A 142,645-nucleotide genomic window follows, 5' to 3' on the forward strand; every position below is an offset into this window, starting at 1 on the left:
CCTGTACAGGGAGGGGTGGGAGGGGGGTTGGGCAGGGCCCGGCGGCCTTTCGCTGGGACCGAAAGAAGCTTTGAGGTTATGTCAAGAAGTCTGCTTCAGGTGAGTGCAGGGATGGGTTTTAAAGGGGCATCGCGAGGACGGAAACTTCGGTGGGGCACATCCCAGGAGAGAGGCACGATGCCCGCAACCTGGGTCTCTTTTTTCCCCCTCCATCCCCGAGATGTCTGGGCTGCCTCCCCCAAGGTAGCCCCCCCCCTTGGCTGCTGCAGAGACCAAGGGAGATGCAAACAGCCCTGTTGTCTCTGCAAGGGAAATGCCCCCCCAACAGTGGTGACCTGCCAGCCTCGGAACCCCACCCACCGGCACCCCCCCCCCCCAGGCCAGGCTTCCATAGCAACTGCTCAATGAGTCCAGCAATTATAAAGCGCGGAGGTGGCCGCGTTGGTTTGGCAAGGCCCTGCCTCGCATCTGGGGCTGCCCTACACCTGGAACCCCCTCCCCTGCCTGCCTCTGCCAAGGAAGGCTACAAGTGGCTCCCTGCACAAGGAACGGCATGCGGCCCCCTCCCTTGGAGAGCGCTCTTCTCTCCTACTCACAGGAAGGGTAGCCGCTGCGCGCATCCCTCCCCCCCCCGGTGAGGTTGGGAGGGCTGCTTCTGCTACACGCCCTCCCCCCCCCAGAGCCTTGGAAAAATATCCCCCCGCCCCTCCTTTGCACCATATAATCTGCACCGCCTGGCCCAGCAGCAGGCTGTTGGATTTTTTTTCTTGCTCTTACTGGAAGTGACTTGGGCGGCAGCCACAGAGATTCCCCGGAGAGCCGGGCGGACTATTAGCAGCCGGTCGTAAACACCTTCCAGAGGCTGCTACGGAGGACCGGCTCTCCCCTGCCGGCTGCCAGCAAGGCCCACTCTCTGGCCCATCCTGCATTTGCTCTTTTTGCAGCTGGCAGCAATGCATGTTGGGGTGAAGGCGGATGCTGCTGGCAGAGCGGAGGATCACGTCCCGCTGACGAGGAGACAGCTGGGGGCATCCGCTCTGAGAGGGGTGGGAGGGGAGCCCCATATCCTTACGAACTGGACCCGGCCCCTCCCCGGCCGCCGTGGGGCTCTCCTCTGTCCCTCGCACCCGCCATCCCTTGGGGGGTCTGGAGTGCAGCCCCCCACCCCACCCCACTACGTCGACAAGCTCGCCCAAGCGTGCTCTGCTAGCAATTCTTTAAAAATCCAGAGACGGGGGTGCCATGGAGAGAAGAAAACACCACCGTTGAAATGGGGAGGGACCCAACTATATGGGGAGCAAAGAGAAAATAGGCATTGGTGCGAGGAGGAAGAGGGGGGGCAAGAGGGAGACGGGGGGGGCAGAGAAATTCAAGGAGGAAGCCTTCCGCAAAGGGAGCCGGATGGGCGCGCTCTTGGGAAGCCGGCAGCTACCTGCTGAGCCAAGAGATTCCTTGAGGGCAGTGCGTACCGGGCGCTGCACCTCCTGGGCCACAGGCAGGGCTGGATGAGCCCTGAGGATAAGCCTGGACCTCTCCTGGGGCAGGTTGAGCTCAGGGGTGGAGGGAGGAAGAGGCTCCAGGCTCCTGCCCTCGACTGCCCCCCTTCCGTCCAAAGTTCTTGGCCCGTCCTTCATCGCCCCCCCCAAACCATGGAAAGAAGTAACACCCCCCCCCCCTTGCCTTGAGGCAAATGGCTGCCAGATCCTCTCTGGCCATTTCTGTGCCTTGAAGGTACTCATGCGGATCTGCACAAAATAAGTCTCTTTATTTAGCTCGGAAGACACAGTGCAGAGAGTGGATGGGCTGGGGGAGGCGTGCATTTTCTCCCTTGCTGGGAGACCCTGACCGATCACCGGCTCCATGCCCAGAGCCTTCCCCACAAGTGCTGGGCATGCCTGGGGGGTGGCGCTCCAAAAATACAATCAAACGAACACCAGGGCTGTGAGTCAAAGGTGTTACCATCTCGTGGAATGGTAGGGCTGGGTGTGGGTGTGGCACAGCGCCTGGAAGCAGGGTGAAGAGCCGCCCCCCTTGTAGGGAACAATGCCCTAAGGTTGGAGGCGTCTGAGGGATTGGAGGCACCAGAAAGAGGTCTGTGAGTTGTGGGGGGGGGGAGTTGAGCCCCGGGGGTCAGAGTGGAGGGGTTGCAATGAAGAAGTCCCCCCCCCGTCCCCCCCTGGAATGATCACAAAGCTGAGGAGCAAGCAGAATGCAGCGTGTTCCTCGGCAGGCAGTCGCGCAGGAGCGCCGGCCAAGGTAAGAGTCCATGTCAGGCTATTTGCGGCTTAGCAGGGAGCCCAGGAGGACGACGCCGGCCACGGTGGCCCCCGTCAACAGCCACTTGTTGAAGCGTTCCTTGCCCTTCCGGCTCTTGGCGGCAGCGTCGTTCCCATAGAGATCCACAAAACGTTCCTGCAAGACGAGAGAGAAAAGAGGGTGAGATGTGGCCATAAAAGGAGAAGAGTTGGTTTTCATATGTCGACTTTCTCCACCACTTCAGGAAGACTCAAACCGGATTACAATCACCTTCCCTTCCCCTCTCCACAACAGACACTCTGTGAGGTAGGTGGGGCTGAGAGAGCTCTAACAGAGCTGTGGCTAGCCCAAGGTCACCCAGCTGGCTTCATGTGTAGGAGTGGGGAAACCAACCCGGTTCACCAAATTAGCATCCGCTGCTCATGTGGAGGAGTGGGGAAACCAACTCAGTTCACCAGATCAGAGTCCACCTCTCCAAACCACCACTCTTAACCACTACACCATCCTGGCTCTCAAAGGGAGGTAGGGTGTTCCACTGCCACAGAAGCCAATGGGGAGACGTGGATGTGGCGTGTTCAAGAGGTGTGTGTCCCAATCCAGTTCAAGAAGAAAAAGGGCTGATAGCAGAGGTAGTAGTAGTAGTAGTAATAGTAACAGAAGTGGTAGCAAGAACCACCCTGAGAAAGGAAGCCAAGGCACCATCTATTCTTACTGAGACGTGGATTCACAGAATTCCGGAAAAGGGGCCCGGTGAGTGCAGGAGGTGAGCAACGGGAAGGGGATGAACCCAACCCCCAATTCCTGGCTAACTGAGAGAAGGTGCTGGTTGTCCTCCCATTGGTTCCGAAGGTGCGGCTGACTGTGCAAACATGGCAGTCCAGAACTCCACGATGCCCACCAGTGCTTGCAAGGGGCCCACCAAGGCTGCCCAAAACACCTCAAGGGGTAGTTCTGCTCCAGTGCCCCACTTCTCCCCCTTGGAAACAAAGAGGCATCACTGGCTGGCTGGGAGGCACACCCAGCCCCTCTTTGCAGGTCCCAATTTGCAGGGATGCCTGTTGGATTCAAGCAGGCTAATTGCTTTGCAATGTGGAGAGAATCTGAAAGGGTCCTGTCTCAGGGTCCAGCCAGCCATCTATATGGTGTTTTATGTCACAATTAGCATTTGTTGAAATGAGCATCTTGATGGGAGATGGAAACAGTGAACCCAACCAGCCATTCTGAACGCTTACAGTCACATATCCATGACTGTGCAATGCAATGCATGAACCTGCCTTCTACTGAGTCAGACCTTTGGTCCATCAAGGTCAGTATTGTCTACTCAGACTGGCAGCGGCTCTCCAGGGTCTCAAGCTGAGGTCTTTCAAATCACCTACTGCCAGATCTTTTTTAACTGGAGATGTTGGGGATTGAACCTGAGACCTTCTACATGCCAAGCAAATGCTCTACTGCTGAGCCACGGCCCCTCCCCTAATGCAAACAGCATCATTTATTCCAAGGGCAGAATTAAGTATCCATATCTAGATGGTGTTGGAGGACAGTGTTACGGATACTGTGGACTGCCAAAAAACAACAACAACAACAACAAATCAGTGGGTTCTAGATGAAATCAAACCGGAACTGATCCCAGAACCTAAAATGATTCAACTGAGGCTGTAGTACTTTGGGCACATTATGAGAAGACCAGAGTCACTGGAAAGGACAATCATGCTAGGAAAAGCTGAAGGCAGCAGGAAAAGAGGAAGACCCAACAAGAGATGGATTGACTCTATCAAGGAAGCCACGGCCCCCAGTTTGCAAGACCTGAGCAAGGCTGTTAATGATAGGACGTTTTGGAGGACTTTGATTCATAGGGTCGCCATGAGTTGGAAGCCACTTGATGGCGCTTAACACACACACACATCTAGAGCATCAGAGAGCCAGTGTGGTATAGTTGTTAAGAGCAGCAGATTCTATTCTGGAGATCTGGGTTTGACTCCCCACTCTTCCACATGAAGCCTTGGGCTAGTCACAGTTCTCTCAGAACTCTCTCAGCCCACCCGGAGGCAGGCAATGGCAAACCACCACTGAACCTCTCTTGCCTTCAAAACCCAGTAGGGATGCCATAAGTCATCTTTGTTGCCCTCCTCTGGACCCGTTCCAGCTTGTCTACATCTTTCTTAAATTTTGGTACCCAAAACTGAACACAATACTCTAGATGAGGTCTAACCAGAGCAGAGTAAAGCGATACCATCACTTCGCGTGATCTGGACACTCTACTTCTGTTGATGCAGCCCAAGATCGCATTTGCCTTTTCAAGCTACCGCATCAAGACTGGTGAAATCTCAGCAGCCAGGATGTTCCATTATAAGGTTTAGGGTTACACTGAATAAACTCTTGTCCTTCTCCAAAGCAAAGCAGAACTATGAAAAATTAAGGAAGCGGCATGGAAATGCATTTGTGCAATTTGCTTCATATTTCAATAATGTTCCTTCTCTCTTTTGGTGTGCATGTAACTGTAATATCCTTGTAAGACCTGTGCGGATCCATAGGGAGGAGAGGGAAGCCGCCTGCCAGGGAAACGTTCGCAGAGCTGTCCGGATCAGCACCGCAGAAGGGTGCCGAGCGAGACGCTACGGAGAAGCTACATTAGGCAGTTACTTAGCAACAGCTCAGAATAGATGGGCTTATTGCTGACTTAGTAGATCTCTTTGGGTTGCCTCGGCCCCTCTCTTTGGGGAAGGAAACGGCTGGGACTTTCAGGCTGGCTTGCGTCTGGAAGGAAGGAAGGAAGCCACCAAATCCAAACCGAGCACAAAAGACAAGATCAGCATATGAACACTCCCCTCAACCACAACCGTTACCCCAATTCTGTAGCAACGTATGCCCTTTTTTCATGACCACGGAAGGCTGCCAATGTTCTGCAGCCACCTTTGGATACTGTAGTGGTTAAGAGTGGTGGACTCTGATCTGGAGTACCAGGTTTGATTCCACGTTTAAATTGCGGTGCCCCAAACTGAACACAGTACTCTAGTTGAGGTCTAACCAGAGCGGAGTAAAGCGATACCATCACTTCGTATGATCTGGACACTATACTTCTGTTGATGCAGCCCAAGACCGCATTTGCCTTTTTGGCTACCGCATCACACTGCTGACTCATGTTCAGTGTTTGGTTTACTAAGACCCCAAGATCCTTTTTGCGCACACTACTGCTCAGACAAGTCTCCCCCATCCTATAATTATGCATTTGATTTTTCCTACCTAAATGCAGAACTTTACATTTATCTCTGCTGAAATGCATTTTATTGGTTTTAGCCCGATTCTCCAGCCTGTCAAGATCATCCTGTAACCTGGCTCTGTCTTCAACTGCATTTGCTACCCCTCTCAATTTAGTATCACCTGCAAATCCCCTCTATACCTTCATCCAAGGAGGGTATCTTGGCTATCTTCTGGGCATGGAGTAGGGGTCACTGGGGGTGTGGGGAGGGAGGTATTTGTGAATTCCCTGCATTGTGCAGGGAATTGGACTAGATGACCCTGGTGGTCCCTTCCAACTCTATGATTCTATGATTCTACTGCCTAAATGACAGTCTTTCTATAACAATCTTGCTTTGGGAATCGTTGCCCCTTAGCTTCCCAACCACCTGGGCCCTCTTCCCAGCCCCCACATCGCCCCCAAAGCTGCAGCTGCCCTAGGGCTTGTATAAGGTTCTAGTCTTGAGCCAAACGCACAAGTTTTCCTTCTTTTATAGAAGCTGGACTGTGAACATGCTCTTTTGCTCTCTCAGGAGGCTGGAGTGTTCATGAGTATTCCGTGCCCATCACCCCAGCTCAGCTAACCAGTGTCACACACTTCAATGACACAAACACAACACACAGAGGATGTGCCAGGATTAAGTATGCAGATTATTTATTGCAACTGCAGAAATGAGTCACAAAACTGATTTTATTTTTTGGTTGCAGAAGAAGAGTTGGTTTTTATATGCCAACTTTCTCTGCCACTTAAGGAACAATCAAACCTTCTTACAATCACTTTCCTTTTCCCTCCCCACAACAGACACCCTGTGAGGTAGGTGGGGCTGAGAGAGTTCTTAATAGAACTGTAACTTGCCCAAGGTCACCCAGCTGGCTTCGTGTGGAGGAATGGGGTAACCAACCCGGTTTACCAGATTAGTCTCCGCTGCTCACGTGGAGGAGTGGGGAATAAGAACATATGAAAGGACCTGCTGGATCAGACCAAGGTCCATCAAGTCCAGCAGTCTGTTCACACAGTGGCCAACCAGGTGCCTCTAGGAAGCCACTAACAAGACGAGTGCAGCAGCACCATCCTGCCTGTGTTCCACCGCACCCAAAATAATAGGCATGCTCCTCTGATACTAGAGAGAATAGGTATGCAGCATGACTAGTATCCATTCTAACTAATAGCCATGAATACCCCTTTCCTCCATGAATATGTCCATTCCCCTCTTAAATCAAACCCAGTTCTCCAGATCAGAGTCCACCGCTCCAAACCACCACACCACGCTGGCAGACTTTGAGATACACACATCCATGGTTTGTTTGTTTAGTTCAGTTAGACACTGGCAATGAAGCCAGGGAGCAGGGGGTTCTCAGGAGGTCTCCCATCCAGACCCATGTGCACCTCGAGCCTCCGAACCATCGCCCAGAGGCCCAGCTCAAACACCTAGAAAGAGAAGCGGAGCGATCCCTGGCTTGCGGGGCAAGAACAGGAAGGCAGCTGATGTCTGGAGCACAGGATCTATCACGAGTGAAGGCAGTATGAAGAAAAGCCACAAGCTTGAAGGAGGAGGCGCACCACGAGATTTGAGCACATGAATGCAGCCCCACCACCTCCTAACCTCAAGACTGCAGTGGGACTAGGTTCTGACTGGCGGATACATTTGCCTGGCATGCGTGCCATTGCCAAGGGCGCCTCGAGGACAAACACCGCATGATTTCAGGGTTTGGCCAAGTGCCCCCCCCTCCTTCTTGGCCTAAGGACTACCCCAGAGGCCCAGAAGAACACCGAAGAGAACAAAGTGAAGGCCTGCCTGTTCCTAGAAAGCCCCTGAATATTGCTGAGTATTGCTCTCACCCACATCTTTAAGCTGCTTACCACAACCATGAGGGCTAGCAGCTTGCCTCCAAGAAAAGGGAGTGTGGGAGCACCGGGTATAGCTGTCGTGGCAGAAAAGAGGCGCAATGCGCCGTGCGGACTTCTCCTTGATTCATAGGTTTGCCAACCTCCAGGTATTAGCTGGAGATCTCCTGCTATTATAACTGATCTCATTCCGATAAAGATTAGTTCACCTGGAGAAAATGGCCACTTTGGCAACTGGACTCTGTGGCATTGAAGCCCCTCCCCTCCCCAAACCCCATCCTCCTCAGGCTTCGCCCCAAAAAATTCCCGCCAGTGGCGACCTGGAAACCCTATTGATTCACCCTCTCCTTGTTGCTAGTTGCAGACTGACCCTTTCCTTGGCCTCCCCTTCAACATCGCTTTGGCTGTCCCGTGATTCTCAACTATTTGGAAAATCAGAGCATGGAGTCCAAGCATCAGCTGAGGCCAGAGCAGCATAGAGAAAAAAACGGAACAATTTCTTCATGCGCTGCTGATGCAACCCAAAACAGTCGGGGCATCTTCTTCTCCCTCCCAAGATCTCCACCTGCCGTTTTATTATTCATCTGTGATCTTTTACAACTCTCTAATCCTGCTCAGCAGAGCTGCTGCTGCTGCTGGCCACCCCCCCCCCCCACTCTGCCTGAGTTTTACATTTGCTTCTTGCATCCAGGTTCAGCAAACAACCAAACCACAAGAGAACATGATCCCCCTGCAGCCCTGCGAGCTATCAGTAGCCCCGCAAACCCGCCGGGGAGAACAAAGAAGCAGATCTGCCTCTCTGGGGCTTCGGCCAGTCTGAGAAAAGCTTCCAAAGGAACCAGGCAGACAGTCCAGGGAGCAGGCGGACGTCCGGATCAATCTTCTTGGCAGGTAAACGGGCCTTGCTCACAAGAAGGGGCAAATCCGGGCGTCTCTGCGAGGAGAGACTGAGACAGCAGGAAGCTGCACACAGCCTGACGCAGCGGGAAATCTGAACTCCGGACCCTTGCCCCCACTAAATGCACCGGGGGCCGGGAAAGCCGCTGCTATGACTGGGGAAGCAGTTTTATTTGCTTACTTGATTCATTTATGTTCTGCCTTTCTCCTCTCACACTGGGGACCCAAAGCAGCTTACTTCATTCTCCTCCCCTCCATGTTATCTTCACAACAACCTTGCGAGGTAGGTTACGATGAACCCGAGTCTCCCAGATCACAGTCCGGGGTGTGTGTGTGTGCGCCTAACTCTTCCCCTTACCATTTTCCAAGCATAAATCACACACACACACCAATTGTTATTCACTCCATATAGGTGGAGAGATTCCTTTGAAATGTGGTGTTGGAGGAGAGTGTTATGGATACCGTGGACTGCCAAAAAAACAAATGTGGGTTATAGATCGAATCAAGCCGGAACTGACTCTAGAAGCTAAAATGACTAAACTGAGACTATCGTACTTTGGTCACATTATGAGAAGACAAGAGTCACTGGAAAAGACAATCATGCTAGGAAAAGTGGAAAGCAGCAGGAAAAGAGGAAGACCTAACAAGAGATGGATTGACTCTATAAAGGAAGCCACGACCCTCAGTTTGCAAGATCTGAGCAAGGCTGTCAAAGATAGGACGTTTTGGAGGACGTTGATTCACAGGGTCACCATGAGTCGGAAGTGACTTGACGGCGCTTAACACACACACATAGGTGGAGATGATACAGCTCTGATATGAGCACAACATTCCTTCCCTGAAACACAGTGCAAACAGCAGTTTAAAGGAGGACAATTTAGGCTAGAAGAGAAGAAGAGTTGGTTTTTATATGCTGACTTTCTCTACCACTTAAGGGAGAATCAAACCTGCTTACAGTCACCTTCCCTTCCCCACAACAGACACCCTGCGAGGTAGGTGGGGTTGAGAGAGTATGACTAGCCCAAGGTCACCCAGCTGGGGAAACCAACCCAGTTTACCAGATTAGCATCCACCGCTCATGTGGAGGAGTGGGGAATCAAACCCGGTTCTCCAGATCAGACTCCACCACTCCAAACCACCACTCTTAACCACTACACTACACTGGCTTAGCCCCCACTAGCTCATTCCCTCAACCCCCCACCCCCGAGTCTGGGTTAGAAGGGCAAAGGGAGCACCACTTCAGGTTAGGTCTGAGCCCCGGCATCCCAGCATTTCAAAACTAACCTCCACCAGAGGAAGGAATTCCCCATTAGAAGAAAAAGATCTGTCCAGCTCCTTTCGCTTAGGAAAGGGGTGATTAGCAGAATGGCAGATAACGTCGTGATCTGAAACTGAATCGAGGCTGCTGTGAGTCCTGATTGTCTTTCATGCTATTTTAGTGTCGGTTGTAATGCTCCGAGTCTTTTGAAAGTCACACATGCCTGAGAGACAGGGCATTATAAAGGGACAGACAACACCCAGGGACATCTTCCAAACTCACTTCCCAAAGATCCATGTCAACATTACAGGGATTTACTCCCGGATAGACGGAGGACCGTATCAGCTGTTTAACAGGCCTGGAAAAGCACCGTCTTAACAGCCCCACCTTCTGCCCCACTGCAAGCCCCAAACTTCAGCAGGGCTTGCTGGATGACTGCAGGGCTTCCAGAGAAGCCTGTCACGCCTGGCGAGGCTACCAGTGGCATCAAGACCCATGGATTCTGGCCAGGCATCCCAGAACTGGGAAGGGGCTGTGGCTCAGTGGTAAAGCATCTGCTTGGCATGCAGAAGGTCCCAGGTTCAATCCCTGGCATCTCCAGTTAAAGGGACTAGGCAAGTAGATGATGTGAGAGACCTCTGCCTGAGACCCTGGAGAGCCACTGCCGGTCTGAGTAGACAAGACTGACCCTGATGGACTAAAGGTCTGATTCAGTATAAGGCAGCTTCACGAGGAAGATGGTGAGAGGTCTGGAGAACAAGTCCTATGAGGAAAGGTTGAAGGAGCTGGGTATGTTTAGCCTGAAGAGAAGACTCAGAGGGGATATGATAAACATCTTCAAGTACTTGAAGAGCTGTCGTATAGAGGATGGTGCTGAGTTGTTTTCTGTTGCCCTGAAGGTCGGACCAGAACCAACAGGTTGAAATTAAATCAAAAGAGTTTCCGTGTAGACATTAGGAAGAATTTTCTAACAGCTAGAGCGGTTCCTCAGCGAAACAGGCTTCCTCGGGAGGTGGTAAGCTCTCCTTCCCTGGAAGTTTTTAAGTGGAGGTTAGATGGCCATCTGTCAGCAATGCTGATTCTACGACCTTTGGCTGATCATGGGAGGTAGGGCATCTTGGCCATCTTCTGGGCATGGACTAGGGGTCCCTGGGGGTGTGTGGGGAAGGTAGTTGTGAATTTCCTGCATTGTGCAGGGGGTTGGACTAGATGACCCTGGTGATCCCTTCCAACTCTATGATTCTATGTGTTTGTGTGTTCATGTGGCTCGAGGCCACAGTGGCAGCAAGGCCCAATGGCTTGGATCCACAGTCTCCACTTAGGCCATGGAGCACACAAAACCTCCACCCCCTCCCTTGCTACCACGGAATCCGCAAAGAACCTTGAACTTCTTCCTGCTCCATCCCTCGTGGCGCCCTGGGCTAAGCAGGAAAAGGGCAAGGCACATGATGCTGGGGTTGGAAGAAAGGCAGGCTGAGACCAGGGAGGACAACCAGGGGTCAAGCCCCCCCCCCCGGACATGAGGCATTCTGGGGCAACCTTGGGCCAGAAATTCTCTCCGCCTAGCCAGCCTCACGGTGGGTTGGACACATGAACATATGAAGCTGACTTCTAGTGAATCAGACCCTTGACCCATCAAAGTCAGTATTGTCTACTCAGACCGGCAGCGGCTCTCCAGGGTCTCAGGCATGAGTCTTTCCCATCACCTACTTGCCTAGTCCCTTTAACTGGAGATGCCGGGGATTGAACCTGGGACCTTCTGCCTGCCAAGCAGATGCTCTACTACTCCCTGGGAGGGAGTCTGCAGAGCTCTTCTGCCAGCCCAGGACCTTTGCCTCCAGAGAAAAGCACCGCCAACTAGTAGAAGCGCCTGCCACATCCGACCCAGGATTACAAGGAGAAAATGGGGGCATCACGCTCCGGCGCTTCCGTTTGCACTTGGCTGACTGATTCCAGACTGGGAGTGCTGGGAGACTGCTGCTGGACCCCTTGACATTTACGCTGGGGGGTCCCGCAGGCATCCCTCTCTCCCCCGGCTTTCAGTTAAGGGGGATGATCTATTTAATTCATTTTACAGTTTGCTCTCCCTGAGAAGTGTTTTATGAGACTGGATTTGAAGGCGCTGTAGGATTTAGGCTTTATTTACGCTCCTGCTTTAATAGTTTTTCAATTGTTATGACTTTTGTGGTGTTATCTGTCTATTTATTATAGTTTCGGGTGGGTAGCCATGTCGATTTGCAGCGCAAGAGCTAGATTCAAGTCCAGCAGCACCTTAGAGCCCCAAAAGATTTTTGTGATATGAGTCAAAGCTCCGGGACCCCAAAATACTTGTTGGTCTATAAGGTGCTGCTGGACTCGAATCTCTTTATTGTTTGAATTTGTAAGCTGCCTCAAACAGGCTTCTACAGAAAGGCAGCATAGAAATCAACCACATAAATAAATATAAAAGAAATAAAATGGAGGAGAAGAGAATTATGGGTCTTCTTACTGTGTTGGAGGATGGCAGGATAAAAATGTGATAATAATTTATAATATACAGTACTGAATTCAATTTTCAGGAGGGGGGATATGGCTTTTGTATCATGAAAGCCTCTTGAACACACAAAGCTGCTTTATCCTGAGTCAGGCTATTGGTCTACCAAGGTCAGTATTGCCTGCTCAGACTGGCAGCAGCTGTCCAGGGACTCAGGCAGAGAAAGGTCTTCCACATCTCCTGCCACTAGATTCTTTCTAACTGGAGATGCTGGGGATTGAACCCGGGGCCTCCTGCTTGCCAATCAGGTGCTCCACCACTGAGACACAGCCTCTCCCTGATGCATCCAACTGGATCAGATGCACCGTTGGTCTAACCTGGCAATGCTCTTCTTATGTAAGACGCTCCTCCCCCCCCCCCCCCGTCCTGCTGGAATGGCCTCTACTTTGCCCCAGGCCAAACTGGACTTCCTTCCATCTCATCGGTCACTGGAGCCCGCATTTGAAGCGTTGCCAGGCTGCGGTGAATGCGCGTTCAGCAATCTGACCTGAACCGGAATGACCGTCGGGAGGCCCCACAGATGCCAGTTCTATCCATGGCCCCATGCTACTCAGGCCATCTGGCTCCCTTTGCCAGGTTACTGGTTGGAGCTGTGACGTCTGCAAAGAGACACGTTGACTATAGTCTGGGATGCGTGCATGAACACAAGAAGCTGTCCGAATGTCAGTCTATCAAGGTCGGTGTTGGATACTCTGATGGGCGGCAGCTCTCTAGGGTACCCAGCGCCTGATCCTTTCAACTGGAGATGCTGGGGGCTGAACCTGCGACGTTATGCATGCAAAACAGATGCTCTACCACGGAGCCACGGCCTTACACCTTCTACCTGGCACTTTTAACAGGAGGTGCTGGGGATTGAACCTGGGATTTTCTGCCGGCCAAGCAGATGCTCTGCCACTGAGCCTGGGCCCCTCATTTGCACGGGGAAGCTGGATGCAGTCAGGAGAGGAGTGCACCTGTCCTTTTAAAGGCAAGCCGAGGCAGGTGCTGGCGACCTTCCCAGCAAAACACTGCTGCAATCTTGGGGCTCAACAGCTCCCCTGTTCAGCGAGGGAGGAGGTGTTTCCTGCAGCAAAACAGGCTGAAGACAGCATGGGGAAGTGGGGGAGGACTGTCAGGTTTTCACCACAGGGCCTGATTCCAGCCAGCCAACGGCGGCAGCAGGGGCTAAACTGGAGCGGTGGACCGGGTTCGATTCCCCACTCCTCCATATGAGCGATGGAGGCTAATCTGGTGAACTGGATTTGTTTCCCTGCTCCTTCACATGAAGCCAGCTGGGTGTCCTTGGGCTAGTCACAGGTCTCTTAGAGCTCTCTCAGCCCCACCTACCTCACAGGGTATCTGTTGTGGGGAGGGGAAGGGAAGGCGATTGTAAGCCGGTTTGAGTCTCCCTTAACTGGTGGAGAAAGGCGGCATATAAAAGCCAACTCTTCTTCTTCTAAACGCAGCACACGATGCCTGTGGACTGCGGAACATGCTGAGCTGCACGTTTGCAATGGGCAGGCTGGGGGGGGGGCAGAAGGGAGGAGAAATCAGGATGCCGGCAAGGAGGGTGGGTGCCCGCAGAGGATGGACTCTGGGTGCCAGAGATTCCCCCGGAAAGCAACATGCTTCAGGTTAACTACTAGGCAGCTGGGGGGGGAGGGCAAAGCACAGCCCCCCCCCTTCACCTCCTTCTTCCCCTCGGCCTGGAAATATGCAGCAGTACGAAATATGGGATGTGATGTCATCGTGCTTTGAGCTTCCCCAGCTGCAGCAGCCAGTGCGGGGGTGGGGGGGGGGAGAGGAGATGGAGAAACCGAATATGCGGTGACATCAAGTCTCGCATTTGTATCATTTGATGTTACGGGAAAGGGAAGAGGGGGAGAGGTTGGGGTGCGGTTTAGTAACGCACGCACACACACGCTGCCGCTGCATCCGCACCTTCACAGGAGAAGCAACTTGTGGGAGGAGGAGGCGAGTCCCACATCCTGGAATTGGCTGTTCATATCAAAGCCCTTCCCTGGGTGTGATATTTGCTGGGTTTTTGAGAGCCAGCGGGGCGTATCGATTAGAGTGTTGGACTAGGATCTGGGAGTCCTGCGTTCAAATCTCCGCTCGTGCTGCGGAAGCTCTCCGGGCGACCTTGGGCCGGTCACACACTCAGCCTCACAGGGTTGTCGTGAGGATAAAATGGAGGGAGGAAGAATGAGGCAAGCCGCAGTGGGTCCACACTGGGGAGAATGATGAGGTATAAATGAAGCAAATAAATAATAAAATTGAGAAGACAGGGCATGCTTTGGTTTGGGGGGGAAGTGAAAATGATGGCGAGATGGGACCTTGCAGGCCAAAGGGGGTTCTTCTGTGAACCTAGGCAGATCATGAGAGGGAGGGCAGGAAGGGTTGCGTCAGTGTTTGGCTCTCGTGGCTCTTTCTTACATGCCCAGGAAAATGCCTATGGCCACTTTGGGGTCAGGAAGCAATTTTCCTCCAGGCAAGATTGGCCAGGGATCTTTGAGGGCTCCCCCCCATCTTCTGGCCATTGAGTATGGGATCACTAGGGGTGTGTGGGGGAGGCTGTTGTGGACTTCCTGTGCTGTGCACGGGGTTGGACTAGATGACCCTGGAGGTCCCTTCCAACTCGATGGCCTTTTATGCAGGGACATTTCCCCGTGGTCACCCCCGCCAACTGCTTCGGAGCTTCCTTTCGATTATGCACGCCTTGCCCGACCATCAGAGGTCGCCTCACATGCCGAGCTGCACGTTTGCAATGCTGGATAAAACAGCATCTGGAAAACACGGGCAAAACGTGCAGGGAGAGTGAGGCAATCTCTGACGGGCGGAAAAGGCCCTGCATAATCAGAAGGAAACCCCGAACAATCGGCAGGGGTGACTGTGGGGAAACGTCCCTGCATAAAAGGCCTGTGATTCTCAGCACCGTTTTTACAGGTCCTTTTGCTTCAAATGGGCAATGAGAGTCAAGTAAAGAAGTCTGCTTCTGGGGGGCAGAGGAGGGGGGGGGAGATCATGAAAAAGGATCTTCGTACCTTTAAGGAACACTCTGTCTCTCCCTAATTTACACATATGGAAAATTCACACATATGGAAACCTGTCTTGAGTCACGGGAGGGTGAAACAGGATGACTCATAACCTGGTACAGATTTTGGGGGGCCTTGAGCTACAAGGAAAGACGGGGTATAAATGTTTTAACGAATAAATAAAAGATGGATTTCCAGGTTCACTGGCCCACTTGAACCTGCCTTTCATTGGAAACAGATGATTTTGCTATAACTGCAGAGGGAGAGAAAAACGAAGAAGACGAAGAAGAGTTGGTTTTTATATGCCGACTTTCTCTACCACTTCAGGAAGAATCCAACCAGCTTACAGTCACCTTCCTTTCCCCTCCCCACCACAGACACCCTGTGAGGTAGGTGGGGCTGAGAGAGAGTGACTAGCCCAAGGTCACCCAGCTGGCTTCATGTGTAGGAGTGGGGAAACCAACCCGGTTCACCAGATTAACCTCCGCCACTCATATGGAAGGGCAAGGAATCAAACCTGGTTCTCCAGATCAGAGTCCACAGCTCTAACCCCCGCTCTTAACTACTACATCGTGCTGGCTCATCTGGGATCACCTGGGCCGTCAATCTGTGTAGCCGGCGTTCTTGGCGAAAAGAAAGCCCTGCCCCGTCTGGTACGGCGGGTTCCGTCTGGCTTTGACTCATGCTGACGACAAAAAAGGTCCGCTCGAAGAAGCCATACTCATTCATTGCGTCACGGGGACTGCTCCAGAAATAACCGTCAAATATCTTTCACCAGTGTCAGCTGTTAAGTGTTTACATTGCAGACCTCATGACCAGCATTAGAGGAATTGTGAAATTGCTTCCTCTGACTCGGCAATGTGCATTTTGAATGAAATGTCAGAGAGATACCGAAGGGCTGATGTCACTGCACACGCAGACCAAGAAAAATGTTATCAAGCCACCCCGGGGTGGGGTGGGGGGAAAGAAAAGCGCATGAGGAATGCCTGGTGTTTTCACATTGTCCTCCTAGTCGATTTCAGAAGAGGTTTTCTCAAAGTTGGGTGTCGACACATAAGGAACGACTGCTCTCATAAGTAGTGAGACTCCTCTGGAAAAGAAACAATTGTACTTGCCAAAAAAGTTATGGCTATGTCCAAATTATGGAAGAATCCCAGGAGCACATGAAGCTGCCTTCTACTGAATCAGATCCTTGGTCCATCGAAGTCAGTATTGTCTACTCAGACCGGCAGCGGCTCTCCAGGGTCTCAGGCAGAGGTCTTTCACACCACCTAGTTGCCTAGTCCCTTCAACTGGAGATGCCGGGGATTGAACCTGGGACCTTCTGCATACCAAGCAGATGCTCTGCAAACTGAGCCACAGCTCCTCCCCTTTGCTTAACTCAGGGAGAAGGTGATTTGGCACACATACTGTCAAAGAATAATGGTTCAGGGGTACCAGGTTCAACAGCTTAGGGCCCTCAAGTTTTCTTAACCGGGAGCAGCAATTTCTGCTGACACCCCCCCACCCGGTTCCCACTGCAGACCCTCCCTCACCTGCCTGCTTACCCCCCTTTCCATTGCAGACCCATGCTTTCCCCCTATGCTGTTCCAAAGGGTCCAGTGATCCCCAGAAACCAAACACGGCTCCATGGGAGTTGCATGAAATCGCCACTCCCTCTTACGACAGGTCTTAAGGCTCTGGAACCGGGCAGCTGGTCCCAGGCCAAGCGTGATGTTCTCAGGCCTCTGTTTGGGCTTTTTCCTCATATACTCCAAATGCTCATCCAGGAAACTGGATTGGGAAACTGATTAATCTGAACTGTGCAGCTGCAACCAAGAAATTATGATTGGAAAGAATGATGTTTCTTCTGTCTTCAAAGAAGAAGAAGAGTTGGTTTTTATACCCCGCTTTTCTCTAGAGAGCCAGTGTGGTGTAGTGATTAAGAGCGGTGGACTCTAATCTGGTGAACCGAGTTTGTTTCCTCACTCCTCCACATGAAGCCAGCTGGGTGACCTTGGGCTAGTCACAGCTCTCTCAGCTCCACCTACCTCACAGAGTGTCTGTTGTGGGTGAGGGGAAGGGAAGCTGATTGCAAACTGGTTTGATTCTCACTTAAGTGGTAGAGAAAGTCGGCATACAGAAACCAACTCTTCTTTTTCTTCTACTATTAAGGAGTCTCAAAGGGGCTTACAATTGTCTTCCCTTCCTCTCTTCACAAGAGACACCTTGTGAGGTAGGTGGGGCTGAGAGAGTTTGGAGAGAATTGTGACTAGCCCAAGGTCCTCCAGAAGGCTTCTTGTGGAGGAGGGGGGAATCAAACCCGGTTCTCCAGATTAGAGCCCACTGCTTTTAACCAGTACACCATGCTGAGAAAGAGAGAGAGAGAGACGAACAAGATTTTTAGGATATGGGGTTACAGAGTCAAAGCTCCCTTCATCATGACTCGAACATGACTGGACTCAAAACTAGCTGGACAAACATAAGGAAATGCAAGACATTTGACTGTCATGGGAGCTGGCAGATGAAGCTCATAAAGTCTGAGGGAAACTGGTTGCCCAGCATTTGGGCAGAAGAACACTACTAGCGTGGTATAGTGGTTAAGAGCAGTGGTTTGGAGTGGTGGACTCCCATCTGGAGAACCGGGTTGGATTCCCCACTCCTCCACATGAGCAGCGGAGGCTAATCTGGTGAACTGGATTTATTTCCCCACTCCTACACATGAAGCCAACTGGGTGACCTTGGGCTAGTCACAGTTCTATTAAGAGCTCTCTCAGCCCCACCTACCTCACAGGGTATCTGTTGTGGGGAGAGGAAGGGAAGGTGATTGGAAGCCGGTTTGATTCTTCCTTAAGTGGCAGAGAAAGTCAGCAGATAGAAACCAACTCTTCTTCTTCTTCCTCCTCTTGTAGTAGTAGTAGTAGTAGTAGTAGTAGTAGTAGTAGTAGTAGTAGTGTTAACAGTCCTGAAACATTTTGGCAACGTTAACTAGAGGGCAATGGAATGACAGATTTCTCTACTCTGCCACTCCAACAGAGTCTAACATTACTCACCCGCTGGCCAAAGGTAGGCGTGGTGGGCTTTGGCTGATTTCTAAAAAGTGAAAAGAACTGCTGACCTTTCTGAACGCCACGAACGCAAAGAGGATATGACAACGGATTCAGCTGAGAAACCACATTCTGATGACCTTAAACAATTATTTGTTGGTGGCGATGATGAAAGAAAGACTCTGAGGTGCAGATGCTGGGGAGAATTGCCATCATAGTAGAGAGGCTACGGTGTTACAGTAGAAAGAAGTGATGCTGAAGCAGGTTAGCTTTTCTATTGGGACAGGCTAGGGTGGAAATTGATGACAGCCGCCTCTGCTTCCTCCAGCTGTTCAACTGCAGAGGTTTACGGTAGGCAGCAGCTCAAGATTGGAAAAACCTGGGGGCGAAAAACCTGGAGCTGGACTGGAGTGGCAAAGAACCAGCATGGTGTGTAGTGGTTAAAGCATCAGATAAGGATCTGGGAGACCCAGATTCAAATCCAGGCTCTGCCACGGAAGCTTTGCTGGGTGACCTCGAGCTGGTCACACGCTCCCAGCCTAACCTACCTCTCAGAGTTGTTGTGAGGATAAAACAGGAGAGGAGAAAGAAGTAAGCCACTTTGGGTCCCCATTGGGGTGAAAGGCAGGGTATAAATAAAGTAAATAAACTAAAGCTAAAATGACTAAACTGAGGCTGTCGTACTTTGGTCACATCATGAGAAGACAAGAGTCACAGGAAAAGACAATCATGCTAGGAAAAGTGGAGGGCAGCAGGAAAAGAGGAAGACCCAACAAGAGATGGATTGACTATCAAGGAAGCCACAGCCCTCAATTTGCAAGACTTCAGCAAGGCTGTTAAGGACAGGATGTTTTGGAGGACGCTGATTCATAGGGTGGCCATGAATCAGAAGCAACGGCACTTCACACACAAATAAATAAACAAATAAAGACTGAATGAATGAGACTTTAGGCATTTGGGATTCACTCAGGTAGAGAGCCAGCATGATGCAGTGGTTAGGAGCGTGGACTGTAATCTGGTGAACAGAGTTGGTTTCCCACTCCTACACATGAAGCCAGCCAGGTGACCTTGGGTCAGGCACTGTTCTCTTCGAGCTCTCTCACAAGATGTCTGTTGTGTGGAGAGGAAGGGAAGGAGATTGTAAGCTGGTTTGATTCTCCCTTAAAAGGTAGGAAAAGTTGGCATATAAAAACCAACTCTTCTAGAGTCTGAAGCAGGAGAGTCAAACATAAGACCCGTGGGCCGGATCCGGCCCCTTTAGAGCTCTTATCTGGCCTGTGAGCCAGATAAGGCAGCCACACACACCCGTCCTGATTTGGGCTGGCGAGGCATGGCCCGGCCCAAACAAGTGACATTTATGTCATATCCAGCCCTCGTAACAATTGAGTTCGACAGCCTTGGTCTAAAGCAACATTGACCATTTCTCCATACCTGACTGCTGTCAAATGTCACTTCCAGCACCTCAACAATCTGCCAGGGGAGGCAGGTTGCCCCTTGACAACCCGCTGTGAAAAAAAGCCCTGCAGGATCAAACCAAAGATCCATCTCGCCCGGTCTCCTGAGTCCAACAGTGAGCCAGAGGCCACTGGGAAGCTGAAGAGCCAAGTGGCACAGATGTGTGTTGCCTCTGAATACAGAGGGTCTATTTCGCAGACTTGGCTATTAGCCATTGACAGACCTCTTTTCTAGGAATCTGCCTGGTCCCTTTTAAAATCCGTCTAAACTAGCAGCCATCAGCACAGTTCGCAGGGCTCCCTCGAAGAGAATGGGCACAACAGCCAGATGATTCATCAGAGGGGACTGTGCAAGAGTCCCTCGTGGATTGTACCTCCTGGGTCAAATCTGGGACTGTCACTCCACTGACTCATTATATTTCCCCATCAAGTGACAGCAGACTTATGGCAACACCATAAGGTTTTCAAGGCAAGAGACGAACAGAGGTGGTTTGCCATTGCCTACCTCTGCATAGCAACCCTGGACTTCCTTGGTGGTCTCCCATCCATTGACTAATCAGGGTCAGCTCTCCTGAGCTTCCAAGACCTTATGAAATTGGCTAGTCTGGGCCACCCAGGTTCTGGCAGGGGGTGGAAAATTCGATCAAGCTGCAGCCAACTGATTTTTTAAAATTTTCTATTTCATCTATTTTTGTATATTATTGTTATAGTGTGTATTTATAAGATAGCTGTGAGCCATTGTGCTGTTTATTCTGTTGTAGTATCTTTTTCCAGAATAGGTTTGTTTTCATTTTTTATTGTGCTTTGCAGCCAAGAGGGGAGTCGACATATTCATGGAGGAAAGGGGTATTCATGGTTATTAGTTAAAATGGATACTAGTCATGCTGCATACCTATTCTCTCTAGTATCAGAGGAGCATGCCTATTATATTAGGTGCTGTGGAACACAGGCAGGATGGTGCTGCTGCAGTCGTCTTGTTTGTGGCTTCCTAGAGGCACCTGGTTGGCCACTGTGTGAACAGACTGCTGGACTTGATGGGCCTTGGTCTGGTCCAGCAGGGCCTTTCTTATGTTTTTATGGCAACCCCAAAGGGTTTTCAAGGAAAGAGACGATCAGAAAGGGTTTGTCATTGCCTGCCTCTGGGTAGCAGCCCAGGGCTTCCTTGGTGGTCTCCCATCCAGGGCGGACCCTACTTAGCTTCCAAAAGTTGGGAGCCTGACTTTAAGGGCACTCAAAATCCTCTGGCGTGAGAAAGTCATAAGACGTCGTCCCAGAGGGCAGGCTGTTCTTCCTACACCCCTGGGATGCATGCTGAGCCAGCGTTCAAATGGTGATCTTATATATGGATTGTTTTTAAAGGTTGGTTGTAATGTCTTTTTAAGTGTCCGTGGGCCCTAACTGGTGGAAAGGTGGTGTGCAAGTATTTTATATAAAACAATCAATAATAAATAACCGCATCACAGAACAATTACCAACATGGGCAGCAGACATGCCCCCCATGAATAACCGATTTTCATATGGGGGAGGGACACTGCAATACCTGGGGGGGGGGGGCTTAAACATATGCAACAATTTGAATTTTTTTAAAAGATCATCTTTTGATCTAGCTTTTGGGTCTGACAATTCACAAATTAGATATGATAGGAGGAAAAGTCTTGAACCTTACTTAGGCAAAAGTGGATTATACTTCTTCCCCCCCGCCCCGACCCTGTTCTTAGACCGAGGTCTTGAACAATAAAACCATAAAACTTAAATAAGACCCATCTCTAAAAACACCTCCCTTCATACAATGGATTATACCCCGTTTTAACAAATGGTCCATATCTTCTCAAGCAACTTTGGAGCAAAGGGTTCCATTCCTCTTAGAGGACTCCATGTATTGAGGACATGGACTCCTCTCCCTGCACCTGAGGCCTGGGTCCGCTTCTCTACCACAATAAAACCACTCGGGAGGGGCTATGGCTCAATGGTAGAGCATCCGCTTGGCATGCAGAAAGTCCCAGGTTCAGTCCCTGGCATCTCCAGTTGAAGGGACTAAGCAAGTAGGGGATATGAAAGACCCCTGCCTGAGACCCTGGAGAGCCGCTGCCAGTCAGAGAAAACAATACTGACTGTGATGGACCGAGGGTCTAATTCAGTATAAAGCAGTTTCTTGTGTCTCAGAACCCTGTGATTCGATGTTGCTCCAGAGTCCTACCTTAGTCCCTCTTAGTCCCAGATCTTCACTGTGAGAAAGAGGATTCCATAGACCTGGTTACCTTTTCCATCCCTACCCCTACCAAAAAAAACCTTCCATCGTTCTGTCTGGGCTTACAAACACTAAATCTGGCCAGGTCCCGCCACCTGGGGGGCACCCAGAACAAAGCCCTTCCTTTCCTCGATGCCGCCACTTCTCCTTCCTGCAGAAAAGATCCAGCCCTTTGTTCTCAGCGGGACCAATAGCCGGAGAGAGACAGAGGGAGGCGGGAGAAGGCACAAGCGGCAGGAAAGCTCTTCCTTTGTTTAGGACTCTCCCTTCAAACAATACCCCATTGTCCCCAGAGCACGTCCCACCTGCTCCGCACCCTGTGAGGGCTTGCTCCAGGGGAGGCAGAACGCCGGGGTCAAGGACCCAAGAGATGGTGATGCTGGGACACGGAAAAGCATGCAGGGTCGTGGCAGGCTCTCCTAAGGGCACCAAGGGAGCCGCAATGTGCTTCTGGCCTGCTGGGTGCTGGTCAACCCCGCTCCTCTCTGTGACTCAAGGCCACAATAAGGGGGCTCTCGGGTACCCTGCTGTTCTAAGCTAACTCCCTTCAGCCTTTGCTGGTATTCCTGAGAACCAACAGCACAGCAGTCAGGGTGGTGAGCAAAGGCTAGGGAGACAACCAAGGCCCTCTCACGTAGAAAAATTACTGGGAGACCTAGAGTTTGTCTCCCTCTCTTAGTAAGAACTTAAGAAAAGCCATGCTGGATCAGACAAAGGTCCATCAAGTCCAGCACACAGTGGCCAACCAGGTGCCTCTAGGAAGCCCACAAAGAAGACGACTGCAGCAGCATTCTCCTGCCTGTGTTCCACAGCACCTAATATAATAGGCGTGCTCCTCTGATCCTGGAGAGAATAGGTATGCATCATGACTAGTACCCATTTTGACTAGTAGCCATGGATAGCCCCTTCTCCTCCATGAACATGTCCACCCACCTCTTAAAGCCTTCCTAGCTGAAAGCCATCACCACATCCTGGGGCAGGGAGTTCCACAATTTAACTATGCATTGTGTGAAGAAATACCTCCTTTTGTCTGTTTTGAATCTCTCACCCTCCAGCCTCAGCAGATGACTCTGCATTCTAGTATTATGAGAGAGGGAGAAAAGCTTCTCCCTGTCCACTCTCTCCATACCATGCATAATTTTACAGACCTCTATCATATCTCCTCGTAACTGCCTTCTTTCCAAGCTAGTCTACCTCACAAGGTTGTCATACAGGAGGGGAGAACTGCGGGTGCTGCCCTGGACCCCTTGGAGGAAAGGCAGGAAAAAATGCCACAGATATGGACAGAGCCAGTGTGGTGCAGCGGTTAGAGTGCCGGACTAGGATCTGGGACAGCCAGGTTCGAATTCCCACTCCGCCATGGAAGCTTGCTGGGTGACCCTAACCCTAACCCTTGGGCCAGTCGCACACTCTCGGCCTAACTTCACAGGGTTGTTGTGAGGATAAAACAGCGGAGAGGAGAACAAGGTAAACCACTTTGGGTCCCCATTGAGGAGAAAGGCAGGATATAAATAAAGCAAATAAAAGAAATAATAAATAATTACAGACAGGTAGCTGTGTTAGTCTGTAGCAGCAGAAAAGAACCAGGAGTCCAGTGGCTTAAAAACTAACAAAACATATGCTGACGTAACCTTCAACCCACAAAAGTGTTAAGGTGTAATAAATTCTGCTCATCTTCAAGGTGCTGCTGGACTCCTGAGCTCTACCCCACATGGAAAGAGAATCAGAAAATGCTGCATGGACTTCACAGAGGCAATAACCCGACGTCACTGTTAACTTTTCTAAACTTTTCCATTTGGAAAAGAGATGACTGAGGGGTACAAGATTAGGGGTTTATAAAATTATGCTCGGGGTAGAAAGAGCTGACTAAGTACTATTTCTCCCTCTCCCCAAATATTAGAACTTGGGGGCATCCAATGAAGCTGATGGGCAGTAGATTCAGGACAGACAAAAGGAAATATTTCTTTACATAGCGAGTGATTAAAATGTGGATTTTGCTGCCAGAGGATGTAGCGACGGCCGCTGGCACTGACGGCTTCAAGAGGGGATTAGAAAGATTCATAAAAGAATCGGCCTATCAGTGGCTACTAGCCATGGTGACGAAAGGGAACCTCCAGATGCAGTCAACTACTGATTCCCAGTGCCAGGAGAAACATCAGGGGAAGGCTTCGGACTCTGCGCCCTGTTACTGGACCTCCAGAGGAACTGGCAGGCCACTGTGAGAGAAAGAATGATGAATTAGATGGACCCCTGGTCTGATCCAGCAGGGCTCTTCTTATGTAGGCCTCAGCTCTATGCCCTGTTCTTGCACATCCAGAGGAGCTGCTTGGCCACTGTGTGAGACAGGATGCTGGACTAGATGGACCCTCACTGGTCTGATCCAGCAGGGCTTTTCTTCAGATGTTCTTAATTTATGGCCTGCAAAGTATTCAAAAACCTTTGCCCCATTTCAGGAAGGGAACAAGGGAATACTATGTTGAGAAGAGTTGGTTTTTACCTGCCGACTTTCTCTCCCACTTAAGGAAGACTCAAACCGGCTTACAATCACCTTCCTGAAAGCATACGGGCCGCCTAAACTCCCGGACTGGACCTGGCAACCCGATATGCAGGCACACGACTACTGTTCCAGCCGTGCACCAGCCCCAAATGCTACGGGACGGCCGCTGCGCGCTCCGTTGAAACTGACATGGCCGCTCCTACGAGCTCCGTGCAGCCAGCAGCTAGGAAGCAGAAGCAAGGGCAACCTCCAGTGAACCTGAGAGGCTCCATGTTTCTGTGCAAACTCTGTTCCAGCCGCAGCCATGTAGTGGAAAGCAGTCAGTCACGTAGTCAGTGCCAACACCCCCTTTTCCCATTGCAACATCAGCAGCTTAATGGTCAATCAGCAGCGATCCTGATATCAGCGATGAGTCGTTCTTCCAGCTAAGCAGCAGCGATCCCCAGACGTTTGCAGAGATCGCGCCTATTGTTCCAGAACGTTAATCACTTCAGCAGAGATCTCCCGGTTCCTCCCGGGTTGCAAAAGCCATTGGAATCAGAATAGATTTCCAAATTCTCACCATCCCCACCCCGGTAGCCACAGATTAATCCTTTTGTCACCTTTTGTAACCTGGGAACCTAGGAGGGGTAAACCCCCTCTCCCCGCCCCCAGAAAAACAGTATATCTGAGGTGCCCCCAGCCCATTATGTTACCTTAGGTCTTTCCTGGCATCTTTGCCGTTACTCTGTTGGTTTGGGTTTTGCGCAGCCTGACCATGCTCCCTCCCGCCTTGCTGGCCAAGTCTACGGGAACCCCTTGCCCCCGCCTTTGCTATTAATTTCTTCTGTCTTAGTCTACGTGAACTTGGACAACACCTCTTCAAGAACGGTAAATATCTCCCCACCAACGATCCCTGCCACGTTGGCCTCTGTGCTTGTACTACTCTCTTTGAATTTCTTAAATTTCTCTGTATGTGTGTATGCATCACTGATTTGAAAGAAAACAACATAAACTCTTTTAATTCGGAACCCTTTGCTTCTGTCTTTATTTAAAGGTCACAGTTACCGGCTCTGGTATACAAAGGTTACTCTCGCTATATAAATATTGTAGTTTTGCCATCTTGCTTGCTAATTCCGCAAGTTAAAGAGCAATTTGGCTAACATTCCCCTCCCCTCCCCACAACAGACACCCTGTGAGGTAGGTGGGTCTAAGAGAGCTGTGACTAGCCCAAGGTCACCCAGCTGGCTTCGTGTGGAGAAGTGGGAAAACAAATCCGGTTCACCAGATTAGCCTCCGCTGCTCATGTGGAAGAGTGGGGAATCAAACCCGGTTCTCCAGATCAGACTCCACCGCTCCAAACCACCACTCTTAACCACCACAACACACTGGAAGCAAAGAGGCATCCTTTTAACTGGACAGAAAGCAAAGAGGGCAGAAACACCATAGGAGGATGGCCACGAGCATTGGCTAGGTAGTCTGGGCAGTATCCCATCCCTCCTCTCACCGGAAAGCTCTCTAGGCAAGTCCTGCGTGGCTTCCGTCATTCTGTACAGCGACTAGCGTGCTGTTGGCACACAGTAAATGTTAACAGCTAGAAACAGCTTGCGGGGGGGGGGGGGGAGGCACAGTGGAAATCCAACACAGAATGCTTCAAGGCACAAAGAAATGCCGAGGAGCGGCCAGCTGGATTCTCCAGGAGTGATAGCATCCAGCTCGCGGAAATCTAGTTCCAAGAAAGCCCTCCTTCTAAGAAAAGAAATGTTTGCGGAGGGAGAGATAACTGTCCTCAAACAAGAGCTAAGAGCTATAAGGAGCAGCAAATCGTCCGGAGGGGCCACCTACAGGGCCCTGGCTCCCATAGAGGGTGGCGTGCAGACAGCGGGCACAGAGAGACCCTTGGGTGACCACAGAGTGTCCACATGCCACGCACTGTGGTTTGGGGAAGCGGGGGGAGTCACGACGTTTGCAGCATTCTCCTCTTGCATCATCTGCTCTTTGCAGTATCTATGTTTTCATTCCCTTCTGCCCACATAACATTGGGTAATGCTGGAAAGAGTGGACCTGCAGTGCGTGGGGGGTGGATATAGCTTCTGCCTGTCACTCTGCTAGATGCCAACCGGCACATGATGTGCAAAAACAAGCCAAAAAAAATGCAGCCCAAGCCCCGAAGGAGGCAGGCAGGAGACGTGAGAGGACGAGAGCCACCCAGCCCGCAGAGGCAGAGGCTGAGCTGTGGGTAACTTGAGCTGGCTGCCCCTCTGCAATGCAGCTCGCACAGAGTCTGCACCGCTTGCAGCAGGGACAGCTTGATAAATGATGACAACGCCTTCTCCTGAGTCAGACCATCGATCCATTGAGGCCGGCATGGTCTGCTATGATTCACCACGGCTCTCCAAGGTCTTCAGAGCGGGCTTTCTTAGCCTGGATACCCACATGAAACTGCCGCACACTGAATCAGACCCTCGCTCCATCGAGGAATGTGTTGCCATCTCAGACTCAGGCAGTGGCTCTCCAGGGTTTCAGGATGAGGTCTTTCCCATCCCCTTATGCCTGGTATTTTTAACTGGAGATGTGTGTATGTGTTAAGCGCCATCAAGTAGCATCCGACTCATGGCGACCCTATGAATCAGTGTCCTCCAAAAACGTCCTATCCTTAAAAGCCTTGCTCAGATCTTGCAAACTGAGGGCCGTGGCTTCCTTTGTAGAGTCAATCCACCTCTTGTTGGGTCTTCCTCTTTTTACTGGAGATGCCGGGGATTAAATCTGGTACCTTCTGCATGCAAAGCAGATGCTCCACCACTAAGCCACATCCCCTCCCCAATCATGAGACGCTGCCTTATACTGAATCAGACCCTTGGTCCATCAAGGTCAGTATTGTCTACTCAGACTGGCAGTAGCTCCTCATCAGAGGTCTTTCACATCACCTAGTGCCTGGTCCTTTCAACCGGGGTTCTAACCTCAATGGACTGATGTTCTGGTTCAGCTTGGTGTAGTGGTTCAGCTTGGTGTAGTGGTTAAAAGTGGCGGACTCTAATCTGGAGAACCGGGTTTGATTCCCCTCCACATGAAGCCAACAGGGTGACCCTGGGCTAGTCAGTTCTCTTGGAGCTCTCTGAGCCCCACCAACCTCACAAGGTGTCTGTACTGGGGAGAGGAATGGAAGGAGATTGTAAGCCAGTTTGATTCTCCTTAAAAAGGTAGAGAAAATTGGCGTATAAAAACCAAATTCTTCACGTGCGAGAATGAAAGCTAAACAAGACAGGGTCTTGGGCCAAGTGTCTTCCACCGCCCGTCGTAACTGAGAGGGGAGGGGAGCAAAGCTTGTCTGCTCTCCCTGTTAGGAGGTCTGAACCCAGGTAAGGGTCCCAACAGGTTCCTGAGTTTAAAAGGCGGATGGGAGAAAGGAAGCTGGAGTTGAGAAAGCGGACTCCAAACTCACCAGAGGACCCCATAACAATGGAAGAAGGTCATAGAACAACAGAATCAAAGAGTTGGAAGGGGCCAAACAGGCAATCCAGCCCAAACCCCTGCCCAATGCAGGATCAGCCTAGGCCAACGGTTCCCAAACTGTGCTCCACGGAGCACAGTGTGGTGTAGTGGTTAAGAGCGGTGGTTTGCAGAGGTGGACTCTAATCTGGAGAACCAGGTTTGATTCCCCACTCCTCCACATGAGCGGCGGAGGCTAATCTGGTGAACTGGGTTGGTTTCCCCACTCCTCCACATGAATCCAGCTGGGTGACCTTGGGCAAGTTACAGCTCTGTTAGAGCTCTCTCAGCCCCACCTACCTCACAGGGGGGGAGGGGAGGGGAAGTTGTGGGGAGGGGAAGGGAAGGTGATTGTATGCCGGTTTGAGTCTTCCTTAAGTGGTGGATAAAATTGGCATATAAAAACCAACTCTTTTCCTCCTTCTTCACTTGGTGGTCCGCAGAACATCTCCTAGTGCCCCGTGAAGAGATTGGAAAGAAAAATATACTGGTTTAGTATATAGGTGGTAGGTGAAAATTAGTACTCTGTGACGAATTTCTCTCCTGAAAAGTGCTCTATGACTCAAAAAGTTTGGGAACCGCTGGCCTAGAGCATGACTAACAAGTCTTTGACCAGGCCAGTGTCAGCAGAGCTGGTTCTCCCCCAGCCTCCGCTTCAGGTGCCCTGAAGAGAAGGCAGCACGAGGCCTCGTGTGCTCCCAGCCATCAGGTGACCCCAGAGGCCTGTCATCTCTCAAGCCTGCCCTACCATTATAGAATCATAGAATCATAAAGTTGGAAGAGACCACCAGGGTCATGTAGTCCAACCCCCTGCACAATGCAGGAAATTCACAACTACCTCCCCCCACACACACACACAGTGACCCCTACTCCATGCCCAGAAGATGGCCAAGATGCCCTCCCTCTCATGATCTGACTAAGGTCATAGAATCAGCATTGCTGACAGATGGCCATCTAGCCTCTGCTTAAAAACCTCCAGGGAAGGAGAGCTCACCACCTCCCGAGGAAGCCTGTTCCACTGAGGAACCGCTCTAAGTTCTTTCTAATGTCCACATCCTTCCTAATGTCCATCCACATCCAAGGCAAGCCTCTGCAGCACGTCAGGGTTTTGGCTTTGAGTGGCCTTGCGGTGGCACAGGTATTGCTGCGTGCGCCTCACCCGGGGTGACAAAGAACCTTGACCCAGCTCCGAGAGGGAGCTTCGGGCTGCCCCCAGCTGAGTGTTCTGGACCCGAGACTTGTCCAGACATGCCCAGATATTTCCACCCTCCTCTTTTATCTGATAGGAGATGTTTGGGATTCCTGAGTTACTCAAAGGATGACTCGCGGTAGCAACCGCTTGTTACGCACACAAGAGCTGGTGTGCCACGTGCCCACCAGCAGCTCTCCCGGCCCAGAGGACGGAACGTTCTGTCGCAGGCGAGCGGGTTCACATGACCGTTTCCCCCACCCCCACCTCCCGGCAGAGGGGGAAGCCCTGCCAAGTGCCCTCCGAAGCGATTCAAGCGCAGGCCCACCTGGAAATTCAGCCAAACGGCACCTTGCCAGACTTCACAGAGAAGCGCATGGTCTGGGACCATTTTATAAGAGCGGCACGCGTGCGGACCCCCCACCGGGAAGCCACGACAAAGGGCCACAAGCAACGGGGCGCTCTTTGGCCGTGAAAGGCATGTTATCCAGGTCCAGGCGGGACAACCCAGAGCTACAGGGGCCACGGATGCTATCTCGAGCTCCTTGCAGCCAAAAACCAATTATCACCACAAATCAAAATCTAGAAAGATCCACGGCTGAGCTGGCATCGCGCTCCTATTACTCACCTTGCATCTTCAGACAGGAATGGGCACCAGCCTTTGCGAGCGCCACCTCAAAAGCCCCACTGCAATGAGGGGCATCGGACTGTACAAACACTCTCGGTCTGCACTGTGAGATTTGGGACAGAGAGAGAGAAAGCCTCGGCCTCAGACACAGGAGTCGCAAGTTCCAGTCTCGTAAAATTACGGGGTGCTTTGGGCATGTCTGCCTACCATCTCAACCTCAGAGTTTCAATTGGTGCAAAATGAACACATGAACACACATGAAGCTGCCTTATAATGAATCAGACCCTTGGTCCATCAAAGTCAGTATTGTCTACTCCAGTGATGGCGAACCTTTTAGAGACCAAGTGCCCAAACTGCAACCCAAAACCCACTTATTTATCGCAAAGTGCCAACACAGCTAGAGGTCCACATGGGGCTAGGGGTTGCCAGGTCCCTCTTTGCCACCTGCGGGAGGTTTTTGGGGCGGAGCCTGAGGAGGGTGGGGTTTGGAGAGGGACTTCAATGCCATAGAGTCCAATTGCCAAAGCAACCATTTTCTCCAGGTGAACTGAAATAGCAGATCTCCTGATACTACCTGGAGTTGGCAACCCTGCATGGGCGGCTGAGAGGGGGAAGGAAAGCAGCTGGAGCATAGCCCCCACTCCTTCAGTTTGGTTCTTTTTCCAACTGTTATCTTCATACGAATTTAAAAAGACTGTTACGCAGGGGGGCTGATGGTGGGGACAGTACACGCTCAGAGGCACCTTTGGTTGCATGAACAAGCAGAGTGGAAATCTGAGCTAAGCAAAGGGCTCGGCTCCAGCACAAACGCCAGGCGGGCCCCCGTTCGGCCCTCATCCCCAATCCCCCGCGCTGCAGTAACCAACCAGCCTGCCGCAGATGGCTGCCCAGGCGTCCCACTCCCGGTTCAACCACCGTCCCTGCTCCACCTCTTCCAGTCCTCGGCAGAAGGCTCGTCGTTGTCTTCACTTCCGGAGCGCGCAGCCAGCGACTGCAGAGAAGGCGCTGGGAAGGTGCCCAGTGCTTCCCGGAGGAGCTGGGAAGGCACCGCTGGTCCCCAGCCTCCTCAGCCGGGGGAACAAACTCAGGCGGACTCTGTGCTGGGGCGACGGCGTGCGTGCCCACAGAGAGGGCTCTGAGTGCCACCTTTAGCACCCATGCCATAGGTTCGCCACCACTGGTCTACTCAGACCGGCAGCAGCTCTCCAGGGTCTCAGGCAGGGGTCTTTCACATCGGGGGAGGGGCTGTGGCTCAGTGGTAGAGCATCTGCTTGGCAGGCAGAAGGTCCCAGGTTCAATCCCCGGCATCTCCAGTTAACGGGACTAGGCAAGTAGGTGATGGGAAAGACCCCTGCCTGAGACCCTGGAGAGCCGCTGCCAGTCTGAGTAGACAATACTGACTTGGATGGAACAAGGGTCTGATTCAGTATAAGGCAGCTTCATGTGTTCATGTGTTCATGACCTACTTGCCGGGTTCCTTTAACTGGAGATGCCGGGGATTGAACCTGGGGCCTTCTGCATGCCAAGCAGAGGCTCTACCACTGAACCACGGCCCAGTGGAAACACTAACAATGTATCTTCATGTCAGAGGGTGGTTGTGTTGGTCTGAAGCAGAACAGCTAGGTTCGAGGCCAGAAGCACTTTACAGACCAACAAGAATTTCGGGGTATGAGTTTTCGAGTGTCAAAGTTCCTTTCATCAGACCTGACAAAAGGAGCGTTGACTCTCAAAAGCTCATACCCTGAAAACCTTGCTGGCCTTTTTAGGTGCTACTAGACCCAAATCTAACAAGGTATCTCACGCTGTCATTGTGGGATGAAACACACAGCATTTTTTTTTTTAGAAAAGACAACATAGAATGATAGAATTGGAAGGGACCACCAGGGTCATCTAGTCCAACCCCCTGCACAATGCAGGAAATTCACAACTACCTCCCTCATACCCCCCCCAGTGACCCCTACTCCATACCCAGAAGATGGCCAAGAGGCCCTCCCTCTCATGATCTGCCTACGGTCATATTTGTCTTAAGATTAGTCAAGTGAATTATTGGGAGTGGAGAAAGAACAAAGAAACCTGTAACTGACTGTGATCAATTAATTATAAATACCACTACCATGGGGCCAGCCATAAAGAAACAACAGTCTGGTGTAATGCTTAGAGTGCCTGGGAGAGACAGGTTCGAATCTCCACTCTGCCATGGAAGCTTGTTGGGTAAACTTGGGGCCAGTCGCACCCGCTCAGCCTAACCAACCTCACAGAATTGTTGTGAGGATAAACTGGAGGGGAAGAGAAGGATGTAAGCAGCTGTGGGTCTCCCACTGGGTGGAAAGTCGGGGTTCTAAAGGAAGTGCAATAAATGCATAAATAATAAAATACTGCTGCCTGAGGCCATCAATTGGATGCAAACTCCTCTGCCAGGAAACTGACAACCCGAAGACAGGCCAAGAAGGGGTGCGGGGCTGCGGCTCTCGGGGAATCGGGGTGGGGGGGACGGAAGAGCGTGTGGGAAACAGCGTGTGCCTGGCACCGCAGCCTGGCATTGTGAGACGGCTCCGTGGGCGTGCGGAGCGGGTTCGTGCGGTGACGCAGGTCCCACCTTCGAAGAAGGAAGCGTCAGCAGTTGCCAGGAAGCCTGCCCCCCCCCCCAAGCAGTGAGTTCGAGCTGCAGGAGAGGACGAGAACAGAGTCCCGAAGCCATCGCCAAGACCTTTTGCACACAGAACATTCTCTGCTGAGCAGAAACGCGGGCATGTCCAAGTGCCCCGCCTGCAGCCTATCAACATTACGGAGGCCTCCGCTTCGGCCCCTGGCAGCGCAAGCAACAAATGCACAGGAAGCCAGTGAGCTTCAAGGCCCCCCACACACACCAGACAGGTGGCAGACAAGGCAACCCCAAAGCAGGAAGCTGCTACGCTCTGCCAGCCTGCCAATGGAGGCCTACAGAGCAGATAAAGACTGCAAAAGCAGCACCTCGCTACTGTCCTCTCTGGGGTAAAGGGTGGTTCCAGAGGCCCCACTAAAGTGCCCAGGGCTGGGAGGGAAATGTCGAAAACTCATCTTCTCAAGGAGTAATTGAATTGTGGAATTCATATGCCAGTGATGCCAGTGTGGTGCAGTGGCTAGAGTGTAGGACTAGGATCTGGGAGACCCGGGTTCGAATCCCCACTCTGCCTTGGAAGCTCACTGGGTGACCTTGGGCCAATTGTACCCTCTCAGCCCAACCTACCTCACAAGGTTGATGGTCAGCTTTACCCATTTCAGACCATTCCTGATCTAGGATTGCCAACTCTGGGTTGGGAGATTCCTGGAGATTTGGGGGTGGAGCCTAGAGGGCAGGGTTTCAGGAGGGGAGGGACCTCAGTGGGGGTATAATGCCGTAAGATCCACCCTCCAAAGCAGCCGTTTTCTCCAGGGGAACTGATTTCTGTCCTCTGGAGATCAGCTGTAATTCCAGGAGCTCTCCAGGCCCTACCTGGAGGTTGGCAGCCCTATATCTGATCTAAAAGGGCAGGGAGCTGTTCCTGTTGGCAGCAAAGGACAGGACTCGCAATAATCGGTTTAAATTGCGGTCGGAAAGGTACTGGATGGATATTAGGAAAAAGTTTTTTGGGTTTTTTTACAGTAAGGGTTGTTAGACAGTGGAATCAGCTTCCTAGAGAGGTGGTGAGCTCCCCCCTCACTGGCCGTCTTTAAGCAGCGGCTGGACAAACACTTGTCAGGGATGCTCTAGGCTGATCCTGCATTGAGCAGGGGGTTGGAATAGAGGGCCTGTATGGCCCCTTCCAACTCTATGGTTCTATAAAAGTCTCTACAGCGTGGTGTAGTGGTTAACAGCAGTGGTTTGGAGCGGTGGAGTCTGAGCTGGTGAACTGGATTTGTTTCCCCACTCCTACAAATAAAGCCGGCTGGGTGACCTTGGGCTAGTCACAGCTCTCTCAGCCCCACCTACCTCACAGGGTGTCGGTTGTGGGGAGGGGAAGGTGATTGTAAGCTGGTTTGATTCTCCCTTAAGTGGCAGAGAAAGTCGGCATATAAAAACCGACGCTGCTGCTGCTGTGTCCCTAAGATGCTCAGTCCCTCCCCACACAAACTGCCCCATCGCTAAGAGGGCTCTGGGCCCAATTAAGACCCACAGTGGAAAGGGGGGGGGAACACCCTCACTGTCCCAACAGGCCTGCAGGAACCACAGCGGGGCCACAGCGGCTCCCCTGCTCTCTCATTATCTTCCGCACAAGGGAGCCGATACGCCTTTGTTAACTAGAGTTTACAAGCTAGGCGTGGGACTGGCAAAGCCTGCCAAGGCACAGCCCCAGCAACAAGGGCCGCCCCAGCGGGAGGCCAGCCCAGCCCCGGATTGAGCCCGCCGGGGGAACAAAGGACAACAGAGAGCTTCCAGGAGCGCCTCGAGGACCAGCTGCGCTCGGATGCTCCAGCCTGCAGTGAGTGCCGTAAACAGGAGGTCCCCATGGGTGGGGGGGCAGGAGGACCTGCTTCAAGAGCTCAGGGGTTCCCCTGCTCCTCCCCATCGCTTCCACCCCCTCCCGCCCCACACGGCCAGGACCAAACAAGAGGCGGCACCTACCAGTTATGCCAACGCGCCCACCCACCCCTCCAAGAGACAGAGCACAAGCAGGCGCCAGGCAGGATTAAAGGGGAGACACCAACCCCCCCCCCACCCTGCAGGTGCAAGCCAATGCTTCAGGGACTCTGTTTAAACTGTTATGCAAATAAGTGACCTACATGAGCAGCAGCTGGTGCGTCTCAATGACAAAAGAGGGAATTCTGGGCCCGGGCAACCTGCAGAGCAAATAGGCCCAGAGCGGCAGCGCTGACAGGCACTACCAAGGGTTAAAACGCCGAAAGGGGGCCTTCCGGGTTTTCTCTTCCCTGCCGCCCCCTCGGCACGCCACCCAGAAGCTTGGCTACAGTTGGCATCACCCATGGCAATGTCCGGTTTGGGCGAAGGGCTCTAGACTGCTGGGCTGCCTGGATGTGCTGCGCTGCGGGGGGCCCAGCCGGCTCTCTCGCCCCGGCTCAGACGGCCGGGCCAGCCAGCACATTACGGCTGCCTGGCAGGCTGGCTTCCCTGGGACACCAGTTCCAGGCTGTTTGTGCCCGCTTTGGGTGGAATGACGTTTCTGCATGGGAGCACGGTGACGTAGGACACAGCCCATAACCTTCATGCCGATCACCGGGTGTAACGATTGTGGGGGCTGCGTGTCCGAGGAAGGTGTACGCATGCAAGGAAGCTGCAGCTAAACACAGATTCCTTGTTCACATGCATGCAATAAGAACATAAAGAATATAAGAAAGGCCCTGCTGGATCAGACTAAAGCCCATCAAGTCCAGCAGTCTGTTCACACAGTGGCCAACCAGGTGCCTCTAGGAAGCCCACAAACAAGACAACTGCAGAAGCAGCAGCATCCTGCCTGTGTTCCACAGCATCTCAGATAATAGGCCTGTTCCTCTGATCCTGGAGAGAATAGGTGTGCATCGTGACTAGTAGCCATGAATAGCTCTCTCCTCCATGAACATGTACACTCCCCCTCTTAAAGCCTTCCAAGTTGGCAGCCACCACCACATCCTGGGGCAGGGAGTTCCACTATTTAACTATGCATCGTGTGAAGAAATACTTCCTTTTATCAGTTCTGGATCTCTCACCCTCCAGCTTTAGCAGATGACCCCGCATTCTAGTATTATGAGAGAGGGAGAAAAGCTTCTCCCTGTCCACTCTCTCCATACTTTGCATAATTTTACAGACCTCTATCATATCTCCCCTTAACCGCCTCAAATGCACCCCTGTGATTTAAAGTCAGATTAGATCACTGGGGCGCATTTGAGCCTTTCGTCATTTTGTTCCTACACAGACCCAGGAGTGGTCAGTTGCCATTATCTCCGGCTATGATTGCGGAAAGCCCAAGATGTGGAGGGTGGGATGACCGAGGGTGTCGAAAGGGCTCGTGGTCACCTGATTCAACCTACTATTAATCACCACTGACCGGCCACTTTTGATTTGCAAAGGGCTTCATCGTTTTTATGGTGTGTGTGCGGGTCCTCCCCCCACACCAACACCTTCTCTTCCTCAAAGAACTCACGTCCCCACTAAAGGGGAAACAGTCACGCATGCTGTTGGACAAGAGTTAGGACACAAAGTTATACAGGTCATCTACAGGAAAGAGGAAGCCTGAGGATGTGCATACACCCACATAAGGATGGGCCATAAGGTCAATGGTGGAGCCTTTGCAAAGACCAGTTCCTGGAAACTCCACTTAACAGATCTCAGGTGGCAGATGTTAAGAAAGACCCCCTCTCCCACCTCCTCTGAAACCGTAGAGAGCTGCCAATCAAAGTAGACAACAACCACTATGCTAGCCAGACCAAGGTCTGTCTTGGTATAAAGCAAATATATGGCATAAAAATCACATGAGAAGTGGAAAGAATATTTAGAAGAGGAAGAAGAGTTGGTTTTTATATGCCGACTTTCTCTATCACTTAAGGCAGAATCAAACCAGCGTACAATCACCTTCCCTTCCCCTCCCCTGTGAGGTAGGTGGGCCTGAGAGAACTCTAAGAGAGCCGTGACTAGCCCAATGTCACCCTGCTGGCTTTATGTGTAGGAGTGGGGAAACAAATCCAGTTAACCAGATTAGCTTCCACAGCTCATGTGAAGGAGCGGGGAATCAAACCGGATTCTCCAGATCAGACTCCACCGCTCCAAACCACCACTCTTAACCACTGTAGTGCTGGCTCTTTAAAAGACAGAGATCCATCTCTAGGAGGCGAGTGGGGATTATACTCCACGTTAGAGATGGGGAGAAAGGCATGGCCGAGAAAGCAACTTGCTGATACCCACAGCACAAAAGAATCTAAGGGAATGGCAGACTTGAACCTGTGTCTCTGAGGGCTAAACTACAAGTGATGAGGGAATAGACTCATCCCAAGGCAGGTGATGCCATTTTAAGAGCAGCTGTAGTTCTTAAAAAACTGCTGTGAGGTCCCAATCCAGATTGGGCATGTCTCATGGTGGCCCTAAGAGCTCCCCACCTCGTGCCTTTTCAAGCATAGAAACAGTTTTGCACCTTAAAAGAAGAAGAGTTGATTTCTATGCTCTGCTTTTCTCTCCCTTAAGGAGTCTAAAAGGGACTTCCAATCGCCTTCCCTTCCCCTCCCCACAACAGGCACCTCGTGAGGCAGGTGGGGCTGAGAGCGTTTGGAGAAAACCGTGACTGGCCCAAGGTCACCCAGGTGGCTTCATGTGGAGGAGTGGGGAATCGAACCCAGTTCTCCAGATTAGAGTCCGCCGCTCTTTATCACTACTCCACACGCTGGCTCTGGACGCACAGGGGAGGGGGAACAAGAACTCCTGGGGCCAAGGGACAACTGATCCAGATCAGGGGCTCGCAGGAATTTTTAAAAGAACTATAAATGCCATTAAAATGGCATTGTTGGCCATGGCATGGATTTATTTCTGCCCTTGCTTGTAGTTTATTTATTAGATTTAATGGCTGCCCTTTCCTGGCCAAAGCCAGGCTCAGAGCAGCTCACAACCTTTTAAAACAATTTTAAGACCAATCCATAAATTACATTGAATTTGCAACAATAAAATCAGGCGCCTTCAACTACAGCAGCAACAGGATATCTGTAATAACAACAAAATAAGCAGCAATAACATTTATACCATTAGCAGGAGGGTAGCAGAGGCGGAGAGAGGAGGAGAGGAGGCCAGCCAGGTAGAAATCCGTCACTGTCCTCAAACTTATGCCTGGCAGAACAGCTCATCTTTACAGCCCTGAGGAATTGCTTTCAGTCCCGCAGGATCCGAAGCTCACTGGGCCTGGTGTTCCACCAGGCCGAGGCCACAGCCAAAAAGGCCCTGGTCGAGGACAGCCAGATACTTTGGCCCCTAGATAATAGGTCGCGGTCAACAGCTGCTTTCCCCCCAACCGTTTCCCAGCATGTAGGAACAGCAGCGCTCAAGTACCTACAAAACCTACAGCCAAAATATCGCTCGCATGTTAAAAGGTGTATGTTCCCTCCCTCGCACCCCCCCACACACACACGCTCTCCCCGTGCAGGGAAATGTCACACAGGAAAAATGGCTCTCAGTGGGCCACATAAACTCTCAAGACTGCCTAATTTCCAAAGAGCTTTCCAGGCTCATAAAAATGAACGTAACGTAAGAAAGGCCACGCTTTACTATTTTAGTTAGTGAGTTATAGAAACAAGTTTACTTACTTTTTTATTATTACTATTAACAATTTTTAAAACTGTTTAGACACTTCTGCGGAAGTCAGGTGATGGGTCACTTTTTAAGGGGGGTGGAGGGTCAAAAGGGTATTTTTGCTTTGTTGAATTTTATAACTCTGTATAATTATAATTGATACTCTTTTGTATTTTCTTTTTATTTTTTGCTATTATTTTATTTGTTTATTTCGTTTTACATTATAAAAATAAAAAACATTATAAAAAAGAAAAAGAAAGGCCACGCTGGATCAGACCAAGGCCCATCAAGTCCAGCAGTCTGTTCATACAGTGAACAGGTGCCCCTAGGAAGCCCACAAACAAGACGCCTGCAGCAGCATTATCCTGCCTGTGTTCCACAGCACTTCATACAACAGGCATGCTCCTCTGATCCTGGAGAGAATTGGTATGCATCATGACTAGTATCCATTTTGACTAGTAGCCATGGATAGCCCTCTCCTCCATGAACATGTCCACTCCCCTCTTAAAGCCCTCCAAGTTGGCAGCCATCACCACATCCTGGGGCAGGGAGTTCCATGCGTCGTGTGAAGAAATACTTCCTTTTTATCCGTTTTGAATCTCTCACCCTCCAGCTTCAGCAGATGACCCCACGTTCTGGTATTATGAGAGAGGGAGAAAAGCTTCTCCCTGTCTACTCTATCCAAACCATGCATAATTGTATAGACGTCTTATCATGTCTCCGCTTAAGTGCCTTCTTTCCAAATGCAACCACATAGGTACCAGGAAGGGAGGCGAAAAGACTTCAACACAAAGACCACACATGTAGGTCACGTTGCCGTTGAGCCCCTGCTGGGGATGGGGCTGAGGAGAGCCCTTAATGCCCTTGGAAGAGCGGTTGCCTCTCCTCTCCTGGGCCCCACCCTTTAATGAACATATGGTGTCTGAGCCCCCTGCCCACGAGAAGGGAGACACCCGCCACTGTCAAAGTGATGTGCAAAACACATACCTGCCCTTGTGTCAGCCTGTTGCATTTCTTAATTTCTACAGACCCTCCTATAAAAAAGGGGGGGTACAGAGCGCTTGACAACTGTCTGGTCCCTACTGCTCTTTGGAAAACTGTGGAGAAGCAAGGCCACCAGATCAGTTCACGGTAGAGCTGGGATTTGAACACAGATCTCTGGACTCCAAGTCCAACACATTATCCAGTTACATTCAAGCGCAGGAGCACCTTAGGGACCAAGAAGATTTTCAGGGTATGAGCTCCTGAGAGTCAAAGCTCGAGCTTTGACTCTCGAAAGCTCATAGCCCAAAAATTTTCATGGTCCTTATGGTGCTGCGGCACTCAAATCTAGCTGTTCTACTGCAGACCAACACGGCTCCCCTCTTGACATCATCCAGTGGCTGAGAGACAAGGTTGGGGGAAGAGTATCTCAGCCATGTTACCAGCCCGGTGGAGCAAAGGCTGGGGAACAGTGTCTCCCCCCAAAACTGCTAGCTTGAGGTCAAGAGTAGAATAAGATGCCTAAGATCAGAAACATTCTTCCTTGGGATGTTTCTGGAAGAAGCTTAGAGTGACACCAGTCAGGGATGCTGTCCCAGGGTCAGGGGAGAGGGTCATTGGAGAGGGGCTGTGGCTCAGGGGTAGAGCATCTGCTTGGCATGCAGAAGGTCCCAGGTTCAGTCCCCGGCATCTCCAGTTAAAGGGACTAGGCAGGTAGGTGATGCGAAAGACCTTTCTCTGCCTGAGACCCTGGAGAGCGGCTTCTGGTTTGAGTAGACAATGCTGACTTTGATGGACCAAGGGTTTGATTCAGTATCAGGCAGCTTCATGTGACCAGGGTCAGAGAACCTGCTTTGTATGCAGAATGCCCCTGCTTCAGACTCTGTTCTTCCCAGAGGGACCGTGGTTCAGAAGTAGAATATCTGCTTGGTGTGCGCAAGGTCCCAGGTTCAATCCCAGGCATCTCCACTTAAAAGGGCTCAAGCAATAGGTGATGTGAAGGACCTCTGCCTGAGAACCTGGAGAGCTGCTGCCAGTACTGACCTTGATGGAACAAGCAGAAGGCAGCTTCAAGTGTTCATGCGTGTGTGTGTGCCTACTGGCTTGTGACCCACTGCTGGGAACTGTCACAGTCAGTGACACCATCACTTCTTTGTCTGTTGTTTAAAGTGAAGGTGGCCCGAGAAGAAGAAAAAGGAGAAACTGCCAGCCAGAAAGACAGGTGCCTCTGGCTAAAAAATTAGACCCTGCAGATTGTGATTAACGGTAAACCAGAGATCTGAAAAGGATGAAGAGCAGCCCACCTCACAGACAACCAGTTATGAGGAGCTGGTTGGTCGCTGTGTGAGACAGGAGGCGGGACAAGATGGACCTCTGGTCTGATCCAACAAGGCTTTTCTTCTTATGAAGGCCTCGGCCCCTATGCCCTGTTGTTGGCCCTCCAGAGGAACTGGTTGGCCGCTGTGTGAGATTGGGTGCAAGACTAGATGGACCACTCACTGGTTTGATACAACAGGGCTCTTCCAGTGTTCTTACGAAGGCCTCTGCCTCTGTGCCCTGTTGTTGGACCACCAAAAGAACTGGTTGGCCACTGTGTGAGACAGGATGCAGGACTAGATGGACCACTGGTCTGATCCAGCAAGGCTTTTGTTCTTATGAAGGACAGGGCCTCTGTGCCCTGTTGTTGGTCTCCAGAGGAACTGGTTGGCCACTGTGTGAGACAGGATGCTCGACTAGATGGACCACTCACTGGTCTGATCCAGCAGGGCTCTACTGATGTTCTTATGAAGGCCTCGATCTCTATGCCCTGTTGAACACACGAACACATGAAGCTGACTTATACTGAATCAGACCCTTGGTCCATCGAAGTCAGTATTGTCTACAGTATTGACTGGCAGTGGCTCTCCAGAGTCTCAGGCAGAGGTCTTTCACATCATCAACTTGCCTAGTCCCTTTAACAGGAGATGCCAGGGATTGAACCTGGGACTTTCTGCATGCCAAGCAGATGCTCTACCCCTGAGCCACAGCCCCTCCTGTTGTTGGCCCTCCAGAGGAACTGGTTGGCCACTGTGTGAGACAAGATGCTGGACTAGATGGACCACTGGTCTGGTCCAGCAGGGCTCTTTTAACGTTCTCTGCAGAAGTGAAGGGCACTGCAGAACCAATTAATAGCCATATTTTACCAAAGCCAAAATCTGCTGGTTTACACACAGGGAATCACTGGCAACTTGTTCCCAGGGCACCAACAGCCACCACACTGGATCAGGACCGCCTGCTCGCCCCAGCTACTTGAGGTCTGCAGAGAGAAATCAAGCAGAACCTTCTTCACCTGTGTGCCTCCTTCTGCCCAGGGAGCCTAAACTCAGTTCCTTGCCAAAGCGAGCAGGTGCGTGGGCAGAAAGTAAAGCAGCGTGTGTGAAGTGCCTCCCCCTCAGACTTTGCTTCGTGCCTCTCATCCACTCTTCTTGAGTGCAGTGAAGAGACGCCACAGATCAGTGGGGAAGGGCCATCGTTCAGTGGCGCGGCGTGCTGGGGAAGGCTCCAGGGTTCAATCCCCAGCAGTTAAAAGGATCTCAGAAAGGAGAGCCTTCTGAAGGTTCTCCTAGCAGTGAAAAGGACCGCGTCGCAGAAATGAAAGGCGGAAGGGACACCGCGCTGTTGGCACATGAAACTCATTGCCACTGGACCTGCCCTGCATCAAGGGCCCTGTTATGATTCGAGGGAGTACAAGAAATAGTCACAATGAGTTACAAATGTAGATAGCAATTCCCGCGAGAGAAAGTGGTGATCGCATTAAATGCTAAGGCCGGTCGCCAGCCCTCATCAGAAATTATATCATGTAATTGGGTCACATTCTGAGAAGACAAGACTCCCTGAAAAAAGGCAATCGTGCTAGGAAAATTTGAAGGCAGTAGGAAAAGAGGAAGACCCAACAGGAGATGGACTGACGGCATCAAGGCAGCCACGGCCCTCAGTTTGCAGGACCTAAGCAAGGCTGTGAATGATAGGACATTTGGCGGGGGGGGGTGTCATTATTTTATAGGGTCACCTTAAGTTGGAAGTAATTTGATGGGCGTTTGGGGGGTCATTAATTCATAGGGTCACCATAAGTTGGAAGCAACTTGATGATACGTAACACACACAACCCCCCCGTACCGGGGTACCCAAACTCCTGATACTCCTGTAGAAGAGCATGTGCTTCTGCATGAATCAGTGAGCAGGACATGCCTTCCAATCAGGAGACAGCAATGGTGACAGGGAGAGCCAGGATGGAGTGGTGTGGGAGGAGGACTGGGGAGTCCTGGATTCAAAAACCCACTTGGCCATGAAGTTCTCTGAGCGACCTCGGGCCAGTCACTCACTCTCAACCTCACAGGATTGTTGTGAGGATAAAATGCGGAGTGGAGAACCACATCCACCACTCTGACCTTCCTGGATGAAAGACATGATAAAAGACGTGATGCAAGAAGAAGAGCTGGTTTTTATATGCTGACTTTCTCTACCACTTAAGGAAGAATCAAACTGGCTTACAATCACCTTCCCTTCTCCTCCCCACAACAGACACCCTGTGAGTTAGGTGAGTCTGAGAGAGTTCAGAGAGAACTGTGACTAACCCAAGGTCACCTAGCTGGCTTCATGTGGAGGAGTAGGGAAACCAACCCTGTTCACCAGATTAGAGTCCGCCGCTCATGTGGAGGAGTGGGGAATCTGCCACTCATGTGGGAGAGTGGGGAATCACACCTGGTTCTCCAGATTAGAGTCCACCACTCCAAACCATTGCTCTTAACCACAACACCGTGCTGACCCCAGGCAGTAGGTGATGTGAAAGACCTCTACCTGAGACCCTGGAGAGCTGCTGCCAGTCTGAGTAGACAATCCTGACCTTGATGGACCTAGGGTCTGATTCAGCAGAAAGCAGCTTCTGTCAAAGTGGGAGGGGAATCGGAAGTAGTTGGCCAAAGCTGCCGCCCCTCTGTTTCCATCCCAGAGGAACGTGGAGCATGGCCAGGGACTGCTGTGGACCCTGCTCTGAAGAAGGCCTGGAACTAATGAGGTGGGAGCAGAGCCCTGTGGGCCCTGAAAGGGCTTTTGGCCACGGGGATTGTGATAACAGAACCAGGGGAAAGGCAAAGGATCCGTCTTTCCAGTTTCATCTCTACAGCCAGACCGGATGCCAAGATGCTCTCTTAGGTTATACCAGCAAGAAACTATAAGAACATAATATAAGAAAGGCCCTGCTAGATCAGACCCAGGCCCATCAAGTCCAGCAGCCTGTTCACACAGTGGCCAACCAGGTGCCCCTAAGAAGCCCACAAACAAGATGACTGCAGCAGCATTCTCCTGCCTGCGTTCCACAGCGCCTTATATAATAGGCCTGCTCCTCTGACCCTGGAGAGAATAGGGATGCATCATGACTAGCATCCATTTTGACTAGTAGCCATGGATAGCCCTCTCCTCCACGAACATGTCCACTCCCCTCTTAAAGCCTTCCAAGTTGGCAGCCATCACCACATCCTAGGGCAGGGAGTTCCACAATTTAACCACGCGTTATGTGAAGAAATACTTCCTTTTATCTGTTTTGAATCTCTCGCCCTCCAGCTTCAGCAGATGGCCCCTGGTATTATGAGAAATAACCAGGCTCTCTGTTCCTTCGCCTCCTGGCAGTGCCCTTCTAGCTGCGGAGACACCGCCTGTAACGTCCACAAACCTTTTGAGACAAAAATCCATTCCGGCACCTTGCGAGGTAACTAGGACAGGAAGGGAGTGCAGAACTCGATCTCGGTTCCTGTTCATTCCCCACAAAACCATCACGTCGAGAGTGATTCAGCTCCAACGGGCCTCATCAGCCTATAACCTCCTGACCACGGGTGGAGCGGAAGAGAAGCCCTCTCACCACTTCCCAGAAAACAAGGAACTCCTGGGGGCCACCCCCCCAATGGTCCTTGAGGAGACTGTCCAGAGGCCCAGACTGAGCCTTTGCTGGAATTTGCGCATCTTTAGGGGTCAGGGTATGTAACACAACAGCGTTCACAAGCTACAATGCGGCAGCTGCTCAATCGTTCCTGCTTAATCCCAGCTCTTACAGTGTAAGCATAAAGAAATATTTTTCTGGTTTATAAGAGCTGGGGTGAAGCTCTTTCGGCAGAAACCTGTGGGATTCTGACACAGGGTGGTGGGCGCAGACCCCAAATGGCCACCATGGGAGCCGGAGCCAACCACACGCACAGGGGGACAAGCCAGGAACAGGGGACAAGAGGAGTAAATGGTAAAAACATGCCGGGAAAAAGGGGTGAGAGAGAATAAAGCCAATAGTGTAGGGGCAGCTGTCACTGAAATGTTATTTTAATCTGCACAATCAGATCTCACAATCGGAGCCCATCTGGTGTCACCCACTTTCTAAAATCACTTGGTGGGCACCAGGATAACTGCTGGTGAGTACCATGACACCCCTGGGCACCAAGTTGGGGGGCCCTTCTTAGGGTAGCACAAGGCAAAGTCTGCTGAGCTGTGTTTTTAGGTCTTTACCAACATCGTGGGCAGGAGTCCATATTGTGCTCTACAGAAGAAGAAGAGTTGATTTTTATATGCCGACTTTATCACTTAAAGAAGAATCAAGCCAGCTTACAATCACCTTCCCTCCCCCTCCCCACAACAGACACCCTGTGAGGTAGGTGGGGCTGAGAGAGCTCTGAGAGAACTGGGACTAGCCCAAGGTCACCCAGCTGGCTTCATGTGGAGGAGTGGAGAAACCAACCCAGTTCTCCAGATTAGAGTCCGCCGCTCATGTGGAGGAGTGGGGAAAGCAACCGGGTTCTCCAGATTAGAGTCCACTGCTCCAAACCACTGCACCACAGTGCGCTGTGTGTGCTGCCGAATGGAGCAAAGAGAACTCTAACCATGGGTTAGGCACAGGCCTCCAATGGTTAAAACCAGAACCAGCTGATCCTTAGTTCACCGGGGACTGAGCGCCACTAAACCCCGGTGAGCCGCAGCCTGCTGCAATTCCCTGCATGCCTCGGAAGGGAAAAACACGGCACCGAAAGCGCCCCAGGGGACACCTGGGCTGCAGCCTGCTCACCTCCCCTTTGCATTTTCTCCACTGTTCCACCTCCACTCACACAAACACACACACACCCAGCCGAGCCTGCAGCCAAAAGCGGCCTGGACTCTTCCCTGTCACGAGAATCCAAAGCGATGGCGCTGGCAGAATCCACGTGAGCCGGCTCCCGGGAGCGGGCACGTGAAGCCGCACGGATGAGCAGGCTGCGCTCTGCGGAAGAGCGGCGCGGGGTGTTCCTGCCCGCAGGCCGCCTCCCCGGCCCTCCCCAGCTCTCGCTCTCCGCCTCGTTACAATCAAGTGGAGGATAAAAATAAGCCCAACGCCTTCGAAATCTTTTTTTTTTTTTAAATCGTTCTCTGCGCAGTAAGTGGGTCAAACCAGCCCCCTCCCCTTCGTCACAGGCGAGCAACCTCTGGAGCCTCGTGGGCCGAGAAGTCTCTTTGGTGTTCCCTCCCAAGCAACGCACCTGCTCCCTGGACCCCCCCACCCTGGAACCATCTGTCGGCTAATGGCCCTGCCCTGCAGCCACCACTGCGGGCTTACCGTCTCCCTCGCCCCCACCCCCACCCGAGCTGTTTTGCTCGTGCGGCAAAGGGTAACTTTCCCCTTACACCGGCTGCTCCGAACCTGGGTGGTGCAACGACAAGCAGCCCCCAAGGGGGCAAAACCCGGGGCTGGTCCCACCTCGTTGCCTCTGGTGGAAACGCATAGTTGAATGGTGGAACTCCCTGCCCCAGGATGTGGGGATGGCTGCCAACTTGGTTGGCTTTAAGAGGGGAGTGGACATGTCATTGGAAGGGAGGGCTATCCATGGCTACTGGATACTAGTCATGATGAACACCTATTCTGTCCAGGATCAGAGGAGAAGGCCTATGATAATGCTACTGCAGTCATCTTGTTTGTGGGCTTCCTAGAGGCCCCTGGTTGGCCACTGTGTGAGCAGACTGCTGGACTTGATGGGCCTTGGCCTGATCCAGCATGTTCTTATAAGATTCTTATGTTCTTATGGAAACAGCAATCTGTTGCCACTATGGCAACACAGCAGGGGAGGGCAGAACAAGAAACGGGTGAAGGGGATGGGGGGGGAGTTTGCTAACAGGAAACTGTACCCCAGAAGGTCTCTGTGTCAAATGATATTGCTAACGGGCACCTCGTAGTAGTGCCAAGCATGGGCTCTGGCAGGGGACTCCTCCAGAAGAGGTTGCAGAGGTTGTTCACATGAACACATGAAGCTGCCTTCTACTGAATCAGACCCTTGATCCATCAAAGTCAGTCTTGTCTCCTACATCACCTACTTGCCTGGTCCCTTTAACTAGAGATGCTGGGGACTGAACCTGGGACCTTCTGCATGTAAAGCAGAGGTTCTTCCACAGAGCCTCCACACCAAACATCTGTAAGTCATGGCCACAGACATTAAGCTGCCTTACACAGAATCAGACCCTTGGTTCATCGAAGTCAGTATTGTCTACTCAGACTGGCAGCAGCTCTCCTGGGTCTCAGGCAGAGGTCTTTCCCATCACCTACTTGCCTAGTCCCTTTAACTGGAGATGCCAGGGATTGAACCTGGGACCTTCTGCATGCCAAGCAGATGATCTACAAACTGAACCACAGCCCCTGCCCAGTCCTTCCACAGCCCCTTCCCAGTCATTGTTAAGCGGATGAGCCGGGCGCTTAACCAAGCCACGGCCTCTCGGGCACCCTGAGTGGTCTGGGAAGCACAGGCCTAACGGGAAGGGAGCTTCTCCTCCCCAAGGTGGCTTAGAGGGGAGGAGGGTGAACTGGGACCCCCCCATTAAAACAAACAGAAGGGGGTCCTCAGAACCTCAGAAGGGGGCAGAAACTCTGCAGCTTTGCACCAGATCAGCCCCCAGCTGGAGTTTTAGCACCATTCGTGAGGGGCCTATTCTGGACGACTTTCTGGGGCTGCGTTTTTTCAGAACACCCCGGGTGGCTTTGAGTGAGCTGCTCTCTTGGAGGCCTCCCACAATGTGCGGGATGACGATACCGACCTAAGGATTACAAAACAAACACACAAGCAAGCTCTAATAGAAGGGCTTTTAAAAGGAGCTGGGTATGTTTAGCCTGAAGAGGAGAAGACTGAGAAGGGATATGATAACCATCTTCAAGTACTTGAAGGGCTGTCATATAGAGGAGGGTGCCGAGTTGTTTTCTGTTGCCTCAGAAGGTCGGACCAGAACCAATGGGTTGAAATCCAATCAAAAGAGTTTCCATCTAGACGAAGAACTTCCATCTAGGAAGAACTTTCTAACAGAGCGGTTCCTCAGTGGAACAGACTTCCTCTGGAGGTGGTAAGTGCTCCTTCCCTCAAGGTTTTAAAGCAGAGGCTAGATGGCCATCTGTCAGCAATGCTGATTCTGTGACCTTAGGCAGATCATGAGAGGGAGGGCATCTTGGCCCTCTTCTGGGCATGGAGTAGGGGTCACTGGGAGTGTTGGTAGTTGTGAATTTCCTGCATTGTGCAGGGGGTTGGACTAGATGACCCTGGTGGTCCCTTCCAACTCTATGATTCTAACTCTCTGTACATTCCAAGCATTATCAATACTGCGGTCTGGAAAGGATGGGGGTTGGCATTTCGCCTTGAAGTGGACAGACCTGAATGGGCAGCGAACTCGTCTGTTCTCTCTTCTCTAACAAGAGGGCACTCGCATCATTCCCCCCCGCCCCCCAGCACGCTATGTTGAATGTCCTCTTGCTATCCTTTGGAGAAAAGAACAAGAAAGAGAGGACGAGCTTCGTGTTTGAGCCAGTCAGAACAATCATTTTGCTGTGTACGCTACGCAGGAGGGAGTGAAAATCACTTGGCCACACTGCCTTCTTGCTTGGTTGGTGGCAGTAACAGCCACCCTGCCTCCTTGGCCAAGATGGACTACAGCTGACCCTGATCTCACTGTAATGTCAGCAACAGATCAGTCCAAAGCCTAGTAGGAGTGGAGGGGGAAGTCCTCAGCTGCGGCAAGATCCCAGATTTCTATCCCCCCCCACACCGTCTCAAGAATAACCAGCCACATGTCAACTCTTGATGGGAGCCCACAATCTCCTGAGGGGCCTGATTGGTGCCTAGAATCACAGAGCTGGAAGGGGCCATAGAGTCATCTAGTCCAACCCCCTGCTTAATGCAGGATGAGCCTAGAGCATCCATGACAAGTGCTTGTCCAGCCTCTGTTTGAAGGCTGCCAGTGAGGGGGCGCTCACCACCTCCCTAGGTAGCTGATTCCACTGCCGAACAACTCTTACTGCAAAAAAATGTTTCCTAATATTCATCCGGAACCTTTCCGCCTGCAATTTATTGCAAGTCCTATCCTCTGCTGCCAAGAAGAACAGCTCCCTGCCCTCCTCTAAGTGTCAGCCCTTCAAATACTTCAAGAGAGCAATCATGTCCGCCACTCAACCTCCTCTTCTCCAGAATGAACATTCACAGGTCCCTCAGCCTTTCCTCGTAGGGCTGGGTCTCCAGGCCCCTGATCATCCTCGTAGAAAAAGGGAACTTTCCCCTCCTGGCTTTCCAGAACAGGCTCAACATTGCATGGCAATGACAAAAAGGACGGGGAATGGAGCCAGCGCTGCAAGCCCACGCTTTTCCTCTGCTGCCCACCCCCACCACGCGCCCCCAGGGGCTCGCTCGGCATGTCCGTGTTATATAACAGTGGGCTGGTGACGTCACTTTCAGAGGCCCAGCCTAGCGTGCCTGGCACACTGAGCGCACCGCTTTTCCGCTCTGTGAATGAAAGCCTGGCGCCCGCACACGCAGCAGCGGCAGCCACCGGGTCTCAGGAGCGGAGACGACAAGAGGCCGCTCCTCGGTCAGGGGCCCAGAGTCTGGAATCGTCCGGCGCATCACAAGCAGGGTCTGGAGTGTGGCTGGAATGGCGACGGCTCATTCTTTGGTCAAGGGTTTTTCGTACGTGCGGATGCTCTCTTAGACCACCCCCCACTGCAGCGTCCAGGAAAAGGAGTGGAAACCGGCTCCTGGCCAAAACGCAGCGGGCCCTGCAAAACCTCCCATGTTCCAAAGAGCCAAGGGAACAGCCGCAGGACTGCAGGGTCAATGAACCTCCACGGCAAATAAAGACATTTGTGCGGGAGGACAACAACCCCGCACAGGAAAAGGAGGGCCCCGAAAGAGAGGCTAAAACCCAAAATGAGGGGGCGAGATGTTAAGGTTTGCAAACGCACCCCCCTTCATCTTTCACATTCTCTGTGGCAGGAATGCTGTTTGGGAAAGGAAGCGGCCTGGGGAAGTCATTCCATTGGCATTTCCTGAAGAGCTCCACAGAAAACCCACCCAGTTCCGAATAAGTCTAGGCGGCTGCCAAGCAGGAGAATGGAGCAGAGGCTGAACCATCTCATCCCTCTGACTGCAGTTATCAGCAGTTTAAGCTGGCCGTCTTCCTGCTCTGCAGCAAACGGATCTTCCCGGGAAACCAAATCCCAAACCTCTACCTCCTCAAAGGGGCTGGGGGAGACAAAATGAAACGTTGCAGCAATCCAGAAGTGGGGGGGAGGTCGTTCCTTTGCCCTCTGTCCACATAACCGCTTGGGTCGGAGTGGTCACAGGTCTCATTCATCTGTGCAACCGCCCTGTGGAAACTGGACTGGGGCTCAGCTGCATAACGGCAGCAGACCGACAACATAAGTGGATAGTGCGGGTTCTGCTGCGGGAGGCGAAGGCTTGACCAACCTCCATGGCACTGACTGGTGTGGGTGGTCTTGGCCGAACCAGATGGGGCGGTTATGTGGCCGAGGGAAGAATCGAAGCAGTCTTGCACACAGAAAGGAGGTGTAGATTAATTAAAGGGTGCAGATGGTGAACCGGAGGTGGCGGCAGCTTGACTGAGAGCTACCCAAAATGGCCAGATTGGAGCCAAAGTTTGGTTCTAGGTCACATAGTGCATTCATGTACCCGCATGCATGCACACAATAGCACCTTAGAGACCCACAAGATTTTAAGAATTTAAGAAGATTTTAATAGCACCTTAGAGACCCACAAGAAGAAGAGTTGGTTTTTATATGCCGACTTTCTCTACCACTTAAGGGAGACTCAAGCCAGCTTACAATCACCTTCCCTTCCCCGCAACAGACACCTTGTGAGATAGGTGGGGCTGAGAGAGTGTGAGTAGCCCAAAGTCACCCAGCTGGCTTCATGTGTAGGAGCGGGAAAACAAATCCAGTTCATCAAATTAGCTTCCGCCACTCATGTGGAGGAGTGGGGAATCAAACCCGGTTCTCCAGTTCAGACTCCACCACTCCAAACCACCGCTCTTAACCACTACATCATGCTGGCTCAGGGTATGAGTTTTCAAGAATCAGCGCTCCCTTTGCCACATGCCATGCATGATACATGGCAAAGGGAGCTTTGACACTTGAAAGTTCATACCCCAAAAAACGTGTTTGTCTCTAAGGTGCTACTGGAGTCAAATCTAGCTCTTATGCATGAATGCATGCAGCAGCCTTTGAGAGCCTCAAGCCCTTTCCAAACACCTGCTTACATCAGATCCTTTAACTGGACATGCCAAGGATTGAACCCAGGACCATCTGTGTGGAAAGGAAATGAATGCTCCAGCAGCCAGCCACACCCCCTGGCAAATGCCTGGCTCCCACCGGGCGGGCACGAAAGCTGTGAGGAGAGGGGAAACTCCCTCTCCACCACCACGAATAACTTTCTTCTCCCTGGGCACTACAACATTTGTAGACCCTTCTGTAACCATTGCCCCTGGTGTCTGCCCCAAACTCCACTGTCCCAGTGTCGGAGCCTTTCAGCCAAGCCAAGGGACTGATCACAGCAACTGGTCTCCCGGCCTTCAGTCCCTTGTCCCAAGGAGGGCCGTGGCTCAGTGGCAGAACCTCTGCTAGGCATGCAGAAGGTCCCAGGTTCAATCTCCAGCATCCCCAGTTTAAAAGGACCAGGCAGAAGGCCATTCAAAAGACCTCAGCCTGAGACCCCGGAAAGCCGCTGCCAGTCTCAAGAGGCAATACTGATCTTGATGAACCAAGTTCTGATTCAGTTCAAGGCAGCTTTGCGTGTTCACGTGATCCAGTGAAGGAGCTGCACATTTAGAGCACAGGTGAAAGACCAAATGGCAAGATTTAGCACAGATAAATTTACCCAATGACTACAGAACTAGAACCAGAATGCCCTTACTCCCACAGAGACAAACATGCTGCTGACTCCAGGAAATGACCATTGCCGTCTCTAACAGAGAACTGTAAAAGTGGGTTTTGGAGGAGGGGAGGGACTTATCCTATCCAAACAAGTGCAAAACCAGCTTCCCGGAATCTGTGCCAAGGTACCCTCCTGCATTAATGTATCCTGCCTTATGGCCTCCCCCAGCGGCTCTGCTGCGCTCCTTAAAGAGTTGCATCATTGCCAGTGGTACTTAAATGGCGATGCCTTAGAGCTGATGCTTCGGCATATGCTGCCACGGCTGCCACGTGCTGGCCCAGAAGTGGCTGCATTTTATTGGCAAGCAAAAGAGTCAGCTCTCTGACTCGCAAAGCTGCCATGTAAATTGAGGCATCCCTGCATGACAGGTGACCCAGGGGCGCGCCCTGCCAAACAAGCAGTGTCTAAACACCTTGCGTGACGATAGCCCTGTGCCAGTTACAGCGCCTCCTGGCCTGAGAAGCAGAAGCCAACCTGCGGGCATTCTCCCCAGATCAACACCCTAGGATTGAGTCACCGGGTTTCAGTGCCAACTTTGGGTGCTGCTGGCAGAACAGCCTTGTGTGGGTGTTGGAGTGCAGCTCGCCGTGGGGCCTTGAGAAATGGAAACATCACAGGCACACCTGGCCACATACCAACAATGAGGGGGAATAAACTTAAGACGATCACCCCCACACTCTGTCCTGGAAGACTGGAATTACAAAAGGTGGGTAAGCTTTTATTCCATGCGAACAAAGTAAAACCATCCCTTCCTGTGAGACTGGCCACCGCTTCATCTCTGATTAACCCCTCTGCATGATCGTGGACCGGTTCTCACTACTGCCTTCACCTCCAGCTCTTGGGTCTGGGATGAATCCTCCATCCCAGCCCTCCTGCTCTGAAGTCCAGTCTACTGCTCGTAAAACACAGGAATGGCATAAGAACATAAGGCCATGCTGGATCAGACCAAGGTCCATCAAGTCCAGCAGTCTGTTCACACAGTGGCCAACCAGGTGCCTCCAGGAAGTCCACAAGCAAGACGACTGCAGCAGCATTCTCCTGCCTGTGTTCCACAGCACCTAATAGAATAGGCCTAATAGAATTGAGTGGTGGGCGTAAACCACAAAAAGGCCACCACAGAAGAAGTCCAAGTGCAGGGGACAAGAGGAGTAATGTTTAAAAATACAGTGGGAAAGAGAAGAGTAAGAACATAAGAAAGGCCATGCTGGATCAGACCAAGAAGTCCAGCAGTCTGTTCACACAGTGGCCAACCAGGTGCCTCCAGGAAGCCCACAAACAAGACGACTGCAGCAGCATTATCCTGCCTGAGTTTCACAGCACCTAAGATAATGGGCATGCTCCTCTGGTACTGGAGAGAATAGGGAAGCATCATGACTAGTATCCATTTTGACTAGTAACCATGGATAGCCCTCTCCTCCATGAACATGTTCACTCCCCTCTTAAAGCCTTCCAAGATGGCAACCACAACTGGAACCCACAAAATGACACCCAGTTTTCTGTTGCAGACAGAAAGTCCCACTTTGGGCACTTAAGACGGTCCAAGCTTACTTACTTATTATTTATATTTTGCTTTTCGCCCAATGGGGGACCAAAAGCAGCTTTCCCCATCATTCCCCCCCCCACACACACACACACAATCCTCACAACAACAAGGTTGTGAGGATAGGTTAGGAGGAGGGGTTGTTGTGATGGGCCCAAGGTCACCCGGTAGGCTTCCATGGCTGAGTGAGGGATTTGAACCTGGTCATCTCAGGTCCTTGGCCAATGCTCTAACTGCTATGCACACTGGTTCTCAAGCCACCTTTCTTTCCTCCAGAGGCTAGAAAGAGTCTGCACAGGAAAGACACAGAGGCCGCTGATTTGTGAACAGAAGACCCCACTGCAGTTTCACCTTTAACAAGACTGGAATAACTTTGATCTCAGTTATGAAGACATTGTGGGGTGATCAATACACAGAATTCTTCTCAGCCCTTTGAAGCTTGCCCTTTCTCCAGAGATGCTTTCCGAGACATAAAATGTCGAGTGACTCCCGGGAATGCATCAGAACACACAAAGTCTGCTCCCTGCCAGGGCAGGCCTGCCGGAACTTGCATGCCTCTCTGTGGGTCTTTCTCACCAGCAACACCCTTCCCACAACAGCATTGTTGGAAAGGGGCAGGCAAGGGCCCCACAGAGGCACTAATCCCACGCTAACAAAGCCAGGACAAGAGCAGGGGGGAGAGGCGCAGGTTTGCTGCAGCCTTGCCACAGAGAGCCTGTGCAAGGGAAGAACAGAAAAGAGGGAAAAGCGCTCTGGTCCGGAGACTTTGTTTCCCAGCCTAGAAGCACAACCAAGGTAACTCCAGGGCAACTGGAACCTCATCATTCCCAAGGGCTGTATTTCCCAAACAGCGACAACACAGGAAAACGACAACGTGGTAGGGGCGGGGAGAGAGGAGACAGATGCTTCCCAATGAGGTCTGATCCCACACCTCCCTGCATAGCCCCAGCCTGAGCTTTGGTACCTGGCCACACTAGAGTATGACAGGCAACCCACCAGTGAGCAGTCGGGGTCCCCAGGCTTTGGCATTCCCTGCTCCAGAAGTCAATTTTGCTCACTCCTGGCTTTCTGGAGGGTCTGTCAAGACTGGACTTTTCCATAGGGCTTTTTTAGCAGCTGGATCCAGACTGGGGAGGGACTGTGGCTCAGTGGTAGAGCCTTTGTTTGGCATGCAGAAAGTCCCAGGTTCAATCCCCGGCATCTCCAGTTAAAAAAACCAGGCAAGTAGGCAATGTGAACAACCTCTTTGCCTGAGACCCTGGAGAGCCGCTGCCGGTCTGAGTAGACAATACTGACTTTGATGGACCAAGGGTCTGACTCAATAGAAGGCAGCTGCTGACCTTTCTTCTGCTGATTCTCTTGATGCTTCCAATGTTCTTGGTTTTACTCCTTTTACTGGCTTTTTAATTCTGCTTTTGTTGTTTTGTGCTGTTTTATTATTTTTAAATATGATACTTTTCATCTTTAACTTTGTGGTAAAACTGGCCTTAGTGTTATTTTATTAGTAGAAGGGCAGGGTAGAAATCTTTAAAATAAGTAAGCCCCCACCCCCGCATCATTCTTTCAAAGTGCTCAAAAGCCCACCCCCCACTTTACCATAATAATCTAGCAAAAAGCACCAAGCTTCATGGCCAAATGGGAATTCAAACCCAGGACTCTTGCTGAAACCCAACATTCTGCCTCCGGCTGTATCAATCTGCGAAGGGGCTGTGGTTCAGTGGCAGAGCATCTGCTTGGCATGCAGAAGGTCCCAGGTTCAATCCCCGGCATCTCCAGTTAAAAAGGGACTGGGCAAGTAGGTGATGTGAAAGACCTCAGCCTGAGACCCTGTAGAGGCGCTGCCGGTCTGCTTAGACAATACTGACTTTGATGGACCGTGGATCTGGTTCAGTAGAAGGCAGCTTCATGTGTGTTCATGTGTTCAACACTCATATCATTTCCATTTTACAGATGTGAACCGAAATATGAGAGCAGCATATACAAGGCCACACTTTTAGTTTAGTATTTATGTAAGTTTCTTTACAAAAAACCACACAACTCCAAACAGATCCATATCAGAGATGAAACTTGACGATGGGTTCTCCAAAACCAGTTCACGCATCCGTTGGGATCACAGAGGTTCTATGAAAAATAGCAGTACTCTTATTGGTAGAAATTTGCACACCTAACCTTTCAAAAACCTATGCCTGTAGATATTAAGTCCCTGAAACTTTTATAGCGCTTTGTGCCCCTCCATTTCCTATCCCCCCTTTTCTCCATAAAGGCACCACGAGACAGCATTCGCAGGAGAAAGGAAGAGATGCTCCCCCTTCAGAGAGGGCAAACAGAGATTTTCCCAGCAACGCCTGGTGGGTGTGCCACCCCACTCCACCCCTCGATAAATCCTGCCCCTCCTACAAATGGCTGAACAAATATTTGTCCAAACAATGCACTGGAGCTCAGACAAAAAGGAAAGAGGCCTGGCGGGTGGGAGGAGAGAAAGGGGGGGAGGGAATCTCGCCCTCCCAGCAAGCAAAGGCCGGTGACTTTCCATCAGTGGATTTAATCTAAATCCCCCCAGGGAGTTCATTTACAAAATCAGATTACATTATCGCCCGGTCTCCAGGATACAGCCCAATCGTCGCCTGAGTGACAGGGAGGGAGGTGGTGGAAATCTCCACCGGTCCCAGAATTCAGCTGGAGAGCTGGAAAGGACAGAGAAGGAAACCCCCCCCCCCGCCCCCAAACGGAACAAGCAGGCCAGGATGGCATAGCTGGGACCCGACACGGAGTTCTTCCTGTTGCTGAGATGGGCTAAGAGGAAGAGAACGAGTCGGGTCAGTTTGGGCAGACACACCCCGCGCTGCGCCCCCAGGACAGTCACATTCCAGGCATTCCTCAGTCCTCCCCCCTTCACCTCTCCTTCCTCTCGGCTGTGATCCAACTTCAGGCTTCACTGCAGGCTTCTGCCTTCATCTGGTTCCCCCCACCCACTCCGCTGCTGCGGGTGGAAGCAGCTCCGTCATCTACCTCTGGGGAAATGCAACACCCCCACCAGGAGGTAACAGAATCTCCCTTTAATTCTAGCGGGCAGATCAAGACCACACCAGAAGGCAGAGGCAGGGAAGTGGTCTGTAAGAAGGGCCACGGTTTGCTCTGAGCAAAGAGCCAGCAATGTGGCTAAATCCTGGCAAGCAGAGAAAGAGGCAGGCACAGTGCTCAGCACCAGTATTAGAACATAAGAAAGGCCCTGCTGCATCAGACCCAGGCCCATCAAGTCCAGCATCCTGTCTCACAAAGTGGCCAACCAGGTGCCTCTAGGAAGTCCACAAGCAAGAAAACTGCAGCAGCATTATCCTGCCTGTGTTCCACAGCACCCCATATAATAGGCATGCTCCTCTGATCCTGGAGAGAATAGGTATGCATCACGACTAGTATCCATTTTGACTAGTAGCCATGAATAGCCTTCTCCTCCATGAACATGACCACTCCCCTCTTAAAGCCTTCCAAGTTGGCAGCCATCACCACATCCTGGGGGAAGAAGTTCCACAATTTAACTCTGCGTCTTGTGAAGAAATACTTCCTTTCATGGTTAAGCCAAAAGGCAAGCAAATAGGGGCGAGCAGCTGACGGGTATAATTGGAGGGCTCTGCCAAAGCCTTTAACCGTGATCTCTAAGGGGAGGAGAGCATTGGAGATCCCTCAACAGCAGAAGGAGAAATTAGGAGGGAGAGAGATGGATGGGGACAATACTGAGTCAGTTGCCTATCCTTGCAATGCAAGGGACAATGACAGCAACCCTTCCTTCAGCCGATTGCCTGGATGCCTATGGTGAGCAACGGTTCCAGCCAGGAGATTAGCTCGCTGCACCTGCAGTTCATACCATCCTGTAACCTGCAGGATGAATGCTGGTCGATGGGCTAGTAGTACTCTGAGTGAACTGGAAAAAATGTGCATCCCTTGCAGATGGGTCATGTTTTGGAGGGGAGGGAGTCCGAAAATACCTATCACAGGTATAAAAAGGGCCAGTTCCTAGAGCAGAGAAGTACTCCCTAGGCCAGGGAATGTGTTGTAGCCCCTGGCATGCCATCTCGTCCAACCCAAACCACATCTGCACAGCAGCACAGCTGTAAGTGACAGCAGAACCTTCCTTTCAGGCAAAATAACCAACAAAGACACAAAAAAGCCCTAGGAAGTTGCTGACATAAGTGTAAAGCCACTCCTAATCCACAAGCCATGCACAGAACAAATCTCTTTTTCACAGCGTAACTCATGCCTGGAACTGCCTAGGCACCAAACTGCACCCCTTGGGAAGACAGAGTCAACCGCCATTGCGTCGCCATGCAGGAGAGCCAGATGAAGAAAAATCCAGATCCGAATTGAGTAACCACCCACAAAGGTTCCCTTTTCTGGGGAACTCAGCCCTGGAAACACACCAGCACACACACCCTTTCACGCCAGGCTGCAGCCAGGGGAGACCTTCGCTTAACCTCCTCACTTCACTTTGACCCTGGTTCAGAGTACGAGTTTTTGACTTGAGAAACGAAGGCCCACCGTTGCCACAAAGTTCAGTTCGGATGCCGGAAGGCAGGAAGTTTGGCATCTCAGGATCATGGGGGGGGGGGGAGGGTTGTTTCCTTGCGAGGATAAATTAGGTACGAAATGCAAAACAGTTTCTCGCATTGGAAAATGTGATAAGAATTAATGAGGACAGGATATAGGGATATAACTGGCAGTTCTGGGGCAGCGTCCCACCTTGTTCGGAGGGCCTCACGCTGTGGACAATCCTAATGAACAGGAAGACTCAGAGATGGGCCTGCGGGTGATCAGAACCAAACCCGTGTGAAGGCAAGACGCCAACTCAGGTGCGCAGCTGGGGAGAGAGGTCTCAACTGTGTGAGTTTTTTAGACACATTGAGAATGCTAACCCAGTGTTGCGTCTCTGTCGCTGAACAGGAGACTGGTGAGGAAGCGAATGACAGCACAAGTCATGAAGCCAATACTCCACCCTCTCCTAGAACAATAGAGTTGGAAGGGACCACCAAGGTCATCTAGTCCAACCCCCTGCACAATGCAGGGATTTCACAACTATCTTCCACCCCCACCCACCCCCCTACTCCATGCCCAGAAGACAGCCAAGATGCCCTCCCTCTCATCATCTGCCTAAGGTCATAGAATCAGCACTGCCTACTCATGGCCATCTTGCCTCTGCCTAAAAACCTCCATGGAAGGCGAGCTTACCATCTCCCGAGGAAGCCTGTTCCACTGAGGAACAGCTCTGTTAGAAAATTCTTCCTAATGTCTAGATGGAAACTCTTTTGATTTAATTTCAACCCATTGGTTCTGGTCCGACCTTCTGGGGCAACAGAAAACAACTCAGCACCCTCCTCTCTATGGCAGCCCTTCAAGTACTTGAAGATGGCTATCATATTCCCTCTCAGTCTTCTCTTCAGGCTAAACATAACCAGCCCCTTCAACCTTTCCTCATAGGACTTGGTCTCCAGACCCCTCACCATCTTCGTTGCCCTCCTCTGGGCACATTGCAGCTTGTCTACATCCTTCTTAAATTGCGGTGCCCAAAACTGAACACAGTACTCTAGGTGAGGTCTAAACAGAGCAGAGTAAAGCGATACCATCACGTCACGTGATCTGGACACTATTGCTTCCTGCTTCCAGCAACTCAATGCCACCTATTAGAGATGCCAGGCTCTCCGTCTTAGGAAAGAGTCATTCATACTTTCCCCCCCCCTTCTGTGAAGGAAGAGAGCGGGAGGCTCCTCCCCGAAAAAGCCAAGGTGGTTATTACTGGCAGCCGGTCCTCTTCCGCTGCCACAGCACAGAGCCCCCTAGCAGTAAATTGCTATGCCGGATGCTTCTGACTGCCGTTCGCCGCCCCCAAGACTGGCATCGGATGTTGACACAAACACAGACTGGCCCATTCCACAGTTAGAACATAAGAAAAAGCCCTGCTGGATCAGGCCCAGGCCCATCAAGTCCAGGAGTCTGTTCACACAGCGGCCAACCAGGCGCCTCTAGGAAGCCCACAAGCAAGATGACTGCAGTAGCATTATCCTGCTTGTGTTCCACAGCACCTAATGTCATAGACATGATCCTCTAATACTGTAGCGAGTAGATATGCATCATGACTAGTATTCATTTTGACTAGTAGCCATGGATAGCCCTATCCTCCATGAACTCCCCTCTTAAAGCCTTCCAAGTTGGCAGCCATCACCACATCCTGGGGCAGGGAGTGCCACAATTTAACTATGTGTTGTGTGAAGAAATACTTCCTTTTATCAGTTTTGAATTTCTCACCCTCCAGCTTCAGCAGATGACCTCGCGTTCTAGTATTATGAGAGAGGGAGACAAGCTTCTCCCTGGCCACTCTCTCCATATCTCTTAAGAGGAGGAGGGGCCGCTTCCACCCACGCCCCCCCTTTGCCCAGCGCTTACCCAGCCGCCGTTATCTTGAATCCAGGGGTCCAGGTGGTCGGTCAGGTAAGTGGCCATCCAGGTGGCAATCCGCCCCACCAAGACCTGCATCTCCTTGTCAACGCTCTCCACGCACAGGGCTCCCCCGAAGGAGAAAAAAGCCACTATCCGCCCCCAGTTTACCCCGTCCCGGAAGAGTTCGTTCACCACCTGCTCGAAGCTCTGGTACGCCGTGCCGGGGGTGATGTGGAGCTGGGAGGTGAGGTCGCTGAAAGCCCGGCGGTACCTCAGTTCAAACTCGTCGCCAGCTTCCCTTAGCGTCTGCCTCACGTCCAACCCGGGACTGATTTCGTGATCTTCGAGGATGCTTGGGTGCCCGGTTGCGCCATTGACGACCGGGCTGGCGCCGGGGTGCCACGACGGGCTCCCGTTTGGGACACTGCCCATTTCCCCTGCCAGCTCAGTCCTGTCTTCGCCATCCCCCTCTACTTCGCTCAAGCTGTAGCCCCTCTGAGACAGCTTGTAGGAAATAAAGTCAGTCACCAGTTCCCGGTTCCTACTCGACATTTTCACACCTCAGGGTGTCTCAGTGAGTCCATGGTCCGGAAGATGAGCCGACCTGCACGTTTATCGTGTCTGGGTGCTGCCGCTCTTCTCCATCTTTTGTGGCAACGATCCAAATGCCCAAGTAGGAAAGCTTCGAGAGAGGAAAGAGGCAAGCAGAGGAAATGGTTAACAGGGTAGCCTTCAGCTTGGTAGCCTGACACAAACAGGAGTCCTCAAACTAATTTGGGAGATGGTTTCAGAGGGCAGCTGTTTTCATCTGCGGCAGAAGAGCTACATGTGAGTCCAGCAGCACCTTAAGATTTTTAGGATATATGAGCTTTCAATTGCCAAAGCTCTCGATGGTATCTCAGGAAGGGAGCTTTGAGTCTTGAAAGCTCATACCCCGAAAATCGTGTTGGTCTCTAAGATATTCCTGGACTCAAATCTAGCTAATTTGGGAGCCTCAGTGAGTGCAGAGCACCTTGGCAGCTCTGAGTCATGCCAGCTTGCACTCTGCCAACCCCCTCGCTCGCCCTTTTGGCTCTGCCCCCAACCCATCCCACGCACAGGGGTCCCGCCTGAAGCAGCTCCTTTACAGAGCTCCAGTGCCGCCCGCCGGCTCCTTGGTCCCAAAGCTCAGCGCAGCAGGGCCCGGCAGCTCGTCCCCGAGACGGACTCCTTGGCTTCTCATCTCAGACCAACCTTTGGAAGGGAAACCGGCTCCGACCGGAGCGATCCGACAGCACGCCGGGCGGAAAAGGCGCAGGCTGGGGAAGGCTCCCCTCTGCCACCTTGATGGAGTGCTGCGGCTCCTTGGCTCGGCTGCAGCAGTGAAGCAGGGAGGCCCCTCCCCCCTGCTTCACCCCCCCCCCGCATCTCCGCCCCCTCCCTCCTTCCTTCCTCCCTCTCTGGGATCAAAGCGCTTCCTGATTCTTTTCTTTCTTTCTTTTTTTTTTTAAGGGAAAAGTGCTGGGTGAGGCTTTCAACGTATTTGCTTTTGATCCAACAATGGCTCCGGAACGCACAATCACGCTGCCGCCGCTTGTGCTTTTCCAGGAGTCAGGGAGAAGTCCCGGACGACAGCGGAGAGTAAACAGAAGAGGGCAGCTCAGAGGAGACCTCCTTTCCAGTCAGGGCAGCTGGCTTCCAGGTGCGCTCGAGTGCCAGGAAGATCACCTTGGCTTAGATTTCAAGGCCAGGAGAAGTCGGGAACGCAGCGGCCGTTCCATTGCAACTGGAAAAGCGGCTTGTTTCCCACCCACCCCTCCTAGCAGCCGCCTCCAGGGAGGCAGAGGAAAAGAGTTTCCGTGCGCCTCCTCCAAAGCATGCTGCGCTGCTGCTAGTTTGTGTCGCGGCCGAAGGTGAGGAAAAGACCTGAGTTTACTGCACAGCTCCTTGTAGCATAACCCTGCACACCATGGAGGGCTGCCCCAGAAACAAGACTGAGCCGCTACGAGACAACTCCCAAGAGCAAACTCCCATGCAGAGAGACACCGGGCAGATTCTCGGCGGAACTGACCGGACTTCAATCAGTCCTGAGAATCGGCTGCTCCCCTCCCACCCACCCCCGCTCCCCTCCTTTTCCAGGAATAGGGCAGCAGCGGCAGCATCCCTCCCTGCCTGCCCAGGGGGCCAGGCTATACCCTGCTGGGATCTGTGTCAAAAGCAGCCGGGGAGTACTCACCCCCTGGAGAGGGAGGAAGAGCTCAGAGCCGGGGAGGGGGGATCTCGGTGGAGGGGAGCGCTGCTGGAGAGAACATGGAGGAGACAGCCAGGATTAGTGGCAGGCACTGGCCCACCCTCCTCGCAATCTGCATAGGCCCCGCCCCCACAAGGGCTGTCCCTCCCCCTCGCAACCGAGCGGGGAAAGCCTCCTTGGTCCCCGGCAGCAAAAACAAGGAGCCCTCTGGGACCACCTTGGAGATGGGCCCTGCAGCTCGCCTGGCATGCTACGCGCACATCCTCTTCCTCCTGCTCAGGGCATCTCCATTCAGCACTCAAGTTTTCGGGCCTTTGGACTCCTTATGGGGATTTCGCTCCAAGCACATATTAAGCCAGTGCTCTGTCATCTGCACTGGCTCCAGCTGGAATACCGGATCAGGTTTAAGAAGAAGAGTTGGTTTTTATATGCCGACTTTCTCTGCCACTTAAGGGAGACTCAAACCGGCTCAAAACCGGCTTCCCCACAACAGACACCCTATGAGGGAGGTGGGGCTTAGAGAGTGTGAGTAGCCCAAGGTCACCCAGCTGTCTTCGTGTGTAGGAGTAGGGCAACAAATCCAGTTCACCAGATTAGCCTCCGTCGCTCATGTGGAGGAGTGGGGAATCAAACCCGGTTCTCCAGATCAGAGTCCACCGCTCCAAGGTGCTGGTTATGTCTGGGACCCTCGTATCTGCGGGACCACCTCTCCTGGTATGTTCCCCCAGAGAAGGTTAAGATAACCTAATACCAACTTACTGGTGGTCCCCAGCCCAAGGAGTGACCGGCTGGCCTTGACCAGGGCCAAGTCAGCAGGGCTTTTTCTGCCCTGGCCTGGCGGAACAGCCTTTCTGATGAGACCAGGGCCCTGAAGGACTTTATAGAGTTCCGCAGAGCCTGTAAAGTGGAACTGTTCCACCAGGCATATGGTTGAGGCCAACTACAGTTCCTACCATAAATGCTGGCCTCTCTATCTTACCCGCCACCTCCAAACAACTGCCTGCAGGCCATGCTGTGGCCTAATGTTGCAGCCATTAGAAATTATGATTTTAATTGATTAGGGCGGCTTTAATTCACTGTATGGTTTTTACTGTATGTTTTAAGGTTTATGTGAGCTGCTCTGAGCCTGGCTTGCCGGGGTAGAGCGGGTTATACAATTGATATAATAAATAAATAAGGATTTGCAAGGCACAGCCTGACTGTCCCCCTCTGCGTGAAAGGGATTTCTGCAGAGGATCAGAAACTGAACGCTCTGCCAGACCAAGTACTGAGAAAGAGAAACCGGGCTGAGCCTCAGATGGGAGAGACCTGCAGCCGTCTACCTGCAGATTGCTTCTCCTGGTCTCTGGTCTGAGCATGATGCTCCTGTCTCCCATGGGCCTGCTTGGCCCACCTGCCTCTCCAGCCCTTTCGCTCCAGCCTCCTGCAGCACACCGTCTCTCCTACCTCTAGGTCCAGGGATGGAGCTAGACTACATTTTCCAGTCATAGAATCATAGAGTTGGAAGGAACCACCAGGGTCATCTAGTCCAACCCCCTGCACATTGCAGGAACTTAATGACCACCTCCCCCACACGCTCACAGTGACCCCTACTCCATGCCCAGAAGATGGTCAAGATGCCCTCCATCTCATCATCTGCTTAAGGTCATAGAATCAGCATTGCTGACAGATGGTCATCTAAGCTCTGCTTAAAAACCTCCCGGGAAGGAGAGCTCACCACCTCCTAAGGAAGCCTGTTCCCTCTGTCCCACCAATCTCCCCAAAATGCTCCTCTTGGGACACATAAAGCTGCTTTATGCTAAACCAGATCCTTGCTCCATCAAAGTAATTTTTGTCTACTCAGACTGGCAGTCGCTCTGCAGGGTCTCAGGCAGAGGTCTTTCACATCAAATGCACGCACATGAAGCTGCCTTATACTGGATAAGAACATCAGTCCATCATAAGTCAGTATTGGCAAGCAGCTCTCACGTCAAGAATTTCCACATCACCTGATCTTTCAACTGGAGATGCCGGGGATTGAACCTGGGACCTTCTGCATGCCAAGCTGATGCTCTTCCACTTAGCCACGGCCCCTCCCAGGGGGAAGAACATGAAAGGGTCTGGAGCAGTCTGGATCCACCCCCCTCCATGTGCTATTTTTCCAGAAAAAAAATTAGCTTTCCTCCTAGCAGCTGCCCTGGTTTTGAACTCCCCAACTGTCCTTCCGCTTCCTTTTTTGGAGAATGGTACACAGGAAGGAATGCTACTGCTACTGCTAGGGGAGAAGGACAGGCCTGCCAGTGTGGAGCAGGGTCAGTTCGGTGCCCAGGAGGGGGGCTGGCTGGACGGAGCCAGCCACCTGCAAACCAACCTGCCCTACTTAGCGGGAGCATCAAGAGCTGGAGCTGCCAACTTCCATTTTTGATTGTGGAAAACGGCAGCTGTTCTTAAACACTGGAAGACCTGATTCTTGGGGATGAGGACTTCCAGCCAAACATCATGTGACTGCATGGAATTCAACAATAATCAGCATCTTCCTTTTTTAAGAAGAAGAGTTAGTTTTTATATGCCGACTTCCTCCACCACTTAAGGGAGACTCATATCAACTTACAATCACTTTTCCTTCCCCTCCCAACAGACACCCTGTGAGGTAGGTGGGGCTGGGTGTGACTAGCCCAAGGTCACCCAGCTGGCTTCATGTGAAGAAGAGGGGAAGCCAACCAGCTTCACCAGATTAGCCCCCACCACTCACATGGAGGAGTGGGGAATCAAACCCGGTTCTCCAGATCAGAGTCCACAGTTCCAAGCCACCACCCTTAACCACTACACCACGCTGGCTCTCCTCCTCGACTAAGCATGTTGTTTGGCGTTGGACACACATGCTCAGTATGAATTCCTCCTCTGCAACATACATGTTTCCTCTGTGCCTGTTCGTGGGACAGAAAGGTGAAGAAAGAAAGGGGAAGAGATATTTCAAAAACTGGACTGGAAGTCCATATTTGGTGCTTGGTGTCCCTGGTTCTCAATCAGGGCTTCCCCATATGACACTAAAGTGTCTCATGCTGCAGGGAGAAGAGAGAGATCTCCCCAAATGATTCTCAGAATCATTATTTGCCCTTGGCTGCACCACTCTCTCTTTCCCTTTTTTATCTGCAAAATCTATCTGTTTCAAGAAATGTGGGAGAGGCAGATGCCAAAATTACACGTGGGGAATTCAGGTGCTCCTGCTGCCCATCTGTAGTGGTCATGCAATGCTTGAACAGAAGCTCTGCTCTACGGAATATCAGCCTGGCCTCTAACTGAAACCTTACGAAGAGTCTGGGGTTTGGTTTTCTTATGGATAGATCACCCCTCAATCTGGCTAATGGGGTATAGCAGGTTGCCTCTTGAAATGGTACTTCTGCTACTTTCCTGGTGCATTTTTAGGATCTTACTGCAACCAAGAACCTCTGATCTACAGGAAGTGACTGAAACTTTGAGAATTGACCCTGGTACGTGTAGGTCACTTCAGTTCATGGCTTATGCAATCAAGAAAGTTACACCCCTTGAACTCAAGTTTGGGTGCCAGGTTAAGTGTTCTCTTTAAAATATTTATCAGCTGCCTTTCTGCCTTACAGAACTCAAGGCAGCTTACAATTTAGATAAAATACATAAAATAGAATAGAGCCAGCGTAGTATAGGGGTTAAGAGCAGTGGACTCTCATCTGGAGAACTGGGCTTGATTCCCCACTCCTCCACATGAGTGGCGAGCTCTGATTTGGAGAACTGGGTTGGTTTCCCCACTCCTACACATGAAGCCAGCTGGGTGACCTTGGGCTAGTCATGGTTCTCTCCGAACTCTCTCAGCCTCATTTCCCTCACAGGGTGCCTGTTGTGGGGAGAGAAAAGAAAGACTATGTTGGTTTGATTCTCCTTTAAAGGTAGAGAAAGTCGGCATATAAAAACCAACTCTTCTTCTAAAATCCCAAATTTAAAATCACAATTTAGAAGTGCGAGTAAATTAATCAAATAGGGCCCTAAGCAAAACTGTCTTCAACTGCCTCCGAAAGATTGAAAATGAGGGGACCAGGCACCCTGGGGAGGAAAGGAATAAATGTTCCTGGCTGTGTGTTCTGAGGTTTTCTTGTTATTTATAGCACTCACCTTATTCTCTCTGAGAATTGTTGTGGTTGTTTTTGCTGCAAGGGTCATGGTGATATTATTATTTTACTGGCTGCATTTTAACTGATGTTTTGTACGTTCATCAGAAAACAAGTTGTGAAACCCTTGGGGTTAAGAGTTGTATGACAGATAAAGTGAAATAAAGAAATATTCTTGTATAGAATACTTGTAAAGGAAACGACAGAGCAGTAAGCGGGGCAGGCGGTAGATATGTTGATGAGCGCAGCAGATCTGGAGTCTCGATCATTATCGCTGCCTTTGCGAGGCAACCAGAGCTCCTGCATCTGAAATGAGAACGGACCGCACAGCAGACGACCCATCATCATCCCAGTGTTCCCTGTCCTACCAGGCTGACCCGGACTTAGGAGTACCCTCAGGATTTGGAGTGCTTGCAATCCAAAAGAATGCAACGCTGTGGTTAGGCCCTTTCTTTTCCAGAACAGCAATAACCACCTGCCCTGCTCTGCCAATGAAAAACTTGGGAAATATCACCCGCTTCCCACCCATCACTAGACCAGTCAGGCGTAGGGTTATCTTCATCCTCCCACCAACTCCATGAGATGCATCAGAGTGGCAGACAGTGACTCCAGGAAGTCGCACAGTGATGCAGAGCGAGGCCTGTGGATCCAAGTCCAGCCTTCAGCCCATTCATATTATATCCCCGTTTCCCTCATCATTACATACACAGCGACTCATGAAAGTGCCAGCAGGCATAATGAAAAACAGGGATTGTAAAACAATGTGCTGTAAAATGAGAAATTAACAACTTCAGGTTAAGAACATCAGAAGAGCCCCGCTGGATCAGACCAGTGGTCCATCTAGTCCAGCATCCTATCTCTCACAGTGGCCAACCACTTGCTTTGGAGGTCCAACAACAGAGGTTGCAGCCTTCCCCTGATGTTGCCTCTTGGCACTGGGAGTCAGAATTTGACTGCCTCTGTACATGGAAGTTCCCTTTAGTCACCATGGCTAGTAGCCACCACCAAGCGTCCAATTCTCAGATACAAACTCCCCCGATTTCAGTTGTGCTGCCTTCCATGTGTAGAATCTCCATGTGTAGAATCTCCAATAGAGAAACCCCATTGCAGACAAGAACCTGAGACCACCCTCAGATGGGGAGGGGGTCACACAGCCCAATCCTGGGAAATATTTGTGGCACCTTCAAATTTCACTGTAATTATTGATCTACTAGACTGTTTTATCAATCTGTCAGGGCAGACAAACAGAGGTGATTTGTCGCTACCTGTCTCTGTGTAGCAACCCTGGGCATTCTTGGTGGTCTCCGATCCAAGTACTAAACAGGGCTGACCTTGCTTAGGTTTTGAAATCCGATGAGCGGGCTGTGGCTCAGTGGTAGAGCAACTGTTTGGCATGCAGAAGATCCCAGGTTCAATCCCCGGCATCTCCAGTTAAAGGGACCAGGCAAGCAGGTGATGTGAAAGACCTCAGCCTGAGACCCTGAGACCTCAGCCTGAGACGCTGCTGGTCAGAGTAGACAGTACTGACTTTGATGGACCAAGGGTCTGATTCCATATAAAGTAGCTTCATATGTTCATGAGATCAGGCTAGCCCGGTCCAGCCAGGTCAGGGTAAAAGACACACAGAGGTGGTTTACTATTTATTAATTACATAAATCTTACAGCTCGCTCTACCCCAGTTTGTCATTGCCTGCCTCTGTGTAGCAACCCTGGACATTCTTGGTGGTCTCCCATCCAAGTACTAACCAGGGCCGACCCTGCTTAGGTTCTGAGATCTGACAAGATCAGGCTAGCCGGAGTCATCCAGGTCAGAGACAAACTGTGGCGATTTGTCATTGCCTGCCTCTGCCTAGCAGCCCTGGACATTCTTGGTGGTCTCCCCTCCAAGTACTAACCAGGCTCGACCCCGCTTAGCTTCCCACACTCGACGAGACCACCCACCCACCAGCCCAGCCTTCTCATTGTCGCATGCCCCGTCAGCCCCCAAACCCATTCCCTGCACCTCCCCATAGATGACGCCCTGTCCAGCTTCCACGCCTCCACAGAACCGTCTGCCACGGGGGGGGGGGCGCTCCCTGCAAGGGATTAATCCCCGCAACCAGCGGACGACGCAGGCTCCTGAGCAGATGGGGCTCAGCCCGACCCCGCCGCCCTCCCTCTGCTGCTGGAGTGCCAGGCCATGCAGCGCAGAGCCCAGGAGGAAGAGGAGCTCATGAACACATGAAGCTGCCTTCTACTGAATCAGACCCTGGGTCCATCAAAGTCAGTATTGTCTATTCTGATCGGCAGTGGCTCTCCAGGGTCTCAGGCGGAGGTCTTTCCCATCACCTACTCGCCTAGTCTCTTTAACTGGAGATGCCGGGGACTGAACCTGGGACCTTCTGCATGCCAAGCAGAGGCTCTGCCACTGAGCCACGGCCCCTGCGGCGTCTCTTTCCCCTCCCCACTTCTTTCCTCCTTTCCCTTCTCCCCTCCCCCCCATCGCGACCGCTCCGTCCCATTGACCTCATCCGCTTCCTTCTCCTTTCTCGCCGCCCCTCCCCCCACCAGGGTTTCCCATTCATTTTTCTCGAATTCAAAGGAGGACAAAGTGCGGCTCCGCCCCCCGCCTCGCCGAGCCAATCGCAGGGGAGGAACGGCAGACAGAGAACGTGCCCGGCGCGAGGTCCTCCGCCATTGGCTCGCGCTCCCGTCCATCTCGACCCGGCCCGCCCTTACCTCACAATCGGGCGAAGAATCTCCGCCCCCTGCCCCGTTTCTTCGCCGGGTGCCGCCGCTGACTGAATACCTTTCGCGGAGAAGCGGCGGGCGGGGACCGTCGACCGCGGGGGACGCCGGCCGGGCTTCTGCTGTGGGCGACGCGGCTTTTTCCTTGGCAGTTATCTCCGCCGGCGCTGCCTTCCTCCTGGACCGGCCGGGAGAAGGGGGAGAGACTGCGCACGCGCGGCGAGCGGCTCTTGCGCGAGCCGGCCTTCCGCGCATGCGCGGGACCGAGCCAGCGGAGAACGGCGTCTCCTGCGCGCACGCGCAGAATTGCAAGGCAGGGAGGTGGAAGACGCGCTCCCACGGAATTTTTGCGCTTGCGCAGATAATAGGCATCGGCGAGCCAAAAGGAAGGTGTTGGCGCCCTCTTATGGCTTAGTGGCAGAGGAAGGTTTGCTCCAGAGATGTATCTGTAACATATAGGGTTGCCAACCTCCAGGTACTAGCTGGAGATCCCCTGCTATTACAACTGATCACCTGCCAGTAGAGATCAGTTCACCTGGAGAAAATGGCTACTTTGGCAATTGGACTCTATGGCATTGAAGTCCATCCTCTCCTCAGGCTCCGCCTCAAAAACCTCCTGCCGGTGGCAAAGAGGCACCTGGCAACCCTAGCAACATAACTAAAAGACAGCACGCAGTTTATTTATTTTCATTTTCATTTATAAGGTCCCCTTCTCCTCAACAGGGGCCCTAATAAGTTTTGATTCAACGATTTCACATGGTGTGTTAGAGAATCTCACTTGATTTATTATACTAGGGGCCAAAAAGCACGGTTGCTTTATCCTCCTTTAATCCCTGTTTTAGCCAGGATCGAATGCACATTAGGCGAAACGCATGCGTTCTATTCTGGCTGAATCCTGGCTGAAACAGGGATTAAAGGAGGGTAAAACGACTGTGCGTTTTCGCCCTAGGTCTCTCTCAACGCCTCCCATTTTCTCCCTCCCCTTCTGTAATTTTCTGTAAAAAAAAAAAAAAAAAGGAGGAAAATTATTTTCTTCCCATTGTCTCTGAAGAAATGAGCTCATAAAAGCTGAGACAGGAATAAATGTTGTCAGCCTTTAAGGTGCCACTGGACTCCTGTTTTGTTTTGCTGCAATAAACGTAACACAGTTACCCCACTGGAATACAACACTCGGGTTCCCCACTCCTCCACATGAGCAGCAGAGGCTAATCTGGTGAACTGGATTGTTTCCCCACTCCACACTAAGCCAGCTGGGTGACCTTGGGCTAGTCACACTTTCTCAGCCCCACCTAGCTCACAGGGTGTCTGTTGTGGGGAAGGGGAGGTGATTGTAAGCCGGTTTGAGTCTCCCTTAAGTGGTAGAGAAAGTTGGCATATAAAAACCAACTCTTCTTCTCTAAAAAAGGTTGAAATTCTGCTGAGGAGTTGGGGCAATCCGACAGGATTTATCTGTCTATCACATTTCGCCTCTGCCCTTCCTCCAGGTGTGCCAGATTCTCCCTTCCCCCTCAATATCCTCACAACACCCCTGTGAGGTAAGTTAATGTGTGAGAGAGCAATGGACTCTGTAGAGGAAAAGCCAGTCACCTCCACTCCCGGTTCCTCCATTGGGGCAAATGCAAAAGACACGTTACAAAATCAGAGCATAGGGAACCCCCCTACGCTCCGCAGTAGGCTGCCACCAGCTCTTATAAACCAGCTCACGCCCAGGCAGGAGATAAGAGCCACTTCTGCCTGCTGGTATCAAATTAATAAGTAGCGCTCTCCTTGCAGAGTAGGCCCTCGCAAGGGGAAGCAAAGCAAAAGGGTTGATAAACGGACCACAGCTTATCAAAGCAATTAGATTTAGAGCTTGAAGCCAGAAAGCCAACCAGCACACCAAATTATCTTTAAGAGAGTTTATTCAGGAAAACTTGTGCTTGTTACAGAAACAAGAGGTTATTCGTGAAGCAAAAGCAAATCGAAATAACAAAACTTTTAAGCAGCTAACTACACAGTAGGATTCTTAGGTTCAAGAGTTTGGCAAAAGCTTAGCCAGTTACAAAGATGCTACCCGTCCCAAAAGCGATGATGCACATCAGTTCAGCATTCAATGAGTGTTCCAAGAGTTCCATTTGACATAGCCCTACCCAAGAAATCAGATGGGCTGATGATGGCGTCCGACATGCTGTCCAGACCACCACACCCTATAGCTCAGGGTGGCCTATATTTATCCTCAGAGGTCTCGATGGGGTGAGCTCAAGGCCCAATGAGATCCCCAGGATGCTAATAACTAGTTGATTAATGATATGTCAAAACTTTGACCAAATGGAGCATCAGAGAGAGTTCCGGGGGTGAGAAATGCCTACAGTAACATATCTGGGGCCTCTCTGTGACAGGATAAGGGCCTAATTGAAAGCAGTTTATTGCCTTGGTGGAAGGATGTTGTAAAATGCGTGGCAGCTGGGTTATCTCTTTAGAAGTGAGAATGTTCCCACAGCTGCAAATCAAGCTTACATCCCAAAATGCCCACAGTTTGATATCACAGAATAAGCAGGCCAAAAGCCTGAACCAGCATCCATTTTTTCCAGGGGAGCTAATCTCAGTAGTCTGGAGATGAGCTGTAATTCCAGGGGGATCCCCAGGTCCCACCTGGAGGCTGGCATCCCTATGACAGAGTCTGGATCTGAACCCAGATCTCCTTGAAGTAGAAAATGTTGTACAGCCATAATAGCCCACGCAAATTCCCCCAAACGAGAACAAAATCCACACAACCTGAAGAGTCCTGGTGGGCTCGACAGCTTGCCCCGTGTTTTGTGCCAGTTTCGTTGGTTGAAAGAATGGTATTCCCATGAAGCTTTTCCTCCTAGATCCCAATCTGATACTCTACACACTGCACCATGCTAACACTCCCATGGAGATAACACTCATGGAGATAACTAGGGTTGCCAACCTCCAGGTAATAGGTCAAAAACAAGGGCACCTCCGTGCCTATACCATAAAGTTTGGAAATTAGCACGGGAGAAATGGTGCAAAGAAGCACATAGACAGGATACAAAGAAGCAAATATATAATAGGTGACAATAATAGGAAAGACAAAAACATGTGTACAACATAGAATCTTAACTACTAAGTTGCTAGATATATACAAAGATACAAGGTAAGTATGAAGTAATTTTTTGGTGTAAATCAAGAGACAAAATTCCTCTTCTGGATTTCAATGATAACCAGTTCCTTTGGGATATCCAATTGCAGGTAGAGATCCAAGAAATTTCTTTATTTATACCAAAAAATTACTTCATACTTACCTTGTATCTTTGTATATATCTAGCAACTTAGTGGTTAAGATTCTATGTTGTACACATGTTTTTGTCTTTCCTATTATTGTCACCTATTATATATTTGCTACTTTGTATCCTGTCTATGTGCTTCTTTGTACCATTTCTCCCGTGCTAATTTCCAAACCTCCAGGTAATAGCTGGAGATCTTCCCCTATTACAACTGATCTCCAGCTGATAGAGATCAATTCACCTGGAGCAGTGGTTCCCAAAGTGGGCAATACACCCCGGGGGGGGGGGCAGGATTACCTAGTGGGGCACTAAAAGGCAAGGGGGCAGCAGGGGGGTGCTAGAGGTGGGCCCCTTCAACTGTGTTGTTGGATAGGGTAGGGAGCACTGGGGTTGAGTTTGTGGAACCAAAGGGGCGGTGGCCCGAAAAGTTTGGGAACCACTGACCTGGAGGAAATGGCCGCTTTGGCATTTGGACTCTATGGCATTGAAGTCCCTCCCCAAACCCCGCCTTTCTCAGGCTTTATCCCAAAAACCTCCCGCCGTTGGCAAAGAGGGACCTGGTAACCCTGAGGTATGACATGTTCTGCATTTGTCCAAGAGTGAAAGAACAATCCCAAGCCGGTCTACTTAGAGTCATGCTCAGGTCTGTTCAATGGGCCTTACTCCCAGGAAAATGTTTTTAGGATTGTACCACTGGTGAGAATTGGAACCTGAGTCTTCCAAGTCCCAGGACAATGCATTTATTTATTTATATCCCACTTTTCTCCCTGGTTGGAGCTCAAAGCAGCTTAGAGCATTGTTCTCCCCTCTTTCATTTTCTCACAAGAACCCTGTGAGGTAGGCCAGGCCGAGAGTTTGTGACCGCCCCAAGGTCACCTGGTGAGCCTCCATAGTAGAAGTGGGGATTTTGAACCCGGGTCACATAGGGTCTTCGTCTGTCTCTCTGCCTGCTATACCATAATGGGCAACTGGTGTAGTGGTTAGGCTGGGCAACAGGCTAACCACTACACCACACAGGCTCTGGTGACAGAACATCGGTGGCCCATGTATCTTGGCCTCAAGGCTGGATTAATCACGAAGCAAAATAAGCATATGCTTAGGGCCTCAAGGGACTGGGGGGCACCACAGAAATTTTCCATTGCTGGATTTACCATGGACCATATGGTGCAAAACTGCAAATGGGGCAGCTGAACCAGGGTCCACAAAAAGGGCCCCCAACAATAAATGAAAAATTACGTACATACAGTGACTAAAAAAAACAATAACTAAGCATCACAATTTTTACTCTTATTCTTTAAAAAAACATAAGGATGAAGAAAAAGTGGGAACTGAGAATAATGACACCAATCACACTAGGCTCAATATATTATTTTTAAAATTATTAAATAATTTAATACTAATTGTTGTTTTTTAAATATATATGAGGGCACCAAAATCTTTTAAGTGCTTTGGGTCTCTAAAAGTCTTAATCAGGCCCTGCTTGGCCTGCAGTTATCGGGGTGCAGTGCCCAATCTGGAACCCCTGATTTTTCTTCCACCCATGAAAATGGGTTCAGACATAGTCAGAATCCTCTCAAGGGGGTTTTACTCCCAGAAAAGTATTTGCGTGGTTTGCGCTGCGGGCGTCGTTCCTCTGCTTCCTGTCGCATGGTGCTCTCTTTTCCCTGCTGCTACCAGCCCTTTCCCCCACAGCTTGCCAAGCGTGGATCCCACCCGCTCAGCACCAACCGTGTGGTGCTGTCGTGAGACCTATGCCAGTCGTTCTCAGTCACTTCTCACCCAGGCAAATTAGTTTTCCCAAGATGAGCCAGTGAGCCGCTTTGTGAAACAGGAGGAGGGTTTCTGTCAACCCGGATCAAGAAGAAGAAGAAGAGGGAGGGTTGGTTTTTATACGCCGACTTTCTCTACCACTTAAGGGAGAATTAAACTGTCTAACAATCACCTTCCCTTCCCCTCCCCACAACAGACACCCTGTGGGGTAGGTGGGGCTGAGAGAGTGTGACTAGCCCAAGGTCACCCTTGGCCCCACTACAAATGCAAGCAGAGAAAGCGACTACATTGTCGTGCTTAGGGTTAGAGCAACTGCCCTATGAGGAGCAGTTAAAACGCTTAGGGCTGTTTAGCTTGGAACGAAGGCAATTAAGGGGAGACATGATAGAGGTCTATAAAATTATGCACGGTATGGAGAGATCTGCAGCCAGCAGTTCCCATCCAGATGAGGGAGGGGGTCCTCCCAAGCTCCCGGCATGGCCTTCCCTTACCACCTCCTGAGCTGTCCTTATTCACACAGAGAATAAACCACTAAATGGAATTCAGGCTGCCTGCTGCCCCTTCTTTTGCACAGCCCTCCGTGGAGCAAAGGTTCTTCCTGCTATGTTGGGTCCGTCCCTTTAGCGTGCAAAACCACATTCTTGGCATTTGGCCCTTGGAACATCTAGCTAGCTTTTGCCACTCAAAGAGGTCGTGACTTTCCAGTATTGCAGGTAAAAGGTCTTTTTGGTCTTTTATGCATGGGAGTTTTACCTGAGGTTTGTTGCTGGCTGGACCCACACTTTCCTGTTGGGAATCTATAAAAATTATGCATGGTTTGGAGAGAGTAGACAGGGAGAAGCTTTTCTCCCCCTCTCATAATACTAGAACATGGGGTCATCTGCTGAAGCTGGAGGGTGAGAGATTCAAAACTGATAAAAGGAAGTATTTCTTCACACAACGCATAGTTAAATGGTGGAACTCCCTGCCCCAGGATGTGGTGATGGCTGCCAACTTGGAAGGCTTTAAGAGGGGAGTGGACATGTTCATGAAGGAGAGGCGTATCCATGGCTACTAGTCAAAATGGCTACTATTCATGAAGCGTACCTATCCTCTCCAGTCTCAGAGGAGCATGACTATTGTATTAGGTGCTTTGGAACACAGGCAGGACAATGCTGTTGAGACCCAATTATTTATAGCGGTCCAGTGAAGACAATAGGGAGGAGGTTGGATGAAAGCACAGAACTGGGTGACCAGATCCCAAAACAGAGTCGGGAGGCTGTCACACCTGAGCAGAGGGAAAGCAGTACTCTTTATACCTTGAAGGCAGTTACATTCCAGTAAAAGATACATTCAGCCATACACGTTTTCAGAATCATCATTGAAATCAAAGTCAGCACTTTCTCTTACGCACGCGCATCTAACTAGCCATTCACGTTCACATAGAGGAACAAAGCAATCTATAGAGGCCAGAGAGTTCCTTGTGTGCTGGAACTGGGGAAGCCTCTGTCCTTGGGTAGAGACAGTCTAATTGGGCTGTGTTTGTGTGTCTGTGATGCTTCTGCTTCCAGACAATGGAATGTGTGTGTATGCGTGTTTGTCAGGACACAACAATGCTGCTGCAGTCATCTTGTTTGGGGGCTTCCTGGAGGCCCCTGGTTGGCCACTGTGTGAACAGACTGCTGGACTAGATGAGCCTTGGCCTGATCCAGCAGGGTTTTTCTTATGTTCTTATGAATACTAGTCACGATGCTTACCTATTCTCTCCAGGATCAGAGGAGCATGCCTTTTATATTAGGTGCTGTGGAACACAGGCAGGATGGTGCTGCTGCAGTCGTCTTGTTTGTGGACTTCCTAGAGGCACCTGGTTGGCCACTGTGTGAACAGACTGCTGGACTTGATGGGTAGGGTTGCCAGAGCTCTCTTCGCCACCGGCGGGAGATTTCTGGGGCAGAGCCTGAGGAGGGCGGGGTTTGGGGAGGGGAGGGACTTCAATGCCATAGAGTTCAATTGCCAAAGTGGCCATTTTTCTCCAGGTGATCTGATCTCTATCGGCTGGAGATCAATTGAATTAGCAGGAGATCTCCTGCTACTACCTGGCAGTTGGCAACCCTATTGATGGGCCTTGGTCTGATCTAGCATGGCCTTTCTGATGTTCAGTGTGAGTTCATGCAGCCTATCTGAATCACATAGTTTAAATTGAGATTGGGGTCTGGTGCAGTTGAAACAGTACATACAAGGAATCAACTAATGAAGCATTAATTGCGAAACGAATACCAATTCGGAGGTGCCGTTTTGACCAGTATATTGTGATTTGATTTGAGTTGATTTGGACCATGACTATTAAGGACTTTCTTCTTTTTGATGTTCTTTGGTTCTACATTAAGAACTACGACTGTTACTTCCTATTCCTCTGGTGAAGAAACCAAGGTCCTAAGTAAAAGGATTGTAATATCTGTAATTATCATTATTCTGATTATTTTGAATATTTGGAACAAGAGTTAGTTCTGGAAAAGTAAAACTTTTGTATAAATATTGAGCCCTCGTGCTGTTATTGTTGTTTAAACGTAGCTAATTTGCAGCATAGGTATTGTTAACTACCTGGCAGTTGGCAACCCTATTGATGGGCCTTGGTCTGATCTAGCATGGCCTTTCTTATGTTCTTAGAATGACAGGCTATGAGAACTGGAGCCTACTCCCAACTCTACCGGGAAGCAGATTATTCTCTTCTAGCCAAGCCACAGGTTGGTTGTGAAGATACTGGGCTGGTGTGGACAACCACATCTGCATTCTTGATCTCCTTGGAAGAAAGGCAAGGGGGAAAATCAGAATGCATTTTAAAAATAACTTATAGGCCAGTCTCCAAAATGTGTGTGCAAAGTGCCATAGCGTTTTCAAAGTAAGGGACAAATAGAGATGGTTTGCCATTGTCTGCGTCTGTATAGCTGGGCTTCCTTGGAGGTCTCCCCTCCAAGTAAACCAGGGCCAGCCCCTGCTTAGCTTCCCAGATCTGTTGAGATCAGGCTAAGTGGGGCCATCCTGGTTTTAGGGTGTCTCCAAAATGGTGGCGATGGAAATTGCCATCAGGTTGCAGCTGACTTGTGACTTATGGTGTAGGGATAAGTGTGGTGGTTTGGAGTGGTGGAGTCTGATCTGGAGAAATGGGTTTGATTCCCCACTCCTACTCATGAGCAGCAGAGGATAATCTGGTGAACTGGATTTGTTTCCACCACACGAAGCCAGCTGGGTGACCTTGGGCTAGTCACAGTTCTCTTAGAGCTCTCTCAGCCCCACCTACCTCACAGGGTGTCTGTTGTGGGGAGAGGAAGGCGATTGAAAGCTGCTTTGAAACTCCTTAAAGGTAGAGAAAAGCAGGGTATAAAAACTACCTCTTTTTTCCCCTTCTTCACAGCACAAGGATCTGCACTGGGTTACTGAAATTAAGGTGTGGTAATCATTTTGTGGCTGGCTCTGCCTCTTGCGGCAGCCATTCTGTTGCTGCGCCCACTGTGTCTTGTCATAATTCCAAATGTACCCGCAGACTCAAAAAGGTTGGGGACTCCTGAATCAGACATTGGCAAGAAAGACTACCAAGATTTTATCCCAGCATAAGCTTTTGTGGACTGTAGCCCACCAACTCATCCACCCATTTATTTGTGCTGCAACTAAAGCATGCTGCTGCTTCACAGGGAGGGAGCGGTTCTAATAAAGGATGGGTTGCGTTATGGCCATTCACCTGAACGGAACTTCCATGCTTAGAGGGAGTATATCTTTGAATAACTATGACAGGAAGAAGGAAGAAAGCTATTGCTTCTGTACCGTGTCTTGTGAGTACCCTTTGGGAACAGGTTACTAGTCTAGCTGGACTTAGGGTTGCGATCTCTGGGCTGGGAAATTCCTGGAGACTGTGTGATAGAGACCAAGGAGAATGGGGTTTGGGGTCGGAAAGGCGCTCAGTAGGATATGTTGCCTTAGGGTTGCCAAATTCAGGTTGGGAAATTCCTGGAGATTTGCGGGTGGAAACAAGGAGAAATAAAAGGGCCGCAGTGGTCACAGGAGATGAACAATGAGGCCAAGGCCGATGGTGCAAAATAAAGTAAACATATATTTATTTGTGTGTGTAAAGGGCTGTCAAGTTACAGCTGACTTATGGAGATCCCAGAAAGGGGCTTTCAAGGCAAGTGAGAAGCAGAGGTGGTTTGCCGTTGCCTTCTTCTGCAGAGTCTTCCTTGGTGGTTTCCCAGCCAAGTACTTAGCTTAGCTTCCGAGAATCTGACAAGATCGGGCTATATCGTGCCGCCTTTCCTCTGGTTAAAATTTCCAAAATTCCCTAGGATTTCGCCAAGGGGGTTCTTCAGGAGAATCTGTTGATCTTGTAGTGATTCTCTAAAAAGAGTGTAAGATCAGCAGCATATATTTGGGGGTGGAGCCTGGGTAGGGGTGGGGGCTTTGGGAAGGGGAGGGAACTTAAGCAGGGTTTAATGCTATTGAGTCCAGCCTCCAGAGCATCCCTTTTCTCCAGGGGAACGGATCTCTGTAGTCTGGAGATGAGCTGTAAATCTGGGGGGCTCCTCAGGTCCAACCGGGAGGCTGGCGTCCCTAATTCCAGGAGATCTCCAGGCCCCACATGGAAGTTGGCAACCCTTCCATTCGTCTGGCTTGGGCACCCCGAGCCGGTGCTGCCATTAGGTGGCTGCCTAGGGCGCAGACCTCAGAGGGGCGCAGAACTGGCCCAAGGGGCACAGTTTAAAACAGATTAGTTTCTTGAAAAAAATGCAACTGACAATTTATATATTTTTTTATTTTAAGACAAGTACCACAACAGTGCTTTGGAATATAATTATAACGTCTTATAAAAAGTTTTGTAGGAATGCATGAGGCTTTTATTTTTGTCTACAAGACATCTGTTTTGGAAAATTGGTTCGCAATGGGGGGCACAAGTAGTTAGCCTTGCCGAGGGTGCACAAAAGACTGACAGCGGCCCTGGGAACCCCACCCCAGAACCTCCCCAGAAACATCCAGTGATCCCCGCCCCCACCCTCCAAGATTGCATTGGCCGCGAATCCCGCCTCCTCTCAACTCTTGCAGCGAGGTCGTTCCCGGGATTAACCCTTGAGCACGGAGCCCCCTTTCTGAGGCTTTCCCCCCCCCTCGCAAGAACTACATTTCCCGTGAGCCTCTGCGACTGCCGACGGGAGACCGCGAAGAGAAGGAGGCGAGGCCTCTAGCGAGGTGGGGCGGGGCTAAGGCGGTCTTGTGACCCTTCCTGCCCAATTGGAGCGCCCCGTCGGGGCGAGGAGCCGGCGGCGATTGGCCAGTTTGGAAGAGTAGCCGGAGTTTGAAATTCGTTAACGGCGGCGGCGGCGGCTGAGGAGGCGGCCGAGAGGCAGGGGTAGGCCGGCGGCTTGTGGCGAGGTAAGGGGCGGGTGGTCTTTACCGGGTTTGAGGAGCCCCCCCTCCGGTTGCGCTCCCTACATTTCGCATGGGGGGGTCAGGTCTAAAATGGAGGGAGGGGAGATGGAGGGAAAAGATGGGGGAGGGGCGGACGAGACTCAAGAAAACAAAATGTCGACGGGGCCGCCCTCCTTATTTATTAATTTAATTCACACATTCTCTCCCCCCCCCCAATGGGAACCTAAAGGGGCTTGCATCTTTCTCCTCCCCTGTGTTTAAACCTCACAACAACCCTGCAAGGTAGGTTAGGCTGAGGGAGTGGTGTAAGGTCACCCAGCGGGCCTCCATAGCTAAGGTTACCAACTCCCGCTTGGGAAATATCAGGAGGTTTTGGGGGCGGAGCCTGAGGAGGGCGTGGTTTGGGAAGAGGAGGGACTTCGGTGCCATAGAGTCCAATGGCCAAAGCGGCTGTTTTCTCCAGGGGAACTGATCTCTATTGGCTGGAGATCAGTTGTAATGGGGGAGATCTTCAGCTACTACCTGGAGGCCGGCAACCCTAATCCCAGGAGATCTCCAGCCAACACCTGGAGTTTGGCAACCCCAATTATAAATGGTGACTACAAGGGCCAGTAGACTGGCAGGAGGGCCATTTAACTGGGCATCAGGCTGCATGTAAAGTTGCCAACTTTGGGTTGGGAAATTCCTGGATATTTTGGGGGTGGAGCATGGAGTTTGGGGATGGGAGGGTCTTCAATGGGGTATAATGCCATAGAGTCCACCTTCCAAAGTGGCCATTTTCTCTGTCGCCTGGAGATCAGTTGTAATCCCAGGACATCTGCAGCCACCTCCTGGAGGCTGGCAACCCTATCCATAGCACAAACATGGAACATGAAAGTTTTTTTGGGGGGGGGGGAGGGAGTTTTTGCAAGCCTAACCTGTATTCCAGGACTAGGTACCTGCATTTACCTGAAAGGAAGGCAAGCCTGAATGTAAGATTGCCCCTCTAAAAAAGTTATTTTTGCACACATTTTTTAAATAACTGGGCATAACTGTAACTCATTTGTGAAGATGGCTCCCCTTTTTTGATGGCATACCTGAAAAAATACCTATGTGTTGCTTTGGAGTAAAGCAGTATGGTACCTTACATTGTGGAGCACAGGTGAAAGCAAGCTCTAGTCAAAACAGTAAAGGATTCAGTCAAAGTGAGCCTGGACAGCCCTGTGTGTTATTTTTCTGCAGAAAATGTTCCACTTCTGAGGATTCCTCGTTTCATGGAGTTAGTAGCAATGCACGGGGTGTTCCATTACCCATCCCAGTAGGCCAGCGTGGCAGTTTGAGTCTAATGTTTTTCAAGTGATTATCCCTTGGGATGATGCAAAGGTACTTGAATCGGTTATTGATTTGAAAACTGGGGAGGTAAAACCACTAGAGTGTGTGTGTGTGTGTAAAGTGCTGTCAAGTTGCAGCCGACTTATGGCGACCCCTTTTGGGGTTTTCATGGCAAGAGACTAACAGGTGGTTACCACTAATAGAATACTGTGATCCAAATATTTTTTTTAAATCAAACTATGCATACCCCTGATTTTCTCTGCTGGTCAAATCAAAACCCAAGGTTGCATTCTTGATTTTTCTGCTCTGGTACAGTGAAAAGGGGACCACCAAGGTGATGCAGTGCTAAGTAGTGCAATTAATGTGGTAATGCCTTTAGCCACCTTGGGGACTAATTGGGTGGGCAGGTGGCATAAAAATGTTTCAAATAAACAAATAAAAAAATGTTTCAAATAGAAGAATAATCTCTGAGGATGAGAGTGGAGTTCTGTTAAAATATGCCGTGGACGTGGCCGTCTTCTCATTTATCATGTGCCGTTCTCCCTGGGTGCAAGTTTTCAGTTCAAAGTATTTGTTGCTATTGGGACTTTGTTAACATTTCGTGCTTTATTCATTTATTATTAAATAGATGTAAGAATAAACGTGTCAGAACAGAGAATGCTGTATTTAGGGCATTGGATAGCTTTTTGGAATTTTTCAGATTCTAACTTTTCAAGAAAGCCCACCTCACTAGATGCGAGCCACTCTCCATTGATGAATGAGCAAAGTAGGATTAATATGAACATTGTGCATAAATCAGTAAGGAGGAACAATTGCTCTCACAACCTCATGCCCTTATTGAGTCCCAGTCTGATCATACCCAATCTGCTTTTTGTTGGGCTTGTAGCTCTCCTGCTGAAGCATGGCTTCTGTTGAAGCGTTGCAACGTTTAGATAAATTATTGACCAACCTGTGCAACTGAAATGTGCTGTCTCCCCTGGCTTCTGTGTGTTGCCCATTTTAAATTTCTGTTGTGTTGGCACTGTCCAGTGTTAAGCCAAGGAGAGCGGGCGAAGAGCATCGCTGCAATGGATAGATAGCCTATGTCATGTTAGCGGGTGTGCAAGGAATGCGCCTTTGATGTCATGGCTGGCAAGGTTGCCTCCTCTGATGGTGTCGCTTGAGCGGATGCAGGGATGGAGTTGAAAGTGGGCGGAGTCACTCACCCCATGGTTTATGTTTTCACTGGGGAGTCGTGGTTGCTGGTGAGTAGCTGCTTCAGGTTAGGGGGACTGCCTTGTAAGCAAGCGCCAGCCTACCGACTTCGGTCTGGGTGGTGGCTCCCATCCTCGCAGCATAAGCTCCTTGTCTTGAATGGCTTCAGAAGTGAAGAAGAAGAGTTGGTTTTTTTATATGCTGACTTTCTCTACCTTTTAAGGAGAATCAAACCGGCTTACAGTCGCCTTCCCTTCCTCTCGCCACGACAGACACCATGTGAGGTAGGTGGGGCTGAGAGAGTACAGAGAGAACCGTGACTAGCCCAAGGTCACCCAGCTGGCTTCATGTGGAGGAGTGGGGAAACCAACCCGGTTCTCCAGATTAGAGTCTGCCACTCTTAACCACTACACCACACTATCTCTCTGTCCATGGCTATTAGATTGCAAAATGGTGGGTCCACACATGTAGAGGTGTATCTCAGCCCCTGGAGCTGGGACAAACAATAGAACAGCGGTCCCCATTGTGGTGTCCATAGGCACCATGGCTCGATGGGGTTTCTGCTCAGCAAGTTTTCTGATTAGCCAATGGCGATTTGATTGGCTGTGCAGCTTTTTAAAAACATTGCTTTGGCAGAAGCTGCCACCGCAGCACAAGGATTTTCACTGTGTGGCTGAAGCTATTTTGTGGCTGGCTGTGCCTCCTGCGGCTGTCGTTCTGTGGCTGTGCCCACCGCCCAGTATCACCATTTCAAAGGTGCCCCCTGGATGAAAAAGGCTGGGGACTCCTGCAATAGAAGGGAGGTGCTTTCTGGGCGTAGCGGTTAAGAGCGGTGGACTCTAATCTGTGAACTGGGTTGGTTTCCCCACTTCTCCACATGAAGCCTGCTGGGTTGACCTTGGGCTAATCACAGCTCTTTCCAAACTCTCAGCCTCACCTACCTCACAAGGTGTCTGTTGTGAGGAGAGGAAGGGAATGAGATTGTAAGCCGGTTTGAGACTCCTTAGAGGAAGAGAAAGTTGGCATATAAAACCCAACTCATTTTTTTAATGCCTTGTTTGTGAGCTTTCCAGAAGGATCTGAGCAGCCGATGGAAACAGGACGCTATGCTAGATGGGCCTTTGGCCAACTTCAGCAAGGCCGTTGTCTCCATACCACAAATTCCTCTTGGACAAGTTCACCATGGATGGGTCTGTTGTGAGTGCTTTGAAGAAGAGTTGGGTTTAATATGCCAACTTTCTCTGTCACTTAAGGAAGAATCAAACTGGCTTACAATCACCTTCCCTTCCCCTCCCCACAACAGACACCCTGTGAGGTAGGTGGGGCTGAGAGAGTGTGACTCACCCAAGGTCACCCAGCTGGCTTCGTGTGTAGGAGTGTGGAAACAAATCCAGTTCACCAGATTAGCCTCTGCCACTCATGTGGAGGAGTGGGGAATCAAACCCAGTTCTCCAGATCAGAGTCCACTGCTCTTAACCACTATACCACGCTGGCTCTTAGATCTCCTTCCACTGCCGCCAAGCTTCCCCTGTTAGGAATAGTGGTGGCTTAGTACTTATTAAAAAAAAGGCTAGACCAAGTTGTGCGTAGGGTCTATATGTTGATTAGTCTAATCCAGGGGTCCCCAGCCTTTTTCAGCCTACGGGAACCTTTGAAATGCTGACACCGGGGGGTGGGCGCAACCACAAAACAGCACCACGGGAGGCAGATTCAGCCGCAAAATGTTAGAGTGAGTTTAGGCTTAAGTCTAATAATATGAGCCCCATGGTGCAGAGCTGTAAGCTGCAGTACTGCAGTCAAAAGCTCTGCTCACGACCTGAGTTCGATCCCAACGGAAGTTGGTTTCAGGTAGCTGGCTCAAGGTTGACTCAGCCTTCCATCCTTCCGAGGTCGGTGAGTACCCAGTTTTCTGGGGGTAAAGGGAAGATGACTGGGGAAGGCACTGGCAAACCACCCCATAAACAAAGTGTGCCTAGTAAACGTCGGGATGTGACGTCACCCCATGGGTCAGGAATGACCCGGTGCTTGCACAGGGGACCTTTACCTAATAATAACTCCTCAGTGTTTCGGGCAGAAGCTCTGTTCAGTATTTGACCTGAAGTGCTACTTTAAGGGGCAATGTAGAGCTGAACATGGAATTAACAAGGAGTGTTATGGCTAGTGCCAGGGCGCACTTCTGAAATAGCCAGGCATTCTCACCTTCCATAAAGACAAATTCCGGAGGGGTTAGTTATGTTAGCCAGTGAGAGCCAGCGTGGTGTAGTAGTTAAGAGTGGTGGACTCTGATCTGGAGAACCAGGTTTGGTTCCCCGCTTCTCCGTTCTTCTTCCTCTTAGTCTTCTGCATCTTAAAGGGGGAGCTGTGGTTCGGAAAAGCTTCTGCCACAGTAGATGTGTTGGTCTTTAAGGTGCTGTAAGACTTTGTTACAAGGTCTCTTGGACAGAATGAAAATAGCCCATGACTGGGTAGCTGTCGACCGCATATACTTACATATCAAGTTTTTAACATCCCAAAAGCATCATAGCGGCGTACTTGGAAATAAGTTCCATTAAACCGATGAGGCATAGCGATTCTCACAGCCTTGGGCAATTCAGACAGATGGTGGCCTGCTCAGTGAACACGAAGGCATCCATAAAGTAAAGGCATCTGCTGTTTATGCACTGTGTAAAAATAATGTTTTCAGTTAGCTATCGCATTCTCTGGCTAGTATCTATGATTGATGTCATCCACACACAATAAAATTCCCATTTAACAACCTGATCCTATGCATGCTTAGCCTGAACGCCCGAGGGACTTGATTCTAGGAGTCTTATCTCTAAATCTGTTCATTAGATTTTAATTTTTTGTCTGGCATTATAGCCTAGTTTGTCATAAACCTCATGGGAAGGAGAGATGTGAAGGTTTGGGAAAAAACTGGAAATGTTCAGAAAATGTTCTTCCAGGGACTCTTGTTTTTCCGACTGAAACATTGGGAAATCTTGACAAGTTCTAGGGGGGAAAAACCTCTATAATTAATGCAAGACTTTTGTCACTCAATTTACCACTTGAAGAATTTGAGGAACACTGAAAAAAGATTATTCTGACTTCCCCCCCCCCTTTTTGGAATGAGTGCAGTGAAAGAACGTTTTACTCACATGAACACACATGAAGCTGCCTTATACTGAATCAGACCCTTGATCCATCAAAGTCAGTCTTGTCTACTCAGACTGGCAGCGGCTCTCCAGGGTCTCAGGCCAGAGATCTTTCACATCATCTACTTGCCTGGTCCCTTTAACTAGAGATGCTGGGGATTGAACCTGGGACCTTCTGCATGTAAAGCAGAGGTTCTTCCACAGAGCCACAGCCCCTCCACACCAAACATCTGTAAGTCATGGCCACAGACATTAAGCTGCCTTATACTGAATCAGACCCTTGGTTCATCAAAGTCAATATTGTCAACTCATACTGGCAGCGGCTCTCCAGGGTCTCAGGCAGGTCTTTCACATCGCCTACTCGCCTAGTCCCTTTAACCGGAGATGCCGGGGATTGAACCTGGGACCTTCTTCATGCCAAGCAGATTCTCTACCACTGAGCCACAGTATTTTGTGCGTGTAAGACAATCTGCAGCCTTAGGTAATCATAATTCCTTATGTATGTTGTAGACTAGGGGTCCCCAGCATCATGCTGCCCAGCAACACCTTTCCTGGTGCCCACCATGGTTTTTTTTAAAGAAAGTGGCCGGGCTCAGGTGGAACATGTACCCAAAGAGGCTTTTAATTGGTTGTGCAGGTTAAAAGGCATTCTGTTAAGTAGAAATTCTGCTTTAAATGCATAACCTCACACCCCATCATTTTGTGGTTGGGTCCGCCTCCTGCAGCAGCCATTTTGTTGTGCTTACTACCCTGTGTGAGAATTCCAAAGGTGCCCATGGGCTCAAAAAGGTTGGGGGAGGGGAGAGCCCTGCTATAGACATATACAATGTATTTTCAAGAACGTGTTCTTTAAGTGTATATAATTTGGGCAACAATTAATGTGCTATAACACATTATTAGAGTTCAGTGTTTTTTTGGTGTTATAAAATTCAATTTGGTCTCCAAATATGCAGGTTGTCCTTCCTATCATGTCTGTAAGTAAGAGTTTCTGTCCAAATAACGCTTTCGTTTGCTACAGAATTTGCTTTCAGCTTTTCCCTCTAGATGGCAAAAATTAAGATACTTGTGCTGTGGTAGCATATAGTGGAACAGTTCTATGTATATTGTCGAAGGCTTTCACGGTCAGAGTTCATTGGTTCTTGTGGGTTATCTGGGCTGTGTAACCGTGGTCTTGGTATTTTCTTTCCTGACGTTTCGCCAGCAGCTGTGGCAGGCATCTTCAGAGGAGTAACACTGAAGGACAGTGTCTCTCAGTGTCAAGTGTGTAGGAAGAGTAATATACAGTCAGAAAGGGGTTGGGTTGAGCTGAATCATTGTCCTGCAAAAAGTATCAAAGGTAATGTGCTAATCATAGTCCTGTAAGTATCAAGATAATGTGCTAATGAGGGTATGGTATGTTTATATGGAACCATTGTATCCTGAAGTGATCTGATAATGTGTGCAATCCAAAGCTAATCTGCATGGCTATTGTTGATTTAGCACGCACTGCTAGCAAACGGCTATTCCAGAAATGAAATCAGAAGGGCCATTAAACCAAACAAAAATCAGAAAACTCAGGAAAAACAATCTCCCATAGGAAAGGCATTCTTGCCATTTATTAAAGGAGTCACTGATAGGATGGAGAAACTTTTGAAAAAGCATAACCTATAAACAGTGTTTAAACCCACCAAGAAAATACAACAGATGCTACGATCAGCAAAAGACAAAAGAGACCCCCTCACCTCTGCAGGAGTATATCGTATACCTTGCAGCTATGGACAAGTTTACATCGGGACAACAAAACGCAGCATACAAACAAGGATAAAAGAACATGAAAGATACTTCAGACTTGGCCAACCTGGGAAATCAGCAGTGGCTGAACATGGACTGACACAAACAGGACACAGGGTCTTATTCCAAGACACTGAAAGACTGGACAATTCTACCAACTATTTTGTCAGATTGCACAGAGAAGCCATTGAAATTCATAAACATCAGCACAACTTTAACAGAAAAGAAGAGTTTAAGAATGAATAAGGCTTGGCTTCCTGTCCTGAAAACCTCCAGACTAACAAAGACTACAGTCAACAATAGCCATGCAGATTAGCTTTGGATTGCACACATTATCAGATCACTTCAGGATACAATGGTTCCATATTAACATACCACACCCCCATTAGCACATTATCTTGATACTTACAGGACTATGATTAGCACATTACCTTTGATACTTTTTGCAGGACAATGATTCAGCTCAACCCAACCCCTTTCTGACTATATATTACTCTTCCTACACACTTGACACTGAGAGACACTGTCCTTCAGTGTTACTCCTCTGAAGATGCCTGCCACAGCTGCTGGCGAAACGTCAGGAAAGAAAATACCAAGACCACGGTTACACAGCCCAGATAACCCACAAGAACCAGTTCTATGTATTTTTGCAGTTTTTCTTACAGAAAATGAAGTTATACTTTTCTATTCTGTAAATGTGTCAAGTAGTACAACTGTGTATGCTAATTCATTTATAAATTATGCATTTAATGTTGTGAAATCAGCAAAAGAAGTTTAGTTTTGATAGCAATTTTTGTAATGCTTACTTTCCTATTTCCTCCCTTGTTTTTCCCTCCTTGGTGGTTTAAAAATATATATATGCAGTATTTTCTGTCCTATCAAACCTGTTTTGCTGCTTCAACACCATAAAATGCATCATAGATAATGTAGCATGTATAATTAAACGGCGTTTTATGGGCTTTAGAAGTTTGGCTGTCCCAGTTTCAGTAAGCCAAACTGCAAATATACCCAATACTAAAGCAAGAGAGAATTGCAGACAGTTATACCATATTTGCTTGTTCCAGAAGGGAAAAATCTATTTCTTGCATTGTTTTTCATAGCAATTGAGGGGGAAAGTCCTGGGGTGGGGGGGGGGAAATTGCTTCCCTACCCAAATTTTCTCTGTTTTTCCGTGCCTTTGCTTCTCTAGACTGAAGCCAGGGCCTTTGAGAAAGCAAGGTTAATGCGCCTTAAACCCACCCAGTGTGTTCCCTCCATGGGGGATAGCTGGCCCTATTCAAGGCCCCAACAACCTGGTGAAGGTGGCCCCCTGCTGGCTGAGAACAGGGGGTAAGCAAGGGTGTGTGTGTTTGCTCACAGAAAAGGCAGTTTTGATTTTGCAACTGTTGGTGATAGAGAAGCGGACACATGACTGTCCGTTGGTGAAGCAACTGAAGAGGGCAGGATCTCCCTCTCTGGAATGATATAGGATAGTTGGTTTGCCTTTTCCTTATGTTCGACTTGTATATTTGTGAATAAAAGCACATCTTACGAAAGCGCAGCCCTAAAATTTCTACGGTTGCCAAGGGGGATGAGGGGAGTAGGCTTGCCATCTCCAGGTTGGGAAACTCCTGGAGATTTGGGGATGGAGCCTGGGGAGGACAGTGGCGTACAATACCATAGCGTTTACCCTCCAAAGCATCCATTTTCTGCAGGGGAACTGATCCCTGTGGTTTGGAGATGAACTATAATTCTGGGAGATCCCCAGGTCCCACCTGGAGGCTGACATTCCTAAAATTTCTCACAGCTCAGGGAACTGGGCAAAGTAACAGTGCTCTGAACAGTGCTCTGGGCAAAGTAACAGTGCTCAATTTCTGCCCCTCTCCCCATGCAGTAGCCAATCCCTCTGGGGCAAGCAGGTCCAGCCTTGCAGAGTCTTCCGAGTCCTTACGGCTTGTCTTCGCACCGTGTTCAATAGATCATTCCTAAATCCTTTGCTGTCCCTTTAACCCCTATTTTTAGTCTGTCCCATCTTGATGTCTCTAGGAGCTGGCCGGGGTCTGGATTACAGGGCATGCAATGTCAGGGGCATTTATTTTTGGGCTGCCGGGGAGGGAGACACGGCTCTCCAGCTGCGGGAGGGAGGGTTAAGAAGCCTGGGAAATACTGGCACCGTTTCTGCCTCTCTCGTTAGGCTCTGTCCCCGTTCAGCAAACGGGTCTCTTGCAACATGCAGCATGATGGATAAGCAGAATTAGGCAGGAATTACGTTGCAGAGCCAGCAAGACTTCCAGTCCAGGGAATGCCGACTGGCATCTGGGTCTCAAGGCAGGGGTTCACAAATGTTGTCAGTCCCAACAGCAAGAACAAAGTCTCCTTATGGGGGGGGGGTTTGACCTTGCCTGACATCCTAAGGGTTGCCACCCAGTCTCTTTCACACAGGAGAACATCCGGAGAGTGGGTTAGCCAGAGCTGTGTAGATAAGTGTGTGTACGTGGGAAGGAGTCACTCTTCTTTAAAACAAACTGGAACAATTTGAAATCTTGAGAAACCAGTCTTTGGGAAAGCAAATTTCAATTCCATTACTCAGCGGCTCTTTGGCATGTTTACCTGTGGCTTTTCTGGGTGGTGGGGCTTGTGGCGGGCAGGAGACTCCCACCTCAAAACAGTGGCTGCCAGAGGATGAACATAAGAAAGGCCATGCTGGATCAGACCCAGGCTCATCAAGTCCAGCAGTCGGTTCACACAGCGGCCAACCAGGTGCCTCTCGGAAGTCCACAAGCAAGACGACTGCACCAGCACTCCTGTGTTCCATAGCACCTCACATAATAGGCATGCTCCCCTGATCCTGGAGAGAATAGGTACACATCATGAGTAGTAGCCGTTTTGACTAGTAGCCATGGATAGCCCTCTCCTCCATGAACATGTCCACTCCCCTCTTAAAGCCTTCCAAGTTGGCAGCCATCACCACATCCTGGGGTAGGGAGTCCCACAATTTGTGTTGTGTGAAAAAATACTTCCTTTTATTTGTTTTGAATCTCTCACCCTCCAGCTTCAGCAGATGACTCCGTGTTCTAGTATTATGAGAGAGAGAGAAAAGCTGCTCCCTGTCCACTCTCTCCAAACCATGCCTCATTTTATAGACCTCTATAATGTCTCCCCTTAACCACCTTCTTTCCGAGCTAAACAGCTGTAAGCGTTTTAACCGCTCCTCATAGGGCAGTTCCTCCAGTCCCCTGATAATTTTCGTTGCTCTTTTCTCCACCTTCTCAAGCTCTGCAATCTCCCTTTTTAGGTGTGGTGACCAGAGCTGTACACAGTATTCCAAGGGTGGTCTCACACCATAGATTTGTAAGCTTCAGGCCTCCCTTAGATGCAGAACTCACGCTAGGGATGGAAATGTGTCTCTTGGTTAATGGGAAATGCACATTTTGCAGAGTGGTGTCCTCTAGAGACAGAGTGGAAATGTTTTGTTTTTATTCTAGTCCTCCAAGAAACTCAAAACAATATGTGATTATTCTCCCCACATTAATTTGGTGTTCACAATGGCCCAGGGAGGTGGACTAAACAGACTGCAGTTGGCCCTGAGGTGTAACCGGTGAGCTTCATGACTGAATCAGGCAGAACTCTAACCGGTCAGTTTCTTGGGCTGTGTGGCCTCCCTTTGGGTCAGCGCAGTTCTTATTGGGGATAAATAGAAGAAGAGTTGGTTTTTATATGCCAACTTTCTCTACCACTTAAGGTGGGGCTGAGAGAGTGTGACTAGCGCAAGGTCACCCAGCTGGCTTCGTGTGTAGGAGTGAGGAAACAAATCCAGTTCACCAGATTAACCTCCGCCACTCGTGGAGGAGAGGGGAATCAAACCCGGTTCTCCAGATCAGACTCCATCGCTCCAAACCACCGCTCTTAACCACTACACCACCCTGGCTCCCTGCAGCAGAGATGAATAATAAATTGTACCCCATCTTGGTAGCTCCCTGTTATGAGCAAGGCTTTACATACCCCTCCTGCCAAGGTGAAGAAAGCACACGGAGCCAAGCCTTACGATAAAATCATTGTCTCTTTTTTAAAAGTGTGCAGTTTCTAGCCACGCTGAACTGTTTTGTGCAGGATCACCTGCTGTGGGGTGGAAACCTTACCCCGCCGTTATCCAGAGGTTCCTCCTGGACGCACTATGAGCCTGTGCCGCAAGCAACCCTGTTCTAGATGGGAAAGCAGCTCTCTGCTGTGGCATCCTGGTCCTGTGTTTGGATGCAGGCGGGGCTGGAATCAGTGGAGCTTCCATCCTTATGAGTGTGAGTGCTCTGCTCTGCTTGATCTTTGGAGGGGTATATTTTTCTAGTCATTTCTGTGACTGCACGTCTGGTTGCAACCAGGGGAATGGGTGGATCAGAAGCAAGCAGCCCTGAAGATTCTGCCAAAATGCCACTGAACACTCAGGTCCGTGGCAGGGAGACCAGTAACTAGGTTGAAGTGCTGGGGCGGGAGCAAAATCCTCCGAATAACTCGTAGTGCAAGTACCAGTTCATCTTCTTTCCTCATAATCCACTGGAGGTCAGTTCTCCAAGGTGGCTCATTTTCCCTGTAGGAGGCTCGAAAATGCATCTTGGTAGTCTCTTCAGAATAACTAGGATGTGCTAAGGAATCCTGTTGGTGACTGCATTTTTGCGTTTTCTCCTCTGTGTGGTTATCAGCTTGACCTAGAGCTTTCTACCTGGTTTGGTTACTTTGTGGGGAGGGATGGTCAGAGGTTTTTTCCAGGAAAATTTTCTGATTCAAATTTAAGTTATTTAAAACTTGCAAACATTAAATAATAATGTTAGCGGAAGACGGCAAATTGACCATGCACAAGCCTGGCCCATATAGAAGCACAGAATGCTTCGTACCTCACATCTAGCCCCCCTGACATGATGGATTTGGATCAGAACACCCCTGGTAACCATAGATAAACAGGCTACATGTGGGGTGGAAAACTGTTCACATCAAATCACTGGTCTGCTTTGACTGGCTGTGGGGATCTCATGGTCTTCTGGCATCTCACATCACCTACTATCTGATCCTTTTAAGCGGAGATGCCGGGGATTGACTCTGGGACCTTCTGCGGGCAAAGCAGATGCTCTGCCACTGAGCCACTGTGCGACCTTTGCTGGCTCTGCCCCTCCCTGCCAACCTCCCTTTCTTTCCAACCTGGAGACGCCCTTGTAATCAAACCATTTCTGTGGGGGATGGGATGTGCGGGATTCTTGCCTGGGTTGCAACGGGCACCCCTTGCAGGCCCTTTGCTGCGTGCCCCGCTGACTTCCAAGCTCCTGATAACAAAACAGCCCTTGTCCTTCCACTACGAAGGAGAGGGCTGGCATTCGATCCAGACGCTCTTGAAACACGATGCCCACTCCTCCTGATTTGGCAGCTTTACGTGTTGGGCAAAGTGGGCACAAAGAATGTCTCTGACGCACTTCATTTGGAAAAAAAACACAAGTTAGTAGTGTTGACAGAAATTCGATCCTGATTAAAGGGGTTAAGGTGTCCAGTTCCATTCCGCTGTGTGCCTCTGGCTGGAGGGCCATCACTTTCTTCCTTTCCCTTTCCTTCAGAAGTTTCTTTTTCAAACTTTCTGCTTCTGTTTTCTCCGCGCTATCACATTCCTCTTTGTAGCATAGCAGCCCCTGCCCACATCCCGCCGGACCACCCTCACCGAGTTTCCTTTGGTATGCAGCCTTCTTCCTCATCTTGGCAAGGAAGGCCGAGGGTTATAAATTACAGTGGCACCTGCTAATGGTGCCGTAATTTATATCTAGGCGGCTTTCCCAGTTGTGAGCCAGCGAAGCCAGCTCTCTCAAAGCACCTAAGCCAGCAGTAATCGTGGCCTCCCTACGCGGGGCCGGAGAACATCGCTGGGTGCTGTTTAGCTTAGCTGAAGATAGGGTTGCCAGGTCTCCCCTGGCCCCCTTCAGGGGATGGTGTGTGTGGAGTTGCCAGCTCCAGGTTGAGAAACTCCTGGAGATTTGGATTCAGAGAACAGGGACCTCAGTGGGGTACAATGCCATACGACTCATCCTAAAAGCATCTATTTTCTCCAGGGAAATGATCTCTGTAGTCTGGAGATGACCTGTAATTCCAGGGCAATCCCCACGCCCTACCTGGAGACTGGCATCCCCAGCTGGAGAACATGGCATGGCTTTTGCTGACGTTCTTGTGGCCCGCTCAGACCGTGGAGCTGGGAATGTGCACAGAGGTGCACCTGGCACAGTACTTGGCCTGCTTTGTGGAAAAGCGATGCGGCAGGTTTATGGATCTCAAAAAAGCCCTGCTACCTTCTTGATGTATGAGAGTTGCCAGGTGCTGAGGAAAAGATACTCTACTCACCGCATGATCAGAGGTCTCTAGTTCCAGTGCATAGAGGGTGTGCATATGAAGTATATGTGAATCATATGCATATCCTGTGCATATGCTTCACTAAGTCGTAGAGAAAGTTGGCATATAAAAAAAAACAACTCTTCTCTCTTCTTCTCTACCACCTGGTCTTTTTTGCTGGAGATGCCGGGGATTGAACCTGGGCCCTTCTGCATGCCAAGCAGACGCTCTGCCGCCCCTCCTCCATCTGTGTAAAGAGTTTGTGGCTAAAGTAAGATTTGAGCTAGAGACCTCTAAACTCACTGCCACCCCCTCAGTCTGCCCTTTAGTTATAAAATTGTCTGAAAGAATAATAATTAGTTTTTATATGCCGACTTCCTCTACCACTTAAGGCAGAATCAAACCGGCTTACAATCACCTTCCCCTCCCCACAACAGACACCCTGTGAGGTAGGTGGGGCTGAGAGAGTGTGACTAGCCCAAGGTCACCCAGCTGACTTCATGTGTAGGAGTGGGGAAACAAATCTAGTTCACCAGATTTGCCTCCACTGCTCATGTGGAGGAGTGGGGAATCAAACCTTTCCTTTTATCCCTTTTGAAGCTCCTTGATCCATTGATCTTGAGCAGCATACAGTATATCTAGTGTTTGAGGGATACAAGGACTGACAAATCTTGCCACTGACAATGTAGCGTTGGGATCCCTATCGCTTAGTAGAAAAGGCATTATGTCAGACACAGAGGCATTAGATTTGTATGTTAAAAGGGGGAAATATAATGTGATAGAAGTTCCTCGTAAAAGCGGCATTCCAAAAGGGCATGAGTGAATCGATAGAGCCAGAAGAGCAAGGACAGGTCCTGTCTGGATATGGTATATTCAGAATTCTGCCCTGCATAACCATAGAGGGGTTAGCATTCAATCTAGCTAAACAGAAGGCTCTAGAAAGACGAGGAGTTCTCAAATAATATGTATAAGCAGGCAAACCACATGGTGGTGGTATTCCGAAGAACTGGGATGAACAAATGCGGCAAGCACGAAAAGCAGTCCTGTTATAATCAAGCCCTTTAATGCGCTTTTTAATTTTGGTGAAAGCTTCAGTTTTCCCAAGATCTAATAACATATTCTGCGAGAAGCCCAACAATGACAGTTTCTCATCTAAGATTTTTTGCCATGACGATTTAAAAGGGCCGTGCTTCAGAGAAGCTAGGAACCTCTCAGTGCCAAAGCACAGAGGGAATCAAACCTGCTTCTCCAAATCAGAGTCCACTGCTCCAAACCACCGCTCTTAACCACTACACCACGCTGGCTCTCTAGTTGATGTGAAAGACGTCTGACTGAGACCCCAGAGCGCTGCTCCCAGTCTGGGTAGGCAAGACTGTCTTTGATGGTTCAATGGTTAGATTCAGCAGAAGGCAGCTTCAAATCAAATTATAAATTAGGTGTAGCAAACAAAGAGTTTTTACCACAGCGTGTTTACGATATTTTCTTTTAAAGGGTGTTGTGAGCCCCCCCTCCCCACCTGCAGTGGGGATTCTCCAGGCAGGACCTAAACCGCTTAATAAGTGACGGCTTGCTTAGCTTGATACCGCTAATGTTCTCTCGATCTTGTTCCAGCAGTCGAGGCGAAAATGTCTCAGGATACATACTTGTATGACGTCCCAGATACTTGCGTGAACTTCAAGGAGCTGAGCGAGGAGGATGGTGTTGATGCTTGGTTTGGTAAGTATTGGGGGGCTCTTTCCCTTCCAGTAAGGGTGCTGTCGTGGTTAGAGCTGGCGTCCCTGGCGTGGTGCCTGTGGGTGCCATGGTACCCATCAGCACCTTTCCTGACACCCACCAAGTGTCTATAAAGTGGGTGGGGCCGGGTGGGGCTTTTGCCCAACAAGACTTCTGATTGGCCATTGGAGATTTGATTTGCTGTGCAAATTTTTTAAAATGTTGCTCTGCCAGCTGCCGCCACCACAACACAAGATCTTCACTATGTGATTGAAGGTAAGCTGCAGCAGACATTTTTTTGGGGGGCGGGGGGTTGCTCACAGTGTTGTGTCAGAATTCCAAAGGTGCTTGCAAGCACGGAAAGGTTGAGGACCCCTGGGTTAGAGTGTTAGGCTGGAATCAGGAGCCCCAGGTCTAAAATCCCAGCTACTTGCCCCTTTAGTCTAGCCTCAAGGTATCACAGGGCTGTTGCGTGGATACAGGACATAAGAGCATAAGAAAGGCCCTGCTGGATCAGACCAAGGCCCATTGTCCAGCAGTCTGTTCACACAGGGGCCAACCAGGTGCCTCTAGGAAGCCCACAAACAAGACGACTGCAGGAGCATTGTCCTGCCTATGTACCACAGCACCTCATATAATAGGCATGTTCCTCTGATTCTGTAGAGAATAGGGATGCATTCTGACTAGTAGCCATTTTTACTAATTCCGATGGATAGCCCCCTCCTCTATAAGAACATAAGAAAGGCCCTGCTGGATCAGACCAAGGCCCATCAAGTCCAGCAGGCCGTTCACACAGTGGCCAACCATGTGCCTCTAGGAAGCCCCCAAACAAGATGACTACAGCAGCATTATCCTGCCTGTGTTCCACAGCACCTAAGATCATAGGCACACTCCTCTGATCCTGGAGAGAATAGGGATGCATCATGACTAGCATCAATTTTTACAGTAGAGCACAGGTGTGCCGTCCTGAGCCGCTTGCAAGGAAAGGCGCAATAAAAATGTGGCTGATTTCTGGGAGGCTGTTCGCAACCTCTGCTGTGTATTTTCCCTGTTGTTCTCTCGGGACATACTGCAGTGTTCAGGAACTGATGGATGGAGCAAAAGAGAACTTTTTTTCTTGCAACCCCTTCTCCTTCTCCCCCCGCCCCCAGAACATAACACATCTTTTATATATCCCCTTTCCTTCCTTGCCTGCCATGGCCAGAGCTGCTGTGGGGGTTTATTCAACTCCCTCTAGGGCAGGGGGTCTCCAACCTTATTAAGCATGTAGTAGAAAAGAACAAGAGTCCAGTAGCACCTTAAAGACTAACAAAAATATTTTCTGGCAGGGTATGAGCTTTCGTGAGCCACAGCTCACTTCTTCAGATACAGCTAGAAAGTGAATCCATCTGTCTTTAAGTAGAGTGAATTCAGTCATGCATTAGTATGTAAAAGTTAACAGTATGTAAATGTGAATAGCAGGCGTGATGGGATTAGGTGTGGTATGCAGAAGAGTCTGTGATGTCCAGGGGAGAGATGGGTGTGGAGAAATCAGCATTGGTAATGAGCCATGAATGCAAGGTCTTTATTCAGCCCAGGTAAATGCATTGTCTTTAGTTTGAATATCAACTATAATTCAGCAGTTTCTCTTTCCAAACTCCCTTTGAAATTCCTTTGCTTTAGCCTGACCTGACGTGCTGGGTTTTGCATTCAACTGCTTTTTGCAGATTATAAAGCGGGTCTTTTGAACACCCCTTCCAATGATGCGGCAGCTGCGGCAACAGACATCTTCCCCAAAGCAGCCTTGTCAAGGGCTAACCTTCCGCGAGCGATCGTCTCACCAATGATGAAATGCGGTGAGTTTCCATGGTTTAAAGCTGCAGTTCCCAAACTTTTTGAGCCATGGAGCACTTTTCAGGAGAGAAACTCGTCACGGAGTGCTACTTCTCACCTAGCACTTATATACTAAACCGAATAACAGTCGCATTTTTCTTTCCAGTCTCTTCATGGAGCACTAGGAGATGTTTCGCGGAGCACCAAGTGCTCTGTGGAGCACAGTTTGGGAACCGCTGGTTTAGAGAAACGGTGCCTTCTCGCATAGCTTCCGCAAGCTCTTCGCGGTCTCTTTTCTCCCCCAGACTTGGCTCCCTAAACAGTTCTATGACAGGGCAAGGGTCTCAACCTTTCTGAGCCTGTGAGTACCTTAGGAATTCTAGTGTGGCATGGTAGGGGCAGCCACAAAATGGCTGCTTCAGAAGGCAGAAAAAAGGTAAAGGTAAAGGTCTCCTGTGCTAGCACAGGGTCATTCCTGACCAATGGGGTGATGTCACATCCCAACGTTTATTAGGCAGACTGTTTACGGGGCGGTTTGCCAGTGCCTTCCACAGTCATCTATGCTTTACCCCCAGCAAGCTGGGTACTCAGGAGGCAGAACGGGTCGCTAAATGGCAGCCAAGGTTTGCCTTCAGCCATACAGGGAAGATCCTTGTGCTGTGGGGGCAGCTGCTGCCAAAGCGACATTTTTAAAAACCTGCTCAGCCAGTCAGCAGCCTTGAGGGTCAAAAAGCCCCCTTCTGGCTACACCCACCTTCTAAAAACACTTGGTGGGGTTCAGGAAAGGTGTCAGCAGGTGCCATGGTGCCCATGGGCACCACTCCGGGGACCCTGACATAGAGCTTGATACATGTCTTCCAGAAGCCTTGACACATTTTAATACATAACGTACTTTACTTGTGTGGGGGGCTTCTTGACATTGTTCTGGAATCTCATTGAGCGCTCTGCAGTTTTTTAAAAATACATTTTGATTCAGAACAGGGAAGGGCATGCTTGTTGTTTTAGTTAAATATTGGGAATGTTATTGTTCCAGAAAGTCATTGCGGAAATATCGGTACAAGCCTCCTGATACTTAAATGCAAATATGCCTTTCCCCTGCCTGTTTCCGATAGGAAATCAAAATGGGGGTGGGGTAAGAGAGCCAGCGTGGTGTAGTGGTTAAGAATAAACTGAATAAAATGTTGTAAAAACATTAGCAAGATTATTAAAACTAGCATGTTTATGCCTTGATGTCTGGTTTCCCCCCCCATCTTAGACGAGGCTCCCACTGAAAATCATGCCCCTGAAGGGTCCTACAGGGTGCCACCAAATTTGTTCACTTCCATGGCAGATTGGAACGGCAGGTCAAACGACGCTGCTGCTGCTCCTTCAACGGCGGCTGGAAGGTAGGGATCCAAATCTTTAGTCAACTTGCCCCTGTGGTTTCGAAGTTGTGATTTGGGGAGGGGTTCATAGAATCATAGAGTTGGAAGGGACCACCAGGGTCGTCTAGTCCAACCCCCTGCACAATGCAGGAAACTCACAATGACCTCCCCCCCCCCACACACACACCCAGTGACCCCTGCTCCATGTCCAAAAAATGGCCAAGATGCCCTCCCTCTCATGACCTGCCTATGGTCATAGAATCAGCATTGCTGACAGATGGCCATCTAGCCTCTGCTTAAAAACCTCCAGGGAAGGAGCGCTCACCACCTCCCGAGGAAGCCTGTTCCACTGAGGAACTGCTCTAACTGTTAGAAAATTCTTCCTAATGTCTAGACGGAAACTTTTTTGATTTAATTTCAACCCACTGGTTCTGGTCTGACCTTCTGGGGCAACAGAAAACAACTCTGCACCATCCTCTATATGACAGCCCTTCAAGTACTTGAAGATGGTTATCATTTCCCCTCTTAGTCTTCTCCTCTCCAGGCTAAACATACCCAGCTCCCTCAACCTTTCCTCCTAGGACTTGGTCTTCAGACCCCTTACCATCTTTGTTGCCCTCCTCTGGACACCTTCCAGCTTGTCTACATCCTTCTTAAATTGCGGTGCCCAAAACTGAACGCAGTACTCTAGGTGAGGTCTAACCAGAGCAGAGTAAAGGTTGCCAAGCATCTTCCTGCTCATGTGACGGCCTTCCCCATCCTCAGTGAGCAGGCCGCTGTGTATCTCTGGCTGGCTTCTCCAATCCCTCCATTTACCCCTGCTTGAGCCTCAGGCATAATGCTAGACCGGGGGTCCCCAGCCCTTTTGAGCCTGCAGGCACCTTTGGGATTCTGACACAGTGTGGTGGGCGCAGCCACAATATAGCTGATGCAGATCCTTGTGTTGTGGTGGTATCTGCTGCCAAACCAACATTTAAAAATCTGCAGAGCCAATCAAATCTCCAATCATGGGGAGGGGCTCAGTGGTAGAGCATCTGCTTGGCATGCAGAAGGTCCCAGGTTCAATCCCCGGCATTTCCAGTCAAAGGGACTAGGCAAGTAGGTGATGCAAAAGACCTCTGCCTGAGACCCTGGAGAGCTGCTGCCAGTCTGAGCAGACAATACTGATTGATGGACCGATGGTCTGATTCAGTAGAAGGCAGCTTCAAGTGTTCATATGTTCATGTGTCCAACACTCAATCAGAAGCCTTGCTGGGTAAAAGCTCCCCCCCTCCTCCGCAGCTCCGCTCACTTCCTAAAAACACTTGGTTGCCACCAGAAAAGTTGTCAGCAGGTGCCATGGCTCCCACGGGCACCACATTGGGAACCTCTGCATTTGAATATCCCAGTGATTCTTAAGCCAGGAGACATGGGAGAGCAGTTCTCTGCCCCTCTCTTGGGTCTAGTTCCATAATGAAGGCGTAAGGATATACCAGCTCAGGGGTTTTTTCATTGCCTTGTCTAAAGAAGAGATGGGATGGTCTGAGTTGGTGGAGGAGAAAGAAAACTGCCTCTGAGATGCCTTCCCCCCCCCCAAAGAAGGTCTTCGTGTCCTGCTTTCCCAGCATCTCCTTTGCAGAAATAAGGATTTGTAATCCATGTCTATTAGAATTTCAAAGCCTAAAACAGGGATCCCCAATGCTTCCTGCTCTGTTGGCTTTAGAGTACACAGGTGCAGAAAAGAGCAACCAAAATGATCAGGGGGCCAGCGCAACTGCCCTATGAGGAGCGGTTAAAACACTGAGGGTTGTTTAGCTTGGAGGGAGGCGGTTGAGGGGAGACATGATAGGAGTCTATAAAATTATGCATGGTTTGGAGAGAGTGGACAGGGAGAAGCTTTTCTCTCTCTCATAATACCAGAACGTGGGTTCATCTGCTGAAGCTGGAGGGTGAGAGGTTCAAAACAAACAAAAGGAAGTATTTCTTCACACAAGGCATGGTTAAATTGTGGCACTCCCTGCCCCAGGATGTGGTGGTGGCTGCCAGCTAGGAGGGCTTGAAGAGGGGAGTGGGCATGTTCATAGAGGAGAGGGCTATCCATGGCTACTCGTAAAAATGGATACTGGTCATGATGCACACCTGTTCTCTCCAGGATCAGTGGAGTATGCCTATTGTATTAGGTGCCGTGGAACACAGGCAGGACAGTGCTGCTTCAGTTGTCTTGTTTGTGAGCTTCCTAGAGGCAACTGGTTGGCCACTGTGTGAACAGACTGCTGGACTTGATGGACCTTGGTCAGATCCAGCATGGCCTTTCTTATGTTCTTATATCCATGGCTACTAGCAAAAATGGCTACTAGTCACGATGCACACCTATTCTCTCCGTAAGGGCCTTTCTTATGTTCTTATGTGTCTCTTCTTCCTTCCTGCAGGGTACCAAGAAGGCTCTCAGCTCAGCGAAAGGTTACCCCGCGCAGGCTGGCGACCAAGAACAGAGTGGAACAATGTGCCGGCACCCTGGCTAACCAACAAGACGCTCCTCCTCCAAAGAAGTCGAAAATGTACGTTGTCAGAAGGCGCAAGGGAGAATCGCTGTTTGCTCAAATCAGGGCAGCGCTTTGCTTGCACCTTGCTCAGGCCCTCCACCGAGCAGCATGCTGGGAGCAGTTAGCCAGCCAGGAAGCGGATCGCGCGGAATCTTTTGAAACTGTTGCCATTGTAGGAAAAGCAGCGGCCTAATTCGTGCCATGATTCTGCCAGAGCAGGGTGTATGCCACACATACTTGCAATGCACAATCACCCGCATTTTGTATTTGTTACTCTGGAATTTTGGAACTCACAGCAATTGCTTTGGATGATACATTGATAACTAGTGTGGACGACATAGCTTACAGTGAAAAGGTTGTTTAGCTGGCAAGTTAATCACCTTACATATGCCTCTTTACTACACAGTGATTGTGCATTGCAGTTACGTATGGTTTTCTCCAACCGTGTTAACTCCCTTCGCTTGTTAGCAGGGTAGGGTATATAAGTCAAGTCAAGTTTATTGTATAAGGCCATAGACCATTACAATCTAAAACAGTATAGTGACAGGTTAAAATATACAAAACCAGAATCATTACAAGAACACAAAAATTAAAAAATTGAAATACCCCCATACAGCTCTAACCAGCGTTGGCACCTTTCATGGTTTGCTTTGCCCTGATTTTCTTGGCTGCCAGGCCATACAGTGCCATACGGGTCCTTATCTGGCAACAAATAGATTAATCTGTCAGCATCAGATGACAATTGTGACCCTAAAAGAATGCTTGCCAGAAACTTGTTCCAGGGCTCAGTGTATAAAGCCAGGACATAATGGGGGAGATCTTCCGCTGAAGCCTCACATAAACAAATGCATTGAGCCAGTGGTATGGGTAGGGTATATGGCAAAGGGCACAGAGAATTCCTTCTCTTTTTTAAAGGAATGTTTTAGACTTTTACACAAAAAACCTATTGGAAAAACGGGGGGACTGGAGTTGCTGAATACATTTTTTTTAGTGGCTTGCGGTCAAAGCATCAGTTGTACGTAGCTCGTTGCCCCTTTCCTATGACTTGAGGAAGATCAATCATAAGAGCGATCATGTGGTTCACAGAATTCAGTTTTTCCAGCCATACAGCTTGCATTCCCTTGGGGCACCGTCGTGTGTATGGGAACAATACATGCCTTGCTCTGCGCACTTTTCCATTAATGTACCTGCCCCTCCTCCCCGCCTGTGAGGAAGGAGCACACAACTTTTTGGAAACTTGTCAGGTGCGCCAAAAAATCACAGGCTGGTGTCTTCAGTCCCGTTGTTCCTGCTCTGCCAACCGTGTAATCTCCATCGGTATTCTGTTTCCTTCCTTAGTTTTTTCTGGGCACAAAAGAGAAGCACATTGCAAATTCTTGGGAACTGTGGAACAAGTGCTAAAATGTCTGGATACGGAGTGGGGTGTTTTGGGTGCAGAATCTGGGTGGGGGAAAGGCGCTGATAACATCAGTCCTGGCTGCCAGAAACCAGGGCTACAGCTATGGTCTGGGTGGGGGGAGGCAACCAGAGATTGGTCTCTGTGTGCCAGTGCTGGGGCGTGGTCTTGTGGTGTTCTCGCGTGGAGTCTCAGTGGGCCTCAGGCCGGGGGCTGTCTCCCTAGCAGGCTGTCCTCCCAATCTGCAGCAGGGGATGGACCCCTTTCCCTTCTAGACCCCTTTCCCTTCTAGACCCAGGAGAAGCCATACTCGTGTTAGCAATAGATTAGACGGGGCAAGCAGCCGCGTGGAGAGGTAGCGTGCTCTGAAAGGCCATGTGCTCTTCCCTCTCCAGTTCTGACAGACAGCCCAAGAAAGCTAAGCCCTTTGCGGCTGCCTGTAGGTGGAGGTAAGGCTATTTCTGGATCCATCCTGGTGTTTTCAGGTTCTCTGCACTGTGGTGACGGCCGGAAACCTTCCCGTATTTGAGGGTCTAGTACAGGGGTCCCCAATGTGGAGCCCCTTGGCCCTGTGGCACCCGCCAACACCTTTCAGCCAGCGTGGTGTAGTGGTTAAGAGTGGTGGTTTGGAGCGGTGGACTCTGATCTGGAGAACCGGGTTTGATTCCCCACTCCTCCACAGGAGCGATGGACTAATCTGGTGAACCGGGTTGGTTTCCCCAGTCCTCCACATGAAACCTGCTGGGTGACCTTGGGCTAGTCACAGCTCTTTCAGCCCCACCTACCTCACAGGGTGTCTGTTGTGGGGAGGGGAAAGGGAAGGCGATTGTAAGCCAGTTTGATTCTTCCTTAAGTGGTGAAGAAAGTCGGCATATAAAAACCAACTCTTCTTCCTGGTGACCATCATGTGTTTTAAGAAAGTGGGTGGGACCAGGTGGGGCTTTTGCCCAGCGGACCTGCCGATTGGCCATTAAGAGATCTGATTGGCTGTGCGGAAGTTGCTTCAGCAACAGCTGCTACCACCACATGAGGATCTTCATTGTATTGCCGCAGGTGTATGCAAGAAAAATATTTTTTAAATAATATGTTAATTTTAAAAGGCATCCTGTTGAACAGACCTTCTGCCTGAAATGTTGACGAGTTACTGTTAGAGTTGTGCATGACCTCACTCCCTAACATTTTGTAACTGGCTCCGCCTCCTATGGCAGTCATTTTGTAACTGGCTCTGCCTCCTGCAGCAGCCATTTTGTGGTTGCGCCCACCTCCCTGGGTCAGAATTCCAAAGAGGCCCACAGTCTTGACAAGGGTGGAGACCCCTGGTCTAGTGGGTTTGGAGGCTCGTGTGCTTCATCCTTCCCTCCCCCCCACTCTTTCAGGTCTGACAGCAGGGAGAAACTGGGCGAAATTGCCGTGAACAGGAGCGTTTCACCAGCGAGGGCCAAAGCGAAGGGAACGGGGCCCAGCCGGCCAGCAACTCCCAAGTAGGTAGCCTGAAGTCATTTGGCTGGACTGCCTTCGTTTTCAGCTGTGATGGGGGTGGGTGGGGGGAACTGGGTCCCTTGGATGGGGAGTAGTAGTGCTGTGCCTTTGGTCGCCGTTGAAGACAAAAGACGGGACTGAAACCCAACTAGAAAACACATTGTTTTACCAGGTTGATAACTTCACAAATTTTATATGGGAGAGACATAAACAGCCCAGCATAACAACTTGAGACAATCTTACCAGATGTTTGTATAATTGGTAATATATTATACAACCTATATACATGCCTGGTCTGATATATATTGTCTGTATATGTATATATATATCTGTAAACTTGTGTATGTTTTACATGGGTTTCAATTGATCATTGAGGAAGGCCAAACAGGCTGAGATGCGTCTGGCATGAGGTTATAGATATCGACCTTAGGAAATGCCATTGTGCTGTTTTAACGTCTTTTAAATAATTTTATAATTTCAAAGATAGGACATTTTGGAGGACTTTCATTCATAGGGTCGCCATGAGTCGGAAGCGACTTGATGGCACTTAACACACACACACAAGTAATTTTTATCTTGACATAGCGCTTTAAATAAATTATATTTTCATTATATATTTTATTTATCCCACCCAACCTTGGGTACCCAGCCGCTGTTGAGGACTGGCAGGGGTTGCTAGGTACCCAAGGAGAAGGGGCCCTCCTAGGATATAGTGACCTTGACCAAAACAGCAGCGACGGGCAGCCTAGCAATTCTTAAATTTTAAAATCACAGCTCTGGATAGCTAACAATCAGATGCGGTCCTGAATTTTAAAAAGTGTCTTCAGATGCCTCCTAAAGATTGAAAGTGAGGGGGCCAGGTGTACCTCCCTGGGGAGATTGTTCCGTAACTGTGGGGCTGCCACCAAAAAGGCCCTTTCCCCTGAGACCCCCGCCCCCAATGAGCTTCTTTGATTGACAAGGCGGTCAGGAGGGCACCTGCCTGTAATCTGAGTTCCTGGGCAGGAACATATGGGAGAAGATGGTCCTTCAGCAGAACTGTCTAGTACAGCGGTTCCCACACTGTGCTCCATGGAACGCTTGGTGCTCCACGAAACATCTAGTGCTCCGTGAAGAGATTGGAAAGAAAAATACTACTGTCGTTGGGTTTCGTATATAGGTGCTAGGTGAAAATCAGTGCTCCGTGATGTATTTTTCTCCTGAAAAGTGCTCCATGACTCAAAAAGTTTGGGAACGCTGGTCTAGTACACGTGCGAGAAGGTGGCAGTCACAGATTGGAATAGACATTTTAGTGTTCATGGTGGAGCAGCAGCTGTCCATTTGTGGTCCAGGGAGCGTCTAGGAGCCTTCGTTTCAACTGCTCATTGGGAAATCTGCCAGCAAAGATGTGGCAGCTTGTGTCTGAGTTGGCTCCAGCCTCTTCTGTCTCCCTTTTGTTAGCACACTCACCGACCTTTGTGAGGTGTCCCAGTATTCGGCTCCACGTTTCACGGCCTGTGGTTGCTGGCAGGGCTGAAACACTGACCAACTTGGCTGGGGAGGGCGGGATTGAAATTTAAAATAAATGTTGCACTTGCTTGGGTGATGACTCGACCGGTGGGGTGTTTGCACATTAAGAGTCAAGCAAAAGGCTAAAGCAAACTTGCCGCTTTGGGGGAGTAAGTCACTAGTCACACCAGATGTGTCTAATTGCTTGGCCACTGACTAAGAAAGGATGCTGGCCTTTGGTCCAGAACTGCACCTCTGGCCCTTGTCCAGAGCGACCTGTGAGCTTTGGTACTCTGCTGATAGTTGGGACATCTATAGTGGCAGGCAATTCTCTTCATCCATCTCTTCCATGGTTGGCCAAGTGGCGGCATGAGAAACTTTCTGTTCTGGAGGAATCGTCCGTCCTTATTTTTCAGGCGGAATCCATCGGCCAAGCTGAAGTCCACCGAGGAGCAGGAGCTGGAACGGATGCAGCAGTTGCAGCAGGCGGTGGCTGAAATGCGCCGGAAGAACGAGGAGTCTCTCAGAGCTGCCATTGCTGGCCCAGGTAAGCTGGATCGGAACCAGGTATGAGTACCTGCTGGTGGTTTGGGGTAATGCCCTGTAAGCCTGTGGTCTGTCCACATAAGGATTTGCGCACTTTTTCCATGGCACAGCCATAGTTCGGTTGGATTTGATAGCGCGCAGATGGGACTGGCAAAACGCTTTTTCTCCCTAGAATTTGAGGACATCCAATGAAGTTGATGGGCAGTAGATTCGGGAGAGACAAAAGGAAATACTTCTTTTACATAGGGTGTGATTAGAAAGGGGAATTTGCTGCCAGAGGATGTATTGATAGCCACGGGCATAGACAGATTTAGCAGGATTAGACAGATTTGTGGAAGAGAGGTGTATCGGTGGCTACTAGCCATGGTGACTCAAGGGAACCTTCACGTTCAGAGGCAGGAAACCTTTGATGGCCAGTGTCAGGAGGCAACACCAGGGGAATAGGGCATCGATGCCCTGTTGTTTGCCCTCCAGAGGCACTGATTGGCCACTGTGTGAGACAGGATGCTGGACTGGTCTGATCCAGCAGGGCTCTTCTGATGCTCTTCTGAAGGCCTCGGCCTCTGTGCCCTGGTGTTGGACCTGCAGAGGAACTGGTTGGCCACTGTGGAGACAGGATTCTGGACCAGATGAACCGCTGGTCTGATCCAGCAGGGCTGCTCTTGTGTTCTTTCTACCGAGTGTAAGCTCTAGCCTTGCGGCAAACCATAAATAGATTCCAGCAGACGGCAAATCCACGAAAGCAGTTTTATTGGTTATCATCGACAGGTTTCAGAAGCCATATTCAGAAGAACACTAATAGGGGGCGAAAGGCAAGGGGGATAGCATATATGGAGAAGCAAAAGGAGATAAGGGGCACTTGGCGATTCCCACACTATGAGAATCTATGAAGACTAAACACGGGGCACAGACTGGCCTTGGACAGAACAACACAACAGCACCTGGAGGCAGCTCAATCACACTACCGCATACCATCCTCCTGGCATGCTCCTGACACAGAGGGCCTTATGTCATGGCCAAGGCAAGACTGCAGTGGGCAACTTCTGTGTGCGGTTAAGATGGCCAAGTCTGCTCCACAAGGGAGGGATCTCCAACCTTGTTAGATCTGTGGCTGCTTTTGGAAATTGCATCCTAATACTACCAGGCAATGGCATTGTCAGTCTAATTCGGTCCTTCCTGCCCTGCATTTTAATTGTTGTTCTTGTTTCTGTTTTTATGTTTCTGTATAGGTATTTTAGCTTGGCTATAATTGTTTTATTGATGTGTTTTTTGTCTGCTTTATTTATGTAGTAACATGCTAACATCCAGCTTTCTATCACAACATCCATATATTTTTATATTGTTTTATCTGTTGTGAGCTGCCCTGAGCCCGGCTTTGGCCAAGAGAAGAGTGGGATATAAGACTAAAGATAAATAAATATCAAAAACAAGTTGAAAAACATCTTTATAATAATGTCCCAACTCTCTGAATTAAAGCAGAATTCTCAAACTAATAATACTCAAGGCAGCATTGTTTCCTTTGGCTGGATACTATTCCAATATTTTATAAATAGGAGTTTTTGGTTGGTTTTAATGATTTTTTAAAAAGATGTGTTTTGATTTGTTTTCAATTTGTTAGCGACCTCAGTGGCCCTAATGGGGGCAAAAAGGCCAGGATATAAATTTTGTAAATAAAAAAATAATAATGTATTAGGGGCCATTTTACTTGGATCAGGTGGGCAGGGAGTGCTTTAGCTAGAGAAGAAGAAGAGTTGGGTTTTATACCCCACTTTTCTCTACCTTTAAGGAGTCTCAGTGCAGCTTAAAAATCATCTTCCCTTCCCCTCCCCACAACAGGCACCCTGTAAGGTAGGTGGGGCTGAGAGTTCTGAGAGAACTGTGACTAGCCCAAGGTGGCCCACCAGGCGTAATGTGTGGGGAAACCAACCCAGTTCACCAGATTAGAGTCTGCCGCTTATCTGGAGGAGTGGGGAATCAAACCTGGTTCTCCAGATCAGACTCCACCGCTCTTAACCACTACACTTCGTTGGAGATCAAGCTGCCTTCCAGGCCTGTAACAGTTATGTCCTGGGATGTTTCCTGTGGAGGGGTCCATGGCTTCTTCCTACTAAATCGAGGCCCTCTTCTCTTTCCCCTCAGGGCAACCTGTGAAGAAGATGGTGACCCACCTAACCAAGCCAGTGGACTTTCACTTCAGTACAGACGACAGGATTAAACAGCACGGCGAAAGCCAGCCGGGGACAGAGTACAAGGAGGTGGATTTTGCAGCTGTCCTGAGGAAACACCCGCCGTCTCCGGTGAGAGGGAAGAGGGTGCAAAAATTTATGATGAGGACATCTTTCCTTCCTTTTATCCCTTAGAAGCTCCTTGATCCATTGATCTTGAGCAGCATATATCTAGTGTTTGAGGGATATAAGGACTGAAACAAATCTTGCCACTGACAATGTAGCCTTGGGATCCCTATCGCTTAGTAGAAAAGGCATTATGTCAGACACAGAGGCATTAGATTTGTATGTTAAAAGGGGGAAAATATAATGTCATCGAAGTTCCTCGTAAAAGCAGCATTCCAAAAGGGCATGAGCTAGTGAATCGATAGAGCCAGAAGAGCAAGGACAGGTCCTGTCTGGATATGGTATATTCAGAATTCTGCCCTGCATAACCATAGAGGGGTTAGCATTCAATCTAGCTAAACAGAAGGCTCTAGAAAGACGAGGAGTTGTCAAATAATATGTATAAGCAGGCAAACCACATGGTGGTGGTATTCCGAAGAACTGGCATGAACAAACACGTGCTGTTATAATCAAGCCCTTTAATGCACTTTTTAATTTTGGTGAAAGCTTCAGTTTCCCCAAGATCTAATAACATATCCTGCGAGAAGCCCAACAATGACAGTTTCTCATCTAAGATTTTTTGCCATGAGGATTTAAAAGGGTCGTGCTTCAGAGAAGCTAGGAACCCCTCAGTGCTAAAGCACAGTTTAAGATGCAGTTTAAAGGCGGCCAACCATTCCCTAGCTTTGGTGACATTTGGCCAAACTCGGAACGAAGAGTAACGCCAGCAACACATTGAGGGGCATTTAGGAGTTTTCGTAAGAACTGAAGCAATGGACGATCTATAGATTCATTGACAGCTGTTACCCAGATGGCAACACCAAAGAGAATAATTGGGGTAATTTTTAGATTAAAAACCTGAATAGCCCCTGGAATATATTTGCCACCTTTGGTGTGGAAAAAGTTGACAATAGCACCAACCCCAGGTTTAATTTTGTTGGACACTGCTTTTTGATGGGCATTCCAATTCAGGTTATGGGGAAAAAGAATGCCAAGGTAAACAAACTCTTTGACTTGGTCGATGAGGACATCTGGTATGAGAACGTTCAGCTGTTGGCTGTTGCTACCTGGAGGGGCATAGCAGGAAGACTTGCAAGCAGCAAATCTTGCTCAGAAAATGCCAGGTAGATAGATCCAGGTAAGGGTGGCAGGTACTCTTGAGAATTCCCAAGGCAGCCCATTTTGACATACGTTTGTCCTCCAGTGCTGATCCCTTAACAGATGATCTTTTTAAAAAAAATCCCTCTGAACCATGCTATGATGTATGTGCCATGAATCCTCCAATTAAAAAAAAAGCAGAATTTGTCTATGGTTTCTTTACCACACTAACCTGCTTTGCCAGTGGTGGTGGTACTTTAATGGCTGGCCCCCATGGCAGTAACAAACAGTGAAGGTAGGTCATAAGACTGTAAGAAAGACTCTGCTGGATCAGACCCAGGCCCATCAAGTGCAGCAGTCTGTTCACACAGTGGCCAACCAGGTGCCTCTAGGAAGTCCACAAACAAGACGACTGCAGCAGCATTCTTCTGCCTGTGTTCCACAGCACCTAAGTTAATAGGCATAAGACCATAAGAAAGGCCCTGCTGGATCAGACCAAGGTACGTCAAGTCCAGCTGACTGTTCACATAGTGGCCAACCAGATGCCTCTAGGAAGCCCACAAACAAGACGACTGCAGCAGCATTGTCCTGCCCATGTTCCACAGCATCTAATACAATAGGCATGCTCCTCTGATAACAGGAGAGAATGGGTATTCATCATGGCAAGTATCCATTTTGACTAGTAGCCATGGATAGCCCCATCCTCCATAAACACAGTGAGTGCGTACTTGGGGTTTGGGGAACTTCTTAAGTATACAGGAAAATATTTCTTTGGCTAACTTACAAAAAAGAGAAGCCCCTTAAACAGCTGGATGGGGACTGAGCATGCTGCAAGAGGTACAGAACACCAAAAGGTGTTGAGCAGCTGCCCAGGTCTGAGGGCTTTCCTGGTTGTATATCTGCCTCTTCCAGGCCCTGTCATCTTTTCTTAATTTAAAAAAAAAACTCATTGAGGGATGGAGGGGTGGGGATGAATAGTCCTGCCGACAAAGTATTGAAGCTGGAATAGAAGAGCTTCCTGAGCAGTTCAGAAAGGTGAGCTGTTTCATGTTGCGAAGCCGGCCAACTTGCTGTTAAGAGACCAACCTTGTCTGCTTGCAGGCCCGCGTGGCAAAGGGGGGCACGGTCCCAAAGCCCTTCAATCTGTCTCAGGGCAAGAAACGGAAGCACGAAGCGACTGCCCCCGAGTTTGTGTCTTTGGCTCAGCAGATTGAGAAGTTCCAGAGAAGCACCCCCTCTCGCTACCATCTGCGAAGCAGGAAAGTGGAGGAAGGTGAGGTTTTGGGGGGCGGGATGCTGGGAGTCTCTCTGTGGCTACAGAGTGGAGAATTTTGCAGTCTTCCAATCCACGGTGCAATTGCCCACTGTCTTAACTGTATGGTTCATTTTTATCCTGCCCTTCCTTCAGGGCAGTGCACCTGATTTCTTCTTTTCTGTTTTATCCTTTCAACACCCCTGTGAGGTAGGCTATTCTGAGAGAGAGTCACTGGCCCAAGAGAAAGGGAAGGAGGTTGTAAGCCGGTTTGATTCTCCTTTAAAAAGATAGAGAAAATTGGCATATAAAAACCATAGAATCATAGAGTTGGGACCACCAGGGCCATCTAGTCCAACCCCCTGCACAATGCAGGAAATTCACAACTACCTCCCCCCCCCCACACAGACACCCAGTGACCACTACTCCATGCCCAGAAGATGGCCAAGATGCCCTCCCTCTCATGATCTCCCTAATGTAATAGAATCAGCATTGCTGACAGATGGCCATCTAGCCTCTGCTTAAAAACCTCCAGGGAAGGAGAGCTCACCTCCCGAGGAAGCCTGTTCCACTGAGGAACCGCTCCAACTGTTAGAAAGTTCTTCCTAATGTCTAGAAGGAAACTCTTCTTTTGAGAGTCAGAGCTGTCATATAGAGAAAGGTGCCGAGTTGTTTTCTGTTGCCCCAGAAGGTCAGACCAGAACCAGCGGGTTGAAATTAAATCAAAAGAGTTTCCATCTAGATATTAGGAAGAATTTTCTAACGGTTAGAGCGGTTCCAGCAGCAGAGGATAGGGCTCGCAATAATGGGGTTAAATTGCGGGTGGGAAGGTACCGGCTGGATATTAGGAAAACAATTTTTTACAATAAGAGTAGTTCAACAGTGTAATCAGCTACCCAGGTAGGTGGTGAGCTCCCCATCACTGGCAGTCTTTAGGCAGAGGCTGGACAAGCACTTGTCAGGGATGCTCTAGGTTGGTCCTGCATTGAGCAGGGGGTTGGACTAGATGGCCTATATGGCCCCTTCCACCTCTTATGATTCAATGATGGCCCAGCCTAGCTCCATCTCGTCAGATCCAGGAAGCTAAGCAGGGCAGGCCATGGTCAGTACTTGGATGGGAGACCTGCAAGGAAGTCCAGGGTTGCAACGCAGAGGTGGGCAATGGCAAACCACCCCCAAACGTCTCTCACCTTGAAAACCCTACGGGGTCACGACAAGTCAGCTGCGACTTGACAGCACTTTCTACCACCAAAGCTTTTTAGCTGGTGTGGGTTCTTCCTTTGCGGGCATGCAGACCACCTCAACGCTGCTTCTGCAGTTCGTATGCATTAAGGATTCACATGTGCTGTAGTGGTTAAGAGCTATGGTTAAGAGGGGTGGTTTGGAGCGGTGGATTCTGATGTGGAGAACCAGGTTTGATTCTTCACTCCATGAGCAGCAGAGGCTAATCTGGTGAATTGGATTGGTTTCCCTACTCCTGCACACGAAGGCAGCTGGGTGACCTTGGGCCAGTCACAGTTCTCTCAGCCCCACCCACCTCACTGGGTGTCTGTTGTGGGGAAGGGAAGGTCATTGAAGGCTGGTTTGAGTCTCCCTTAAGAGGTAAAGGAAGTCGGCATATAAAAACCAACTCTTCTTCTCCCCCACCCCCCTTCTGTGCAGCACCTCCAAGAAGGCCCCTGAAGGCCAAGCTGACCAACCCCAAAACTCCCCGCCTGGAAACCAAGAGTCGCTTGAGGCCCGTCACCTGTAAGAGCGCGGCGGAGCTGGAGGCCGAGGAGCTCGCGGCCCTCCAACAGTGAGTGGGGCTTCTGGCCTGTGTCTTCGGCCGGCGGGGGGAGGTCAGCTAGGCTGGACTTTGCACACAGCGCTATCTGTTTGTAGCATGATGTGTTGGCTTTAGATCTGCCTACTTCTGCTTTGGTTACAGGAAATAGAAAGAAGGCCAATGTTGCAAAATAGGTAGAAAGGTTTTTTTATCACTCAGAATAAAAATTCCCTGCACGTTTCCCCCTATGGGCTTCCTCAGGGGAATCTGTACTTCTTGCAGCCGTCCTTCAAATAAGCCAAAAGTGTGTATCAAGTTGCTAATGAAAGGACCTTACTATATACTAGTATCTAGTCAAGGCAGTATCTTTCTAATTTAAATTCTCAGTAATAAAAAAATCTTTTTACCTGTTTTGCACTATTGGCCTTGGCCTTATTTATATTTCCTGTTACTGGTGCAGCCCTTCTGTTTCTTTCTGAGGGCAAGGAACAGGCTAGCAGGGTGAGAAAACATTTGTTGAGCCTCGAGCGCACCCACCCACCCCGACTCATTTGTGCTGGCATGTTCGATTTGCGGCAGATTTCTGCACTATTCTGGCAGGAGAGCAGCACAGATCCCTGCTGGATCAGACCCATCCAGTCCAGCATCCTGCCTCACACAGTGGCCAACCAGTTCCTTTGGGTGGCGTAGAGGCCAAGGCCTTCCCCTGAGTATCGCTGCGTTGTATCATGCGTCGGAAGGCAACTTTTTCCTTCTTAGGATTGGGGGGAGGAAATCTGACTGTCTGCTTAATCGCTGAACAGGTATAAATTCAAAGCTCAGGAGCTCAACCCCCGGATCTTGGAGGCCGGGCCCATCTTGCCCAAGAAACCTCCGGTGAAAGAGTCCACCAAACCCATTGGATTCGACCTGGAGATTGAAAAGCGGATTCAGGAGCGCGAGAGCAAGAAGCCGCAGGAGAAGGAGCACTTTGAGTTTCATTCCAGGCCGTGCCCAGCCAGAATCCTGGAGGAAGTTGTGGTAACCCTGGAAGCTTTTTGCCTGTCTGGAGAGGAAGCGGGTTTAAATCAGGGCTGGCTCGAATGTGATTTGGGCAGCTTGAAATTTAAAAAAAATCTCTGTATTGGGGGTGCAATGGAAGAAAAAGATAAGCAGCGTTGCACAAACTATTAGAGGTTCCTTAGGAAATCACTGGAGGATTTTCAAAGTTCTAGGGCATGTTGATTTAATGTGACTTAATTCTTCAAGTAGCATCATGGTATGTACTCAGAGTCCTCTGATAATCTGGTGTGCTTGTTGCTTTATTCCCGCAGGGCGTACCAGAGAAAAAGCCACTGCCAATTACAGTTCCCAAGTCCCCAGCGTTTGCACTCAAGAACAGGGTTGGTGCCCTGGCTAGAGAAGAGGAGAAGGAGAAGGTAATTGCTCTTCTGGGCTGCAGCAACTGGTCGCATCACGGTTGCGTTGCTGGAGGTAGTCAGGGTGTTGTGGGGCAGAGCGACGGGGCTTCCGGTTAAAGGAAGTCTCCATCTAACTCTTGTCTCCACCTTCCCAGTTGTGTTGATGGCAAGCCAGAGATTTTGGTCCAGAACTGCAGAGTGTGCGCAGACACACCTGCATGCTCTCGGCAGAGTGACTGAGTCACCTGAGCTGGAGTTTGGAGGTTCTGCAGGATGCCTCAGGAGTTAATGTTTAGGATCTGGAGTTTGGCACCTCTGGCCTCCCCAGAGGAAAGAAACAGCTGCACAGTTCTCTGCAAGCCTGGTGGGGGGACCTTGGGCCCGACACACACAGCCTACCCTACCTTATAGTTAGATCATGATGGGTAGCTGTGTTAGTCTGTCTATAGCAGTAGAAAAGAGCAAAAGTCCAGTAGCACCTTAAAGACTGACAACATTTCTGGCAGGGTACAGAAGAAGAAGAAGAGTTGATTTTTATATGCTGACTTTCTCTACCTCTCAAGGCAGAATCAAACTGGCTTACAGTCACCTTCCCTTCCCCTCCCCACAATAGACACCCAGTGAAGTAGGAGGGGTTGAGAGTGTGACTAGCCCAAGGTCACCCAGCAGGCTTCATGCGGAGGAGCGGGGAAACCAATCCAATTCACCAGATTAGCCCCCGCCACTCATGTTGAGGAGTGGAAAATCAAACCTGGTTCTCCAGATCAGAGTCCACCGCTCCAAACCACCGCTCTGAACCATTACACCATGCTGGCTAATACCCCGCCAGGAATTTTGTTAGTCTAAACTGTAACTAGACTCTTGCTGTTTTCTACTGCTACCTTATAGGGTTGTCGTGAGAATAAAACGGAGAAGGGGAGAATATTGTAAGCCACTTTGGAGTACCCACTGGGGAGAAGAGTGGAGTATAAATGAAGTAAATTTTTAAAAATAGATTTTCAGGAGAGGCTGTGTTTCCTCAATGTTTCCCATCACTGTCTCTTGCAGGAAGAGGAAGTGGTCCCTGTGATCAAAGCCAAACCCATGCCTCACTTTGGAGTACCCTTCAAGCCCAAAGCTCCTGAGATAAGGCAGGTGGAAATGTGCCCGTTTTCCTTTGACTCCCGGGACAAAGAGAGGCTGCTCCAGAAAGAGAAGAAGATCGAAGAGCTTCAGAAAGAAGAGGTAAAAGTGGGCGGCAGCTCCGTCTTGGATTGGAGGGGGGGCACCTTGCTGGGGTAAGCGGGATGACGGGGCCAACTTCTGGAAACAGGTGGCTCTTCACGCAGTCCCACAATGCAAAGGGCCACGATAACGTGGGGACTGGCTGGGACAGCGTGTCTTTGCCGTTGGCACTGCTGCTTGACATTACTTGCATTTTTTAGCCAAGCTTCTAAAAACGACCCTGTTTTTTAACTCTGTATTTTAAGTTTATTTTATAATAACAGCAACAACAAAATAAAAATGCAACAACAGTAGGTTAAACATCGTCGAGATATGTTTTAATACTTGGTTCCAACTAGAAGAAGTTGGCCATAACTAGAAGAAGTGGCTGGGTTTTGCAGCTTCCTGGTGTCAGGCTGGTGATCCAAAATGGGTTTTTTTTGGCAAGCCGTCCAAATACCCAGGATCCTTCACATTTAGACCAAATGTATGCCCACTTGGCCATCTGTCAGCAATGCTGATTCTATGACCTTAGGCAGATGATGAGAGGGAGGGCATCTTGGCCATCTTCTGGGCATGGAGTAGGGGTCACTGGGTGTGTGTGTTGGGGGGCGGTAGTTGTCAGTCTTGTATCTTAAGTAAAGGTTGGACTAATGAAAACCGCTGCGTGTAAGCCAGGTTGTGATCATGGAAGGTTCTCCTAGACTCAGGCTGGGAGGGATCATAGACCTGCTGGTTGTCTCTCTCCATCCCCTCCTTCTCTAGCACAAGGTAGTGCTTGGAGAGTCTCACTAAGACAGGAGGAGAAGACTGAGGGGGGAATATGATAACCATCTTCAAGTCCTGCATTGTGCAGGGGGTTGGACTAGATTACCCTGGTGGTCCCAACTCTATGATTCTAAGCCAGCTGCGTGACCTTGGGCTAGTCACACTCTCTCAGACCCACCTACCTCACAAAGTGTCTGTTGTGGAGAACGGAAGGAGACTAAGCCGGTTTGATTCTTCCTTAAGTGGTAGAGAAAGTCGGCATATGAAAATCAACTCTTCATACATCTTTAACTTGTAACCAGGCTTGAAGCCTTCGGCGCCACTTAGCCCTGCATGTGTCTTTCTTCCCTCCCCTCGGCAGGTGCCTAAGTTCAAAGCCCACCCCGTACCTCAGTTTGACCACGTCAGCTTGCCAGAGAAGAAGGTGAAGAGCCCAACCAAGCTGGAGCCTTTCCAGCTGCAGATTGACCGGCGAGGGGCCGTGAAGCAGGAGCTGTGGCAGCAGCAGGTGAGAGGGCCTGTCTCGGGGTGCCCTCGGAGGCCCCCTGGGACCCTTTGTGGCTTCTGGGGAGGGGGGTCCAGGCCAGCTTGCTACAGGCCATGACGTCCAGCACAGGGCTGATCCCAAGCAACTATGCTCAAGACAGACCAAGAAAGGGATCTTGGGGTGGTCGTGGATCGCTCAATCCGGTGTGCAGCTGCTGTGATAAAGGCAAATTTTGTGCTGGCCATACTTAGACGAGGAATAATAAAACTGCTGCTATCATACTGTAAAGGTAAAGGTCCCCTGTGCAAGCACCGGATCATTCCTGACCCATGGGGTGATGTCACATCCCGACGTTTACTAGGCAGACTATGAAAGAGATAAAATTGTACATCTATAAAAAACTACTCAATAGTTCATCATCATCATTACCTTTATTAGGCATTTACATCAGCATACAATAAACAGAGTTGTGAAAACGGTTAAAAAAGGTTACATTAAAATAACATTACTTAGAAGTACGAACAAACTGCTCGCGAATCCTTTGTGCAGACTGGAGAAAACTAGCTACTTGTTGGGTGACAGAGGGGTTTCTATCAGATAAAAGGTACATCACCAACTGCTGATCTGAGAGACTGATCACTGGGCAGTAGGGGTTTAATATAGGTATTCCTCGGCCTCATGTAAAGCTGGCAGTACAACAGCATGTGGGTTAAGTGTTCAGGATCCCCAGTCTTACATGGACAATACCTATCAATAAAAGGGATTTACTCAATAGTAAAGTTACTATATTTACCATCTCAAGTCTGTCAGTATCTATTATTCAACTCAAATGTTCCCTATAATTGCAGCGCGCAGCAGAAGTGGGGATTTAAGCACAGATCAGTGAGGCTGGGAGTGCTTGTCCGGAGGTCCTCGACCTCGCCGCCCTGTGTCCCCGGGGGCCTCTTATTTGCATCCCTCACTCTTTCTTCCCTTTCTCCCCTCCAAGCAGATCAAGGAGGAGCTGAAGCAGCAGAAGGAGGCGTCCTCATTCAAGGCTCAGCCCAGCTCCGTGCTCCGCCAGGAGCCCTTCGTGCCCAAGAAGGAGAGCAAACCTCTTTCAGGTGAGGGGCTGGCGAGCTCGGCTGGCCCAGTGACAGCCGAGCCCCCCACGGTGTTCTTCCTGTGCGCCGGCAGGTGCCTTGCGCGAGAGCCCCTTGGTGTGTCGTCATTGACAGGCAGCATCTGTGCCTCGGAGGAGAGACGGAATCCCTCGCCGGCCCTCGGGGTTGTTGATTGAGTACTGAGTTAGGGCGAGGAGGAGCTGCGATCTGGGCAGCAGCTGCCAGCTTCACCCGCCTCTCTGCTCCTCGAAGGCTTGACCGAGGGCCGCTGCTGAAAGATCTGGTTTGGGATGATCTTTGCCAAGCTGAGCCTCCACCGAAGCACTTGGCAGGCCTTGGAGCCCTCTTCAGTCTCACGTTTTTACCCTGCCCTTCCTCCAAGGGTTTTGGGGCATCAACCAAGGTTTTCCCGGCCACCGTGGTTATCCTGACAACAGCCCTGGGAGGGAGGGAGGCTTGATTGACAGAGCCTACTGGCCCAGGATCACCCAATTAACAAACTTCATGGCTGAGTGGGAATTGGAACCCAGGTCTCTTGAGTCTTAGTTTGACGTTAGAAACCAGGAGTGTCAAACTCATTTGTTACGAGGGCCAGATATGACATAGATGTCTCTTGGTTGGGCCAGGCCATGTGTCCTATGCAATTTAAGGCCAGATACCAGGTATCTACCCATCCACTGGATGGTACATTAGGTCAGATTAATAATTTGCAACGGTGGTTGCTTAGAACAAAAAATTTATTTTAGGGACTTGGAGTTCTGTGTCCCGCAATCACAAGGCACCCACAATCTCCAATATGTACTAAATCTTGGAATAAGTTCTGAAAAACCAAACACGGACACCTTCTAGAACCCTCGTTCAAGATCTGCAGCTAGTATTGAGTACATGTGTGCGTGTAAAGTGCTGTCAAGTCACAGCTGGCATGCCAACCCTGTAGGGCAGGGTCCCCAACCCAGGCACCCGCTAAAGGTTTTTACAAAATGGGTGTGACCAGGTGGAGTTCTTCCCAGCAGAACCTCTGATTGGCCACTGGAGATCTGATTGGCTGTGCAGATCGAAATAGAGTGGTTTCAGCAGCAGCAGGAGCTGCTACCAGAGTTGGTTTTATTCTCAGGATGTGGTGATGGCCGCCATCTTGGAAGGCTTTAAGAAGGAAGTGGACATGTTCACGGAAGAGAGGGCTATCCATGGCTGCTAGTCAAAATGGATACTGGTCATGATGTATACCTATTCTCTCCAGGATCAGAGGAGTAGGCCTATTATATGAGATGCTTGTGGGCTTCCTAGAGGCACCTGATGGCTTTTGTGTTGTGACAGCAGGTAGACTTCCCCTGACTATGGAAGATCCACTGATTTAGCAATTTGTAATAATCTCTTTTTCTTTCTGTAAAATGTATTAGGACAGCCAGGGAATAGCTTGTTGCTGGGCAGAATATCCCTGTATGTCTGTGTGCTAGGGAAGTGGGTTAAGAGTCATGGAGAGTCAGAGTGAACTATAAACATTGATAGGAGAAACTAGATAGAACTGAACTGTCTAAGTATGGCCAGCACAGAATTTGCCTTTATCACAGCAGCTGCACACCGGATTGAGCGATCCACGACCACCCCAAGATCCCTTTCTTGGTCTGTCTTGAGCATAGTTGCTTGGGATCAGCCCTGTGCTGGACGTCATGGCCTGTAGCAAGCTGGCCTGGACCCCCCTCCCCAGAAGCCACAAAGGGTCCCAGGGGGCCTCCGAGGGCACCCCGAGCCAGGCCCTCTCACCTCCTGCTGCCACAGCTCCTGCTTCATGGCCTCTATGTCTGGAGTGCTATCAGCCTACCCTGAATGTTGATGGGTTGTCATATCTTGAATTTGGATAAATATCCCTTCCTCAGTATGATCGGAGCTCAGAAATTTCTGCCCATTAGGGCCTCTGAGTCAGCAGCTGCAAGTAAACTGTTTTCTTGAAATATTGATCTCAGGTCTCTCTCTCCCCCCACGAACCCCCGTTTGCCGTATCAGTGTGAAAAGACTGCTGGTCTTGATGGACCTTGGTCTGATCCAGCAGGGCCTTCTTATGTTTTCACTCTTCTTTTTCCTACTGTATTTTAAAAAATTACTCCTCTTGTCCCCTGCGCTTGGGTTTCTTCTGTGGTGGCCGTTTTGTGGTTATGCCCACTCTGTGTCAGAACTCCAAAGGTGCCCACAGGCTCAAAAAGGTTGGGGAGCCTGCTGTCAGGTTTTCAAGGCAAGAGACGAGCAGAGGTGGCTTGCCCTGGCCTGCCTCTACAGCTAGTATGAAGGACAGGCCACTCAATTTCTCTGTGCGCGGGAGAGGGCCGCGGCTTAGTGGCAGAACATCTGCTTGGCATGCAGAAGGTCCCAGGTTCAATCCCCGGCATCTCCAGTTAAAGGGACTAGGCAAGGAGGTGATGTGAAAGACCTCCACCTGAGACCCTGGAGAGCTGCTACTGGTCTGAGTAGATAATACTGACTTTGATGGAGCAGTGGTCTGAGTCAGTATAAGGCAGCTTAATGTCTGTGGCCGTGACTTACAGATGTTTGGTGTGGTGGGGCTGTGGCTCAGTGGTAGAGCATCTGCTTGGCATGCAGAAGGTCCCAGGTTCAATCCCCAGCATCTCCAGTTAAAGGGACCAGGCAAGTAGGTTGTATGAAAGACCCCTGCCTGAGACCCTGGAGAGCTGCTACTGGTCTGAGTAGATAGTACTGACTTTGATGGACCAAGTAGAAGGCAGCTTCATGTGTTCAGAGCTGCACAAGGGTGTGATTTGCACGGCAGCGGCAGCATCTCACTGCACCGGTGGTGTCTCCCCTCTCTTTTTAAACTCAGAGGTGCTTTCTGGTTCTGCAGTTCCCGAGAGTTTTGAGCTGGCCACGGAGAGGCGGGCCCGAGAGCGTCAGGAGTTTGAGAAGTTGCTGGAGAGCGCCGAGGCCGAGAAGGCCCGGGTCCAAGAGGAGGCCAGGCGCATTGAAGAGGAGCAAGAGAGAGAGAGGCTGGCCAGGCTCAGGGAAGAGCTGGTAAGTAAAGCCCGTCACATTGTCCAAGATAGGAGGCAGGGCCCGTTCTCTGGCCAAGCCACCGCTGGGGTGGCACAGCAGTGAGGAGACCCCCTTCCAGCCACCGTCGGCGCAGAAGGTGACCGGCATCCTTTCAGGGGCGTGGGCCCAGCGAGCAGCGGCGGCTTACTTAGGGGGACCAAATACTTCCAGCTGGCCCCGGCAATGAGTTGCAGGCCTGAGATAGCAACATGTAGCTAAAAAAGCAAATTGGATCTTGGGCTGCATCAGCAGAAGTATAGTGTCCAGATCACGCGGAGTGATGGTATCACTTTACTCTGCTCTGGTTAGGCCTCACCTAGAGTACTGTGTTCAGTTTTGGGCACCACAATTTAAGGAAGATGTAGACAAGATGGAACATGTCCAGAGGAGGGCAACAAAGACGGTAAGGGGTCTGCAGACCAAGTCCTATGAGAAAAGGTTGAAGGAGCTGGGTATGTTTAGCCTGAAGAGGAGAAGACTGAGTGGGGATATGATAACCATCTTCAGGTACTTGAAGGGCTGTCATAGAGAGGATGGTGCTGAGTTGTTTTCTGTTGCTCCAGAAGGTCGGCCCAGAAATTAAATCAAAAGAGTTTCTATCTAGACATTAGGAAGAATTTTCTAACAGTTAGAGCAGTTCCTCAGTGGAACAGGCTTCCTCGGGAGATGGTGAGCTCTTCTTTCCTGGAGGTTTTTAAGCAGCGGCTAGATGGCCATCTGTCAGCAATGCTGATTCTGTGACCTTAGGCAGTTCATGAGAAAGAGGGCATCTTGGCCCTCTTCTGGGCATGGAGTAGGGGTCACTGGGGGTGTTGGTAGTTGGTAGTTGTGAATTTCCTGCATTGTGCAGGGGGTTGGACTAGATGACCTTGTTGGTCCCTTCCAACTTTATGATTCTATAATTCTGTTATCTCATCGATTAAATTGCAACCAAAGAGTTTCCAGCTAAACATTAGGAAGTACCTCTTGACGGCTGAAGCAGTTCCTCAATGGAACAGGCTTCCTCGGGAGGTAGCGGGCTCTCCTTCCCTGGATGTTTAAAGCAGAGGCTAGATGGCCACCTGTCAGCAAGGCTTATTCTGTGAACTTAGGCAGCTCATAAGAGGGAGGGCAGGAAGGGTTGAGTCAGTGTTTGGCTCTTGTGGCCCTTTCTTACATGCCCAGAGTAATGCTGATCGCCACTTTGGGGTGAGGAAGCAATTTTCCTCCAGACCAGATTGGCCAGGGATCCTGTGGAGGTTTTTTGCCTTCCTCTGGGCATAGAACAGGAGTCAGTGTGGGAGGGGGTGAATTTCCTGCATTGTGAGGGGTTTGGACTAGACAATCCTTGAGGTGCCTTCCAGCTCTGTTTCTATGTCAATGTTTCTGTCTCAGTGTCCCGCTTTGGCACAGTGCAGGCTGATACCTACTAGACTTGGGGTGAACGTATCACCATCCTGTATCCTCAACCAATTGCAGTCTTTTTGCTGGGGCCCAGAGTGGGAGCAGAGTCAGTGCTGGAAAGGGGGTGGGCTTGGGGGAGGCAGCCACCCTCAGCTCGCTCCTTCGCAGACCCTCCCTCTCCTGCCTCAGTCTTGTTTTAATGGGGGGGAGTGTTGACCAGACTTTTCCTTGCCTAAACACCTGACCTGTGACAGCTAGGATCTCTCTTTCTCACTTCCTCCTTCCCAGGTGCACAAAGCCAACCCGATCCGCAGGTACCAGAATGTGGAGGTCAAGCGTAGCGATCAGCCCCTGACGGTGCCAAAGTCCCCCAACTTTTCGGACCGATTTCGGTGCTGATGACTGACCACCTGGAGTTTTGCCGGCACAAAAGAAAGCGGGATGTTTCCCTCTAGCCTTTCAGTTGCTTCTCAACTGGGGACTTTTCAGACTCTGTTTTTCTTAAACTGCCATTTGGTTTTTCTTTGTAGCTTAAATTCCTGGCCCAGGACTAGACTGGACAATGACCTGACCATTGCGACTTTTTGTTTGTTTTAGAGGGGGTTAATCGGAAAAGGATTGAGCCAGGGTTTGTTTTTTTTAAGTAGCGGACATCCCTAAACTATTGCATACTTAACCTAAATAAAACCTTAACCAGTGGAAGCAAATTTCTCTTTGCCGCTTGAAAGGAGTGGGTGTTGCCTCCGCTTTCCGAAGTCTTGAAACATATTTCTCCTCCCCAACCCCCCCTTGTTTTGCAACTGACAAACAGAGCGTTTATTTTGCGCCTCTTAATTCTTGTGGACCTTGGGGCGGCCTTCGTTTTTATATCCTGATTGCTTGGTCTAGTTAAGTGAGTGTGATATAAATAAATTTAAACAGTGTTGCATAAATTAAATCAGCTTCTCTGCATTTGTTATCTTTTGTTGGGCAGAATTTTGCGATGAATTTTGCGATGAATTTCCTTCAATTTCCCACTCAGGTATACCAAGTCAGGCACATGTAGAAGAAGAAGAGTTGGTTTTTATATGCGACCTGGGTGACCTTGGGCTAGTCACACTCTCTCAGCCTCACCTACCTCACAGAGAGCCTGTTGGGAGGGGAGGGGAAGGGAAGGTGATTGTAGGCTGGTTTGATTCTGCCTTAAGTGGTAGAGAAAGTCAGAATATAAAAACCAACTCATATTCTTTTGTTTTTTTTAAGTTGCTTCTCATTCTACCAAAAGGATCCCTGTGGTGCAGCGTGGTAAACTGCAGCCAAAAGTTCTACTCACAACAATCCCGCCGGAAGTCGGTTTCAGGCAGCCGGCTCAAGGTCGACTCAGCCTTCCATCTTTATGAGGTCGGTAAAATGAATACCCAGCTTGCTGGGGGTACAGTGTAGACGACTGGAGAAGGCAGGGGCAAACCACCCCGTAAAACAGAATCGTCTGCCTAGTAAGCGTCATGATGTAACATCACCCCACAGGTCAGTAATGACCCAGTGCTTTCACAGGGGGACTGCCTTTACCTATTTCTACAAAAGGGGTGAGTAGCCCCCTGCCGCACGAGTCTTGCCGGATTGAGGTATGCACCTGCTGCATTCCAACCATAATCTCACCTTACAACCGTCTGCGACGATGAGCTGAGGACTGACACACTGACTTGCATTTGGACGAAGTTGCCTTATTCAGAGGCAGACCCTTCCCCTCCATCCCGCATCGGATGGTCATCTCTGGCAGCAGCTTTCCCTGCAGTCTTGAGCAGTCTTTCCTGCCACCTGCTGCGAAGTAGGTTAGGCTGTGAGCGTGTGACTCGTTCAATATCACCCAGCAAGGTTCGGCAGCAGAGTGGAGGATTCCAATCCGGATCTCCTAGTTCCAAGTCTGACCCCCTAACCCAGGGGTGTCAAACTCAATTGTTACAAGGGCTGGATACAACATAAATGTCATTTGGTCAGGCCGGGCCATGCCTCGCCAGCCCAGGATTCTCTCCAGGATCAGAGGAGCATGTCTATTATATTAGGTGCCCTGGAATTCAGGCAGGATAATGCTGCTGCAGTTGTCTTGCTTGAGGGCTTCCTAGAAGCACCTGGTTGGCTGCTGTGTGAACAGACTGCTGGACTTGATGGACCTCCCCGGCATCTCCAGTTAAAGCAGTGGTTCCCAACCTTTTTTTGACCAGGGACCACTAGGATTTTTTTGTTCGGTGCAGGGACCCCAAGGTTCAAAATAAAAATTCTGAGAATTTGAAAATAAACTTTAATCATAACTGTTAGTTAAACATTAAGCTTAGAATATTTGAATATATATTTTTATAATAGAGAACTTTTAATTGAAAATATTAATTTATTATGGGTTTATAAGTTTGTTTCGCGGACCTTAATTTAGTTCTCATGGACCCCTGGGGGTCCACGGACCCCTGGTTGGGAACCAGTGAGTTAAAGGGACTAGGCAAGTAGGTGATGTGAAAGACCTCTGCTTGAAACCCAGTAGACAATACTGACTTCGATGGACCAAGGGTCTGATTCAGTAGAAGGCATGTGTTTACATGACCTTGGTCTGATCCAGAAGGGCTTTTCTTACGCTCATGTTATCTCTAGTATCAGAGGAGCATGCCTGTTATTTATATGAGGTGCTGTGGAACACAGGCAGGCCAATGCAGCTGCAGTAGTCTTGTTTGTGGGCTTCCTAGAGGCACCTGGTTGGCCACTGTGAACAGACTGCTGGACTTGACGGGCCTTGGCCTGATCCAGCAGGGCCTTTGTTATGTTCTCATGTATTGGCTACTCAGACTGGCAGCAGCTCTCCAGGGTCTTGTGCTGAGGTCTTTCTCAACACCTACTGCCTGGTCCTTTCAAACGGGAGATTCTGGGGATTGAACCTGGGACCTTCTGCATGCCAAGCAGATGCTCTGCCACTGAGCCACAGCCCCTTCCATGCCACTGACGCAGGAACCTCTCTCCACAGGGGAAGGCTCCTTAGCACCACGGCTAGCAGAAGGGCTTCAGGGGATCCAGCCCAACGTGGGGAGGGGCGGAGGGGATTTCTGGTGAGCAGGAGGCAAATCAGCGTGCCCCCCTCCCCGAGAGTTATAGCTCAGCAGGCAGGCCTGAGTCTCCCTCGGCTCTGGCGAGCGCCCAGGCTCCTGTCCCGGGAAAGCTGGCCAGGATTCAAGCACGCCGGTTTCCCTGGCGACGCTGCGTCACAGTCCCAAGTAGGACACCCTTTAACCTTTCCGTTCTTTTCCAGAAGCCTGAGAAAGCCGGCAGGGCAGCCAGGCCTCGTCCCCCTCCTGGGGGAAACTCGATCCCTCAGCTAAATCGAGTGGCTCAGCAGGACGGGGCGGGGGGCTTCAGACCCCGGGCCCTACCTGAATCCTGGCCATGTCTCCGTAACCCGAGCCTCAAGACAGCGGGGTGATGCAGTCAACAGCTCCTCAACAACTTTAATCAGTGCCTGGACTTCCCCCAGTGCCTGGACTTCCCCCAGTGGGGGGGGGGGGCTAGTTAGGGACATGTTTTGATAATTATGGAAGATGGAGAAAAGACCCAGCTGTCCCAGCTCTGCCTCCCCAGACCTGGAAAGCAACATTTTTGTAGAGCCAATACAACGGCTGGAATTTCTGCAATTTCACCAGTGTGGCATAGTGGTTAGAACAAGGGTGTCAAACATAAGGTCCACGGGCTGGATCCAGCCCCTTGAGAGCTCTTAGCTGGCCCGCGAGCCAGCCCCGCCCCCCGATAAGAACCTAAGAAAGGCCCTGCTGGATCAGACCATCAAGTGCAGCAGTCTTTATGCCAAATAAAAGTGTGATTTCATTTGATTTGAAGCGCAGCAGTCTGTTCACACAGTGACTGACCGGGTGCCTCCAGGAAGCCCACGAACAAGACGACTGCAGCAGCATTTATCCTGCCTGCATTCCAATGCACCTCATATAATAGGCATGCTCCTCTGATCCTGGAGAGAACAGGGATGCATCATGACTAGTACCCATTTTGACTAGAAGCCACGGATAGCCCTCTCCTCCATGAACATGTCTGCTCCCCTCTTAAAGCTTTCCAAGCTGGCATCCATCACCACATCCTGGGGCAAGGAGTTCCACAACTTAACTATGGGGGTTACCGCACTTGTATTCCCAGCAATGTATTAAGAGTTTGAAAACGTTATAAGAAATATTGTTCACACTTTGTTTGGCCCCTTTAGCTGTGAAGACGTCTTCCAACCATTTATTAGCCGTGGTATCCAAAAACCCTTTTAAAGCGATGTTTTTTATAACATTTTCAAACTCTTAATGCATCGCTGGGAATACAAAGTGCGGTAACCCCCTACATGTTGTGTGAAGAAATGCTTCCTTTGATCTAGTTTGAATCTCTCACCCTCTAGCTTCAGCAGATGACCCCGCGTTCTAGTATTAGAACTTGGGAACTGATTGGTTTTCCTTCCATTGTGTAAAAACATTTATCCCTCTCTTTTTCAGTGGTGAAAGGTAAAGGTAGTCCCGTGTGCAAGCACCAGGTCCTTACTGACCCATAGGGTGACGTCACATCATGACGTTTACTAGACAGACAGTTTATGGGGTAGTTTGCCATTGCCTTCCCCAGTCATCCACACTTTATCTCCAGCAAGCTGGGTACTTTTTTAATGACTTGAGCCTAATGTCAAAGCCAGTATGGTGCAGTGATTAAGAGCAGCAGACTCTAATCTGGAGAACTGGGTTCGATTCCCCACTCCTCCACATGAAGCCAACTGGGTGATCTTGGGCTAGTCACACTCTCTCAGCCTCACCTCACAGAGTGTCTGTTGTGGGGAGAGGAAGGGAAGATGATTGTAAGCTGCTTTGAGACTCCTTAAAGGTAGAGAAAAGTGGGGTGTAAAAACCAACAGCATGGTGTAGTGGTTAAGCACGGTGGAATCTAATCTGGAGAACCGGGTTCGATTCCCCATTCCTCTACATGAGCGGTGGACGCTAATCTGGTGAACTGGATTTGTTTCCCTGTTCCTCCACAGAAGCCAGCTGGGTGTCCTTAGGCTAGTCACACTCTCTCAGCCCCACCTACCTCACAGGGTGTCTGTTTTAGGGAGGGGAAGGGAAGGTGATTGTTAGCTGCTTTGTTTCTTCCTTAAGTGGTAGAGAAAGTCAGCATATAAAAACCAAGATGTTTTGCAAGATGTTTCGCATGTGTGTGTTAAGTGCTGTCCAATCGCTTCCAACTCCTGGCGACCCTATGAATCGGTGTCCTCCAAAACATCCTACCTTTAACAGCCTTTTCAGGTCTTGCAAACTGAGGGCCGTGGCTTCCTTTGTAGAGTCCATCCATCTCTTGTTGGGTCTTCCTCTTTTCCTGCTGCCTTCCACTTTTCCTAGCATGATTGTCTTTTCCAGTGACAGATGTTTTGTGAGCCTCACTAATTCCAACTACAAACACAGAGCCCAGGAGCCATATAGCAGCTTCACATGATCTGATTTTTATTTATGAATATGCGGTGGGGGAGTCGAGCATGCCCCCCCACGAGCCATCACAACAGCCCTGGCAGCAACCTTCCAGTGCTTTTCAAACAGCTAGCTATAAAAAGTCAAGCTGTCTTTTTTATTATTATTATTATTGGCTACTGGCTCAATCTTCCTCTTTAATTTCCTATCATATTTCGTGGGGGTGGGGGGTAGGTCTGTGACTTTTTGGTAGTTTGGACCACATTTAGAAGACTGCCCTGTTACAGCTCAAGACACTTTGACTGATGCATCTCCTGCTGTGAGGGCAGAAAGGGAATTTACTACCCCTCTGAAGACCGAGTAGGAAACTTCCATTACCCCTCCCCACACACACGCAGCATGCCTGCTAAAGCAAATGGACTCAGACTTTGTCTCAGTGTGAACGCATGAAGCTGCTGTAAACTGAATCAGCCCCTTGGTCCATCGAAGTCAGTATTGTCTACTCAGACCGGCAGTTGCTCTCCAGGGTCTCAGGTGGAGGTCTTTCACAGCACCTTCTGTAGAGGAATGCCGCCCAGCCTCCGCTGGGCAGGGCCTCTTTCAAGGTTGGCCGAGAGCGAGTTCCCAAACAAAACACCAAGCCCAGGAGTTCTCCCATTGCTCAGCGGGTAGCTGTCACCAGCCCCTATGCAAATGGTTAGCTCCGGCAGAGGATAGGGGCAGCCTCTGCCGGCTAGTTCCAAATTAAAGCACAGCGCATCTCCTGCAAGGTAGGATGCCCAGCAGGCGAGGATTATGCTAACAAAAGGTTTTAAGCCTTGGTAGGTGGTCACACAAACAAGAAAGGCACTTCGGATTTAGCCTTGGGACCCACACAGTCAAAGACACACCAATATAGTTTAAAGATTTATTTTAAGGTTTGTGCTCGTTACAGAAGGAAAATTTGTGAAGCATTTAAAGCACAAAAATAACAAAGCTTAGTATATCTAGCTACACAGTCAAGTTCTTAGGTTCAAACGTTTGGCAAAGTTTAAGGCAAGATTTCAAGAGGTTTTGTTACAAATTACCAGTTTCTTCAAAGGTTCATGCATCTTGGTTTTCAGCATGCAAGTTTCCAGAGTCAATCAGAAAAGAGTTCCCCCTAAAAGGGCAAAATCAAAATGAGTTGTGATGAAGTCAGGCATGGACCCGCCATAGCCATAACTTTCATGATTTCTGTACGGACGAGGTCTACTTTTATCTTCGCATTCTCAGTAAAGTGGGCTCTAATACGCCAATAAGAATACAAAGAGAGCCATAAACCTATAATTGATTGATGTGTCACTCTTGCCCCCATATCACGTCAGGATGACCAAGGCATTCTTGATTCTGCAGCAATCAAAACACCTGGAGATCCTCAAGGCGGAGATAAGGAGAGCAAGGCCGACAGATTTGTTACTAGGGTAACTAACGACCTTCAATTAGGGAGGAAGGGAGGTGGAATTGCCTGCATCTGGCATGCTCTGCCCCTTCCTTCAAATCACATTCTTCAAAACGAAAGTGCGTTCTCACGGCTGTAAATTGCTGAGTGAACCATTTGCCTCTCTTAGGCCTCCTGAGTTTGATAGCAAGTCATTCATCGGCGTGGCTTCTGTGCAGTCCCACATGGGTACTGCGCATGCGCAGGCCAGCCGCGGAGAATTTATGCTGGAAAGCTCTAGAATGTTCGAGCCGCTCGTGCCCCCTCCCCGTCCGAGGCTCTTTGCTCCCAAGCGATCATGTGATAGGGGAGGGGCGAGCGGCCATCCCTCCAGTTTTTTCTTCGCCGCCGCGTGAGTAAGAACGATTTTTTGGTACGCTCTTGATTTTGTGTCGTCATATGGATGATATGATGGCTCTATTTAAAAAGTTCTTCGTGTAGCTACAAGATGTCGCAGTTAGATGAGCACGAGGAATGCGTTTATTGTTTGGGGGAAGCTCATATCGCGGCAGCATCAAGGCTCATATCTTACAGCAAAGGCTGTTACCATATATGGAACGAGAAATGCCTGATGTTCAAGCTGGTTTCAGAAAAGGAAGAGGCACTAGAGATCATATTGCAAATATACGCTGGTTACTGGAGCGTACGAGAGAATTTCAGAAGAAAATCAGCTTGTGTTTCATAGATTACAGCAAAGCTTTTGACTGTGTGGATCATGAAAAGCTATGGCTGGTTTTAAAGGAAATGGGTGTGCCACTACATCTGATTGTTTTGATGCGCAACCTGTACTCTGGACAAGAGGCCACAGTTAGAACAGAATATGGAGAAACGGAATGGTTTCCAATTGGCAAAGGTGTCAGACAAGGATGTATTTTATCTCCCTATCTCTTCAATCTATATGCAGAACATATAATTAGGAAAGCAGGATTAGATTTAGATGAAGGTGGAGTGAAAATTGGAGGGAGGAACATTAATAATTTGAGATATGCTGATGACACTACATTATTGGCAGAAAATAGTGAAGATTTGAAACAACTACTGCTGAAAGTTAAAAGAGAAAGTGCCAAAGCAGGACTGCAGCTGAACATCAAGAAAACAAAAGTAATGACTACAGGAGAATTACACAACTTTAAGGTTGACAATGAGGAAATTGAAATTGTTCAAGACTTTCTATTCCTTGGCTCCACCATCAACCAAAAGGGAGACTGCAGCCAAGAAATTAGAAGGAGATTGAGAGTGGGAAGGGCAGCCATGAAGGAGCTAGAAAAGATTTTGAAGTGTAAGGATGTGACTCTGGCCACCAAGATTAGATTAATTCATGCCATCATATTCCCTATTACTATGTATGGGTGTGAAAGCTGGACAATGAAGAAAGCTGATAGGAAGAAAATAGATTCCTTTGAAATGTGGTGTTGGAGGAAAGTGTTGCGGATTCCGTGGACTGCCAAAAAAACAAATCAGTGGGTTATAGATCAAATCAAGCCTGAACTGACCCTAGAAGCTAAAATGACTAAACTGAGGCTGTCGTATTTTGGTCACGTCATGAGACGACAAGAGTCACTGGAAAAGACCGTCATGATAGGAAAAGTTGAGGGCAGCAGGAAAAATGGAAGACCCAACAAGAGATGGATTGACTCAATAAAGGAAGCCACAGCCTTCAATTTGCAAGATCTGAGCAAGGCTGTCAAAGATAGGACATTTTGGAGGACTTTCATTCATAGGGTCGCCATGAGTCGGAAGCGACTTGACGGCACTTAACACACACACACACACATATCACGGCGTCCTGCAGGCATTGCAGGGCGCTCACTCATCGTTCCTGCCAGGACAAAGCCCTTAAGCTCAAGGCTTATTTATATGAGCAATCCCTCACTCCGGTCCTCGGAGCCCCTTCAAAAAACTCCCCTTCTTCGTCTAAAAAGAAGGCGAAAAAATCAGACTCTTCCAAACAAGCGACGTCCTCTTCGAAGAGTAAGGGAGTGCCTGATACACCACCTCGTCACGACGGGGATGCGCCTCACTCTTCACCCTCGACGTCGAAGAAGAGGTCAGCATCGAAGGATGGTTCGACACCTAAGAAGGACTTGGTGCCGAAGAGCGCGTCATTGCCTAAGGAGGGGTCGGCAACTAAGGAAGGATCGGTGTCAAAGAATCCCTCGACATCCTTTTCCAAACCGTCCTCGCTAAGGGGTGACTTACAGCTATCTCCCCTCCTGCCGATGGAATGGAGCCCAGGGACTGGCACTGCCACTCTTCTAAGTCGGGTGAGACTTGTCTCCCTTTGCCCGCTTCGTCCAAGGGACGCCGCAGTCGCGCCCCTTCTAGGAGCAAGGATCCCAGGGATCGGGGACTCTCTGTCTCCCCTAAGAGAAAATGGTCCCCTTGAGAGGACCTGATGTACTTCTCTCCTTCGGACCACGATGTTATAGTGATTCCAGATCTCCAGTCTGACTCCGAGTTACGCTCCCGACATTCGGCGGAGTCTCACCGTAGTGATTGCTACCGAGCCCGTCGGTACTGGGACTGGAGAGGCAACTGCTCATGCTGCCGTTCTCCCCCTCCGCATCAGAGGGATAACCGGCGTCAAGACTCGCTGCAACACCGTGACTCGCCCAAAGAGTCATCACGGCGCCGAGAAGCATCGCCACATTGGAGTACAGAGCGGCACTGGTATTCACATTCCTCCGAAAGGAGCCGTGAGGATCGTCGACGCCGAATGAGTCCGTTTCATTCGCGACACCGTGCTTCGACGTTGAGAGGCCGTTCTAGATCTCCAAGAGAGGGGACCGAAAGCTTCGACGTCGAGAGCCTTGGTACCAAGAGAGACGGGGCGTCAGTCGAGGCAGGTCTTTCCCCCCGATCCTTCGGACTCTGAGGAGGACTCTAAGTCGTCCCATAGGGGTTCTGAGACCTCTTCCTGGCCTTCCCCTGATGATGTTGTCGGAGACCCCTTCCCAGTTTCTCCTTCAGAGGACATTAGGGGTTACAATGAGCAATTGGCCAGAATGGCCAAGGCCCTGGGACTAAAAGTTGATCCGACGCAGTCTAGAAAAGAGGACCCTATAATGGACTTCCTCTACTCCCCTGAGACAGAGCCTGTCGCCATTCCCATGGTGAAGGGTATATGAGGTGTCGCCCTTACCAACTGGGCCAAGCCAGCTTCTTACCTCCCCATCCCTCGGAAGGTGGATAATTTGTATAAAGTTCAAGAAGGGGAATTCCCGTGTCTGAATCAACATCCCCCCAGTAGCTCTCTAGTAGCTGACACTCTCCCAGCCAGAGGGAAAGCGGGGTCCCATTCCCTCTGATAAGGAGGGCAGGAAACTAGATCTGCTGGGTCGGAGACTTTATTTGGCAAGCTCCTTAGGCCTAAGGGTAGCCAACCATAGCGCCTTGATGGGTCACTACCAAATGTTGCTATGGGAGCATGTTACTGATCTCTTCCCTGAAGTTACCGAGAAAAAGATTAAGGTGGCTAAGGCTATGCAGTCAGAAGGCTATAGGCTGGGCTGCCATCAACATTATGCGGCAAGACACGCTCCCAATGTTGCCAGCAAAACTTTAGCGTCTAGTGTGGCACTCAGACGCTTCTCTTGGCTTCGCTCCTCTAACTTACCACAACAAGCCAAGAATAGGTTAGAGGACATGCCATTTGACGGGCTCTTTTTAATCAGGCCTCGGATGAGTACCTGCATAAATACAAAAAGGACTGGGCCGTCGCGAAGTCTGGGTATCACAGCACCCACATCTTCAGCCCCAGCATTTCGGCCCAGATACAAGCCCAGACAAAATACCTCTTTCTATAACAGGGGATACCGATTTACGCCCTACCAGTTTTCGGGCCAAAACCGCCAATCCTTTAATGCATCGGATCAAAGGGGGTTCCCTTCCAAGAATAGGGGGAGATGGGGTGATCCCCACAGGGCAGACCAAACCCCAAAAAGGGGGCACAATGATTAACCGCCCCACTTTCGGAGTTACCTTCCTTACGGTTTCTGAATAGACTGCATACTATTCAGAATGGTGCCTTATTTCGGCTGATCAATAGGTGTTGTCCATAATAAAGAAATGTTTTTTCTTGGAATGGCTTCATTGTCCTCCTTCTTTGCGCCCTCCGCCAAGGGGTGCACAGGCTCCTCAGGTGTTAAAAGATGAAATAGCAGAGTTGCTCCAAAAGGGGGCAATCAGCCAAGTGCCAGTGGACCAGTGTGACAGAGGGTTTTACTCCCACTACTTTCTAATAGATAAGAAAGGGGGTGGTAAGAGGCCCATTTTGGATCTGAAACGATTGAACAAGTTTATTCGTGTCAGACCCTTCCGATTGGTGTCAGTCCACGAGATTGGGACCCTGTTGAGCCCTGGAGCATTCTTTGCGGTGATGGACCTCAAGGATGCCTATTTTCACATCACCATTCATGAATCATGCAGGAAATTTCTCCGCTTTTCCTGTGAAGGTGCCCGGTTTCAATACAATGTTTTGCCCTTCTGGTTGGCTATTGCCCCCCGAGTGTTCACTAAATGTGTAGGGGAGGTAATCGGTTACCTGGCTCAGCAAGGGGTTGTTATATTCCCTTATCTGGATGACTGGTTGGTGGTTGGCTCTTCCCCCAGCGAGGTCAGACAGAGTGTTGATATCATCTTACGTCTTGTGGACAAACTGGGGCTAATTGTTAATGTGACTAAGTCTAGGCTGGACCCCACGCAGACCGTTGAATTCATTGGGGCAGTACTGGATTCCCAACAGGCCAAATTATTTCCACCCCTTCAGAGAGTAAGGGCAATTCAATCTATGGTAGAAGCCTTTCAAAGGAATCGCTTTCAGCGAGCTATTTGCGTCCAGAAGTTTTTGGGACTTATGGCTTCCACCATGGCAGTGGGACCACTGGCCAGGCTTAGGATGAGGCCTCTGCAATTGTGATTTTTGCAGCATTTCCGGCCAAATGTGGATAAACAGGGCAAGATGCTCTCTATCCCTAGGGTGGTAATAGTCCCTGAATTGGTGGGGTGGGGCCTGCAACCTGCTTACAGGGGTGCAATTCGGAGTGCCATCCCACAATGTTCAGCTGTTCACAGACGCTTCCCTGATGGGTTGGGGGGCGCATTGTGGCCACCTACAAACCAAGGGGAGGTGGTCCATGGAGGATGCCCAGCTGCATATTAACCTTTTGGAGCTCAGGATTATAAGGTACCCTCTGGTTTTTTTCACAGGGATGCTGCAAGGAAAACGGATCCTGATTGCAACAGACAATGTCGTCGCAAAGTACTACATAAACAAACAGGGTGGTACAGGATCAAGACAGCTCTGTGAAGGGGCCATTTTCATTTGGGAGTGGGCGGTTCAACACCACGCCTCTCTTACGGCCATTCATATTGCAGGACAATCAAATGTTGTGGCTGATGCTCTCAGCAGAGAGTTGGACAGGCTACACAAGTGGTCATTAAACGATCACATTCTGGATCAGGTAGTGGCTCGTTGGGGTGCCCCCTCCATGGACTTATTTGCGACGGAGGCAAACACAAAGTGCCCCATCTTCTGTTCAAGGGCTGCACGGGATCCACGATCGATAGGGGATGCGTTTCAGATCCTGTGGACGGGGCAGTTGATGTACGCCTTTCCCCCAATCCCTCTCGTCCACAGAGTGGTAGGCAAACTGGCAACAGAAAAGGCCCGGGTGATCCTGATAGTTCTGGCCAAAGAGGCCATGGTTTCCCCTGCTGTGGAAGCTGGCCCAGGGGTGGTTTTGGGAACTCCTGGTAGCCCCGGACATGATATCGATTGGCGACGTGTGGCATCACGACCCTGCTTTGCTCCACCTCACGGCGTGGCTCATCTAGTAGTGGGGGACATCCCCAGTGCAGTCACTGAGGTACTGGTAGCTGCTAGAAAACCCTCCACCAGACGTTCCTATAGTAGCAAGTGGAAGGGATTTGAGAGGTGGGCAGCGGACAAAGGTCTTAATCCAAGTTCCTGCCCTCTAGCTAGGGTGCTCGAGTATCTTTTATCCCTGAAGGAAAAGGGGCTGGCGAATTCATGAGTGAAAGTTTATTTAGCGGCTATTTCGTCGCTACATGAGGGAGCGGGGGGTCGGTCTCTGTTCTCCCACCCCTTGTGTAAACAGTTCCTAAAAGGTCTTAATAACATTTTCCCTCCGGTTAGGGCACCTCTACCACAGTGGAACCTTACCAGGGTACTGTCTCAACTAATGACCAAGCCGTTTGAGTCACTATCCTCCTGTGCGTTGTACTACCTCAGCTACAAGGTAGCATTTCTGGTGGCCATTACGTCGGCCAGGAGGGTCAGTGACTTGTCTGCCCTGTGTCATGACCCGCCCTTTCTTAAGGTGTATACTGATAGGGTGGTCCTCCGTACTAGTGTGGATTTCCTTCCCAAGGTAGTTTCCACGTTCCATATTTCCCAGGACATAGTGCTGCCTACTTTCTTTCCGAACCCTCAAATGGATGAGGAAAGACGCTTGCACACGCTGGATGTAAGGAGGGCACTTTTATTTTATTTACACATATCCAAGCAGTATCGGAAAGAGGATAATCTGTGTGTGTTTTGGGGCCAAAGAAGGGCCGTAAGGCCTCGTCACAGACCATCTCCCAGTGGGTGACCAAGGCCATCTCCATAGCATATCAGGTGGCGGGCAAGGACTACCCTCTGCATCTGAAACCGCACTCCACCAGGGCAGTGGCGGCCTCAGCAGCATTCTTGGGTTCCACTAGCCTGGTGGATATATGTCGGGCTGCGACTTGGTCCAGTCTGGCTACCTTTGTTCGCCATTATTCCATGGATGTGGGCGTTCGCTGCGACTCCTCTGTGGGTGTGGCGGTGTTTAATACAGTTCTGTAGGGAGTTAATAAACAAATTGTTAGTTGCAACCTTACTCCCGCCTCCTGTGTTTCATTAGCATGCTATTCTCCCATGTGGGACTGCTCAGAAGCCACGCCGATGAAAAACAGTGTTGCTTACCTGTAACTGTTGTTCATCTAGTGGTCTTCTGTGCAGACACACATCCCTCCCTCCATCCCCGCTGTGGGTTGCTCCTTTTTTCTAGGTCAATTCCGCAGCGGCGAAGTGGAGAACTGGAGGGACGGCCACTCGCCCCTCCCCTATCACATGACCGCTTGGGCGCGAAGAGCCTCGGACGGGGAGGGGGCGCGGCGGCCCGAACATTCTAGAGCTTTCCAGCATAAGTTCTCCGCGGCTGGCCTGCGCATGCGCAGTACCCATGTGGGACTGCACAGAAGACCACTAGATGAACAACAGTTACAGGTAAGCAACACTGTTTTACCAGGCCCTGGTCTGAACCAAGGAATTGTCACCAAAGGAATTGGGGGGACCCAGTTTCTTTACACCTTCTCTCTGATCCTTTAACTAGAGATGCTGGGGATTGAACCTGGGACCTTCTGCATGCCAAGCAGATGCTCTGCCGCTGAGCCACAGCCCCTCCCCAACATGCACATGAAGCTGCCTTATGAATCAGAGCATCAGTCCATCAAGGTCAGTATTGTCTACTCAGACTGGCAGCAGCTCTCTGGGGTCTAAGGCAGAGGTCTTTCACATCAACTACTGCCTGGTCCTTTTCACTGGCGATCCTGGGGATTGAACCTAGGACCTTCCGTGTGCCAAGCAGATGCTCTGCCCCTGACCTATGGCTTCTCTGTGGAGCAGGGGTGAACAGTGGGATTGAGCAAGAGGTGGGGCAAGGTCTTTCTAATCACCCTTCCGCTGCAGGAAAGAGTTTAACAGAAGTGTGGGTGGGGTTTGACACCTTTGAGTAGGGGCAGGATAATGGGTGGGGGGAGGTGACTGAGGCAGCGTTCCTTGCAGGTAAAGACCTCTGTTTTCTACCCCTAAACTTTTCTCCTGTGCTCTAACTAATTACAATGTGCTTTGTACCTCTGCAACCGTCTTTGCAATACCCCTCCCACATTCTGACTGGGATATAAGGGCCCAGGGATCTCCGTTCCAGCTATATCTGACGAAGAGAGCTTTGCCTCTCGAAAGCTCATACCCCAAAAATCTTGTTGGTCTCTAAAATCAGATATCTCACGAAGGAAGAAGAAGAAGAGTTGGTTTTTATATGCCGGTTTTCTCTACCATTTAAGGAAGAATTAAACCAGCTCACAATCACCTTCCCTTCCCCTCCCCACAACAGACAGCCTGTGAGGTAGGTGAGGCTGAGAGAGCTCTAACAGAGCTGTGACTAGCCCAAGGTCACCCAGCTGGCTTCATGTGGAGCAGTGGAGAAACAAATGCAGTTCACCAGATTAGAGTCTGCCGCTCATGTGGAGGAGTGGGGAATCAAACCCGGTCCTCCAGATCAGAGTCCACCAAACCACCGCTCTTAACCACTACACCCTGCTGGCAAAGAGAGCTTTGCCTCTCAGAAACTCATACTCCGAAAATCTTGTTGATCCCTTAAAGTTCTCCTGAACTGGCATCTAACCTCCCCAGGAAGATTCCTCAGTCCTACTTTTCTTTTTTGTCTGGTATACCCTTACTTACCCTCCTTGTTTGTTGTTGTTCTTAATTGCTATTTTAAAATATTTATTTTTATAAAATATATATTTTATATATTTATTTTTTAAGTTGATTTAGAGCTCTTTAATTGTTCGCTGCCTCGAGGGCCTAAACTGGGTGGAAAGGTGGCATGCAAATGTTTGAAATAAAATTAATTATTTGGTTCGTCCCCCCCACCCTCAGCAGCAATTAGGTGGTGAACCCGCCTGGGGCCAGTGGGATATCTCTCATGCCTTTCCAAGGCTTCTCCTTTGGTTGATGGCCGGACTCTGAATATTGGCCCGTGTCTGTGTAAGGGATCCCCCTTTAGCCAGCATGGTGTAGTGGTTAAGAGCGGCAGACTCTAATCTGGAGAACCAGGTTTGATTCCCCGCACCTCCACATGCGCGGCGGACTCTAATCTGGAGAACTGGGTTCGATTTCCTGCTCCTCCACATGAGCAACAGACTCTAAACTGGAGAACTGGGTTCGATTCCCCGCTCCTCCACATGAGCAACAGACTCTAATCTGGAGAACCGGGTTTGATTCCCTGCACTTCCACATGCGCGGCAGACTCTAATCTGGAAGATCGGGTTGGTTTCCCCACTCCTCCACATGAAGCCAGCTGGGTGACCTTGGGCTAGTCACAGTTCTCTCAGCCCCACCTACCTCACAAGGTGTCTGTTGTGGGGAGGAGAAGGTGATTGTGAGCCTCTTTGAGACACCTTAAAGGTAGAGAAAACTGGAGTATAAAAACCAACTCTTTTCCTCCTTCTTCTTCTTGCACTTAATGCAGTTTCCCCCCTCACCAGCTCCCTTATGGGGCTGTCAGGGCTCCTCAGTCTGCCTAGGACAGCCTAAGCTTGCCCTGTCCTATGTCAGCCGGGCTGTCAGCGTGCCGGCAAGCGTCTCGGCCTGGCCGACCTTGCGAAAGCCCATGCTAATGAGACAATTGCTCCTGTGTCGCTGTTTATCGGGCGGAAGCTCAGAGCAGCCCGATTAGGCCTAATGAAATGAACGGCAGCGGCCAGTGTGGGTGCTAACTCGCTGCTATGCCGTGAACGGCAGCGGATGAATCACCGTTCTGTTCTTAGCTCGAGGAAGAGCTGGAGAAGAAGCGGCTGGGCTGACGGGCTTCCTGCTTTGGCAGTTTCAGGGAAGCGGAGCGCTCGTGTAGGGTTGCCAGCTCCACACTGGGAAATTCCTGGAGATTTGGCGGGTGGGTCAATAAACCAAAAAAGGGGAAGAAACAAAAAGAAAAAAAGAAAAAGAAACCGAAAGCTGGATACCCAAGGTTGGGAGGAGAAGGTAAAATGATATAATAGAGAAAGATTAGAGAGCCAGCGTGGTATAGTGGTTAAGAGTGGGGGTTTGGAGCGGTGGACTCTGATCTGGAGAACCGGGTTTGATCCCCCACTCCTCCACATGAGCGGCGGAGGCTAATCTGGTGAACCGTGTTGGCTTCCCCACTCCTCCACATGAAGCCAGCTGGGTGAACTTGGGCTAGTCACAGCTCTTTTTGAGCTCTCTCAGCCCCACCTACCTCACAAGGTGTCTGTTGTGGGGAGGAGAAAGTGATTGTGAGCCTCTTTGAGACACCATAAAGGTAGAGAAAACTGGAGTATAAAAACCAATTCTTCTCCTCCTCCTCCTTCTAGTTTTATTATTATTTTTGCATAATTTTTTTATTAGTTTTTTAAATGTGGAGTACAGAAATTGTAAAAGTGATATTGGGGGAGGGAAAAATCATAATCATAAGCAAGGTAAAACAACCACCTGAAGCATTATTATTAGAAACCCTGTTATATTTACTACTTGGCTATCAGGATTAAAAATTATTGCTAAACAAATATAAATTCCACTATTTTATACCAGTTACTATTTTAGTTGGACTTTAAATACAATATCATGTTATTGTTTTTGTTTAAAGAGTTCTACTTTTCTGCATCTATATTTGTACCTAACTACAACAAAAAAACGTCTGTTACACATCTTATTTCAATTCGGTTACATATCTTTCCATAAGAAATGTTTTTATTTTAAGGCGCTTATATCAGGGTTAAAAACATTAAAATGATAAAACCAGGCACAACGGCAGCTCATAAGGCTGATAGACTTCAACTATACACCATACTATTTTAGTTTGGACTTTAAATACAATATCATGTTATTGTTTTTTTTAAGAAGAAGAGTTGGTGTTTATATGCCGACTCTCTACCACTTAAGGGAGACTCAAAGTGGCTTACAATCAGTTCCCTCCCCACAACGGACACCCTGTGAGGTAGGTGGGGCTGACAGAGCTCTAAGCGAGCTGTGAGTAGCTCAAGGTCACCCAGCTGGCTTCGTGGGTGGGATCGAGGAAACAAATCCAGTTCACCAGATTAGCATCCGCTGCTCCAAACCACTGCTCTTAAGCACGACACCACGCTGGCTCTCCAGTTCTACTTTTATGCATCTATATTTGAACCTAACTATGAGGGTTACCGCACTTTGTATTCCCAGCGATGTATTAAGAGTTTGAAAATGTTATAAAAAATACTGTTCGCACTCTCTATGTATTCCCAGCGATGTATTAAAAGTTTGAAAACGTTATAAAAAATACTGTTCGCACTTTGTTTGGCCCCTTTAGCTGTGAAGACGTCTTCCAACCATTTATTAGCCGTGGTATCCAAAAACCCTTTTAAAGCAATCGGGGGTTACTGCACTTGTATTCCCAGCAATGTATTAAGAGTTTGGAAATGTTGTAAAAAATACTGTTCACACTTTCTATGTATTCCCACCGATGTATTAAGAGTTTGGAAACGTTATAAAAAATGCTGTTCACACTTTAGTAGAAAAGAACACGAGTCCAGTAGCACCTTAAAGACTAACAAAAATATTTTCTGGCAGGGTATGAGCTTCGTGAGCCACAGCTCACTTCTTCAGATATAGCTAGAAAGTGAATCCATCTGTTTTTAAGTAGAGGAGAGTGAATTCAGACAAACATTAGTATGTAAATGTTAACAGTATGTAAATGTAAATAGCAGGCATGATGGGATTAGGTGTGGTATGCAGAAGAGTCTGTGATGTCCAGGGGAGAGATGGGTGTGGAGAAATCAGCATTGGTAATGAGCCATGAATGTAAGGTCTTTATTCAGCCCAGGTAAATGCATTGTCTTTAGTTTGAATATCAATTGAAATTCAGCAGTTTCTCTTTCCAATCTCCCTTTGAAATTCCTTAGTAAGAGAACTGCTACTCTTAAATCTGCAACAGAATGTCCTGGAAGGTTGAAATGTTCTCCCACTGGTTTTTGAATATTGTGGTTTCTGATGTCAGACTTATGTCCATTTAATCTTTGTCTAAGAGACTGACCTGTTTGTCCAATATAGATTGTGGAAGGGCATTGCTGGCATGTGATGGCATAAATCACATTAGACGATGAGCAGGAGTATGAACCTGAGATAGTATGGCTGACATCGGTGGGTCCAGAGATGATGTTCCTAGAATCTATATGAGGGCAAAGTTGGCACCTTGGCTTGTTGCAGGCCTTGGTGCCAGAGTCCATGTTCCTGCTAAGTAGTTTATCATCATGGGTGAGAAGTTGTTTTAGGTTAGCCGGCTGTCTGTAAGCAAGAAAGGGACACCAAAGTGTTCACACTTTGTTTGGCCCCTTTAGCTGTGAAGACGTCTTCCAACCATTTATAAGCCGTGGTATCTAAAAACCCTTTTAAAGCGATGTTTTTTATAACATTTTCAAAATCTTAATACATCGCTGGGAACACAAAGTGCAGTAACCCCCTATAACAAAAAACTTCTGTTACATATATCTCGCATCATACCCTGCCAGAAAATATTTTTGTTAGTCTTTAAGGTGCTACTGGACTCTTGCTCTTTTCTACTACTGCAGACAGACTAACATGGCTACCCACTGTGATATATCTCGCATGTTATTTCAATTCAGTTACATATCTTTCCATGAGAAATATTTTTATTTTAAGGTACTTATATCAGGGTTAAAAACATTAAAAATGATAAAAACAAGGCACAATGGCAGCTCATAAGGTTGATAGACTTAAACCACACAGACCATACGCATTTCAGCCACCTAGCCCTCATCAGTGGTCAAATAAAAACACATATAATGCACACACAAGTAATGTACAAACGTATCACCCTAAATAGATAACTTTATACAAGCCCAGGCATGTGTGTAAGGTGTATAATAAATTTCAAAATTCTACCTAGAAAGCCCTCTAGGTAGAATACGTGCAAGTTGTTCTACTCTGGGCTGTATTAGTCTCTCATGCAAGTTGTGCATACTAGTATCAACCTGGTAAAACAGATTGGAAGAAATCTGAAAGGAAGAAAATAGATTCCTTTGAAATGTGGTGTTGGAGGACAGCGTTACGGATACCCTGGACTGCCCCCCCCCCAAAAAAAAACAACCCAAATCAGTGGCTTATAGATAAAATCCAGCCTGAACTGACCCTAGAAGTTGAACTGACTCTAGAAGTTAAAATGACTCAACTGGAGCTATTGTATTTTGGTCACATTATGAGAAGACAAGAGTCACTGGAAAAGACAGTCATGCTAGGAAAAGTTGAGGGCAGCAGGAAAAGAGGAAGACCCAACAAGAGATGGATTGATTCAATAAAGGAAGCTACAGCCCTCAATTTGCAAGATCTGAACAAGGCTGGCAAAGACAGGACATTTTGGAGGACTTTAATTCATAGGGTCTCCATGAGTCGGAAGAGACTTGATGGCACTTAACATAACCAAAACTGATTTGGCGGGTTGAGCCTGGGGAGGGCAGGGTTTGGTAGGGGAAGGACCTCAGCAAGGTATCATGCCATAGAGTTCACCCTCTATTTTCTCCAGGGGAGTTACTCTGTATAGTCTGGAGATCCGTTGTAATTCCAGGAGATTTCTGGGCTCCGCCTGGACCTTGGCAACCCTAAACCAGGAGAGCTGCAGGCAGGGCCCACGTTGTCTCCAGTGGCTGGAGCAGTCGAGTTAATTTGTGCCAGAGCATAGCCAGAGCTCTGTGGTGGAGAGCAAGGGAAGGCTGTTCTCTGTCAGAGACCCTGGAGAGCTGCTGCCAATTAGAGGAAGTGATGTTGGACTGGATGGACCAGGCGTCTGACTTGATATAAGGCAGTTTTGTAGTTCCAACTTATTTGCAGGTCCCTAAAGCATATGGAGTCTTGAAGAAGAAGAAGAGTTGGTTTTTATATGCCGACTTTCTCTACCACTTAAGGGAGAATCCAACCAGCTTACAATCACCTTCCCTTCTCCACAACACCCAGTGAGGTAGGTGGGGCTCAGAGAGTGTGACTAACCCAAGGTCACCCAGCTGGCTTCATGTGTAGGAGTGGGGAAACAAATCCAGTTCATCAGATCAGAGTCCACCTCTCTTAACCACCACTCTTAACAAGGATAAGTGCCGAATTCTACATCTGGGTAAAAAAAAACGAATGCGCATATTGGATGGGGAATACCTTTCTGGGTAGCAGTGTGGATGTGTGAACAGGATCTTGGGGTACGGGTGGAGCGTAAGTTAAATATGAGCAGCCCAGTGCGATTCACCCTTTGACTGGTGTCCCCCCTCTCGCCCCATATTGCCAGTGAGCGTTGCTCGCTCGGTTGGTTCAGGCCAGCCGCTCATTCAAAGCCCTTCAGCCGATGATCCTTGGCACACCCGTCGGCTGAGTGAACCCGACTCCCGGCACGAGAGCGCAAGAAGCGGATGGATGACTTGTTTAATTAGGCCGGAGCTGGCAGCCGGACAGGGTGAGATCCTGGGGCCTGGGCGGGCGAGTGGCAGTCGGCCGTGGAAGTGACCCAGCCCTGCAGGTGACCGTTTTTTCCCCATCAGATGTTTTTCCATTATAGTTCTCTGCCGTGGGGAAAAAGCCATGGTCTTCAGCTATAATTTCTATTTAGCAAGAGCCCCCTGGAATGGGGCCCTCGGCCGTTTTCTCTTCCTCCGGCTGCTGGACCGGACATTGCTGATTGGAAAGGTCCAGTTGGCTGCTGCTTTCCATCTCACGCTGGATCCTGCTAAGGAGACCCTCTTCGTCAACCCTGTCCAGCTCTGGTTCTCTGCCAGGCTTATTTTGGCCCTTGGGTGTGGGGCCAGGGACAGCAAGACCCTCCTCCCCCCCTGTGCCTGACATTTTGCTGACAAGCTCCCTCCTGGGCTGACATGAACTGCTGCTCTTCTGGAGGGCGAGAACCGCTCTGTCGGGTTTCCTTACGGACACTGGCCGGTCTTACTGGGCTGCTGTTGCAGTATTGCTTAGTTGTTTACATATTGCTTTAGAATGCGACGGTTGCTGGTCATAGGGTTGCCAGCTCCGGGCTGGGAAATACCTGGAGATTTTGGGGGTGGAGCTTGAGGAGGGTAGGGTTTGGAGAGGGGAGGAACTTCAATGTCATACAGTCCACCTTCCAAAGTGTCCCTTTTCTCCAGGTAAACTGATCTCTGTTGTAACAGCAGGAGATCTCCAGCCAGCACCTGGAGGTTGGCAACCCTAAGTCTAACGGACTGGGGGTACAGACGGGATCACCCGGCGGCTGAAGATCAGCTAAATAGCTATCTGTTTGAGCTGCAAGTCACGTACTTTTGGCATTGTGAGATAGACATTCATCTTATGCCACTAAGGAAAATTTTCCCGATGGAAAAAGCTACTGCGAAATGGGTGTTGCACCGGGTTCCCATCTGGGGATTTAGCAGGTTCACTTTGCTTCTGTGAACCTTGTTTGCTCCCGGTTGAAGATTGTGCTCTTCCAGCCGCTGTGGGACGCACCTCCGGGACTTTGCAAGACACGCTTCGCAAGCATCCATTGGAAGCGTGGACTTTTGCCGGGCTTACTACCTCACTGGGCTCAGGA

General features: G+C 49.8%; 2 protein-coding genes across 2 annotated transcripts; one reads left to right on the forward strand and one right to left on the reverse strand.

Moving 5' to 3' along the window:
* Positions 1–2,160: 2,160 nt before the first annotated feature.
* On the reverse strand, positions 2,161–59,593 carry BCL2L1 (BCL2 like 1). The gene is made up of 2 exons (XM_056844096.1): positions 58,965–59,593; positions 2,161–2,412 (listed from the first exon to the last, which is right to left on the reverse strand). Exons 1-2 carry the CDS (start codon positions 59,508–59,510, stop codon positions 2,275–2,277), a joined length of 684 nt encoding a protein of 227 aa, XP_056700074.1. The 5' UTR covers positions 59,511–59,593; the 3' UTR covers positions 2,161–2,274.
* Positions 59,594–60,497: 904 nt separating this feature from the next.
* TPX2 (TPX2 microtubule nucleation factor) lies at positions 60,498–120,761 on the forward strand. The gene is made up of 18 exons (XM_056844926.1): positions 60,498–60,578; positions 67,888–68,407; positions 93,814–93,918; positions 95,622–95,750; positions 96,983–97,112; positions 99,500–99,628; positions 102,386–102,490; positions 104,393–104,523; positions 106,662–106,819; positions 109,052–109,223; positions 110,865–111,000; positions 111,774–111,990; positions 112,284–112,388; positions 113,418–113,594; positions 114,703–114,849; positions 115,820–115,931; positions 118,786–118,952; positions 120,645–120,761. The coding sequence occupies exons 1-18, from the start codon at positions 60,498–60,500 to the stop codon at positions 120,753–120,755; spliced, it is 2,832 nt and encodes a 943-aa protein (XP_056700904.1). The 3' UTR covers positions 120,756–120,761.
* Positions 120,762–142,645: the final 21,884 nt, after the last annotated feature.

Source organism: Euleptes europaea, chromosome 2 (genome assembly GCF_029931775.1).
Source record: "Euleptes europaea isolate rEulEur1 chromosome 2, rEulEur1.hap1, whole genome shotgun sequence".
NCBI classification, from domain to species: Eukaryota; Metazoa; Chordata; class Lepidosauria; order Squamata; family Sphaerodactylidae; genus Euleptes; species Euleptes europaea.

Excerpts from the sequence above, each read along its gene's own strand:
- BCL2L1 (XM_056844096.1), bottom strand. The coding sequence starts at position 59,510 with ATGTCGAGTAGGAACCGGGAACTGGTGACTGACTTTATTTCCTACAAG. Across the intron at positions 2,413-58,964 it reads TTCAAGATAACGGCGGCTGG|GAACGTTTTGTGGATCTCTA; the intron begins GTAAGCGCTGGG and ends CTCGTCTTGCAG.
- TPX2 (XM_056844926.1), top strand. The coding sequence starts at position 60,498 with ATGGCTCCGGAACGCACAATCACGCTGCCGCCGCTTGTGCTTTTCCAG. Across the intron at positions 68,408-93,813 it reads TGCGCAGATAATAGGCATCG|CAGTCGAGGCGAAAATGTCT; the intron begins GCGAGCCAAAAG and ends ATCTTGTTCCAG. Across the intron at positions 118,953-120,644 it reads CCAGGCTCAGGGAAGAGCTG|GTGCACAAAGCCAACCCGAT; the intron begins GTAAGTAAAGCC and ends CCTCCTTCCCAG.